This window comes from Chamaea fasciata, unplaced genomic scaffold (assembly GCF_029207755.1).
Source record: "Chamaea fasciata isolate MVZ Bird 193981 ecotype frontalis unplaced genomic scaffold, bChaFas1.0.hap1 SCAF_7, whole genome shotgun sequence".
In the NCBI taxonomy this organism is placed as follows: Eukaryota; Metazoa; Chordata; class Aves; order Passeriformes; family Sylviidae; genus Chamaea; species Chamaea fasciata.
The window spans coordinates 56,408,105-56,513,281 of record NW_027094092.1 but is presented as its reverse complement, the minus strand read 5'-3'; the positions used below and the strand labels follow the sequence as shown (position 1 = coordinate 56,513,281).

Genomic DNA, 105,177 nt, shown 5'->3' with positions numbered 1-105,177 from the left:
CCTCCAAGATCCCTAAGCCCAGCTATTAACCCAGCACTGCCAAGCTATATCCCCAAGTGCCACATTTACACATCTTTCAAATCCCTCCAGGGGTGGTGATTCCACCACTGCCCTGGGCAGCCTGTTCCAGTGCTTGGCATCCCTTCAGCAACAAAACTATTCCTAATACCCAATCTAAACCTCCCGGGCACAGCTTGAGGTCGTTTCCACTTGTCCTATCACTTGTCGCCTGGGAGAAGAGACCAGTTCCCACCTGGCTACAGCCTCCTTTCAGGGAGTTGTACAGAACAGCAAGGTCCCCCCTGAGTCTCCTGCTCTCCTGACTAAATAACCTGCAGTCATACAGCCTGGGGCTTCTGTGTTACCTGTCAGAAAAAGGCAAAATGCTGATTGTGGGTCAGGTGTTTGAAGCCTAAAATACTCTGGGTTTTTAGCTTTTCCTCAATACATGTCACTGGTTTCTGAGGAGACCTCCAAACTGAAAACTCAGCATCTCCAGCTGGGTGTGTATCCTGCAGTCAATTTAACCTAAATTTGGAATTGCCCTTCCTTGAAAAAGGTCTTAGGAACAATTAATCAATACACAAAATTAAGTGAAGGGGTTTTTTTCTACCGAAATTCCTTTGGCCAACAGCACTTTTTCTGTAGAGTGAATGCTGAGCACAGTGGCTCACCTGGCTCTGCACAGCAGAAGATGCTGAGAGACTCCTGCTACCCGTGGTCTCAGGAGCAGGGAAGACCAATATCTTCAGAGGCAGGAATCACTCCTATGAGTGCCAGGAGGCTGCTTGTACCCCTCTCTGTACCTTTGCCTATCAGCAAGAACCTCTGCCAGCCACAGCTGAAAACTCCCTGTCCCTCCCACCTGGCAAACACATCCTCAGAGGAGATGCTGGACCAATCCTCTATGGCTGGCTGAGCACCTTGTCCCTCAGAAAGACATCACTCAGCATGGAATCACAGAACCATTTCAGCTTTAAGGTTATGGAAGCAACAAATAGCTCAGACCTATGCAGCAGAGCAAAAATGCAAAGATCATCCCCTTGTCTTCACCTGGAAATAGCATCAGAATTGGAGGCACACAGCAGGAATTTCCATCCTCTCACATTTTACTGCAAATGCCACCACTGAGGCTGTTACATTTGTGAGGATTCCTGTGCCACCCCCTCTTGTTTGAGCCCGTGATGCAGCAGACTCCAGGGTTCCTCAGAGAAAGGAGGGCCAGCGCTGGGTATCTGCAATAGCAGCCTCTTCCCAGGGACACACCTGGTGTCCATCAGACAGATGGAGAAACTGTTCAGAGCTGAAGTGACTGACGATGTCACAGAATGGTTTGCGTTGGAAGGGTCCTTAAAGATCACCTATTCCCAACCCCATGCCACAGGCAGGGACACCTTCCACCAGACCAAGTTGTTTGAAGTCCCATCCAACCTTGCCTTGAACATTTCCAGGGATGAGGCTTCCACAGCTGCTGTGGGCAACCTGTGCCACGGCCTCACCAACCTCACAGTCCAGAAATTCTTCCTAATATCTAATCTAAGCCAGCCTCTCGCAGTTTGAAACCATTGCCTCTTAAATCCCACTTCATTCCCTTACCTTAGCTCCTGGAGTAACTGCCTAATTTCTTAGCTAGTAGCTAAGAAATTTCTGTATTCAGATTAAAAGCATGCCAGTGATATCAGGGTTAGGAGCAAGAGGGACAAACTGAACTCTCTGTGAAAAGACAGAACACTGAAATGCAGGGGAACACGAGGAGATATTTTGTGACCGCTGACCCAATGAACCTCATCTCCCTCAGGCAGACCAGGCACAGCCAAAACCAGCACCACTCCTTTGTCCTGCTTAAATCACTGCAGAGCTATTTCTCGCTGCCTGCCTCAACCCTCCACACCTGGCTAGGCACAGTTTTCCTCAAGCCCCTCTCCTCCCTCCCTGCCAGGTGCAGTAAGTGGCACCCGCTCACTGCAGGGGTGCTGAAATCCCCAGGGACCCAGGATGGGAGCCTGTGAGACCCCCAGGTGCCACCGAGCCCCTTGGTACCCTGCAGGGTAACAAGTGTCACTGGCAAAAACAGGTTTATTTGTCCAATTTTTTATTATTTGTCCCAAGCAGAGGGTGGGTTGGCGTTAATTCAGCCACCTGGCTCTCATCCTACTGAGATCAGGAGGCAGCTGGTGCAGGTTTTGATATTGCACCCTGGGAGCCAAGATTTGGGGTGCTACCCCTCCAGTCACCTCAGTTGTCTCTGGATTTGGCCAAACCTAAGTTTTTATACCCAAAGTCTCCCAGTTCCTCATCTCTGGCACAGCTGAGCTGAGCCAGAACTGTCATTATAAAACTTCCAGGTTCCTTAATGGCAGCAGCACGTGGAGAAAGACAGCATGGCTGAAATTACAGTATAAAACACGGGCAATGGAGAACCAAGCTGTAAGCATTTATTTGAATCAAATCTAGCAAAGCCTGCAACAATTTTCCAATATTCAGTTGCTCCTTCAACAAAAGCAAATGTAATTTCCTCTCTGCCCTTATTTTGAAAACAGTCTATATTAGATAATATTTTGGATATTCATTATTGAAATATCAACCCTATCAGTAGTTAGGCAACTGAATTCTTTTGTTGCTTTTGTCATAAAATATCTTTACTGAGCCACTCTTGAAGCAGCATTATTTGGATGGAAATTAAAATGTTATTTCAGGTCCTTTGATAGAGGTCTGGGGATATTTTTGCTCTTCCTAGCATTCTCCCCTCCTGTCTTTTTAAAAATAAATTCAAGAAATCTGATCAGTGATAGGAGAGAGGGGAGACACTGCAAAGAGTATCTGGATTTATGTGTTAAAGTGTTTTGCGCAATCCAGTCTGACTTTATTCCATGCTGGGGAACCTGATGCTTATCCTCACATGTAGTCCTTTGTGACCTGCAAGGCCATGAAGATAAGAAGAGCAAGGCTTTTAAAATAATGCAGTGTCATATCTCTGAAAGATTCCTGTAAATCTGCCTTTGAGGCTGAAGGGAGGGGAGGAGAATCCAGCTGAACAAAAGCTTTGAAAAACACATGTGATACACTACAAATCTGTGTAACCACTCAAGGAAACTGGAAGAAAAGGAGCAAAGAAACACCTGCAAAACAGTGCTGAAAATGGCATGTGATGCAAGAAAATGATAAAGAAACTCTTGCCGCCTTTAAGGACATCAAGTGAAATGCAAAATGCTCAAAGTTGGCTTGGCTCGCTCTCTGCTTGATTTGAATTTCAAGCGCTGATGTACAAAAAGCTTTGTCTCCACGCAGGGTTTTGAAGTCCTGCAGGACTGCCTGCCTGGATGCTTTTGCTTTGAAGCTGTCTAAAGCTTCCCTTGTCATCACTGTTTCACATTAAAATATATATTCTCCATTGTAGGACTTAGCAAATAGGTTTTCAGCTGTTCCATCCTCTTCGTCCCCCCTTGCTCCATCAGATTGTTGTCTTCAGGCTCCGAGTATATGAAGAATTAATGGGGATATCTTTAAAAAATAATGCTTTCCTTAGAGAAAACAATAAGTTAAAAGCCATTTGTTGTCCCATGCTGTCAGATTTTTGCCAGCAAAACCAGAAAACATAATACAATCGGAATTTTCTGTGCTGTGAAGCAAAACTGTCTGCCTCTTCTAAACCATTCTTTTGTCCTGGTAACATCAATTCCTGACACCAAAGTGTTTCCACAATTTCAGCCTCCTTCCAGGTGATGCCCAAGCCCAGTCCCATGAGCTGAGCAGACGAAAGTTGGATGCACTTGACGGTTCAAATCACAGGGTCTGCAGATTCCCTGTACCCTACATTTCAGGCTCAGTGCTGGCTCCTCTGCCAGCTCCACTGGCTCCCTCATCCTCCCAGCTCACACTGAGTATCTCTGCCTTTCCCTCCTCTTGCAGCCTTTCCTTTCTCTCTCCACTTCTTTCTTCTACTTACCACTCTCCATTTTCCTCCTTTTCATGACCCTGAACTCTTGCCTCTTAAAATCCTCTTCTTGCACCTGCCTCCTCCACCTGCCTCTTCCAAAGGTGGAACAGATTCAGAACAAACAAACACAACTGATTCAGGGAAGAGTACTGCAATGGAATGAGCCACCAAACTTACCCAAGGATAAGATGTTTTTGCAAAGGGAAAAGTACACTCCCCTCGTTCATGTTCCATGGAATGAGTGATAATGATCAGGATCTGAAGATGGTCTTTACCCATCGACAATTTTAAGAAGGTTTCAGGCAAAGCATTATGTATTTCAGAAATGTGAATATACTGTCGTGATCTGTGAGCTGGCATAAGCAGACAAAGGAGCAAGGAGCTGCATCAGTAAGGAACACCCTTAAGAGATTAAAGCAATTTGATCTGCAGGATGAGCAGGTCTGTCTCCAGTTACTCTGTTGTCTTTGCCGGAAATACACCTATTAATTGGAAATTAAATAACACAATTCTGCTTTTAGTTAATAAGATTTACTAATCCTACATTGTGCAGTGTGAACAGAGACTCAGTGTAGAAAATACTGCCTGAAATTCTTTTTATTCAAATCGTCTATGTTTTTTCTTACTCCACCCACTAGTTTATTTCTCAAATTCTGCAGCTTCAGGTTGCCCTTATGTTCTGAATTCTGTTTCAGCCCCATAAATCACAGAATGGTTTGGATTGGAAGGGACCTCAAAGATCATCTCCTTCCAACTTCCTGCCGTGGACAGGGACATCCTCTACTAGACCAGGTTGTTCAAAACCCCATCTAAACTGGCCTTGAACACTCCCATGGATGGGGCAGCCACAGCTTCGCTGAGCAGCCTGTGCCAGGGCCTCATCACCCTCACAGGGAAGAATTTAATATAAAATCTAAATCTATCTTCCTTCATCCTAAAGCCATTTCCCCTTGTCTATCTCCCCTCATGATCTAATCCCTCTCCATCCCCTCGGTGCCCTGCACACAGGAGCTCTGTGTCACTCACCTCCCCCAGAGCATCACCCCTGGCTTCCCCTCGGTGCTGCAAATCCCACTCCCTCTCCCCCGCACTCCTGTGTAACCTGAGATCCCTCTGGAAGTGAAACCACCCAACCCCTTGCAGTGTTTACATCTATCCAGCAGCTCTTGGTGGAAATCATTTGAGCTGCTCTGGTTTATATCCTTGTGAGGTTTCTTAAACTGCTGCCCAGCTCTGATTAACTTGTCAAGCCCCTGGACTTTCTATATTACTCCCTATTCCCTTGTTAACACAGCTTCCATCATGTTCTTGGCTTTCCACAGCTGCTTTGCATTGTGGAGACATTTTTCACAGGGATACCTAAGGCTGTTCTTTTCAAGTAACTCACACCCTGTGTGCAAGGGTGACTCTGGTCTACTCTGATTTTCAATTTCCTCCAGTTTTCTTAGCTAAGAGTATCTCAACTGGCAGATTTTGAGGAATTAATATGAATCTGGAGCAAAAGTAAGTTTTGCTGGAAATTCACCAAGCTCCAAGGCACATGATGTCTTCCACATTCCTGCAGGACATCTCATATTTCTTCATGTTTTCCAGGCTCTGAGGGACCAACGTGTCAAACACAGCACGCGATTCCGCCTGGGCCATCAGAGGCAGAAGCTGAGTCCTGCTTCCTTCTGGGCAGATTTCTATAAAAGAACACAGAAGACCTTAATAGATAATAGAAAAATTGGTAAATTTTCTTGGAGTCTGTTGGTGAAAAATAGGCATAGCCTTATGTTACATCCTTCTGGGATTCCTCAAGCAGCTGTCCGGTTCAAATTAACTGAAGACATTTGTTAAGGCAACATGTCCTCTTAATTTGTCGTTTCTTTTTTTGAAAGGTGTTTTGATTAAATGGTTTTTCACTTATCAAACTTGAAGTCTTGAGTATAAAATTTAGGGGATAAAAAAAAAAAACAACCCAGAGGGAATGATGTATAGGTTTATTTTTAGGCTACTACAAGACAGGGTGCAAATACACAGCTTCAGGTGCATCAGTGTGACCAGAGCTAATCCAAATGGCATCAGGTGAGGCACTCAGCACAGATAAACCAGATTATTTAGGCATTTGCAGAGAGGCTTTTTCTTCTCTAACACGCAACTCAGCAATTCTTTAACCAAATTGAAGTAGTGGAAGAACTCCCACTTTGTCCTGACAGTGGCTGTACCAAGGGGCTGGAGAAGTCACTACTGAAGGTCACAACGTCTTGGGGGTCCACTGATTATTTCTAGTACAAAGATCTCCAAGACTTCTACATCCGGATGACCCTATGTAAGTGCTGCAGTGGCCTGAACCACTTACTGAAACCTTCCACTGGACTGCTGCTATCACGTGTTTCTTTCACTTCCCTGGTCTAAACACCGTGGATGCCAAAATGACTGGGACTGAGGAGAAGAATATGAGGTTGTTTCTGATTCCCTAGCAGCAGTGAAAAATTATTATTTGGGCAATCTGATTAAATCAGGTGTATGAAACTAACCCATTGTTTTTCCTGCCTTTGAGAGCAGCTCTCACAAAGAATTTCATAAAGAGAACATCAAGCCACAAACGAGCTCATATGACCAGAGCGAACGACAAATAGTTTACTGCTCTGATTGTTGTTTAATGAAGCTTGTATTAAGCTTTGACTGGATTTTCATGAGGTTTTGTCACATGTCTTTTTAATTTTCAGGGGTTACTTTCAAAAAGTGACAGTTTCCAGAGGAACCTGGGGTACACTGAACTGCAGCACCTTTCTGTTTCAATACACTCTGGGTTTTTTTGTTTCATATGCAAACTTTGCAATGCAGATTACCATACCAACAAGCTGGTTTATTTTCTGTGATATGCAGCCAAAGTAGCTCCAAAAATCAGGTGTGTTGCTGCTGAAAAACATTTTCGAGGCAACAAAATTTTTGTGGTTTCATGACACAGAATAAAAACACGAGGACAAAAACCTGAGATACTCCTGCAGATAAAAGACACGTTGTCCTGTTTCCAGCACTGACTGAGAACAGGTGTATGGGAAGGAATACAAGCACCTGGCAGTGAAGGTACAGTCCATGGTTACTCTCCAAAATGGATATTTTGCACTCCAGGAGTTTCCTAAGCCAGAGGTGTTTCCTTTGTATTTAACAGGCTGCTTCTTCCTCTGTGAGTTCATCTAGCTGCTCTTTGAACACTGAGACAAATATCTGCACCAAAAGTCCTGAGGTTTTGTTTGTTTGTAATAGGAAATCTGAGGGCAGCAGCTGCCATCACGACTGATTCTGAGGAAAAAAAAAAAATCTCATACAAAAAGTATAATAAACCTCACAAAGGTTTATTATTCAACAAGGCCAAGTGCAACATCCTGCACATGGGTCAGGGCAATCTGAGGACAGGTTTAGACTAGGAATAAATTCTTGATTGTGAGGGTGAGGCACTGGCACAGGGTGCCCACATAAGCTGTGGATGCTTCATCCCTGGGAGTGTCCAAGGCCAGGCTGGATGGGGCTTGGAGCAACCTGGGATAGTGGAAGGTGTCCCTGCTCATGGCAGGAGATGGAACAAATTGGTCTTTAAGGTCCCTTCCAACCCAAACCATTCTGTGATTCTTTATTCATGGACTTGGCTTCCAGGAAAACAAAACCAAAATGAACAGACCTAAACAACAAGCATTTCTCAAAGAGCTAACTTCCACACCTATAAATGACAAGGTGTACATAGGAAGACAATTCTTTGTAGCCCCCACTGGTAATTTCCAATAAACATCCTAGAGCCTACTGGGAAAAAAAATACTCAAAAAACCCCACCCCAACTGAAAATTCTAATTGCAGACAGTATTTGCTTTTTTTAGTTTCAACAACAACAACAAAAGCACCCTGTTTCAATCATTGCTACCAAGTCCTGCTTCAGAGGACAAAAATATCACACAGAAATGAAGGTTGTCAGAGATAATGTCACTTCATGGGTTTTGATCTTTATTCACTGTTTGCAAAACACGTTTTCCCAAAATGAAATAATTTGGTGTACTTCCCTAAAACCCAGGTTACCCCCAACTCCTGACTCCTCCTGGGACAGCCACTTTAACTCCGAAATACAGTGAAAGAGCCAAGGACAGCTGAGCATCTGCCATTGCTGGGGCCTACATTTCTTACATCACAAATGCTGCTCAGCACAAACAAAGCTGATTTATGCCGGAAAACTCCTCTTTCTAATTGTCTTCCCCTGCCAGAAACCAACTGATCAAGGAATCTGCTTGGGTTATATTTTGTCTTGGTGTGTACTTAACCACAGTAGCATACTTCTATGGGAACATCACTATGTTTTATTGATGTGCTGGTGCTGCCCTGAGCTTTGCTCATCAAAATTGCTTCTAAAGGCTTCTGGTCAGAGCCAGGCACAGCTTTTCCTCTCTGAGCACTCACAGCTAGACACAGACACGGTGTGGGGCACATGCTTTCCAGCCTGTGCAGTGTTTACTTGTGCAAATGCAAGGCTTCTGAAGGGATAAACAACAAGTTTCCCCCTTTTCCAGCTGTGTAACTCCAAGCCTTTGCACAGATGCATCCTCTATATCTTCTTTCAGATGAATTGGCAAACCTTGAAGGAAAAAGATGCTTTTGGCATCCCTGAATCATAATGAAATATGTCTCTGATAGACATGCAGCTTTCTGGTGACGTTAAAGATCATTGTGGTTTCTCCTTTGATCATGCACTCAGTGCAGACACAAACTTGAGGTAAGAGTTTTCATATCAATTCCACACAAGGAAAGAGGCCACCCAGATGAGCCTTGGACCCTGTTTTTGAAGAACAGATGCCTTTTAAATTTTTTATTATTATATTGTATCACTATATTATGTTATACTTTGTTTTATGTTACTTAATGTTATACAGTAATACACTGCTCTCAGCTCCCTGAAATCTCTGTTTCTTAAAAGATGGAGCATGTACCTAACATTTCAATGAGACTGTTTTTCTTCCTATTGTAATAATACTACATTCTTATTCAATGCTTTCTTTAAACTCTCTATTGAGCTAGCGGAGCTGTCATTGTTTAAAAGACATGAAGTTATGGGTTCTTCTTGTGAAGGAAAGCACACTGAGGGATTAATTGCTTTCATTATGCAATAAGCTCTCTGTTCCCATCGAGATGCTGCTTCATTTGCTCCTACAGGACCTATGCCCTCAGTTTTGGCAAGCAGGAATTGCCAGCAGGCCTCCTTTGCCTTAATATTCACTTTCTTTTTGATTTTTCATCATTTTTTAGCGTTCATCCATACAGGCTCTTGAAAAACTTTTGATCACCTAGAGGGCTGTTGCTCACTCAAAAGTCCTTCTCTTGCCATGTCTGTGGCCAGCAACTTTCCCACTGTCCCTCTGCAGCCTTTGGTCCACACCAGGAGGTGACAGAACAACATCTGGCACTTTGCAGGTTCGGTGGATAACACTTGACCCCCGTTTCCCCCAGGCTCACAGCTGAGGAAAATGTCAGGGCCAAATGTCCCATGAGAGCCTTTTCTGAAGACAGAGAGGACAGAAATAGTGACTGCCACTAGCTATGGCATGAAAACCTGCTCCAGACTTCAGCAGAAGGGTAAACAAGATGCCCAGAAATGGTGGGATTTGGGGAATTTTCAGGCAATTTGCTACTGTTCTCCAAAATGATCTTTTTTTGGTTTTGCTTTCTGTGGAATGTTCCTACCACAAACCCTCACCCAAGCACACAAATTAGGGAATAAGTCACACCCCTTGTCTAGTTAATATATGTAACCCAACTGCTCACCACTGCAACTGAAGATTTTACCTATACAGACATAATTCTATTTCAGTGTATTTGAAAACTGCCAAGGGAAATAGGTAAGCAGGCATATATCACAGGATGTGAGAAAAAAAATCACATATTGCATTCAAACTGCCTGTTGGGCAGGTTATTGCACCTCATCATCTTCCTAAGGTTTTTTGTTGTTTTTTGGGGGTTTTTTTAAGTTTCTCTACACAACCACAATGGAGGTGTCAGTGCAGTTTTACACCAATTCCCAGTAGGTGTAAGACAGTGTGATCTCCAAAAACTCTGGTTTTGTTCACGGAGGATTTGGCCTAAGGTGTTAAAATATTTACTGCAGAGAGATTCATAGATCTATTATAATTACATTTTATCTACTGATCCAACCTCTGACTGTTCCAGTGCCTTAATTACTAAACTTGGATTTCTTCCAGGAAGAGATAAACAGCAGTAGACAGATGGGGAAGGGAAAAAAAAAAAAAAAAGGATAATTTAACATTTCCCTGGAGAAACAGCAGAGAACAAAGCATTTAACAATAACCAAAATTAAGAATAGATTAAGATGTTGAGTAGTCATTGTTCATGAACAAAATCAGACACACTAGAAAGGGGCACAAGCCATGTTACATCTTCACGTACCCAGCTGGTCCCTGGTGCCCACTCACCCACCAAGGTTCTTCTTGCCCATCAAATAACCCTTTTTACTGCATATTTGGCACTCCTTACATGGATTATTCTACAACACAACACTGAGGAATTTTTCTTGTTATTCCACATGACGTTTTACCTTCTGATCATCACAACTGTGGCTTTAAAGGCTCTGTGACCTGCTGGCTGCAGTTCTGTGACACCACAGGAGTTCACCAGTTTCCTTGCAATAATTTGTTCTGGTTTTCAGTTGGGGATAGAAATTAAACTAGAGGGAACACACAGGTAACTCATATTAATCACCACAAGTTCCCAACTCTCTCAGGTTGCATTGCAAGATGTAACCAAAAGTATTCTATCACCAGCTGTTTAAAGCAGGTGGGGGGGTGTTCTTTATCTCTTCCAGGACCCATCCTCCCTCTTGGGGATATCTGCTGTTAATGGGCCATCAAGGATCACTGCATGACTGATAAAATTACATCATCCCATTGGGAGATGCTCCATCCAGTGGGAGGAGCCAAGCATTCCTACCTGGATAAAATCTGAGATTCAGAACAGCAGGACAACCTGTTTCCACTGGATTCCCAGAGGAAGACTGGGCCCATCTCACCACCACTGGACTGTCAGGGGAAAACTACACCCTTCTACAGGATCATTGCTCCAACAGAACCACGTCTGTCACTGCAGGAGGACTTGATTTGACTGCTGCCAGCACCCTGACCAATAGGGTGTCAGGTTGTATTCTGACTCTGTCAGTGGGTTTGTTTTGTACTACTGCATTTTTATTTTAATATTCCTAGTAAAGAACTGTTATTCCTATTGCCCTATCTTTGCCTGAGTGCCTCTTAATTTCAAAATTATACTAATTCACAAAGGGGGGTTTACATTTTCCATTTCAAAACAGGCTCCTGCCTTCCTTAGCAGACACCTGTCTTTTCAAACCAAAACACCAATGCGGCAGAGGGCGATGACAAGCTTTCCTGTGAACTGAAGTCAGGGGGGCAAAAAAACATACAGGAATTTTGCAAGGCAGAGTTCCCACTGAACCCTTCTATCAGTGCTAGGGTGTCTGGCACGAGCAAGAGCTCCAGGAAATCTGTTCCAAGTCCCTCCCTGGGTGTGTATCACACACACACATGCTGCTGGCTGTTGGAGAAGAGTATTCCATAAAGACTTCACAGGTCCAAACTCAAAAAAAACCCACCTGAACAAAACACTGCTCTGCCCACACTTTTCCTACCCAAAGAGAAGCCAAGAGTACAATCTAAACGCACACAAGAGCCGGTTTATTTGCTGTGCTGTTGCAAGGTGCTCAGAGGAGGGAAGGACATGCCAAGCTTGCAGACACTCTGTTGGCTGCTTCAAGATGTGGTATGGGATATCTTCCAGCTGGTGGCTTTCAGTTTGCTGCCAAGGGCCTGCAGATTCATTTTTAAGGGGTCACAAATGGAAGAGAATAAAACTAACGTCAGAGCATTCAAATGCACTTTTACAGAAAACAATAGAGGTGCCTGTCTATGAAAAGTGCTGAAAAAACCCTGTTCTTGAAAAACACTGTGGGAGTGTTCCCTGTCCCCATATCAAACCCCTGCTACCAAATCCCAGATTTGGTGTGACGAAGGAAGGAAGATGAGGGTGTGTTGCTCTGCAATCTCAACTCTTCTGCTCACCTGCCCCTCCTTCCCAGGGGGATAAACTATCCAAACTCAGCTGGAAGCAAGTTCAGCCTGAGTCTTACCAAACCCCCAAACACCAGCCAAGGAACACCATGTGCATGTGGAAGACAGGGAGTGGGAGGGAAAAATCCCACTGTGCTGTCATAGTTGGACAGGCAGTGTCAAGAGTTCAGTTCATGGTATGAGCTGGCTGTTAGAAGAGTTGCCAAATCACACACAGGGCAGAGATTTCACTTCTTGCATGGTCATTGTTAGGGGTTGGGTTTGTTCCTTCTTTCTCTGGGGAATTTTTTCCCCACAGGTTGCCAAGGAGACCGGGTGTTGGATACTTGAGAGTGCTTGGCTGAAACAAAGAGATGGACAAAAGGTGGAAGGGGGAGATAACGCAGGTAAAAGACACAGCTTGAGGCAGCTGCGTGCTTTTTCTGCTTCCGGGTTCGGGAGACGCGTGTCGGCCGCTCCTCGAAGATCTCAGCCGCCGTTTTTTCTGCCTCGCCGTCGAGCTGCTTCAGCGCTGCTCCTCTTGCTGCAGCGTGACCCTGCACTCCCTGCGCTGCCGGGACATCCTGCCCCTGCCTGCCGGGACACCCTGCCATCCCAGCTACCAGCCCGGGACTTTTCCACTGTTCCAGCTTAGTGCTCTGAGGATCCTGCAGAGACACCGAAACCAAACTGCTCTGGGTTTTGTGAAACAAAGCCCTCAAGGTTCTGGGTACTGTTGTCGTTTGTCATTAATGCTGTAGTTGTTTGGTGGGGGGGGAGTTTTTTTTTGTGTTTGTTTGCTTTGTATTACATACTAGTAAAGAACTGCTATTCCTATTTCCCAAATCTTTGCCAAAGAGCCTCTGATTGTAATTTTACCTAGCAGATACCTGTCTTCCTAAACCAAGACAGATTTTGGCGCCCAACGTGGGGCTTGAGGGCACTGAGAAAAGAAAAGGGAAGAGAAATAGCAGTTCTTAACTAACCTAGTACTTTCTTTTGTGTGCGTTGGATATAAAAACCTCATTAGGCTGCATCATGTGGTCTAACTTAGCCTGGTTTGGGTGGCATGTGGTTGTGGCTGTATTCCTTCCATTTGCAGGCCCTTATCTAAACATGGGCCCTATAACTAAGGCTACTGTGACTGTCATCCAGTTTATTTTATGGCTTAATAAGGTGAAGAACTCATGAATTTTTAATTTCCTCTGGAAGGCAGGCACATGGATTCAGGGCTATCGTACACTAACTGTGTGTTTTTGGAGTTACTTTAACAATGGTACCTACTGTGAGGAAATGACACCAGGGGAAGTTTCTTTTTCCCAACCCTTTACCCATCTCTTTGGGTCTGCCCCACCAGTTTTTGAAGGGTTTAAATCCTCTCTGAATGCTAATGATATCATACAATGGCTGGTGCTGCTAATATGCGTATTCTGTTTAGCATTCAGAGATAAAAGAAGATTGACCTGGATAACCACCCTGATACCTAGCCCACAGAATAGGGATGATACCCCAGAGCCTGACTCTGCCCCACAGCCTGCCTCAGAAAGGACCCACCCGGATTGGGTTGAGGTTCTGGTAAAAGAGATAGGCCAAATGCTGAAAGAGTACATTTCCCCAGCTCATGAAAAACCCTCCCCCTGCCCCGAGAAGGCAGAGACTGATGGTGCAGCAGTAGAACCCACAGATGTTACAACTGTCCAGGTTCCAGCTGAACCACAAGGGCAGCCACAGCCAGCAGCAGTCGCCCCTGTGGAAACAAGGAAGTGTAAAGTGAAATCGTCAGATCCTGATATTAAGGGTAAGAAAGGAGGGTCCTCACAGTCCACAGAAGAGCCACAGGTTGAGATCATCACTGAGTCCCTGACATATGAAAGTCTACGTAATCTGCAAAAAGATATTGCACGACGAAAACGTGAGGCTTATACAGCCTGGCTACTTCGAGTCTGGGACCTTATGGGTACAGGTGTGCAACTGGATAGTGCTGAAGCAAAGAATTTGAGACCCTTGACCCAAGACTCAAGTATAAATCAGGTATTTGTAAGAGAGCAAAGGCCCCTTCCCCTTTGGGAACGACTTCTAATGAGTGTGAGAGAGAGATTTGTCCACAAAGACAGAATGCAAGAGCACAACAATAGAATGCGATGGAAGACCCTTGAGGAAGGAATCCAACAGTTGAGAGAAGTGGCAGTATTGGAAGTACTTTTTGGGAGGACCGGACAGCATGATAATGACCCCGACAAGGTTAAATGCACAGGGCACATGTTGTGGAATCTGGCAACTCATGAACCATCCCAATACGCCACATTCATCGCAACAATTAATGCCGAGGATAACCGAGAGACAGTGGGTTCTGTTGCCAACAAGCTCAGAAATTATGAAAGTATGATCAGTGGCCCAATGCAGGCTCATGTCTCTGCGGTAGTGAAGGAACTCAAAGAGGAGATGAGGGAAATGAGAGAGGAGATGAGAAGGAACAGTTCCCATGTAGCACCGGTGCGAGTCACAGGCCCCAGAATCAGAGCCCAACATTCCCCAGCGAGAGAGAGAGAGTACACCCCTCGAGCTGACCTGTGGTTTTATCTGCGGGACCATGGGGAGGACATGGGAACGTGGCATGGGAAACCTACTTCTGTCCTGGCAGCACGGGTACGTGAGCTCAAGGAGAGAAACGCTAACAGAGGGAGTTCCACTAGAATGAAGGTAGCCTCAGCCTCCCATGAGCAAGCTGCCAGGTATTACGGAGGTGGAAATGCTGTGTCAGATTCCCTCGAAGGAACCTCTACCATGTATGTCCAAGAAGAGAATAATAACCAGTGCTAGAGGGGCCCTGCCTCTAGCCAAGAAGAGGCACGAGAAAATCGGGTTTTTTAGACTGTGTGGATTCGATGGCCTGGCACATCAGAACCACAAAAATATGAAGCTTTAGTAGATACTGGGTCGCAGTGTACTCTAATGCCATCAGGACATGTGAGGGCAGAACCGATTTCCATTGCCGGAGTGACGGGAGGATCACAAGAACTGACTCTAGTTGAAGCCGAGGTGAGCCTGACCGGGAAGGAGTGGCAAAAACTTCCGATTGTGACCGGCCCAGAGGCTCCATGTATTCTAGGCATAGACTTCCTCAGGAATGGATATTATAAAGACCCCAAAAGACTCAGATGGGCTTTTGGAATAGCTGCTGTAGAGACAGAGAACATTAAGCAGTTGAACATCTTGCCGGGACTATCAGAGAACCCATCTGCAGTAGAACTCCTGAAAGTAGAAGAACAACAAGTACCTGTTGCCACCTCGACAGTGCACCGTCGGCAGTATCGGACAAATCGGGACGCCGTGATCCCCATCCACAAGATGATCCGTGAGCTGGAAAGCCAAGGGGTGGTCAGCAAAACCCACTCACCCTTCAACAGCCCCATCTGGCCTGTGCGCAAGTCTGATGGAGAATGGAGACTGACTGTAGACTATCGTGCATTGAATGAAGTGACTCCACCGCTGAGCGCTGCTGTGCCGGACATGCTGGAACTTCAGTACGAGCTGGAGTCCAAAGCAGCGAGGTGGTATGCCACTATTGACATTGCCAATGCATTTTTCTCCATTCCTCTGGCTGCAGAATGCAGGCCTCAGTTTGCTTTCACCTGGAGGGGCGTGCAGTACACCTGGAACCGGCTGCCCCAGGGGTGGAAACACAGCCCCACCATCTGCCATGGGCTGATCCAGGCTGCACTAGAGAAAGGTGAGGCTCCAGAACATCTACAGTACATCGATGACATCATTGTGTGGAGAAAGACTGCAGCTGAAGTGTTCGAAAAAAGAGAGAGAATCATCCAGATTTTGCTGAAAGCCGGGTTTGCCATCAAGAAGAGCAAAGTCAAGGGACCTGCCAGAGAGATCCAGTTCCTGAGAGTAAAGTAGCAAGATGGACGGCGGCAGATCCCCACTGAGGTCATTGATAAGATCACAGCAATGTCTCCACCGACCAGCAAAAAGGAAACACAAGCTTTCCTAAGAACCATAGGTTTTTGGAAGATGCACATTCCTGAGTACAGTCAGATCGTGAGCCCTCTCTACCTAGTTACCCGCAAGAAAAACAATTTCCACTGGGGCCCTGAACAGCAACAAGCCTTTGCCCAGATCAAGCAAGAGATTGCTCATGCAGTAGCCCTTGGCCCAGTCAAGACGGGACCAGATGTGAAAAATGTGCTTTATTCTGCAGCCGAGAACAACGGTTTGTCCTGGAGCCTTTGGCAGAAAGTGCCAGGGGAGACCCGAGGCCGACCACTGAAATTCTGGAGTCGAAGTTACAGAGGATCTGAAGCCAACTACACTCCCACAGAGAAGGAGATCTTAGCCGCCTATGAAGGAGTTCAAGCCGCCTCAGAAGTAATTGGCACAAAAGCACAACTCCTCTTGGCACCCCGACTACCAGTGCTGGGGTGGATGTTTAAAGGAAAGGCTCCCTCCACGCACCATGCCACCGATGCCACATGGAGCAAATGGACTGCCCTCATCACACAGCGTGCCCGTATTAGAAACCCAAATCGCCCTGAGATTTTGGAGATAATTACAAACTGGCCGGAAGAAGAAAACTTCAGTTTCACGGACGAAAAAGAGCCGGAACCAGTAACACGAGCTGAAGAAGCTCCTCCATACAACCAACTGCCAGCAGAAGAAACACACTACGCTCTCTTCACTGACGGTTCCTGTCACATCGTGAGAATGAACCGTAAGTGGAAAGCAGCCGTATGGAGCCCCACACGACAGGTTGCAGAAGCCACTGAAAGAAAAAGAGGATCAAGTCAGCTTGCTGAACTCAAAGCTGTTCAATTAGCCCTTGACATTGCTGAAAGAGAGAAGTGGCCAAAGCTCTACCTCTACACTAATTCGTAGATGGTAGCCAATGCTCTGTGAGGCTGGCTGGAAAGGTGGAAAAAGGCCAACTGGCAGCGTAGAGGAAAACCAATCTGGGCTGCTAATGAATAGAAGGACGTTGCCACTCGTGTAGAAAAGCTGCCTGTGAAAGTCCGCCATGTAGATGCCCATGTTCCCAAGAGTCGGGCTAATGAGGAACACCAAAACAACAAGCAGATAGATCAGGCTGCCAAGATAGAAGTGTCAAAGATAGATTTAGATTGGCAACACAAGAGAAAGTTGTTCCTAGCCCGATGGGCCCATGATGCCTCGGGTCATCAGGGCAGAGATGCCACCTATAAGTGGGCCCGAGACCGAGGGGTGGATTTAACCATGGACAGTATTTCTCAGGTTATCCATGACTGTGAGACATGTGCTGCAATCAAGCAAGCCAAGCAAGTGAAGCCCTTATGGTATAGTAAGCGGTAGTCCAAATATAAATATGAGGAAGCCTAGCAGATTGACTACATCACCCTTCCCCAAACCCGCCAGGGCAAGCGTTATGTGCTAACCATAGTAGAAACCACCACTGGATAGTTGGAAACCTACCCTGTGCCTCATGCTACTGCCCGGAACACCATCCTGGGCCTGGAAAAACAAGTCCTGTGGAGACATGGCACCCCTGAAAGAATCGAGTCGGACAATGAGACTCATTTCAAGAATAATCTTATAAGCACCTGGGCTAGAAAACATGGCATTGAGTGGGTGTACCATATTCCTTATCATGCACCAGCGGCCGAGAAAGTTAAACGGTGCAATGGCCTGCTTAAAACTACCTTGAAAGCACTGGGTGGGGGAACCTTTAAGAATTGGGATACTAATTTAGCAAAGGCCACCTGGTTGGTGAACACTCGAGGTTCCACCAACCGAGCAGGTCCTGCCCAATCTGAGCCCTTGCAAAAGACAGACGGAAATAAAGTTCCAGTGGTACACATAAGAGGTATGCTGAAAAAAACTGTTTAGATTAATCCTGCCTCCAGCAAAGACAATCCCATCCGTGGGGTTGTCTTCGCTCAGGGACCAGGTTGCACCTGGTGAGTGATGCAAAAGGATGGAGAGACCCGATGCATACCTCAAGGAGACCTTGTTTTGGAGTGAACTATCCATGACAATGTGGCTGCATCCATATTTGCATATATATATATGTATTTTTAATAGTTAAAACTCAATGTAATATGTTTGTATGGGAAAAAAATTCGGGGTGGATAATGTTAGGAGTTGGGTTTGTTCCTTCTTTCTCTGGGGAATTTTTTCCCCACAAGTTGCCAAGGAGACCGGGTGTTGGATACTTGAGAGTGCTTGGCTGAAACAAAGAGATGGACAAAAGGTGGAAGGGGGAGATAACGCAGGTAAAAGACACAGCTTGAGGCAGCTGCGGGCTTTTTCTGCTTCCGGGTTCGGGAGACGCGTGTCGGCCGCTCCTCGAAGATCTCAGCCGCCGTTTTTTCTGCCTCGCCGTCGAGCTGCTTCAGCGCTGCTCCTCTTGCTGCAGCGTGACCCTGCACTCCCTGCGCTGCCGGGACATCCTGCCCCTGCCTGCCGGGACACCCTGCCATCCCAGCTACCAGCCCGGGACTTTTCCACTGTTCCAGCTTAGTGCTCTGAGGATCCTGCAGAGACACCGAAACCAAACTGCTCTGGGTTTTGTGAAACAAAGCCCTCAAGGTTCTGAGTACTGTTGTCGTTTGTCATTAATGCTGTAGTTGTTTAGTGGGGGGGGAGTTTTTTTTTGTGTTTGTTTGCTTTGTATTACATACTAGTAAAGAACTGCTATTCCTATTTCCCAAATCTTTGCCAAAGAGCCTCTGATTGTAATTTTACCTAACAGATACCTGTCTTCCTAAACCAAGACAGTCATTCCTTCAGTGTGAAGTAATTAACCAAATCTGGACCCCATCCCTGCACAGCACCCACACTTGTCTCTTCCTCACTTAATTTGAATGCTCATTTTGCTATTCCTGCTGTACAGTATAAAACCATAAATCACTTTTCCTGGAAGAGGGAATGGCATACCTTACTCATCACAACAGGACAAAACAGACATAATTTAAATACAGATGTTCTGAAGATGTTGCATCTGAGGTATTTTTTCAGAAAGTCAGAGTTAGTTCTAAAACCATCTGGAACTTGAAAATGAGTACAGATTTCCCAGTTACTTCATTAGAGTTTCAAAAAATAGTGCATTACATCAGATACAAACTAATTTACCTGCATTATTAGTCTTCATTAGCCATATTAGTAATCGTCTCAGGAGACTCAGCTGTGAACAGCAACCACCATGAGCAAGGCTAAGTGCAAATAGTATCAACAATTATCTTTTTACCTGTTTTTGACATTTATAGAGTTTGTGCCAAACTCATCCCAAGAGCAACACAAAAATGACGCCCTGGGTCAGTTCAGTCCCCTCCCCTCAAATCTTCAGTCAATACTCATTTATTTTCTTAGACAGAATTCCTGTTTCCCCTAATTAAGCACATTCTGTCTCAGACACCACACATTAAACATTATTTAACATTTGAATATATCCTAGAATTTCTTTTTAATTTTTTTCTCCATCCAACAGTCTCTGTTGGTCTTTGCAGCACCATCAGCTCTTTCCAAGGGAGCAGAAATGAAGCAAAACCTTAATCCTAGCAAACGTCTTGCTGCCTGCATACAGGAGGTATCTAATGAATTTCCATTCCCTGGCAAAGGAGAAGGCTTCAGCTTTCATGTGTTTTGTAGGTTATTGTGGAGCTGTGCATTTCTTTGTCTCCCCAAAGCCAAAGAGAAACCGCTGCTTCCTCAGCAGATTGTCACTGCTACGTCCTCTCTACCTTCAGAGCCAGATTCGGAGGGCCAGCAACTTGCCAGCCTGAATTATGGATGGCCTGACTGCTCAAACATCACTTAACTAGGTTTTATTTAAAAAGATAACCCCATGAGATAGGGCAAGCCAGCCAATTAACCAGGAGAAAGAGAAATGTGTACCTTTTCCTCATGTCCCTTACACTGACTTATGATGTGGGCCCAGATTATCTACCACTTATAAAATGTTACAAATATTCCAGCTTTTTCAACACCCTATTTCATAAAGTGCCGTTTGCTCAGTCTCTGCTCTTTCTGGGTGGTCAGTGTCAATTTATCATCTTCAAGTAACACTCCAGGGTTGATTTCTGCCATTTATTTATTTAACGTTTCATATTGACGGGGACAGATGCTCTCCTGAGTTGCTTTAGAAGTGTTTCACCATTAAGCCAGTGAGGTTATTACCAAAATAGAGGAGTGTTTGCACCAAAGGCTGTTCAACACCTCCAGGGTATTCCTAAATACCCAGTCACGCCAGTGCCACTGGGGCAATGTTGTTGTCACTGCCCACTTTCACCTCACTTTTATTTAGATATATTCTTAGGATGCAAGATATTGTCTCCTTAGTCAGGGCCATTTTGTCAGCTGCAAAATAAAGAAAAAAGGGATTATGTTTGTCTTGTGAGATGTCTCCCCAGCTATGGTTTGTCAAAATTTAAAGCAGGTCTTGCTGTGACCACGGTCCTTCCTAACCATGGGGTCCCACAGGTTTCTCCATCACCAGGGCACACCAGAACATGAGTACTGAAGCCAGTATCCCTGATCTCACTGGAAGCAAAGGATTAATTGTCCTTAACAACCCTTGGGTCACTTCCCCAAGAACCAAGGTGAGTGTACTTTGCAGCTGATCCCAACCATTTATTGCACACCACTGTACTGACAGGTTTTTCTGAAGGACTTGTCTTTCTACTGCTAGTGACCCTACAGTCAAGTCTTCCACATTTTAAATACTCTTTTAGGGAGAGAAGGGGCATACCTACATAAGTGAGCTGCAGTCTGTCCTGTGAGCTTCCCATTAAATTGTCCCCAATGTGCTGTGAACTTGGCTGCAGTTCCTGTTCATTAAGTCTGTAGACACTTGACTGAGAGCTCCCTGTAATGGAAATATTTGGCAACTGGGCTTTGTGACCACTTTTTCTGCTGATTTAATTTCTTCTGACCAAACACTGAAGGAATGAAGAAGAGATCTGTTTTAAATAATGAGGATATTTGACTTGGGAACATGATGCAGCTGCTATACTACTAAGAAAAAAATAATCACTTAAAAATGATTTTGTCTGTCACGTGGGAAAGCACTGCAGAAAGGCACTGGGGAAAAAAAAAAAAGCTACTTGCCATCAGCAAAGGTTACTGAAAACTTGGGGTGTGAAGGAAAGAACGCAGTGGAAGAACTCAAACAGGGACCTGATTTGGCAACTTTTATCATGAGCCGACTGTGCCCAGGTGGCCAAGGAGGCCAGTGGCACCTGGTCTATATCAGCAACAGTGTGGCCAGCAGGACCAGGGAAGTGATCCCCTGTACTGGGCACTGGTGAGGCCTCACTTTAAATCCTGGGTTCATTTTTGGGCTAAAATATTCCCTCACCTTCAGGAATTCAGTCATCCTCTTGTTTCCTGTTGACTTGTATGGCCACGCACAGGACTCACATTTCATAGAAGGGGCTAAGGCTGAGACACAATCTTACACTGTAAAGAGAAAACCCCAGAAACCACTGCAACCCCATCACAGCTCCTCCTCAGTGTTAAATTAAAAAAATATTTCATGTGATGGTACACATCAAGAGTGTTAGAAACTGAAATTCATTATGACAGAATGATGGGATTTCCCCAAATTTTCATTTTCTAGGCTGTGAGAAACAGAAATTACAAACACATAATTAAATTATAGTATACTTGGATTTAAGCATTTGCTTTCCTTAATGGAAAGACAGGCAAAGGAAAAATTATGACGTTATTAATGATGAAAGTGTCTTCTGAATTCTCTGTACTTTTGCCTTGTCTTATGTTCTGAACAATAAAAAAAATGCAGCAAGAAGTCAATAGTTTTCATAAGGGATGTTTGTGTCTAGCACAGCTTATTGAGAAAGTTTATATAAGCATCATGTCCCAGTACCTAATCCACCAAAATAGGTCAATCAAGCATTGCTAAAGAAAAAGAAACTTTTTTTTTTTTAATAAACTGTTTGAGAACTTAGTTCAATTTTTATTAAACTACAAGGTTCTTTCATTTTTTTCAACACCAGGGAATAATGTGGATAGAAGAACATGTCTGACTTTGGCCTGTCAGTTCTTTCAGTCCATCAGTGCATTCTGGAAAAGGCAAGTTTGGCTTTTCCACACTGGGAGATGGACAGCAGTGCACCTCTGCCAAAATATCAAAATGCCAGCAGCCAAATACCCAAATATTTGGATTCTGGTGATGCTCCAGCACGTGCAATTCTTGTCTGGCAGATCCTTTTCTCCCTGCAGCCCGTCCTGACTGAGCCACCACTGCTGCCACCCACCCTCTGCAGAGGTGGGATGCTGCTGCTGGCACAGCCTTCCCTGCTGCCTTGTTATCTCTCTGAACATTCAGGTCCTACCACTGCTGTTGTTCCTGTTTAATCCTCAGGATGACTCAGAATAGTTGCTACAATGCAATATTAGTTTGCTGTTTCTTTGCATAAAAGGTTTTGTGCTGCACACATTACACAGTGGAGGGTAGAGTACCTCTCACTTTCAATGGTGGAAAATGAGGGTCTGGGGAACCAAAAATCCATCAGTCTGGAAAAAGAATAGCACAAATTATTAAACAATCTGTTTATAAACACTGGAGGACTATAAAGTGATTTTAAAAAAGCTGGAATGAATGTCAAGAACACGTTGTACGCAACCCAAACTCATTTTCCTCTTTGACAGGATGAGTGGGAAAGCAGGAGGTGGTAGATGTTGGATGTCTTGATTTCAGTGATGAGAAACAAGGGAAGTGTGATTTCCAGGAGCTTGCAAAAAGGTGTCCCAACAATCTGTCCTCAGGCTGAGAGCGCACCTTGCCACTGGGCTCCTGAAGTGGTCCGTCCTGCTCAGTTTCACTCACTATTTCCATCCATCGTGTTAATGACCTAAAGTAAAGCTTCAGAAACATGCAGCTGGCCTCAGGTGAGACGGTCCTACCCACCAAGGAGGGCAGGACATGCCCACAGAGAAACCAGAACCTGGTGTGACCAGGCAGGGCAAAGAGACAGGGGAAAGGGATGCACTCCCCCTCCATGTTTACATAGCTGTGTGATGCATCATCATCCACATACCCCTACAAACACACCCTTTAGGTGTTCAAGGTGTAAATTAGGGTTAGCTGTCTACCTAACCTAATTTAAAATTAGTCAGTTAATCTACCTTTCACTGCCTTGACAGCTTCTCTGGCCCCCTCCATAAGGGAAATATCTACTGAAAATAAAAATATAAAAACCCCAAGATATCTAACATTGGCTGTCAGTAATATCTTATTTAAGCAAGACAATGTGTCCACAGCCCTGTCCCATGCTGTTATATATTTCAGAACAGTTAGCAATAAATATCTGCCTGTATGTTTAGAGAAAGCGACGGCAGCTGGGAACATTGACAAGCGAGCTCCATTTCCCTGTTATTTACTGTTCAGCAGAGGTATTGATAAGAGAGCTAGAGGGAGGATGCACATTTCTCTCCATCTGCTTTATTATACCACTGTAAGGCACGGCATGAAGGTCTCAGTAGAGTCAAGTGGAGAAAATAATAACTAGGTTTTAGACGAGAAGGAATTTAACTTGCACTTCCTTCATCCCAAACTGAGCCCACTGTACCTTTCAGAAACGTGGTGTCACATGTGGAAACCTTCTGCCAAACCTTTTTGCTCCTCCTCACCTGAGCCACAGGATAATTTGATCCTTTCCCGTGGGCTTTCAGATTCTCTTCCTGGTTTAGGTAATTATTAAAGACAAAGTCAGCCTGACACCTGAGACAAGTGGTGGGAAGTCTGAGGGGAGATGTCTGTCTTCTCTCCAGGGAAGCTTGTCCCAATTTGCTAGAGCTGAGAGCAGTTCAAATCTCAGTTAAAAGACTTGATTAGTGTGCAGGAGGGGAAAGCTCATCAGCCAGCAGTGAACTGGGTATCCCAGGGTGAGATGGTGGAGTAGCACTGTGAATGAGCAACATCTGAGTCCCTCCTCTGCCCAGTGCCCCCACAGATCACCCGGGTCTGTGTTCAGAGGTGAGGGACAAAGAACTCGGTGCAGCCTTAAGTTCCAGGCATTTTCTACAAAATTCTTCTGGGAAGTTTGTCTGTTGGGGCATGAGCTGATGATCCAGACCCCTGCCTTGGCCCTGCCGCAACAGGTGGGACAGGACAGAGGCTCCCTGGGACTTTTCTAGCTGGAGGAGACACTCAAGCTGCCCTGAAAATGATAAGGCTCTGTCAGCACTTTTAGCATAGCTGCAGTCTTTAATTACAGTTTTCAACTCTCATTTCTGAAGTTTTATTCACGGCAAGAAAAATATCATTACCCTCATTTCACAGCTACAGATTAACAAAACTGCAGTGAAGTTCTGGGAAACACAGCAGGAGATCTAGTTCTGAAGCAGGGAGACATCCCTGGGTAACCCAGAGTCAGCACAAAATGCCACCAGGACTCATCTCTGTGACGTCTTGTGACCTGCTCTAAAAGAGGGGTAGCAAAAAAAAAAAAAAAAAAAAAGCACTTTTCCCAGTAAGGAGCACTCCCCACAGGATATGTGTGGTGAGTAGTCTCAGGGAGGGCAATGGAATATCTTGTGTACTGTTACCATGTTTTTGCCTCACATATAATTTCCTCATGTTACTGATAACACCTTAGGGCATTGGACTGGGAAGAATTCAAACTTTGCTTTCACTGCTTACTCTCCTGACTTCCTTATTCATATCTAGGTGAGTCAGCATCAGCTTTGTTTAACATCCATATTCATTTTAATTTCACCTTCCTCTCCCCTCACTCGATGCCACGCTATTTGCAGAAAGAATTAACCACAGCCAGGCCAAACACACTGTTGAGTAATGAAGATGTTTCTGTGCCTGTCGCATTTCAAACTTGCTCTCACTCACCACAAAACCCACAGAAGGAGGATTACAGCAGAAGGAAAAATCAGCAGCCACAGCCTAATCATTGGTTCACAGTCATTTCCTACAAGCTCAGTTTCTTACTCTCACCGTATTTTAAGAGTCTTCTGGGGAAAAAAGGAAATCCCCCAGGAATCCTCCTCTCTGCTTTCATCTGAGCTAGCTAACCTGCAGCAAAGGGAGCAACCATCTCCTCCCTGACTTTCGTATTTTGTCGAAAAATCAGAAAATGGATCTGCTGCTGAGCACCCTGGTTGAGGCTGCTGTTCTGTTAAAAGGCTCTTAGTGACCACTAGGTGGGGAGAGAAACTTATTGTCCTTAAATCCCACAGAAAATTCGCAGGCAGCACGGTGAGCTCTCGCTCCAAACCCTCCGTGTTTAACCTGACCTTTTCCCTCCCTTCCCCGATGAGTAGTGGGGCCATGAACTCGATGTGATTAGGAGAAAAAAACCCCCAAAACTCAGTATGATCTGCAGGTTTCATTTATGATCTCTAGCTTTTCTGGACTCTGTCGCAATCCCTGAGATATAGAAACTTACATTCGTTATGGTGCAGGAGTAAGTTTAACATGCACAGGAAATGTTGGGCCAAAGTAATTTTTAGGGGTGAGTTCCTTACTGGCAGATTTATTTGGCAGAGGGATTTGGACTATTGTGCATTTCTTTGATTATTAAATAGAAGGTACTTTTAAAAAGAACTGGGTTTGCAACTTGTGAGTCCTAGGAGAGAATGATCAGATTCAGAGAGTTTAAGAAAAATTACTGAAGAGATGAAAGACGTGAATTATCTCTCCAGTTATCTCAGAGATGCCAATATTCCTTCTTTCCAAAGATTCAGTCAGCTAAGTTCTCATTAGATGAGTACTTAGAGGGGTGCTTGGGGTCTGTGGAGGGGTGGATCTCCCTAAAGAATCATCAATCCTCTGCTGGCAACCAGAAGCCCCAAGTCAGTCACTCTTCTGAGCTGCATTCAACTGGCTGGCATGAATCTGAGCCTGTGTGCCTAAATGCTGCCTTGCAGAGCACCACGGACCCTGGCAGTGCCAGCCCTAAACAGAAATGCATTCTTCACCATTTTCCCGTGGAGACACAGACACAGCTGGTGAAGGTGCTCAGCACCTACTCACACCCAGCTGGCTTCTTCAAACCTGGGCTGGGTCTGCACTGAGAACGGGGCTGCAGCACAGACACGTCCTCAGAAACCCGACCTCCTGGTATTTGGTTTACAGACAGAATCAGCAGCTCTCCTTCTCACTTGCAGCCTGAGCTGAGAACTACAACAGCGCCCACAAACAACTGTGGTTGCTATAAAAATTGTCTCTTAGTCACCTTTCAGTAGCAAATACCTTGAAAGCATTTGGCTTCAGTAGCTGTAAGTTTCTCACTTCATGCCTGGTAGTAAACAACATTATCCTTCAAACAAGATGTGAAGGTTGCCATGGAGCTCCCAAATCTTCCTGGTCCAAGAGAAATTAATGTTTCAACTACAGCATTTTGATGAGGATATTCTGTGTGGTCTTTTTTTCCTCCACATTCCCTGATAGAGGAATCATTACCTATGACCAAATAAGAGAAGCACTTGGCAGCTACTTCACTCACTCTCCAAGTTCAGTGTAATGTACATCCAAGAGGAACATCTGGCTCTGTAATTTTGTTCCTTGGCAATGCAGCTGTTGTCTGCATGGCTGGCTGCCCCTCTCTTCTGGCAGCTGTGAAACGGCATTGGGGTATGCTTTGGACACAGACTGCTGCTTTGTGGTGTCTGGATGTTCTTTGTCCTTTCCTTCTTCCCAAAACTGCCTTCACCTAGGAATGAGTTTGCTGTGTAAATGAATGCAAGGTGCAGTCCATCAAATTTCACCTCACTGTAGATAGAAGCAGCTAGGGAACAACAACAGCATGGGCCTATTTACCCACTCAGCAGAATTAGCAGCAGGTGTTAGTGAATTTAACACCCCACCTGCAGTTAGCAGGCACACATCACCACATATGCTGCCCCCATACAAGGGAAAAGAGAACTCCTGTCTTTTATGGAAGCTTTGCTGAGAATTTAAGTGAATCTGAGACAGAAAATAATGAGTTTTCAAGGGAATTTAAATGTCAGATTTATCTGTTTAAGAATAGTAAAAATTTAGGATGCACAGGTCTCAGGCCACCACCTGCAGAGGGGGAATGCAGTATTAATAATTACAGTGCTGCTTAAACACAGAGGAAAGAGCATGAACCTGAGTAGGGGGAGGTTTAGGGAAAAGCTTTTCTCCCAGAGGGTGGCTGGGCACTGGAACAGGCTCCCCAAGGAAGTGGTCGCAGCACCAAGGCTGATAGAATTCAAGAAGCATTTACACAATGCTCTCAGACACATGGTGTGATTCTTGGGGTGTCCTGTGCAGGACAAGGAGTTGGACTCCATGATCTTTATGCATCTCTTCCAGCTCAGCATATTCTGTGATTCATTCTACACTGACAGCTGACAGATCCACCACTCAACTGTCCAGTGCATTCAAATCTTTTCAGAAACAATTTGGATTTTACAAAAGACTCATGGGATAAGCATCCCAGAGCAATGACTAACACTAAAAGAATTAGAGATTTTCATTTATGCTGGAGGAGAAACTCTTAGGCAGAAGAGCCTAAGAAAAGGTGGAAATCCCAGTAATGCAATGGATACCTTTAAAGCTACCTTAGAGTTGGGAGAAATGAGCCTTGCAAGGGATACGTGAAACAAATTGGTTAATATTCTATAATCACGGGATCATTAAGGCTGGAAAAGATCTCTGAGATCACTGAGTCCAACTGATAGCCCAGCAGAACCCTGTTACCACTGAACCATGTCCTGAGCCACCAGAGAGCACTGAATAATGTCTTTGTGTTGGACACCACACCCTTCCTCGCTGAAGGGGGTGTCTGCAAGATGGGCAACAACAGGAGAAAAGACAGAATAGACTGTAAATTACTGAAGAATGATGTACCAATAAGGGGAGGACAGAGCCCCTGACTGTAGCAACCAGATCATGACTGGAATTTGGGGTAAAGTCAAGATACTCCATACGAATGAAGAAGGATCTTCCAAGAGAGCACTTCAAGTTATTCAAGGAAAGGATGAAAGGAAATACCCCTGTCCAGGTAGAGCATACACTGGGTAAACACGACCTTCAAATTTCATTAGGATAAAGGGCCCTGAGACGAAACACCACATGAAACCAAAAGTTTGAGTCCACTGGGGAGGACAAAAAACCAAAAACACACCAAAAAAAACCCACCTTGCACATACTATGGCCTTTGTCACAGTGTCTGGCCCAAAAAAACAGGCAATTTGAGGTGTCCAAGAATTACTGTGCAACAGTATGCTCCCACCAGAAATGGGCCAAGCTAGAGCAAAGTGATCACATGAGCATTGAGAACAGTTTTTTGTAGAAACAACAGAAAAGGCAGCTTCAGAAAATGAAAAAAAAATTCTTCATCAGCTAACGAGTGAATAAACAAAACCTTTATTTTAAATTATTTTGAAGGTTTATCCTGGGTTGAAGTATATTCTATCACCATCTTCATGAACTGTTGAAACCAGGTGAGGCAGTGCTCCCTGCCTCCTCCACTCTGGCTTATCTTCTGTTAATGGGCCCATCAGTACCTTTGCTACACAGCTCACAGATAACCCCCTCCTGGACTATCTCCTGTTAATGGGCCCATCAGGCCTTATCACATGACTCACCATCCCATTGTGAGATGCTCCGCCCAGAGGGAGGAACCAAGCATTCCAGCCTGGACATAGGCTGAGACTCTGAACACCAGAGGGGCGCTTACCCACTGGATTCCCAGAGGACCCGAGCTACCAGACCTTTCTACAGGATCACTGCTTCAGGAAGACCACCTCATCTGAACTGCTTCCATCACTCCGCTCAGGTTGTATTCTGACTCTGTCAGTGGTCTTTTGTATTATTGCATCTATTTTATTTTACTTTTTTTTTTTTTTTCCTATTAAATTGTATCTCTGACTTGGAGCCTCTCATTTGTTTTGCCTTCAAACCACTACAAGGTGGCAAGGCATTGTCCCCTCAGGAACAGTGGCATTAAGGGTGTCAGAAGCCCCCTACCTGCCTGCTCCACATGGAGCGGGAGTTTGGACAGACCACAATAACAGAACTCAGTAGCTCAAGGTGACACAAACCCTGTTTTCAAACTGTAATGTTCCCACTTTAGTGCTCCATGTTTTTTCCATCAAACAGTTGGAGCAGATCCCCAGGATCCGAACCACAGTTGGCCTCTGACGCTTGGAATAACCTTTTGAGCAGATAAACCCCCCATTTTCTGTCAGGTACAGCTGAGTGTTTGTTACAGCTCCCTGGTGAGTTGCTATGAAAACCGGTGTCAAATTAATAAAAGCCTTAGGAAAAAAATGTCACAGGGTCAGACACTGCTCCATATTTGGGGCTGCTAATTACAGAGGGGCAGGAGAGGCTGGGATTTCACCTGCTGGCACTCTGCTCACCGCTACTCATAAAACAGAAAATGCCTTCGCGGCTGGACACGGAGGTCAGCTGTGGGAAGAGAGGGAGGGAAGGAGAAGCAAATAGCTTGTTAGGGTTTGAAAGCTCAAGTTCTCCCCCTGCATCTGAACAGCAAAGCTGTGTGTATCCACAGTGGGAAACAGCAGCTGTGAGCAGCTGCCTGTTGTGAGAAGTAACCTCGTGGTTATGGGAAATTGCTTGCCCCCACCAGATCCCTCCTGCTCAGATGTAAATGGGGTTTCTACACTCTGGAAAGAAGAAAAGGTGGGATGTGATTGTGCACCTGAGAAGATCTCATATGTATATTATCATATCATTTTGTACTCCAAGCCCATTTTGAACCCACGCCTCTGAAACCCCAAAATTTTCCAGCTTGTTGGTTCCCAAACTGATTTGTGTTGGCTGGGAACCAAGGGACTTGCCAGCCAAAGAAATTTAGTCACAGGAAGTGTCCAGACTTGGATTTTGCCTCTTGGGGCAGAATGGCAGCAGCTGGTAGGAGTTGTGTGATGCAACAAGTTCGAGCACAAATTCAAACCCCGTCAGTGGGATGGTCTCAACAGGGAGAGGCAACAACAGGAGGATGAAAGAGCTGAACTAAGGAAAGGCCCCTGTGTCATCAAGTGTTCATTGCTGACGTCTTCACAGTCTTTGATACTGCTGGGTAGGGAGAAGCAATGTGCTTTTCTAAAGGACATTTCCAGGCAAACATCTCTGCTTGTAACAGAGAGAGGCAGACAAGCCCTGACCTGAGCCCTGAGAATTGTCTGCTCTGCTTGAGTGACACCTGGAGGACAGGTTACACAGAGATCACAGAATCACAGAATCACAGAATGGTTTGGGTTGGAAGGGACCTCAAAAACCATCCAGTTCCAACCTCCCTGCCATGGCCAGGGACACCTTGCACTAGACCAGGTTGGTCAAAGCCACATCCAACCTGGCCTTGAACATTTCCAAGGATGGGGCAGCCACAGCTTCTGTGGGCAACCTGGGCCAGGGCCTCAGCACCTTCACAGTCAACAACTTGTTCCTAGTGTCTAATCCAAATCTACCCTCTTTCAGTTTGAAGCCGTTCCTCCTTGTCCTCTCTTGCTGTGCCCATATAAATAGTTCATCTCTCCTGGAGTCCTTTTTGGTACTGAAATAGAGTCACTCCAGAGCCTTCTTTTCTCCAGGCTGAACAGCCCCAACTCTCTCAGCCATTCCTTGCAGCAGAAGAGCTCCATACCTCTGATCATCTTCATGGCCTCCTCTGGCCTCACTCCAACAGCTCTGTTTCTTTCCATTTTAGCACCTTACACTCAGTCCTTCCCAAGTGCTGCAGAGTAGCAGGTCCCACAGCAGGAAAATCCCATAAACAGCTACTCTGGCCCTCAGCTTGCACTCAGAGCAACCTGCTTTAGGCACAGCACATGACTCAGAGGCGTTTATCTCAGCCAGAGATAACCAGTGGTCATGGGTCAAGGGCACGGGCTGCTATTTCTGGCAACCCCAGAACTTCACACGTCAGCTGGACAACACTTCCCCATCTGGTTCCCCTCCTGTCACTTGCACCTTTGGCCGGGATGAGGCTGGGAGTGTCCCTGTCCCTCTGCACAGTGCTGGGTGTGACAGGAGCGTGTCCCACTGCCATCCTCAAAGCTCTGCTGGGTGCCAACCCTGCACAGAGCCATCGGAGCAGGGGCCACAGTGACAGGAGGGCATTTAAATCAGGATGTTACGCAAACACTGAACTGGGACACAAACCAGGCCTTTTAGGGAAATGAAAAAGCGCTGGTTAAGTTTTCCCTGGTTTCCACAAGCACGCACTCACCCCAGTTCCATCAGAAGCAAGGCAGGCAGTGACATGGTTGAGTGCTGAAAGGCTGTTGCTCTGCTATTCACGGCATGACAAGTCGCAGAAAGAGCTGTCACATGAACCCACTCTCGGATGATTTCCCAATGGACTGTTTTCCAGTCCTTCTTACCTCAGCACAAATTTGGGAAAGGACTGTTAACAGAACCTGGTCAAAAAAGTTGGGAAATCTCACGAGAATAGATTTCTGAAGAGCTTGACAGCTCTTTTCTGGGAAAACTTATAAAATATGTTTATTTGTGTTATTCCATATATTTCTCTTTTTCTTTTTTTTTTTTTTCTTTTTCATTGAAAATTAAAATGTAGCCCAAAATTATCTTGGTGAAATTGAAAGAGGCATTGAAATGGTAGCAATCCAAGCTGTTCTTCCAAACTGGTAAAAAAAAAAAATTAACAGTGCTCAAGACATCTAAGAAAGAGGAGAAATGTATGTAAGCACCACATCATTATTCACATGTCACACCACTATTCAGATATTAATTGAATGGCTTTAAATGGGGATTATCATTTGTAATGGTTAACCAGTAACTAAAATAGGAAAATTGGTCTCAATGAGCATTTGCAAAGTGGATGAAGCTCTGAGGATGAGCTACAGGGAGGACAAAAAGCCACTGGAGGATTTCAAACAGTGTGACAGCAATAGGCTGAAATGAAGCCTCTTAATCCTGCTATTCATTTGGAAACAAAGGATAGGGCTGTCACCCATGACAGAGAGGAAGTCACAACATATTCTAGGATTCCAGCCCTTTCCCTCCTCAGGTAGGGCTGAGACACGGCTGAGGCACCTGCAGAGAGGACAGGAAGGACCGAAATGCTCCGGGAAGCCATCTGCTTCCTTTGCTGTTGTGCACCTGAACAGCATCTGCCCCGTGAGTTTCCTGGCTCAGCTGATGATGGTGATGAAGGCTGGTGGGCTCAGGACCGAGAGTGGGAGTCTGGCTGTGCTGCTTCACATCATCATAAGCCCTGTGGCCCAGTGGTTAAGGAAGAATTGCTCTGGAATATGTGACTGCAATGGGATTTCTGCAGCTCTGTGCCCTCAGGCTGCTTGGATGCCCAGGTGGATAAAGAAGACAGTCTGTGACCAAAGGAAGGCTACACAGCTTCCCCTGGCAAATCCAGGGCAACACATGGTCACAGGGCTCAGATGAGCTCAGTGGGCTTTGGGAAAAGTCTTTCCAAGGAAATGCTCTACTGGGTGATGCCTACGGAGATCAGGCTGTGTCTCCAGACTGCCTGCAGGAAAATTGGGGGCTGTTCTGCTCCTAGCAGTGATGAGCAAAATCCATCACAGAAGTCTGAAGTGTAAATTACTGGTGCTCATCAGCTGCTTGTTGTCTTCAAGTCAATTTCTCTTATATTTTGCTTTGTTTGTGAAATAAACCCACTTGGTCTGAGATGCTTGTTCATCTCCACACTGAGAGAGGACAGAGAGGCCTCTGCCCAAAATCCACCACCACAGGCAAGGAGGAGAAATTATGTGCCCTCTGCATATCAGAAAATGTAGAGTTCATCCCAATGCAACCCAAATAATCAGGTCTGTTGCCTGCAGGGTACAAATCAGAGAGACAAGAAAGAAAACAATTCTTCCTGACCACTTCCTGAACATTTGCAGTAACAACAGCAACCTGTATCCGACTATTACCAAATATCTCCTGAAAACAGTAGAAAAACTATGTTTAACCTCAGTCAATAATATTTCACTGGGAGTGGACCCACATATTATTCATTGTAGTTGTCATCTACATCGTATTTGTTTTATCAAACAAAATTGGAAAATCTTAGGAGTCAGTTTTGCCCACTAAATCTCCAGAAGTGTCACCAAAGCAAAATACACTGCCATGAAGACAAGGTGGTCCCAACTGCTCCCAAACTAAGGAAAATAACCCACAGGGATTCCTGCCATTCAATGGCAGGCACTGGGAGCAAACTCAGAGAGCTCTGAGATGGTGGCTAATGTTCAGCCAGGCTCATTTGACATAACTGTGCCACTGTGGGAGAACAGGGAGCAGGGAAAGGGAGCCCTGACCCTTGAAAGCTTCACAGGGCTGCCTCAGCTGATTGCAGCCCAGAGCAGAGCACAGCACCACTCTGCAGGATTCAGGAGCACAAATCCCCCAGGACACATAATATCTGAATTTCACAAAAGGCCACTGCTAAATAAGCAGAGCTTCCTCCTGAGAGATGTCAGTGCCCTCTCAGAGAAGAAATGAGCCAGACAGTGATGAGAAAGAGGAGGCACAGATGGGTGAAGAGTTTCTAAATCAGCCTAAGTGCGCCCTGAATGCCCACCATGGCGTGTCTGCTGGGCTGTGACTGCAGCTCCTGACACACACAAACCACGTACATCAGCACAGGTACCCTGACAGCTGCATTACCTGCAGCTGTTTCTGACTATTTTCCACCTCTCCCTCCTCCTTCCATTGTATGCTCAGCTATTTGTGGGTCCCGAGGCTTTCACCTAAGGCCTTAACCTCATGTGATTTTTGGACATTTCAGCAGCCTAGGTGGGATGCCCACCTTCTTCACTCATTCTACCACCATACCCAGACACCTTTAATGCAAGAGGATGATTTGGCAGCACAAATAAAGCCTGCAATTCCTACAAAAGGAGCAAAGAAGACCTGCTGCTGCCAGCACATCTCCCATAATTCTCATCCCTTGTGGAAAATCAAGCTCTCCCTACAGCGAGCTGGGGGACATCAGCCTGCAGAAAACCAATGCAAAGGGGGAAAAAAGAGCAAAGGAGTTTTCTATGCATTTTCTCCTTTAAAAATCTCGTTGTCAGGTTAGACCAAGCACTTTCTGGGTGGCAATCAGCAAGTTGGTTTAGTTGTGTCATGGGCTCACACCCTTCAAACAAGGCAGGAGCTGCCCTGAAGATCAGCAGTATAAATAGAAAAACAAAGGAGGCATTCCTCATTCCTATTTCACTCATGAGATAAGGGCTTCACTTGGATGATGCACTCTGCTTGTGCCAGTCTGAGCAGCAGGTTTGGAAATGGTGCTCCTGGGTCTCATTGCAGTGCTCTGGCACAGGGCTCTGCTGAGAATAGGCTCAGCAAGGAGACACAGCATAAAAACTGCGACATCCCTTTGCTTGCCACCTTGGTCCTCCTCCCGTCTGCCTGCTCCTGGAATGTGGAGGCAGCAGCAGCCTTCTGCTTATTTTTGAGCGGAGGCAGAAAGATCACATGAAGCAAAAAAGCACATTCCCTTCCTGGAAGCAGCCTGCTCCCTTCTTTCCAAGAGAGTAAAAACTCTGCATGAATGTTTTATGAATCAGACGTGTGTTCATTTCAACGATAAAGCCAGCTTGGCAATTTGGGCTGGAAAGGGGGAAGCTGAAAACCTGCAGATTCCAGCTGGCATGTTTTTAGACAAGAACCTCTTCCCCCCATTGGAAACATTACATTTGGACCCATCTAACTTGGGGAACTTTCTCTGCATTTAAAGAAACTGCAGATTATGTCCCAAGCATTAGTCAGAGGTGAACAAAACAGATTTGTCCCTGTAATGACTTCACTGAGTACCTGCACACACGGTGCTAATTGATCACAATGTCGGTGCCCTCAGTGCTGCTTGATTTCCTGATTGCAGCCCTTTTATATTCCCAGCAGTCCACCATCTGCAGAGGAAAATGTCATTTCGAGATGCAGAAGAGACATAGAGGAGGTTTCTCTTTGTTTAACCTCCTGCTGTACTGCTCAACCTAAAATAAATGTAATTTAAGAAAAAAAAAATCTCTACGGAAAACATCATAGGTAGGGAGAAAGAAATTGCCTGATTTTTTTTTTTTCTGCTATGCTAATACCAGGCTGAATTCTTACCTAAGTCCACTTCTCCCCACTGTGATAGGGAGAGGTAAACAGCTTTTGGGAGAGGAGAGGAGAGGAGAGGAGAGGAGAGGAGAGGAGAGGAGAGGAGAGGAGAGGAGAGGAGAGGAGAGGAGAGGAGAGGAGAGGAGAGGAGAGGAGAGGAGAGGAGAGGAGAGGAGAGGAGAGGAGAGGAGAGGAGAGGAGAGGAGAGGAGAGGAGAGGAGAGGAGAGGAGAGGAGAGGAGAGGAGAGGAGAGGAGAGGAGAGGAGAGGAGAGGAGAGGAGAGGGGATAGCCATGCAAGAACAAAACCAGAAAGCAGAGAAGGCAGAGGCAACAGCCAGTGATTTTCTGGAAGGAAATGAGAGAATTCTGATGCAAACAGGGAGAGTATGCACCAGATGCAGATATTCCACTATCCAGAGGGAACTTTCACACCTCCAAGGAAAACTCATCCTCAAAGTCCAAATTCAAATACCTGTGAACAGAAAACGGCTGGAAATGCAGGCTCTGGATAAGTACCACGAGCTGTGGGGTGGGTGACACACGCAGAGCCAGTGATACAGAATTAACTGTAAGGTAACAAGGAGCACTGCCTGCCCTAGCTGAAAACTGCCCTCCCCATTCACAAACACACAAATACAACGTGTGCAGCTCTCATTTTACAGCAGCCCCCTCTGGGAAACAAAAGAGTTCTCTGCTCGACAGCAGAACCCTGAAACTTCCTTTGCTTGACCTCCTCTCCCAGAAGCCTCTTGTTTTATTAGCTCATCTTTGCAAAGGGAAACTCATTGGCACTAATTATATCCGTGGCAGCAGCTTGAAGCAGGGAACCCCCCACTGCTGGCATGGACCACCACGGTGGTGGTGCTGGTGGCAGCTGCCTGATGGGGTGAGATGGCTGGAGAGAGGCTTGCTCTCTCTCAACAAGCCTCAAAGCCGACTCTCAGCTCCTGCCCATCAGCAAGATGCCTCTAAAAAGGCTTCACACAGAGCGCTTCCACCCCTCCTGTGGTCACTGTTAAACTGTCATAATTTTTTTCCTCCTGAATTTGCTGCTTCTGCTTTTCAATATATCAAATTCACTGGAGATCTCAGTGAGCACTTCACTGGGGTGGGAGGCTGATGAATGGGGCTGACAAAAAGAAAGGGGAAGAGAGGATGGAGAGAATAAGGATAAAATGCTCTCATTTAATTAAATCTTAGCTCAAGGTGGAGGGCCATCCAGGCAACCCTAGAACAAACAGGAGCCACCCCAATATCTAAGATTGGAGGTGAGAGATATGGTGACTGTGGGGATGTCTAAAAGTCCCAAAGATTATTTTTTTTTTTTTTTTTTTTTTACTGCAAAAGGCTGGCTCTTACAACAACACAGTCCAGGCAAGGCCCTGAATTTGGTGGCCAGAGAAACTTGGTTTTGAACAGCACAGTGTTAGTTAAGCTTAATATAGTTCTGCTATGTTCAGTCCAATATCACCACAATCCCTGCCCTAAAAAAATCAAAATCTAAAAGATTAGACAAAGGGTAAGAAAAATGTGAGAAGATTTGCCTGAAATCAATTTGCAGTTCAGTAGTAGTGCCAGAAACTTCATTTCCTCATCAACACTGGTAGGTGGAAGGAGAGTGGCTGAATGTGTCTATTTCTAGCAGCAAGACAGGGGGAGAAAAGCTTCACAGCAGCGTTGTCACCTTTGAAATCCCCCACCCTGGGGAGTTTCTTAAGGGTGAGAATGTAGAGACAGATCTGCTTGGTTTAGGCCAGGAGTGGATTTAGGAGAACAAGACCTAAGGAAGAGTAAGACCCCCCCTTAAAATCAGTCCGGTTTGGTGAGGAAAAGAGTTAATGCAGAACATTGCTCTGACTGTCAGGTTTTAAACTCGTAAGATTGCACGAAGTTAGACCACTGCATTTCAGGAGGCACTGGAGAAATGTGGGAGTGGCAGGTTGGCCGGGGAAGAGAGCAGGGGAAGAATGACAGAGCATCAGATCCCTTTTTTCCTCCTGTAAGCCTACACAGAAATACAGAATAGAGTTAATTGGCCAAGACATTGCTAATTGAAGAGCTAATTTAAAAATTTGCAACTCCTTCGTGTCCTGCGGATCTTCTCACCTAAATTTTTTGCACCAGCCTTGAACTTGCTGATCCCCAGGGGAAGCAGTCCCTGTCTGACCTGTGCTGATGAAGGTGATGCATCCCCACAGCACAGGAGAGCTGGAGATACTCTGCAGTCTTAGGAATAGATCTGCTGCCAGTAAATTCATTAATTAACAAAAGGTCAGAGGCACATCATCTAGAGCAGAGATTGCCTGGGAAGCTTAGCTAGAAAGTGCCTCAGGTGACATCTTCACTCCATGGTGCTCACAGCACCTGCCCTTAATCTGTTTGTGCCGTGGTGCCCTTGGCTAAAAACCTGTAATATCAAAGTGGGAAACAAACTGGGCTGGAAAGCTGAGAACTACACACATTTAAACAAGATTTCCAAGCATTCAGACTAGTTGGCTTTTTTTTTTCTTCTTTTTTTTTTTTTTTTTCTTCAGACACATCTTTCCAAACTGTGGCTGGTAACCAGCCTGCCCTTATTGGGTTGTGAGATGGTAGTGACTGAAATCTTGAGCAAAAATCTGACCAATTCTAACCTCATTAGTGAAACAGAAAAAAAAAAAAAAAAAAAAAAAAAAAAAAAAAAAAAAAAAAAAGAAGCCCTGGATCTAGACTAAATCATTAGACCTTCTGACATTTGCTAATGATTACCAATAACCCCGTGGCTTCCAGGCTGGGGCTTGAAGGCAGCTCCTTTGTTCAGAAGTGCTCTTAGGGGAGCTGAAACTTGCACAGCGGTGCAGAAGGGTCAGCCTAACCTATAGAATTGCCACTTGCCATTTGCAGGTTAACAAATCTTCTGTAAAATGCAACGGGATTGCCTCAAACTTTGCCAGACTGCTAGATGACAGGTCTGGCCTGTTAATTCACACAGCAAAGTCAGGGCCAACTTGATAAGTAAAAGAACAACCCCAGAGTAGCAGAGGGGTAAATGTGCTCTCAGTCCCCTGAGTAAAGTGGTGTAAAAGAACGTGATCAAACTGAGCTGGAACTAAACCAGCTCTGAAAATGTTTTGATCCAGCTGATCTAAATGGTGCCAAACTGAGTTAAAGCCATGAGATTAAAAAGAACATGTGTTTTTAATCTGGATACAATTCTTATTTTATAACTTTATCATAACTCTTTTAAAGCTGCACGTACCACCTATATAGGTAAAGCAAACTTGTAGCACTGAGTTTTGCAGGTCAGATGTCAGCCTTCCTCACCTTCCAAATAAACTCCTCCTGTTGGTTTATTCCAGGCCATCCATTTTTTAGGCTCTGGCTTCATGGCTGCACTTCCATTATTCACACTGAGGGATATAAGGCCTTTTATTGATGCATTTTTAACTAAAACTGTTTCCCCACAAAGTGTCCCCTTCATCAGAGCTTGGAACTGGAAGGGTCTGCAAAGACCTAAGGAGTTCAGGAAGAATTTCTCCCTTGAAGGGATGGTCCAGCATTGGAATGGGCTGCCTAGGGAGGTGGTGGAGTCACCACCCACGGGAGTGTTCAAGAAATTACTGGATGTGGCACTCAGTGCTGTGATTTAGTTGACATGTGATAATGGAGCAAAGGTTGGACACGATGATCTTGGACATTTTTTCCAACCTCAATGATTCTGGGATTTTCTGATTCTATGATCCTTCAGTCCAGCCCCTTGATAGCACGAGAAAACCTTTAAATTTTGGAAGATCTTTTTTATAGGGAAGTAGAGAATAAAGTCACTTTAATCCTGTACAAAAAACAGCAAGGAAATTTCATCATTTAACCTCTTGCAAAAGAAGTGGAGGTGGGCACAGTCCTGCTGAGACTTGCCCAGCTTTATGATCAGGGAGGAATGAGCCACGGGGATTTTGTTGCAGGCCTAAATCTGGCCCAAGTAGCATTAAATCTTGCCTTAACTGGAGTATGTCTGATGTTGAAAAAAGCTTGCAGATAGATTATGCCAGTGTAAAATGGGAAGCAAGACAGCTTTTGCTTTTGTCTGATAGAGGCAGTGGGGAGCTGAACCATGAATTGTTGGAATGTTTTTTCTTCCTCAGGCTCTGTAGTTACCTTGCAACAGCATGCACCTACATATTTGGCAAACGTTCCCCACAAGGTCACCAGGCTAGTAAGCAAAGGCACAGAGGGGATCAGGGTGCTGGTACCTACTCGGCTGCATAGCTACTAAACAGAGCACAGGCTTGGAGTTTGACCTCGATTACAACTAGAAATAAGCTTAAAGAATAATTCCCTGTAACATGTGCTACACCTCAGCGTGAGCCAGCCAGGTTGGTGATGGTGGAAATGACCAACAGAGCAAATGCTTGGAGAATGGGATTCTGATGCCCAGAGCTCACAGGTTTTCTTGGATGAAGCTCAGCCTTGGGCTGAAGTGGTTTTGAAGCTAGCTTGGTGGGTTTGAAGCTAGGAGGATGCACCTGATCTCCTAACTCTGGGAAACATTTTAGTGATGCCTCTGATAGCAGGTGTGATGCTGGGCCTGACACTGCCTGCTCAGATCCCTTCTATCAGCAGGGAGGGAGGCATGAAGGAGGTGAAGGTCCAGGGCACAAGTTACTGAATGACCAAGGCTCCTGGTTAGACACAGCAAACAGAGCTCCCTGGGGCTCTCCAGGTGAACAGACAAACCTTCTTCACATGTTTTATCCATCTCCCATCCCTTGAAGTGTTCCAAGCCAGGTTGGATGGGGCTGGGAGCAACCTGCTCTAGTGGAAGGCGTCCCATGGCAGGGGGATTAGGACTAGATGATCTTGGAAGTCCCATCTAATCCAAACTATTACAGGATTCTATAATTCTACCACTTCTTGGGGAAGGTGTCCAGAGCTGATGCAGCACAGATAGATCATTGGAGAGCTCTGACAGACTTAGCCTGTCCAGGGGAGGTTGCAGGTGGGTCTGCTGTGCCCCTTCACAACAAAAAAAATTGAAGGACACACATTGTGGGACTACAGAGTTCCATCATTATGTCTGTGTTTGTCTTTACTCACGCAGTTTGGCGCTGAAAGACTTCCTTTCTAAGGCTGTGTTGGTCTTTGCACTTCCAGGTGTGCATTACCCCGAGCTTGTGTGTACTTTTCGGTATTTATGTCCCACCAGGTGTGAGCAGGGCAGGGGAAGCCTTTATCACCTGTGGAGTGCCAGCAGGGGGGTGCTTCCCCCTCTCAAAGCCTTCCAGCCTCGTGGAAGGGAAATGCAGCCAGCAGGATGTGCTGGGCTGCTGCGCTGGGGTTTGTGTCAATGTCTGGCTCATTTCTGCTGGAAATTGCAAAATCTTCCCTGTGCAAGGAGCAGGAAGTTTTTTTACCCTTCGTGTACACGTAGATTGTTGCGTATTTAGATGGGGAGAAGACTTAGGAGGCACGTGAAGCACCGGAACAAACCAGAGGAGGGGGCAGGAATCATTTAGTTCAAAGCTGTTTTTTCATAGACTGCTATACCTCCTATATATGGTTTTTTGGGGGTTTTGTTTATCTGTTTAATTTTTAAATTTCTCTTAACTCATAATTCGACTTTATTCTCTGTCTGTGCTTACATCTTTCCATTAGGAGGGGAAAATCTGTCTTTTTGGGGGGAAGGGGGATGAGAGGAAAGGCAAGAGAAACTTTCTGAGTGTGTGAACTGAAAAATCAGTTATTTATTCTTTACAGCAAACACTTTAAAGAGTTTTAAAGACAGAAAGTTGACATTATCTAGCCACTATTCCTCCTTCTCCACCTCCCCCTTTCCCAAACGGGAGAAAATACCTAAATGGGATCAGAAGAGGTCGTGTCTGGGATCAGCAGGAATCCCTGGGACAGGGGCAGAGCTCGCAGCCTAGCCACGCGCATCCAGCACTCCCGTATTCCATGTTCTCCCAAATCCTCCTTGCCGGTGCCGGCAGCCCGGGGAGCAGCTGGAACGCGGGATGGAGCAGAGAGCCTTAAAAACTTCATTCTGCAGGGGGACCTCTAGTGTTTTCCTTTCTCCATGTCCTGGCAGAGTTCCTCCAAAGTACAAATACACACAGAGCTCCCATTGTTTGCAGCCCTTCACAAGCCCACTGATCCTAATATGGAATTCAGCAGGAAACCCATGATTTCCTGACACACAGCAAGCTGGAGAAAGAAAGGAAAAACTCCATTAAAACCCTCCAGACTCTCCTCCATGTTAGAAGTGAAATGGAAAATGGAGTGGATTTAACAGGAATCCCTGGTTCCTGCGGCCAGGCTGGAGGAAGGGAGACGCGGATCGAAGCCGCAGGCTGCTGATGTTTTTTTGAAATCGCAATAAAGACTGAGAACGGCCGGGCAGGATGAGGATTTCCTGACTGGGACAAACGAAAAAGGACAGATCACCCTCTTCTTTCTTTCTTTTTTTTTTCTTTTTTTTTTCTTCTTTTTTCTTTAATGATACTCCTCTCTGTGTGTTTAATTTATTCACCTCGATGATTCTCTTGACTGATCTGGTAACTGTTAGAAGCGGCTGTGACAGCCTGGAAACATTAGTATGATTTCCTGAGTTTGAGATTTGCTGCTTTCCCCCCCCCCACCCCCCTACCCCCCATCCCCACCCCCCTCCTTCTCCAAACTCAGGAAAAGTCAATACAATCGCACTTCATTTTTCCTTCATGTGCACTTGGAAGTCCTGGGAGCAGCAGGAGCAGCGGCGGCAGCAGCAAGAATGAACTGCAAGGAGGAAAATGACAACTGCACTGACGGGAGCAGGAACACCACCAAGAAGATGCTGAAGTGCGTGGTGGTTGGGGATGGTGCAGTTGGGAAAACCTGTTTGCTGATGAGCTATGCCAATGACGCCTTCCCGGAGGAGTACGTCCCCACTGTGTTTGACCACTATGCAGGTAAGAAAGGGCTTTAAAAGAGATTTAATCGAGAGCTGCGGGACAGCCAGGTGGGAGGTGAAGGAAGCTCGAGGAGAGGACAGTTCAAAAGGGATGCATGGGTTACTTCTTGTCTGGGAATGTCATTCAGGCCTGGATGGCTGCCAGGCAGCTTAGATGGCAGCTCATAAAATTGGGGCAATGCGGGATTTATTCAGAGAACTTATTTGTTTGCTTCTGATCTTTGCCTTGGTTTTGGCAAATAAGAAGCTTTAGGGCTGCATTTAACACAGTCCGCCGTGTTTTGGGACAACAAACGTAATTCAGCCTCTATCACTTTGTCTTCTTGGTTAGTTTTTGAAGTTCTGAAGTTCTGAGCTTTGCAGTCTGCAGTTAGGAAGAAAATATATATATATATATATATATATACACGCTATCACAATCTTGTCCCTCTTGGCAAATGATGCATAAATTACAATATTTATATCCTACTTAAGGAATAATCTTTGAGAATACATCCAGTTTAAGGAGTGATCTTTGAGAAAACCAGCATCGTCTCTTTCCAAGCTGTCAGTATATATCAATATGTAACTCTCCTTTCAGAGACATTTGTTACTCCATCTATAAATAGATTTTCATAGTATAACTTGATGGTAGTGAAAAGCAGAAGAGGTGACTGCTTTGAATCCTTCATAGAAGAGGAATTTGTAGTATAAGAAAAAAACACAAACAAAATCAAGATTATCAATGATATTCACTGCATTGCTGTGCAGAACAGACCCACAGATTAAGTACAATGCTCACAGGCCTCTTTCTGTAGCAATTACTGACTTTATCCAGCTGTGTCCAAAGTTATCACACAGATGTTTCATAGGCTAAAACTGGTGTTCAAACATCTGCTTAAATGTTACTATCCCAAATTCTGCTGTTTTTCTTCTCACAGTGCTCCTTTGGCTTACAGGGGTTTTTTTTAATGGGATCCCTGACACACAGATACTAGAAGCACTGCAAAACTCATTGCTTATCTTGCAGCGGCAGTTGGAGTTTCCCTCATTCTCTCCCCACCTCCTTAAAAACTGAATTTTCATGGCGTGGCTTATCATAGATTTGGTATTCTGTAATGGGAAAAATCCCTGTTTGCATTCTGGCTCCGTGTCAGGTTTAGCAGATGAACTGGCCAAACAAAGCTGTGTAATTGCAGAATCTGATCCATGGAAATGTGAGGACCTTTTCCTCCACAAGAGTGGGCAGCGTCACTTCTAATGCGAGCAGCTCTCTCTTTTCTCTGCCCTTCCTACCAGATAGATTGAGTGATTACTTTAGAAAAACACATTTTCACAGACAAGATATAAGCCAGAATATTTCCTGTTGGAACTATGTGCTTCCATGAGCCAAAATCCCTAAGGGCTGCCTTGTGTTGCTACAGCACCCACTTTCCCGTGATAAATTCAGATCTGCTCATCCCTTACAAAATCTTGATCCCAGTACCCGCTGCCCTTGTCCCACTCTCCTCCATGCCCTGCAAATACTTCTGCCTACGGAAAAGCCTCCCAATAACTGGTGCCAGACCACATGGGCATCACCCTTGGTGGTTTTGGGGCGAGCCTGGGGGCACACACACGGGGCGGGGGCTGTGCACACACAAGGGCAGTGATGGCAGCCAGGCAGGCTGGCACCTGGTGGGGGCTCCACTCTGAGCTTCTCCTCCCTAACCAGCCACAGGTGGCTCGCAGGGACTTGTTTTGATTCCATTTCCTCTGTCAGAAGTGTTGGAAATTGCCAGTGGGCTCAAAAGTTACTGAGAGATATGAGGGCTGAAAGAAGGACGGGAAGATGAAGCAACATAATCCTGATTTCCTTGGGGTGAAAGGAGCATGCTGGCACCTTTAAATCAAGCCTCATTTTCAGGGGTTGAAGATTTAGCCTCTAAAATATCTCCAGCTATTTTTGTCTCTCTTCTAAACTACTATGGCACATAAATAAAAAAGTATTTTCAATGACAAAACTCATAAAGATAACGGGGAAAAAATAGCTCTGTATATTAACATGCTGCTCTGAGACAATCCCTGTCCAGCAGCAGTCGTCAAAACTAGCATTGATCACAAATGGAATTTCAGTTTTTTGAAGAATCCCATCTTTTATTAAACCAATTTCACTATAAAATTGCACACAGAATCAAGCAGTAGGAATTACTCCTAGAGCAGAGTGCTGGAAAAAAATCCCGCTCATAAAAATATTGCACGGCATAAAATATACCACAGCCTACTTAAAATACTGTGGGTATTGACTCAGCAAAGAACTCGCTTGGGGCAACCTTATCCCTGAGCTTAGAGTTTTCAGGAGCTTCCACTAGATTTTCCACATCCACTCGTGTGGCAGCCCGTGGTGAAGAGGAGAGGTGGCACAGCAGTATCATAGCCACAGAGGTACCACGAGCATGGTGACAGCACATGGGAAAGCTGCATACGTGGACAGATCCCGAAGGGTGTACGAGACTCTGGAAAATCACATTTGAATTTACCCCAGGGAACTGGTTTGTCTACCCCTGTCCTTGCCACTGCTGAAACCAACTGTTTCAGTTTTCCCAAACAAGCTGAGAACATCAGATTCAATGGTTCATTTCTGTGCTGGAAAAGCTCAAAAGCAATTAATTGCTGCAGATTTTTTTTTGCAAAGCTTCACTTTCCATGGAAGGTTTTCCACCCAGGTGTTGTTACAATCAGTGGTGGGTTAGCAAGGGCTTCCTCTTGCCTCACCAGGTCACAGCCTGGTTGTGACTCCCGGGGCATTTATCAATTCACTTCTTTCTAATGGAAAATGTAGGGGGTGGGGAGGGGAAGCATTAAAACCCAAGGATTCCAGTGGTGATCTCAGAACAGTTTCTCACTGCCGTGACTCCAGCAACTGTGGGGAGACAGTGATGCTCTCCAGCCCAGCTTTGGGAACAGCTCCAGCTGCACCAGTGCCGTGGCCAAGGCATTAACTGTTCATGGCCCTGAAGCACCAGCTCTGTGCACTTGTCCTGCTGCATCTCATCTCCTTAGCTCCTGCAGCTGAAGCAGGTGGATGTGGCCACAGGAGTGGTCCAGAGGAAGCAAACAGCTGAGTTCCTGCAGTATTACTTCTGCGCTGTGCTTATTCAGTGCCTTTCACATGAAAGAGCTTGAAACCGCTTTACCAAAGTTGTGCCCAACTTACATTTAAGAAAATCAAAGGCAGTAAGTGAACGTGACCCAGGGAAGGAGCAGATATTCCTGCAGATAACTCAGACAGCATTTGCAACTCATATGCAGCGGTGCCTGACACAAAAAGCTCTTAGTGGCTCACCACGTGTGCAGCGGTACTGTACAAAAGTCCAGACCAATTCTACACAGTACAAAAGTCCAGACCAGTTATTAGCTCCACACTAGTAATACTCTGAAACAGATTTCACCCGCAGTCCACAAAACCGAATTTCTTCAGGGCCTGTTGCCAGAGCTGGGATGTGACGGGTGTAGGGTAGGATCAGAGCAATGCCAGACAGATGGGGAGGACAAATTTGTTACTTGGATATGAAAATGGTTTCTTCCATTGGATGCAAGGAATTTTATGAGTCTGGTTATTTCTCAAGGCATTTTGAAGAGGTTTTGCTGGAGGCCAGAGCCCTGAGTAGGTTTCCTTGCTTTGGTGAATTTCCAAGTCCCTCACTGGAAGTGTTTTGCCACAAGGCAAATGGCTGTTTCTAGGGCAGGCTCACCAAAGTGCAATCCCAGGGACAAACAGGATATTACTGGCAATAACTGTAACAATAGGGACTGTTTGGATAGTGAGTAGATGCTTTAACATGCTGGTTCCACTCTGTCTTTTGAACATCAAATGCTGGTTTTCCGTGAGCAAAGGTCTCTCAGCCAGGGTGACTTGTATTGTGCCTAGCTGTGTGAGGTTACAAATGTTTATTCAGGGCTGAGGTTGGACCAGCAAAAACACTCAGTTCAACAACTAGCAGAATTGGTTTAATAGTACCAAATTTAGCTGGCTTGCTCTGTGAAACACAGAAGAAAAATGTGTGTTGTTACTTAGGAAGCCACTGAGCATCCCATTTTATATTCATGAAGCCTAAAAACACAGCAATTCTTAGCATGATATTTATTTGCCCTAAACTTTATATTCAAGCTTCCTGGAGAGGTGATGAATGCCCCAAGGCTGTCAGTGTTTAATAGACATTTGTATAATGCCCTGAATGATGTGCTGTGAGTTTTGGTCAGCCCTGAAATGGTTGAGCAGTTGGACTAGATGATCACTGTAGGCCCCATCCAACTGAAACTACTCTATTCCATTCTATTCTATTCCAAAAGTGCATTTCTTGTAAGTGAAAAAAACTAATCTCTCCATGCTTAAGGAGCAGTAACGTTGGCATGCAGCTAATTTTGCCTACTGTGCAGACAAGGGTGATTGGACTCATTAGATGGCTGAAGTCTGAGAGGAAGAGGGTTGTGAGTCTTAAATTCAACAGGTTCAGGCATAGTACAGAGATGAATACCATAAAAACAGCTTTAGGAGCCAAAGTTGCATCTTTGGTAAATGAGAGAGGTCAATCCCTCCAAAGGAGAACTGCAAAGCATCTGCAAAAAGTAGATGTGGTAAATATGCCCCTCCCTCCCCTCATGTGTCGGCACAAACTGGTGAACATTTATAAATAGTGAACCCATTTGAAAAAAATTAGCATTGGCATATGATCAGCTAATTAATAACATACAGAGTAGCTCAGCCCTGTCTGTGGCTCTGTAAATTAAAAGCAATATAGAAGAAGAGACATTACTTACTGTTAGGAGACACATTTTTTGTTCTTGAGTGATGATTCAACGTAATCTGACTTTGCACTGAAGTGGGCTGGAGCATCCCCAGGCTCACAGAGCACTGATCCCAACCTTGCTGGCCAGACAAGCAATGCAAGAAGGGAAAGTCTCCTGCTCTGGCATTTTTAGTAGCATAGAAGCACTGTTACTGATCTTGCCCAGAGCAGGCAGCTTGTGCCTGAGCACATCCACAAATCTATTGTATCCTGCCTGTATGCCACAGCACTGATCCAAATCCCTGTTCCGCGTGTCCTCCCATAAAAGAAAGGAGTTGGAAGTGGGCTATCAGTGATCCTGAGGCTGCGCATGGCCTGTTGCTCTCTGTCCTGGGGCGGGCAGGAGCACCCAGGGGAGACAGGCCAGGCCCCAGGCAGCTCTGCCTTGCAGCCTCTCCCCAAGGAGCAGGGAACACCAGCCAACACATGACAGAAACCAAATGGGAGCCCTAACATCCCAAATTTCTCCAGATACAGGCACAAGAGCGCATCTGTCCACACTTTCGGTGTGCTAGCCATTTTTCATTGATTGCTTAGACACGCTGGTATCAACCCATCCCTGCTTGCCACAGTGTGTAAGTGATAACTTTAACCCCAAGACCATCACTTTTTTTTTCCCCCTGCTGAAACTCTGACAGGAAGAGACTGCCCAAGTAGATCTGCAATTTCTGCACGGGTGCTGCCGTGGGAGTCTTCACACTGCCACATTCTTGAGACAGTTGTCTCCTATAAACAGTCTTGGTAGCACATTAGAGAAACTCTTCATACCATGTTTGGGGTCATTAAACTCAAATAGATATAAATAGCGCTGAAAGAGAGCTGTGATGTTTATTTGCATGGATATTTGCAGTGGGTTTTTTTTTCCTTTTAATGTTCATCCAATTTTGATCACACAGATTTGAACTTTATCCTTGAGACAAGAAAGCATTGGCTCTTTTAAGATCTGGCTCTTTAATGTGGCAGCCACTGAACAGATATGTTCATTTTGCCTCTCAGGAGCTGGAGAGACTTCTCTGCCAATCTTCCTGGTACCATCCAGGGAGATATTTTTTACTGGGACCAGGGATCTCAATAAAACATTCAAGGTATGACAACACAACAGAAACACACCAGTTCAATTCAAACGTTTTCATGGCTGGATTTTTTGAAGATGAATTTTACAGAACCACTAATTCTCAGTCTCCCCACAGAAGGTTTAATTCTGTCCTGAGTCACACCAGTCAGAGGTGGTGTAGTGATCCTCAGGCTTTCTCACATCCAGGAAGCCTGGACAGTATTTTTCCCGAAAAGATGCCTTTGGCCTGACTCACCACGGTTATTCCACACTCATTTGGGAGGCTCCACATACACCCCCAAGCATCTTAGGGACTTTTCCTTCTGAAGGTGTTTTCAGTATGAAAAGACCCGAGATAACTATCGCTGCTATCTCTTCCTCACACACATCCCTGTATTGTCCTACTGCTGCACAATCCACTTGAAGCCCATGGAGACAGAGGTGTGTGCTTTGGGTTTCTGTTTCTCAGGGCAGATGGTTTCTGCTGTAGTGCTCTGAGTGCTGTGGTGGTGACAAAGTGCCCACTGTCCCCTGCTCCTACAGCTGTGAGTGGGGATGAACCTGCAGCACCTGAGCTGCTTCTTACCTTTGCCTCTGGCTGTGTTATGCAGCTTCTCTTAGTACTGCTGCCACTCCTGGTTTGGTTTTGCTTTGACTTTATGCTCCAGAGAGGCCCAGGAGAGCTCTGCACCAAACCCACACGCACCAGCATCTCGCTGGTGGGGCAGGACTCAGCTGACAGCCCAGGAGCTGCAGCAGCCCAACAGAGAGATTTCTCCAGCCCATGGCAGCAGCCAGTGGAAGTCCTTGTGCTTCAAGCACAGCAGGGGACAACACTGCACCATGAATGACATTGGCAGGCTGAAAACTGGGTGTAAAGAATAAGCAAACTACACAAAGTAGTAGTAAGTGCATATCACGACGGATAGTGCCAGGAATTAGAGGAGTAGATGGAGCAGTCATGTTGCTTTATCCAGACTTATCCAGCCTAAATTCCACCTAAGCCCCACTGTCTACTCTTTTGTATTAGAAATGTGGTGCTTGAAGGGCAAGAGGAATCACAGAGAATACTAAACAAGGAGTTAGACCATTTGAATGTGTGTTGTTGGGTTGGATGTAGAGTGATTTTTCTTAAGGTCAGCCACAGGCCTGAGGGAATGGATTGGAAAGATGGAAAAGTCAAATGGCTTAAAAAGAAATATTTCTTTGCATGGTATGTGATTAATCCAGGGAACTTATCGCTTTTATAAGAGTTCTTGAGGACAACATTTCAACAAGGTTTGCGAAAAAAGGGGGTCGAACCATGTATTGGGGAGATTGAGTGCTATCGTAAGCTAACGAAAAAGACTTCTGCAAGAAATGAGCCGGCACAACCTTGGTTTAGAGTTCAGGACAACACTTAAATTGGTCTAGTGAATGGCAAATTATCTTAAAGCTGCTCACTGATATGTCAGAGATAAAGACACCAAGCTTGAGTTTGGCCCAACCTAGCACCTCGTGCCCAGGGCTTTAGAAAATAACTTTTTGATATTTGAATGGGCAAACGGATCTTGAAATTTTGCTTACCTAGAAATGGGCTGCTGCAAAGACACACAAAGGGATTTGAAAAAATGACCCTTTTCTTCTTCACTACTCCAAGATAGTCAGGCCTAGTCTTGTCTCCCCTTGTCATCTGCTTAGCATTGCAGGAGGTGACATCAGCTGAGAACACCAGAACTGAAACTGTGGCCTCTGGCCCTTGAAGGACAATCTCTACAGCTTGAACTCAATCACATCCACTATCTCAAAATCAATAATTGACTCAACACATGTGGCCAAGCAACCCACAAGAGGGGACAAAGCCATTTTATGGGCAGTTCCAGACCAGGCAGCCAAGCAGATGCTTCACAGCAGACTTCCGCATGTAGGAAAGAAAAGCAAAAATTTAGCAAAGAAGTCTAAGAAACCAAATTCCTTGACATGTAAAAACTTTGTTTCTGCCAGACGTGGTAGCGTTTTCACTAAGTCATCATTGCAGTGGCTTAGTTACTGGTCAAGTCAAAGCTAAATACCTCCATTAAAAGTTGCTTCTCATTTTTTGCTCTCTTGATAAAGTTGATACTTTGATGTCTGCACTAGTGATACACATCGTGGCTACTCTGCATCACTGAGTAGATTTTGCCGTGCAGGCAGTGCCTTTCCCATGTTCTAACTTTCCAGTTGTTATGGCCAGACCTATTGACATCATGGAAATGGCCAGGGATGAGGAAGAGCAAACATGTTTCCTTCAATTGTTCTGCTCAGACAAAGTCATTAAACAGTAATGACATCTCCTGTCAAATTATTATTTATCTTTGCAATGAAAAAATACAAGTTATTCTATTTCTCATCTGCTTTGAAGTGTGACCATTCGCCATTCTCCACTTATGTTGTCCTTATACCTTGAGCTATGGGTCTTCCACCTAAGTCAGGGAATATGTTACTAAAGAATGAAAGTTTTATGAATGTTTACAATGTCACCCAATGTTTTATGCCAAGGGGGAGTTAATGAATGAATTCTAAACAGGATTATTGAACTAGTATTCATCTCCCTTTTTTCCCCAAATAATATCTGGGAAAATGAGTTTTAAAGTAGTGTCTAATATTTTAAAAATTACAAAAATGTTGTTTAACTTTGTTTAATATCTAGCATCGTTTGACTTCAAAATGAGAGATCTCTCCCCTTCATAGAATTAAGACCAAGATCAAAACCCTCTTCTTAAATGGGAATTCATATGTGAGGCAAGATGGCTTGGAAGAGTCCTGGGGGACATGGTCATTTGCTGGGAGTTGTTGTCCCCTAGCCAGTCCTCATATCCATAGTGGTGTTTGGGTTGCCAGGGAAAGGGAAGGCAGGAATGACCATGACAGGCTATTTTTTCAGCTAACACAGTTCTCCAGATTCAGTGTGTGTCCAGGGGAGCAGAAAGCCAGCAGTAGGGTTGCCCCAGGGTTGCCTTTTTACCTCGGGAACTGGCACAGCAACGAATCCATAAATACGCCAACCACCCTCAGGGGAAGAAGAGGCTGGAAAAAAACTTTCACTGACAGGAGGAGCACTGGGGAAAAAAGAAAAAAGCAAAACTCCCAAAGGAAGAAGATGGACAGCTGTAAAAATATTCCCAAGCACAGTGGCACGGGAGGCACAGTCAGGAGGGTGATGGCATTGGAGCAAGAGGGAAAAAGCAGCACAGTGCTGTACCAACATCCTCACTCCTGGTTCAGGACAGTGTGGAACTGTCTCGTGGAGACAGCAATCCCAGGGATGAGCACAGGAGACAGCACTTAGGCACCTGAGAGGGTTAAAGAGGGCTGTGCAGAGGGGCTGGACAGAAAGGTCCTGCCACAGTGCAGGAGGATGCCTGAGATGACTCACTGAAACTGCTTTCCAACCCCTGCAAACAGAGGCCACGTCTCTTTCTAAAGACTCTCTGGCACTGACTCCAGCTACAGCTTTGAAGTAATGGCATTAACAGTATCTGCTCATGCTTGGCTTTCTGTAGACTTTAAGGAAAAGCACAGCTTCAGCAATGGGTGGGAAAACATACATGTTCAAACATAACATTAATTTCTATCCCCTGGGAGATGGGACCAAAAGAGCATCTATTTGCAATAATATGCTGCTTTGCTGAGAACAGACTTAAAGGAAAATCCCATAAGGTTGGAAAATGTGTTTTAAGTTCACAAACTGTCTCATGCTCCGTCTTCAGAGCTGGCAGCCATCCAGGTCCTGTGTCCTCACAGGCCAGACCCTCCCCATTTAGGACACACATGGTTTCTGAGCAATCCCCCCAGCTCCATGTCAGAACTGGAGTCCTCCAATAACTAGGCATAAAGTCAACATCTATGTCTAATTTTGGGAGCCCAGTTACTGAAGTCCCTGGCCACGAGCAGCAGAAATGCAGAGACTTGATTTTTTATTTAAAAGTTAAGGCATTTCCACCAGGGAATCTGAGCTCTGGCACAAACTCACACTGAAAATGCCTCCTGAGGCCATCTATTTATGCTCTCTATGTCAAGCAATGGTTTGTGGCAGTAATGCCCAGGACTTCATGTTGTCCATTCCAGCTGGGACAAGAGCACTGCCAGTGACACTTTGGGCTGTATAATCCTGCTCCCCAAATGGCTCCACGTGGGCACACAAAGTTCACCGAGGGCTCATGGTGGATCTACGTCTAAATCACAGAATAGCTCTAGAGAGCTGCTTTGAAACTGCATCTTTATTTTTTGTTTAGTTATAGCTACACATAAACTTTTTCAGCTGTGTCAAGAACACAAAGGAGACTGTAGAATTCCTTGTAGTTTCTGTCTAGTTTGAGCCCATTTTTGCTCCTTGAAAACTTGCCATCAAAATTTTCAACAAAAGCATGAACACCTTCTAGGAGGCTATTAGGATGCTGTTATTTAAGCTCCTAGAAATACTCTTTACCTCCACAGTACAGTTCTGCTTTGTTGGGGTAGCCAGTAATGTAACCAGTGAATTGCAAAAATCCAGCACAGCTCCCTTCATCTCATTACCTTCTAGTTGCTGCTCAGGATATTTTAAGCCTGTTCCAGGAATACAAGGGAGCAGCAGCTCTCATTAAAAAAAAAAAAAAAAAAAATATGTGAAGCACAGCTTTAAGAAAGTAATTTTCCAGGAATATCAGCCATGAAAACAGGATCAATCTCAACATTTAAAGAGGAGTTCATACTCAAAATAATTCAGCTAATCTGCCAGAAACCAAGCCTTATGGATGAAGTCCAAATTAGCTGAGCCAGTTCATGATATCATTAATGTGGAGGATTTTCCTTGCCACGCATAGAAATAGTCTCTCATGGGTTGTGCCACTTGAAGATCTGCTGGGCATTTACCTAAACCATTTGGTTTGGTTCAAGTCCAGAGGGGAGAGGTTTCTGTGGTTCTCTTATTGAAATATTTTAGAGTGTTAAATTCATTTTCTCCCTCGAGTGTCCCTCACGGGAAACTGCTAAAATGGTGAAATAATTCATTCTTCCATTATTTGAATCACATTGCCCAATTTATTTCCTTTCCTGTAAAGAGCTCCTTGTAGCAATACCATAAGTCTCTCCTGATGCTACCAAGGAAGGAAGAAGCAACAGGGAGTGTGAATACAAAATGAGGTCCCAAATCTGAAGTAATGTTTGACAAAGGAAATCTGTGCCAAGATAATGGGGGAACAGCAATAACTTGTGATCTCTCCATATGGTGCTCCCAACTGGGTTTCTCTCCCCCTGCCTTCTATTTAAACGCATGATTGTGAGAGATTAGGAAAAGAAAAATAATAATACAAGTCTTGCAACGATTCTGCAAGGAAAACAGTATTTTGAGACTATGTCCAACAGGGTGGAAAATCCTGAAGACACAGGGGAGTCATGTCCCTGGCCAAATGCACTCACTGGAGGTCTTGGTGAGGTGCATAAGACAATTCTTACAAAAAACCTCCTGACTAGAAAGCACCTCGTACTTTCCATCACATAAAGTCTTTCCAGGTCCTGATCTCCTTTCTGCTTCTCCCTCCAGCTTTCAGAATGAGTAGCCACATTTCCTTTTCTTGGTTATTTTTTTCCACTCTGCTTTTTTTTTCTCCTGAGCAGGGTCTTTCCACCTGAAACGTTAAAGAAAAAGAAAGATACATTGTCTTCCCAAAGCTCTCCTGGGTACAGCATAGGTCATGGAGCTGGCCAGAACCAGATATGGATCCTGCAGAGCCACCTCTGAGCCAGCTGGGTCCAAAACCAAACCACAGACATTGCACACATAGCGACTGCCCCACATGCCCTGGGTGATAATTATTACCAGGTGTCTCTTCTGATTCCCTCGCACACTGCCAAGCTGGCCATGGCCAAGGGCATGAGAGCAGATGTTCTTCCTCCTGACAGATGTCAGCTCTGCCCCATGGAAAATGTCATCTGAGATGAGTGAGAACCAGCAAGCAGCCAGGCAGGGCTTTGCAGGGTGGTGGTGGGACCACCCCACGGTGACCAGCTGTCCCTTCCAGCAGCCACCTCTTTCCTGGCAAACCCCTGCCACAGCATTCCATAAAAATGTTATCTCAGCATTGCCTCTTGTGAGTAAGCTAGAGAAGGTCAAACGAGCCAAGGAGATGCATGAGAACCCAAAAATGCCCAAGTAGAAAGGAGAGAAGAAGTGGGTAAGTGTGGGAATGAAATGTACATCTTCAGAGGATGGAGGGGAAAGGTATATTTAAGAGCAGACAGTCCAGAAGAGGTCCATAAAACACAAAACAAGTGATTTGTAACTGTGTTTTGGGGGATGTGACTCATAGTTTTGAAGTTTTGGGGTTAGCAAAAGTTCTGGCCAGAGCATTTTCATAAACTGTCCCACCAAGAGAAAATGCTGATTCACGAAAGCTGAAGCATTTTTTAAATACTTGAAAGGACAAATTCTTGAGGTCCAGGGCCCCCTGGTTATTTCTGACAGTGCAGCAAAAAAGGCCCAAATTGAAAACATAATATCTGAAGGTTTTGTTTTCATTCCATTGTAAAATGAAAACAAATTGTAAAACCTCAGAAGTTGTTGCAAAGCTGAATTATCATCCCCCTGGCCAGTTCTAGTTGGTTGCTGTTATTATCCTTTTTACAGTTACTGTATTGCAGTCATTATTATCCAAGGGCAGGTTTCCTCCAAATGAAATATTTGTGTAGCAGAGACAAAAATTTCCAAGGAAAATTCTTCAAATAGCATGAGTTCAGGTGTGGTTTTGACTCTCTCAATAAGAAGAGCTGCAGTGGCTGCAGGGAGAGGTTGGCAGTCCTCACAAGCCTTGGCAAACCTGATGGCACAACCAGGCAAGTGCTTAGGAGAAGGGAAAACAGTCTTTGAGCTGTGTTGCTCATTGTGTCTTCACTCTCTCTGGTACAGGCTGCTGCAGAGGGGTTTTTTTTCTTTTCTCTTTTGATGACTTATGTCATCACATAAATATCCAATAAATCCAAATTTCTTATTTATAAGATGATATATGTTTGATTCTCAGAAGAAGAGAGTTACCCCAAACACTCTCAAAGGTTTTCAAGGGCTATCTTCCCTCTGCCAGACACAATCTTGCTCCAGTGAGTGGTCCCCAAAGTTAGTGACACTGGAACAAGGACTTAGCTGTGATGCCCAGTGGACATGGAGGGAGGCGTCTGTGTCTACATTCTAGACATGCTGGTTGTAAATTAGGGAGGAAATATAAAGTAAAGGACCTGAGAGCTCATTCTGCATTCATTTAGGAAGAACACCATTATAGTTGGGGGAGTTGGGTTCTGTACAATCAGTTCAGTTGAAATTCAGCCTACATTCCCATTTCTGTCACATCACCTCCAGGATCCCTCCCATATATCTGCATTTCTGTTGTCTGTCATGTTAACAAACCAAGGCACTGCTGTTTGATAGGAGGGATTCATTCCATAAGCCTGGAGCTAAAACAGCCAGTCCTCCCCAGGAGCTTCTCCAGGGAGGGCTCAAAATCCTGTCATAAGTATAAATTACATCTGACCTAAGGAAGTTCATCTGAGGTGTCTGAGGACCACTGAATTTCAGATTTCCTATATGGGCAACTCTTTTGAATGTGTTCCTGCTGTGAGCTGTCAGGCAAGAAATAAAACAGGGACAACAGAAGTAGTGAGAAGTCACTACTGACAGTGCCTAATGGATTTTATTCATTAAAAGAGCTGGAAGCACAACCTGAAAGAGACTGGTTTCCTTTCCCAGTCAGCGTGGTGGGTGTGGGTGACTAAAATTAGATATAGCCTCTATTAGTTGTAAATATTTATGCCTGTTGCCATAATAAATGGCTTTTAGTCTGATGATCTTCGGTGTGAAGAAACTGTGGTAAATACATTTTCAGATCAAAAAGGGAAGAAGCAATAGATTTTTTTAAGCAATTCTTTTCAAGGCTGGCTGTGCTCACACAAGACTTGGGTTCATCTGGTTTTGGAAGGCTCGCAGAGGTGGGGCCAAGCAAATCTAAGTCAGGAAACTCTTGAAGTGAAGGAATGCATGACACATGATAAAAAGGCAAGTAGATGAGCGAAATAAGAAAAAGAAGCAGGTATTTTCATTAATGCAATTCTGTGCAAAATTCTAAGCTCCCAAGGAATCAGAATAAAGATATTTATGACACATAGTAGATAATTTCTCAAGAAGGAAGTATCAATTTTTCCCTTACATATTTACAGAACATGCAGGGAAATGTTCATATATTAATAATTCTATGCTTTATTTTTGTCAAGGAATTAGATTACAAAGAAACCATCTGTTTGGGGATTTTTCCCTGCAGTTCGTTCTTTGTTGTATCAATTTTTATAAACAATTAGAGAAGTACCTATAGTTTCCATTTCAGGGAATTTTTCCCAAAATCTTGCTAAGCAAAGACAGCAGTTCCAATGTCCCCCTCTATTTCACAGATGCAACCTCTGTTAGTTACAGGGCTCATCAATGACCTTTATTTCTCTCCACGTTTTGTAATTATCAAAGGAGTAACAGGCTGATCAGCAGGGGAATTCAGATGTCATTTCTCCAATCCTGGGAAATCTCCCATGTACCTGCTCAGAGAAAAGCAACCCCACCAAAATCCTGGTACGGGCCAGAGTTCACCAGCAACAATAGGAGAGGACAGTAACAGGAACCAGAAAGTCAGGGCAGATCAGGCAAAATAAACACCAACTTCAAAAAATGTGCAGATACCAGAAGGAAACTGGGCTTTGGCATTCATACTGTACAATGGAGTCCTTCCCAGGGTGGAAAAATATGTAGTTGGCTGGAAAAGTTTTCTCTCTTGCCTGCACACCTCAGGCCATGGCCAGATGTGAGAGGATGAAAAACATATCTTGTGTCTTATGGAAAATTAGGTCAGGGTTTTTGAAGCCACCTTGTAGGCCTGGAGATCCTGTTCAAATTCAACTTGGAAGCAGGCATTTTGGTCTCCTTGGGAAATCCTCCCCTCATTTTGACTTCCAAGATGTTCAAATCCCCTCATTCATCTTCCTGAGCTGCTGAAGGTTCCCAGCTCCTCCATGGCCAAGAGTCCTGTCACAGACATCAGGGTCTTCCCTGCAGGCCACCAGCAAGCCCACCCTCAGCACCCACTGCATTCGTTTATAGAATGACTTATTTGGTTGGCCATTAAACCCTTGGCTGTGGAAATACAAATTCTCACTCGAAGAATCAGTATCAGAGACTTTGGGAGCTGTAGCAGAGGATGTTTGACATCACAATTTCTCCAATCACCCAGTTGGAGGGAAGGCCACAAATTCCCTTAGTTCAGCGAAAATACAGAGTAACTGGGAGATGATCACTGGCACAGGGAGTGCAATGGATACACTCCAGATGTCTCTTTAGCATCTGCTGGGATTTATATTCACCCATTGGCAGATGGGAAACCTCAGTTCTGGGGGAAAAAAAGTGTCTATGGGCTGAGTTTATAGTAAGGTAGCCAAGACTAGAACTTCTAGTGGTTTGTTTGTCATCTGGCTATTTCTAGAAATACCTCCCTCTGCCCTCTTGGACACCAGGATGTGTATTTCCCAGACTTGTAGCTGTCTTAAAAGAAAACAGATCTTATACCAGGAAGAAGTGAGACTGTGGAGATCAATATGTCTGAAGGAACAGGGGTGGGAAAAACTCCAGAGAAAAATGTTCAGGAGAGAAAGCATATTTGCTGGAAAAAACCTCTGCAGTTTTCCATCAACCACGCAGCCTTGGGTGAAAAAAGAGCTTTTTTGGAGTGAGCAAACATAGGCAAACTTGCCAACACAGGTTAAAGGATGTGGTCCCGGGTTCAAAAGGATACAGCCCTTGTTTCACCTTGTAATTACAAAGTGAACAGAAGGTTATGAGGATGAAATTATTCATAGAATTGAGTTAATGTGTCCCTGGTGCATTCCTGTGATTACAAGAAGATATCATTTTTCCATAACTCACCCCCAGCTTACTTTAGCCCTGGTTTTCTGGACACCAATCCATTACTGACCAGGTAGACATAACCTGAGGAGTGTCTGACTTCCTCCATCCCTTTGTTGAATGCCAGGGAGCCCACTCAGACACCCCAGGCTGCCTTATGAACATACCAGCAACAATTTAGCATTTTAACTGAAGGGGATGGGCTTGTAGAGCTGTATAGGGGTACAATTCCTGACATTTTTCTCATCCTAATTTCTCCAGAACATCTCAGCAGTGGTCAATCCATTTTTTATTTAGGAATCTGCTCCTAACTCAAAGTCCAGACATCCTGTGTGTACAAAGGAATGCTGCTGTTCCGAGAGGGCAGAGATTTTTGAGAAACCCCTTTGTTTTGAAATCCTCTTAAAACCAAACCAAACCAGTTTCTTAGTGGTCCTCAGTGGTGCGCTATAAACAAGATTTAATTCTCATATCTTTGCCATTTGCTCACTGCTTTCCCCTCTGAAATGGCACCAGCTGGCCATTATTACTTCACACTCTGGAGGGTTCAAATGTTCATGAGCTCTCTGATTCTGGGAGCTCTCATTACCAAGAGCAAGAAAGGTTTCTGGGCTGTTTGGTCAAAAAACACACTTCATATATGAGCACGGCATAATAATGCATGCACTGCCTAATGTCAAGCAGGCACACTACTGCACACTATTGAATGCTTAAAAACAAAATGAACCACTGTTATTTTAGATGATCTTGGTCATTAAAGCCCTGCAGGCAGCAGGCATCACAGCAGTTAATAGCAACAGTATTTAACATCAAGGAGTAGGATGTATTAAGCAAACATTTAAGTTCAACCCATGAGCAGTCTCTAGTATAAGCACAGTAATACATAAAAGCAGGTTTGTGTTAATACTCACATTTTATTTGGAGGGAGACACTGCCTTGGGAGGGTCACACAGCTGCAGGGCAGGAATCATGGCCAAATCATCTGTGTCATGGACCAAAGCCTTGCCCACAGCCCGCCCCGCCTGCCCCCGCCGCGTGCACAAAAGTTGCTCCTGCCTTTATTTTTCCCCTGGAAGAGCTCGAGGTTTAAGCCCTGTTTGCTTTGCCAAAACAGTTCCCAGCCGGCCATCACATCGTGATTTCTTTTCTGTTTCAGTGTCTGTTCACAGACAGGGAGTGGAATCACTCTGCTGAAGGCAACATTCCCATTGGCATGGCCAGGATGGGGGTTTCACCCTGTGCCCCAAAGCCTTTCCAGCTGGGCAGCCAGGCTTTGCCTTTACTGCCCTTCACGCTGTTTCTCCCAGCATTGCTGAGTCCATAGACACATGAGTGATGCTGGAGATCACTGAACTCCGCCCTGAGGGGAGCAACAGAAATACAGAGTGAGGGACTATGGACCACAGCAAGTTCTTGTGCTTTCTGACACAAAACTTCCCTCCGTGTCTTCATTCAGCCCCTGTGCAGGTGCAATTACCTGTTTGCCTCCATGCATGGCAAGGAAAGTCCTTCCCATCAGCATGTTTACACTCATCTGGGCTTAAACACTCATCAAAGATAAGCACACACTTGCGTGTTCTGCTGAAAAAAAAAAAAAAAAAAACAGAATGAGGAAAGTCAGAATTACGCAATATGGAAAGAATACTCTCCATTTATTAAGCATGCCTTGACAGTACATAAAAAAAAACTTTCTGGGGCTTTCTTCTGGGCCAAATATTTCTCCCACTTCATACCGTAGGTATGCTCCAATTGTGCTGGGAGCAGAATGGCAATACTATGACTCACTCCATATTGTAGGCTGGAAGCACCATATTTTGTTCCAGAATGAAGTAGATTGTAGGCATAAGATTTAAAAGGCAGATTTTTTGTAAACTCTACTCCAGTGTGTTCTGGAGCATGTTTTGATCAGTTGCACCATCCAGTCCCTCTCCAACTACAGCCCTGGCTGTGCTTATTTCTAAATTTACAGCTGTGCTGGGAATATAGCATGTCCAAATTAACTTACAGTGGCGAGTGCGGGAGTTAAATGAATTTTTTTGTGTTTCTTTTCAGAGCAACCCTCACGACAGTAATTGCTGCCACACACTTTTGCCATCAATTCAGTGCTGTGACTGTGCTGAAGCACTCAGGCACAGATGAAATGATGTTGTTCTTGCATCTCACAAGGGTCTACTAAAGTGATCCAAATCTTTTTGTCTGCCAGCCTATAGGGAATGACAATGATCATCCTACTGCTTTGGTTTTGAATAAATTACACAGGGTTGGCCCCCCAGGACCACCACAGGCTGAAGGTTTAGATTTAAGTTTTCTTTGGTAGGGTGGAAGCAAAAAATAATTGAATTCCTGGTATTTAGCAGATGATGCGAAGGCTCTATGCCGCTTAGCACCAGTTTCATTTGTAAGAATCCAGCATTGTCCCCTCTGCATAGGCTCAGTCACCAGCCAGCATCACTGACCCCAGCACAGCCAAACTGGAAACTTCAGAGGAGCACATGCAGTCCCTAAAAAACATCCACAGGGTTAAAAAACAAACCCTGGGAAACAGTCCCCAGACCCACAGCCTTTCTCACTGGGACTAAAGCATTTTTGAATTCAACTGCCTGTCTCAAAACTGAAGGGACTGTTGCTGGTGTTTACTCTGGAAGTGCCTTAAGCACCAGCCATGTTTTTCTCTTCTGACAGGCAAAGCCCATGTGGCAGAGCTTTGGCAGCCACATCAGCCGGCCACGCTTTCTAGGGCTTGCCTCTGAAAAAAATAGCATCAGTATCCCTGTGTGGAACACACAGAAATCACGTAAAATGTTGGAGGTTCCTGCATGCCCCAGCCCAGCAGGATACAGGTTCCTGTATATCCAGCAGCTGAAAAGCAGTGATTCCTTGCTGCAATCCCCATTTTATACGTGTGGTTTGTGTTTAACCAGCCAAGTCCCCGACCGCCCTCTGCACACCTCAGTGACTGTTCCAGGTCCAAGAAATCAGGGCAGATAGAGCAGTGCTGTAAATCTCCAGCTGCCTGGCCTTGGGTTCCAGCAGAAATCCTTCCTTCCCCCCTCCATTCCCCACTCAACCCCTTGTAAGCCCTGAGCTTTCCTGGGATCAGCTGCACCTGACGCCTTCAGTTCAGGGCCACATTCCTCCAGGGAACTTTGAATCCCTCGAAGGGTCTGCTCCAAGCAGGGTTAGGTTTTTTTTCTTCCCTTAGGAAACCAACAGTGCAGGATGCCAGAGACTCCCTTCAGGGGCTCTACGTGCAGATAAAGCCTTAAAACTGTTGGTTGTGTGGAAATAGTTGGATGGCAGACAGAGGCATTTTGCTTTTAGTGGCAGCATCCTCCAGAGACAGCCTTCCCCATCAACACAGCATCCCACACAGCTCTGGGAAAGCTCTACACTCGCATGTGTTCAAACCAGAGCTGTGCACAGCACCTGTGGGAGCATGGGGAAGGACACTGCAGGGTTAAAAACATGCGCTATCAGGGTGTAAAAACACATCCTGTAAGACCGGGTTGGGATTATTTCTCTCTGTATCAAGTCTGTCTTGCAAAGAATGCTCTTGAAATGGAAAGTATTCCAAAAGGTCACAAAAATAATAGGAGGTTTCAAAAATAAGGTGTGTAAAGGAAAAAAAATTCCAGCATTGCAGACATCAAAGCCAGGGACTGCGTGGAAAAACAATACAGAGCAGCAAGGTAAAAGTCCAGAGGGAGCAGGGAGGAAGAGAGAAGAGGAAGCTCAGGGCAGAGGGATCCTCTTCTTTTAATGGAGTTCATACCTACAGAATGGTCTAAATGACCTTCAACTGCCCAAAATTTAGAATAGAAGTTTCCTACTAAAATTCAGCTGCCCAGTGAAATTCCTGTGGCACAGTCAATGCAGATATACAGTTCAGAGGAAGAGTGGGCAGGGAGTGGATGCTCATTCACGTGGCCCAACATCACATTTTCACCTTCCAAAGTCACGCTGTCTGTTCTTGTCCTGTTTATCTGGTCAAATAAGAATCTGCAGTGATGTCCAAAAAAAGCCATTGTACTGTCAACACACTGTGATGGTTGAAGAGTGCACAGGCAAATAAAATAACCTTCACAGCATCCCTCCATCCTGAATGCAGTGGAAGTCCCAAGGAGAAGGGCATGTCTGTGGTGTCTCATTTGCTGTTGATATAGCCTCTGGTTTTGAGTTTTAAACCTTCTGTCTAATAATGCGATTTCCATTTCTTTTCTGACGTGCTTGGGGCCTGCAGGTTATTGAGCTTAAAAGCCAAAACATACGGACACAGAATTTTGCTTCAGGGTTGAAAAAACATCTAACCTATTGGAAGGGTGGGATCAAGTTAGCTTTTGTTCTCCCAAATTTCACATAAACAAGCATGCTCTTGTATCGTGTACAAGGCAAGCAAAATCAAGAGTGCCTTTTTGAACTGGAATATTACTAGCCCATGGTGGGTGGCAGGGACATATGTGCAAGTTGTAAGGCTTGAAATTTAGGACTTTGCTCCATAAAATGCCCACATGGATCAGATGAGAGATTGCCACTCTTTGAATGAAGTGCTGTAAAAATGTGGGTCAGATCCTGACAACCTGAGCCACCTGGGGCAGCATTTGCAGGCAGTATGTGCATCAGAATTTGGTCAGAGATATTTTGGTCCTCAGGAGTATTATTTGCCAGTGAATTGTTCTTGAGAAATATGCATTGAAAACATGTAAAGATTGATGCAAAATAAAACCACAACAATATAAAACAAGTAATTTCCAAATCCTGTAGAGGATAATACTTTATGATGCATGAAATAGCTGTAATGCAGAAATAAAACAGAGCAGACAGAGTGCAGATTAATGATTTGGGGGTTTTTTAATCGTGATAATTATCCTTATGACTACAATATAACTATATAATTATACATTGAAACACATTCTGTCTTTGTAAGTCTTCTGGTGTAATTTCGTAGCCATTCAAAGCAGTCATTAAATGATGCTGGGAAACAGTCCACATAGTCTGATGTATTGCCTGCCTCCTCCCCCTCTGCTTTTGTGTGTTCTTCCTCTCTCCTCCTCCTCCCAATCAATTTCAGAGCTACAAAATATCACTGCCTGCCTCAAACTGTGGAAACCAGGAGCAATTCCACCAAAGTCAAACCTGGGGGAGATGAATCTCTTCAGTGAGGGAGCCTCCTCTTCAGAGAAGGGGTTGAAGCCAGCTCATGACAAGGGATGCCAAGAGAATGCTTTAAATCTGCAAAGTCCATCTGAAATCTTTCTAAATGTAAATGTGTGAGCCTGCGTGTGTGTAAACGTGTGCCTACAAAAACCCATTAATTTTGGTATACCAGTTATTGATGAAAACGAGTCCCCTGAGGACATTGACGGAGTACAAGGATAGCCAGATCCATAGCAGAGCCTATGGCAGATTCTCTTTTGCCATATTTAGCTTATCTTCATGAGATGTTGTATCTGTGCAAAATATTAGACACTGAATCACCTGTCAGCACCTCTGGGAGTTATCTGCCATCTGCTATTTTCCTGCTACCTGCCATTTCCTATTTCCATTTCCTATCTTTGGGCTGGCAGGTAAAAATGCGGTCAGGAGGTTTCCTGCGACCCTGTTTCTACCCTTTCCCTTCTCATGGACATGCCTCACATAATTGTCTTTGGAGAACTGTGTTGTGTGAGCTGAGAGCTTTTTTGTTAAAGTTACTCATCAAAGGAACAAGGACAAAAAGCAATAATTAAATCTAAAGAGACAAGGAAGGGAGAGAGAGAGAAGAGGAGGAGGACAAGAAAACTACGACAACTTTCACCCCTTTATGTAAAATTATGTGCAAACATTCTCTGCTGTGAAAAACAATTTATATCTAAATATATATGGCCAGATGGGTATGGTAACTCAGTGTTGCTTGAGTCACAGGATCATTGGAAAAAGAATTATTATTAAAGCAGGCCCTTCCCAAACTGTGAAAGGACTGATTTCTGATTTTGGTAGTTGTTTCAAATTACGTTATGTTTTGCTCAATAATAGAGTATCAAAAGTACTGCTTAGTTTCCAGACCAGTTCTGACCTCTTAGCCAAAATAATGGAAAAATTTCAAGAAACATCAGGAGAGGATAGAAAAGCTCATCACAATGCTTATGCTGTCATTGCTCTATTTTCCCAGGGACATCTGATGGAGGGCTGTTCCACTGGAGGTGGAATTTCAATTAAGGACTTAACATTTTAGTGAGTAGAGACTGTAAGAGCAAACTTGTGGAAGCAGAACAGCCATATTAACCATATTTATGGATTTGCATTCAGGCTGTTCCTGGAAAGGACAATGCAGGCTCTTTCATTTCCTATGGAAAGCTGGGTACAACAGAGCCATTCTCCTGAGTATGCTTCATACAGTGGAGGCACTGGCTGGTTTTCATGTTGTGCAGATTTCAGCCTCACTACTCTCAGCAGATGGAGTCCCCATTGTGCTCCAGATGCAGCACACACACATCTGAGTACAGCAAATGATCCAGAGCTGCCTCTCTTCTAAAGTGAAAATGAGTCTTCCATTTCTGCAGAACTTAGTGCTTCTAAAAGCTCCTTCCTGAAGTATTTTGTTCTTCCTTTCTCCTACTTTCTTAGTCCGAATATGTATATATATATGAGCAATATCTCTTGTGCCTGGGCTGAAGAGAGGAGGGTATCCCAACCAACAAGCTCGGCTGCAATCATCTTTTTTCATCACTACATGCAGCCTGTGAGCTTGCCTTCAGAGCAAGGGCAAGCTCTCCTGGGTGATCTGAGAGTCCAAAGCAGTGTCCTAAACTTCAGCTGTCATTTGGTGTTGGATCACACCAGCCATGTGCTGCTTGAGGACTGATTTCCATACAGCCGCAGAAGGGGCATCATATCAGGTGTGAAGCTCCTGTGATTTATTAATGGAACAGAACTCCAAATGACCATTTTCTTCTGGTTTGACTGGTCTTGAACACCAGTTTAAATCATCTGACATGGCTCATGACCTTTTTTTCATATTCAAAGTGACTGCTCTTAAACCTTCTGTGCCAATCATCATTACTGTCCTAAAGAAGGATCTCTAAGACCAGAGCATAACAGAGGACAGAGGTGTGAACACAAGTATCCACTTTGCACAGTGATTTCACTTTTAAGAGTGACAGTTAACCTTCAATTCTAGGCTATTATTACCCTTCTAGTTGCATACGTTGTGAATTACAGTCAGTGTCAAGGTCAGATTAGGAAGAGGGTATTAAAAGCCAGTTCTAGCTTTCAATACTATCAACACAGTTTTTCCATTGACTCACTGGGATTCTACCCAAGAGAGACATCAGAAATGCTGAAACACCAAAGAAACGAAAACTATAGGCTGAGGGCTCTGGGCATCTGCACGAAAGTCACTACAGCAGCAGAAGAGCAGGCTGAAGAACACCAAGTTTGGTAGCACAGTCAGTGGAGTTTCTCTTCATTTTTAAGCTTACACAGCAATAGAAAAAAAGACAACTCACTCAGCCTCTGAGTGTGCTTACCAGATTGTCCCACTATTTGCTGTCATGTAAGATTTTCAAGTCTCATGGTGAAACATGACCTTGGGAAGCCTGGAAGGGAACAGAGCTTTTAGGAACAGACGTCTCTTGAGAGCGCAGCTCCTACGTGCTCTCCAGACAAATTTGAGACTGTGTCACTGACAGACAAACAAACAGCCCCCTTGGCAGGACAAACTTCTGGGGCAGCTTCTAGCAGCAGAAAGACAGAAGTGGTGTGGTCTCACTTAAAATTCACTGTCACAAACGTTACAGGAGCTCTGTTTTCTCAGTTCCCATTTCTGCCACCAAAAAAAAAAAACCTAGATCCTAATATCTGAAACTAAGTGTTCAACTATGTCTGCTGGTTTGTCATCAAAATGATTTGAGTAAAAAAATCAAGATTCGCTTAAAATGTAATTTTGGTTTTAGACAATTTAATGATTTTTCATACTCCAGGAATTACTGCATAATGCAGCACGCCCATGCAAACCTCATGGATCTCTGTGTGTTTCCATGCAAGGCTAATCTAATCCTTTACCTAGCTGGTGTCTAATTGATTAAAGATAGGGGTTTGCATGAATAGCTGAGGGCAAAATTCAGGCCCTCATGGCTGGTAACAAGGTAAAACTTACTAGGATAGAAAAATGTAAATGTTTGCACAAGGGAAAAGGAAAATTAGATTTAGACAATTTCTTAAATAATAAAGCAACTTTAGAGTTTCAAAAGAGCCTGTATTTCATTTCCGATACACAGTTCCCAGTGAGAATTGGTGGCATTGTGCTCTTCTGTCATTCATCTACCTCTCGAAACTCCTTGCTAAAACCCTGTCCAGAAAGAAGCTCAAGGCAAATAGCTGACTCAAAAATATGTGTCCTCTCCCAGCAGGCAGAGAGGGTCTGCAGGAGCACACAAAGCTGCCCACACACACCCAACCGCAAGATCACGGTCAACTGTGGAACCTCACCAGAAATTTTTTTTTAGATCCATTTGCATAAATGTCAACATTGGCTTCTAAGCTTCTCCTCAATTTGACAGCAAGTGACATTTAAGGGGACAAAAGATCTTTTCACACACGGAGCAACAGAGACTGTCACGCAACTGTAAAATCTGTAGCATAACCATGCGAGTCCAGAGACACGAGTACTGTATCCACTCAGATGAATGCTATCATCCCCTCAGACCTCTGCAAGGAAAGCACGTGCCTGTCAGATGCATTTCCCTGTCTTTTAACTCTGCTGTCAGCACAACTGTCACTTGTTTGCAAGTCCACACGTGAAGTAGCCTTCCTAAGAATAGTTTTAACGTTTACGCGCACAGAAGCAGTTTGATGATGAGGGGAACATGGACAGCACTCAACCTGTGATACAGGAGGAGGAAAAAGTCATACATTTTTCATCCAGGTCCCAAAGGTGTTTTTCCTTCCTTCTGAGGTGTGGATAAAAGATATCATAGAACAATGGAGTGGTTTGAGTGGAAAGGAACCTTTAAAATCATCTTGTTCCGATGTCCTTTCCCCTGGCAGTGACATCTTCCTCTAGATCAGGTTTCTTAGAGCCCACTCCAGCCTGGCCTTGAACACTTCCAGAGATGGGGCATCTGTATCTTCTTTGAGCTATATTGCATGAGCCACAATTCTCAACAGAACTGATTTAAACCAGGCTTCCTTTTTTCGCCCTGTAATTTTGTTCAATTCAATTCAATATTTTCCGAAGAAACACCTACAGCTCCCACTTAATCTGTCTTTAGAGAAAAGTAATCAGTTTCACTTTTCATAGACAACATTTCCTTTTACAGACTTTAATTGAAAAGGAAATTTCTTAGGAAATGGCCATTTTTTTAAATGAACATATTATAAAAAGCCAGCATAAGACACAGGGAAATACTCTTTTTAGGCGTTCATTGCTGAGTTAGTTTTGATGCTCCGGGCGCCTTGTTGGTCCAGGGGGATGATCTTTAAGGTCCCTTCAACCCAAACCATTTTATGATTCTATGATTCCACGATTCTGTGCCTTCAGAAGATAAACTGTTTGAAGTGGACCACATTAGAGCAAGCCATAAGCACATTAAGCACCTCCCTGGCTACCTCTCTCTGTCGTACACAAGGCAGCTGAGAGAGCCCTGCCGTTATTCAGAGCTCTTCATCCACGAGCTGCAGTGACAAACGGCAACTCTGACTCATTGTTGATGTACCTCCAATGCCGAGTGTGTCTAATTCCCACTGAGTGTGTCTAATGAGTTGATATTTTATGGGTATTTCCTAAGCACTGTAATATGAGTGCTACAGATCCCCGTGCTGGAAGTTAGCCCGCTGTTCCCTGAACACAAGTCTTGGTGCTGTAAGCCAGCAGAGGTTGTAACAGTCCTGGTTTCTGTGGGCTGAGCACGGTATGGCAGAGAGGGCAGAGCTTCTCTCTGTGTTGGTGTGAGTGGGGGGGATGCAGTGCTCCGTGTCAGGGTGCAGAGGGAGGACGCAGTGCTTGAGCAGGGCCCATCCCTTTTTCCATCTGCTCGCTCTGGTCCAGCTGCCAGACTGACTCAGAGGCAGGAAGTCTCTCCCCCAGTGGGGAAGGCTGCAGGACAGGGCAGCATGAACCACCAGAGCAAGATTAACAGCCAGTGATGACCTGGTGGGGAAAGGGGGAAATGAGACACCAGCATTTGAGAGGAACATCCTCAGAAGGGATTTATCAGGCCTTTCCTGGCAATGTATTGAACTGTGAACACACCCAGTGGAAGTGTGTCCCACTCCTCCTCTGTACCCGCATGGTAAGATCAGTCCTTATGAGCAAGGACCCCAGAGCAGTGGCGGGATCGGGGTCAGCCTCTTTCCCTGGCCAAGAGAAAGATGATCTGCAAGTCACAATGCAGCAAAATTCCAGGAAGAAAAAAATGCCACGGATTTAGGGAAACAATTGGCCTCTGGCCCTGGGCTGCCTTTGCACAGACACATCGTGGCTCCTCTCTGTGCAGCTGCTTTGGATTCACAGCAAGCACCAGCCACAGTCAAGGACCAGCAGCAAAGTTCAAGAATTAAATGATGCTTTTGACTCTTCACTGACCTGTGGCACTGGGTGATCTTCTAATAACCAGATTAGAGGTGGGTTGCCTTTTTACATTAGTCAGGGGGAAAGGCACCAAGGTGTGAGCTTTTTAAAAATAGAATGTGTTAAATCAGGTCCAGAATATCTAACCAGCCTGTCCAGACGCACAGGGGAGCATCAGGCTCCTGCTCTCCAGGCAGAATTGCTGCATAAATCTTTAGGATGGCAAGGGTGTACTGACATTTCAGTATCTAGAGCGAGGTGCTGTTCCTTCCTGGTAGCACAGGCAGCACGGCCTTGCAGACATCTCCATGCATGTGGATTAGAGACACATTTCAAAACAGCGAGAAAAGACAGAAGTATGGCAAGATGAAAGGGAAATTATTCAGGAATATGCACCAAACAGCAGTGCGTGCCATCTGAGCCTCAGCAGTGAAGCCTGCCAGCTTGCATCAGACCAGATTCATCACTGACCGTGCAATTAAATTGCCAAAAATAGTGCTGTGCACCTCAGACAGAGAGACTCCATCCATCCTGCTCTTGTGCCAGGCCTCTGCATCACATCCCTCTGTCACAGAGCCGTGGCTCCATTGAGTTTAGCCAGGGGGATTTCCATCACAGATTCTGATTCACAGTTCTTGTGCTGATTTTAAACCAATGTGGTGCAGTTACACCAACAGGCAGGGAGGAATCCTGCAGAGAGAGAACGCTGCAGTCGTGCCTGTGCTCTCTCTTTTCCATCCTCCTCCAGATCCTGGTTCTGACTTACAAAGGATCCATAATCCTTACATATTTCAGCAGTCACTAGATCAACTACTTTACATGGCTACCACTATCTCCAATCTAAGTTGTCTCCAAGGATGAAACAAGCCAGGGAGTCACTCACAGTTTTCTGTCTCCAAAGGGTTGCTCTCCAAGAAGACCAGGAAGCCTTTCAATGTCGCTGTATTTATATCCACTGAAAGAGCTGCCCATTTCCTCTGGCATCTCTCTAAGAACCATAGCAAACTGAAATGGTGGTCAGGCGCTGGAACAGGCTGCCCAGGAAAGTGGTGGAATCACCATCCCTGGAAGTGTTCAAAAGACACGTGGATGTGGCACTTGGGGACATGGCTCAGTGACAACATGGCAGAGATGAATTTAATGTCTGGGCTCGACGATCTTATGTTCTAACCTTAATTAATCCGTGATTCTCTGAAATACAGCCCTGTCCATCTAATATGAAGGTATGTGTGTTAAACCAGAGAAAGCCCTCCATGAATATTTTCAGTCTTATTTAATGATGCAGGTATAGCCCACAGATATTGAAGCTTACTTTTCAGCTATGATGCTAAATGCTTTGAAAATAAACAACAAAGTGGCTGTTTGGCAGAGAAGAAAGAGGGGTACAGCAAGTTCACTTTGTGTGGTAGGAAAGGGCAGTAATTGCAGTATGTCTGTTTGCAGCACAGGTTTGATGTATGCAGCAGATCAAATTGTTCGAAAGGGGAGCTCCGAGCAAGGGGCGGGCGGGGTGGAAGAAAAAAGAGCTAAAACCACAGTTGTTCAGACAGATGGGCTAATCACAGCCTGGGTTACACACACATGTGCAGGTGCAGACTGATCCCAGCCAGCATCTGTGGGAAATGTCACTTGGCAGAGGGGCACGTCACACACAGAAAACTCTGTGTGCACACACAGAGCCCAGTGCTGGGAGAGGGTTCTCTGGGGTCTCCATTGTGTCACGGCCTCCCAGAAGGACATGTAAAATGTCCTCATTCCATCAGGGCTGGGTCAGTTCAGGTGCAGCAGAGCTGTTTCCCTGACCTGCAGAGGAGCTCTGGCTGAGAGGGAGCCCTGGAGGGAGCTGCCATGAGAGCTGGCAGAGAGGCAGCAGTGCAGGGAGTGGGGGGGCTGTGAGGCTGAGACTGGAATAAACACTCCACCTCAAACAACATTTTTCTTACCCTCCTGCTCCCAGTTCCACGTGGTCAAGATTGCACATCCCTTCCCTTGCCTCTGCTCCCTGCCTGGTTGTGTAACATCTACAGCCAACCCTTTTATACGCAGATTTTGTCCTTTCTTCTGTGATTTAAGAGCCCTGGATAACCCTGGGATCAAAGAAAAAGACAGATGGATAAAGTACACTAGGTGAAAGCAACTGAGTTCATTCTGCCTTCTGCATTTCACTTATGCCCTGTCTCCCTGTGAGAAATATTGGGTGGAACGAGAACAGAAAAACACAGGCAGAAGGAAAATAGAAATTATGTTTTTCTCAGAGCACTAGAAGTATCAGAAATTTAAACAAAAGTTATTTCTTTTAGCTGTGCCTTCGGGGTTTTGGACACAGCTCTGTGGTCCACGCTTGCTTCGTCTTCCCTTCCACTTTGTTTGGCCTCAAGCTGTGGTTGAGCCCACAATGTGTTCACCGACTGCAGAGCAGAGTTCCCAGTGCATCAGAGCACTAGCTGGCTGCTGGACAGACAGATTTACACATCCCAGATGTCCAGGGTGCTGCCTCCAACTCATGCAGGCAGCGTCAGAGAGGGTTTAAAACCAACAGCATCCTCCCCCTTGAATTTCTCTCCCAGTGCAGCTTGGTGGCAGCTCTCCTTATATGGATGGGTTAGAAAGCAGTCAAAGGGATATCCTTAATAATTCCAGTCTGTGGCAGCAACACAGATATTCAAAATGCAACCTGGGGTTGCTGCATGAGAGCCCTGGTCCCACTATGACCCGTGAAAATCTGGGTTTCCACCCCTGCAGCCTTTCTAAACCAGCTCTCCACACCAGAGCTCACTCACACCACTGGCATGAGTGAGAGTGTGGCACAAAACAGCTAAACCCATCGAAAAATCATAGAATTATTTGGGTTTGATATTACCTTAAAAATCGTCTAGATCTGACCCCCCTCCCACAGGCAATTTCCAGTAGACTAAGCTGCTCAAAGCCCCAAGGTCCAGCCTGACCTTGAACACTTCCAGCAATGGGCCACCTGAAACTCCTCTGAGCTTAGCTTAAAATACTTCAGACTATTTTTTTCACTACAATTTTGTGACACCAAAGCAGACAGTAGAGAGTTTCTCAGTCTTTTCTAAAGCTGTTGCTATGAGAATGCACAAAAACGCTCCAAATCCTTTTAAACGAGGAAAAAAAAAAAAAGGCAAACAACTTGGCTGTTCTCTGTGCAGAGAAATAGGCTTCAGCTGAGCTCAGAGGTGTCTGAGTTAATATCTGTTTTACTTAATCTGGCAGGCTGATTTCTTTGAGGATGTACTTTCGGAATTGATTTCTGTGCACCTGTCAGACACATTGCTCTGACAAAGCAGGAACTGGGAAAAAATGTTATCCGATGAGTTCGGCTTTGGACAAAATCAGCACAAGACCCTGAGGTGCATTTTTCTAAACAAGCATCAGCACTGTTTCATTAAAAATCAATAGAAAATTGCAGAATGCCTGTAAATTCAGCAACATCCCAGTGACTACAGAGAAACAAGCCCTGCCAGGCAGCTGTGGCTGAGAGGAACACGTGCCTCGCTGATGCTCAACATCAGTTTCCAGCAGCAGTGATGCTTCACCACCCTAATCACGTTGTCAGGGAAATCAGCTCAGATAAAATATTTCTGGGACTTTAACTTTCCAAAAGCACACGCGGACAATGCACTCTGTTCTCTGCTGCTCCACACACCTGCCAGAGCAATGGGTTCAAGAAACCAGTGGACATGGATCCTGACATACAGTTTAGTGTGTGGTGGCATGGGTAAAAGGGTGATGGTCTTCCAGCCCTAATGCTTCTCTGATTCTGTGATTCTGTGACCTGGGAGCATCCTGCAGGGATGAGCAGGACACAGCAGCCAGGCTCTGAGGCCACAGCTCCAGTGCTGTGTCCAGCTGTGGGCCCCTCAGTTCAGGAAGGACATTGAGGCGCTGGAGCAGGTTCAAAGCAGGGCAATGAAGCTGGCAAAGGATCTGCAGCACAAATTCTATGAGAAGCAGCTGAGGGGTCTGGGGGTGTTTAGCCAGGAGGAAGCTCAGGGAGAACTTTATCACTTTGCAACTCCCTGACAGGAGGCTGTAACCAAGTGAGGGTCGGGTTCTTCTCCCAGGCAGCCAGCGACAGGACAAGAAGACAAGGCCTCCAACTGCACCAGGGGAGGTTTAGGTTGGACGTCAGGAGGAATTTCTTCACAGAAAGCGTGATCAGACACTGTCCAGGGAGGAGTTGGAATCACTGTCCCTGGAGGTGTTTCAGGATGGGCTGGATGGGGCACTCAGTGCCATGGTCTGGTTAACACCGTGGTGTTTGGTTATAGGTTGGACTCACTGATCCCAGAGGTCTTTTCCAACCCCACTGGTTCTGTGATTCCGTGGTCACTCAGCAGGATGTGCTGCCTTTAAGGACGGCCAAAACCAATCTCTGTGCTGAGATGATGCCACGGGCTGAGGCTCAGGGTTTTGTTCCCCAGCTGCCCAGCACAGCCCTGACGAATCCCATCCTCTCTGTGCACTTTGTTTGTCTCGCCGTGAAACAGGAAATTTCCTTTCTCCACCTTCATTGTTGGTGTGTTTGCTCTGCAGGGCCTCTCTCAGCCTGTTTGCCCAGCCTAATACAATGGAGTCACAATCTGAGGTGTTGCCACTGCAAAAATAGAAACAGAGAACAATGTCACTCTTCAAAACAAGACTTTTCATGTATCTCGTTGTGTAAAATACACTGCTTAAAATCTATTCACTGTGCTAAGCAGCAGCTCAAATCAAAGGCAGAATTCACATCATACTTGGTAATCAATTGCATGAAGTAGCTGTGGATTTTCTACCTTGATTCATTTCTCCTTTATTTGCAATTTTCTGTGATTTTTCTTCAAAGTCCCTTTCCTCTGAAGTCAGATGGGATCCCCATTTGTGACACTTTCATGTAGCTGAAGAAGTGTGTCAACGTTTTCTAATATAGATTAAAGCTCCAGAAAACAAGAGGGAATGAACTGTTGGGCTCTCAGGAGTGCAGTGGGAAACAAAAATTACCATGCATGATGTTTAAGACTCTCTCAGAATGCTCTCAGAGCTGTGTATTTCAGTCAATCCTTAAGCCAATACCACTTTAAATAAAGCTAGTTATAAAATAAATAATATTTATGCCAGGTAAAACAATAACTTGGAGACATGCCCAATTTCTTATAGGCTATTATTTTGATTTTTAATTGAGCTATTTGCTGCTACCTTGCATTTTTCTGACTGTGTTCCTTTCTCCACTAAGGCAAAAAATTAAATGTTATAATAATTTCTTCATAAATTTATACTCTCTGCACCTAGTGACCATTGCACGCATAACATTTTATCAGCAATTTACATTAAAATATACACTGCTTGTTTCAAAATTAGTTCACTTGTTTTTCAGCTACATGATTGATGTTTCTCCCAAAAGTAACCCCTCTGAGCTCAGCAGAGCTGCCTCTGATGTTCACAAGGCGGCAGAGAAGGTGAATTAAACCTAATAAATCTTTTCAAGAGTAAATACACTCTAAATGGAGTTATAGCTAACAGGCAGTACAAGAAATTCGTGGAAATATCACTGAATTAGAACATTTGATTCAGAAATTGTATTCAAGCGTGGAATGATTAACAGACCACTTAAATTATTTAATCCTAACATGAGAGTTAGAAATTTAAAGAGCTTTGGTTAGGGCAGAAACCCATCACTAATTCCTGTCACTTGGAAAAGCTACACGTTTCAGAATTCATTTTCATTGTACATGTGGATGAAAGGTTTTAAATTACAACATTTTCATAAGAACAAACTTCCTGCAAATAAAAAAAAAAAAAAAAAAAAAAAAAAAAAAAAAAAAAAGAAAGTAAATAAATGGATCTGCTGAAAAAAACCCAACTGTTTCACTTCAAAACTTTTAAATCAAGGTGAGGTCGCACTTATCCATGCCAGCAGTTTAATGCATTTCCAACAGCCTGAAAAATCTGGTCTCTGTGCTAAACCTCATTTTCACCTTTGTGTAGAAATTCACATTCACTCCGTGGCAGCTGGAGGACCAGATCTGGTTATTTGTGTTTGCTCTCAGTCCAGGCTGCAGTTCTGGTCTCCCAGAAATTCACCAGTTATCCCAGTGCCCGCGGTGCTTCCCTGGCACCCCAGGACTGTGTTCCCAGGTCACTGCCTCAGGTGCAGGAGTCACTGTCACTGTCAGGAAAACAGCTTTGCTTGAACTGACTCAGGTCTTCCTAACAGAGGGAACAGTTCACATCAGGGTCAGTTAGTTCACACCATTTTCACCTCATTTCTCCCAGTGGAAACATCTGAACTCCTCTGTTGAAAGCGATAGCTTCCCATGGAAACTTTGGATTCTGTAGAAATCACATTTTATAGCTGAAAATTCCTCTCCAGCTCTACAGAGGAATTTGAATTTATTTTTTCTGTTCAGATGAAAAATCCTCTGGCCTCAGCTCAACCAGGCGCTTCAGCACCTCCTTTGTACACCCTGGGCTGCAGCCAACCTGCAGCCTCTTCAGAGGAGCCTGCAAGACCCAGTTCTGTGCTGAAAGGGCCTCCAAATCACCCCTAGAAATTACCCTCCTGAGATCATGGGACATCACCCTCTGCTTCATGTGAGTGCAACCATGCTGAAATAAAGGATAAGAGTATCCAGAGCTCAGGTTTGCTCTCACCTCTCCTTTTCCCAGGGACACAAAAACACACTGAGGGTTAAGACCATTTCATCCATCTCCATCTGTTGCTTTTCCAACATTACAATCAGTTCATTGTCTGCAGAGGCTGCCACACTGGACAGGAAAGTGGAAAGATCCTCAGCAGGGTGTAGAGAAAGCATTAGCAACACTTAAAACTTTTGTGATAGCCAAGAGAAAAATAATAATTCCCAACTAAAGATTTTCTTATCAGAAAGTTTAAATATTTCCAAGACTTTTGTTTACAGTGTTTAACGTTTCTTCTTCTCAAGTCATACAGGCTTAGATCTGCTGCCCAAATGTTTGGCCAATCTCTGCAAGCTGCAGGGCAAATAGCAGCTGAGGTTTGGTCCTGGTGCAAAGGACAATGGGCCTGATTCTTTTTCTGGGAAATGCAAAGCAGAGTTTCTGTCCTGGTCCTCCTTAGGTTCAGGAAAAGGTATTTTGTTTTCAAGTCTGTCAAGCAACGCCTCATGGGGAAAAGCACATGGGAAAAACCAGCATTAAGGCAGACAAATAAGATGCAGACAAAGTGTCAGAGAGGCTGGTGTTGGGAAGGGGTTGCAAAATGCCATTTAATCTTCCCCCTGCCCAAAACAGGACTGATAGCATGTAAAATGTCAGCTACAGGAGCACCGGAATTTGGGCAAACCTGATGCTCCTGAGCTCTCACACTGACCTCAGCATTACACTGCAGCCTGCTGGATTCAGTTCAGTGTGCCAAACGTGCCCCTGCCCCATCAGTTCACAGCTCAGAGGACCAGATACTATTTTAAGTCACACTATCCAGAGTCATCCGATGCTATTTTAAGTTACACTGCCCAAACTCTGGAATGATGCCCGGGGCATCTCTGTGCTCACTGAGCCAGGGAGTGTCTCTGACTGCAGAGGTCTCACTGAAATGTTCATGGCAGTGCCTGGGACACACACACACACACGTGTCCTGCAGGTCTGTGCCCAAAACACCTCAGCCTGGCATTAGACACGTCTTAGCTTTAGGTCTCACAGCCAGCTCAGGCGTGCCCAGCTTAGCTGGCACTGAGGGTGAGGAAAAGGAGTCCCAGGCTCTTTGCAGAGGCAGGAGCCCAGCTGTGGCTGCTCCCTGGTTTATATTCCTATATCGTATTATAAATCATATTTCCCCTAATATCAGGTTCTTATAAAAACACACTCTTGTCCCCATCTTTATATCAGGCAAATTTTTCCTTCCTTTCTAGCTTTGGTATCTGTACTTTTTGTTGAAGATGCTGGTAAGGAGAAAAGCCATTTTTTCCCCCTGAATCACACCTGGTGGAGGAAAGATGTGCCATAGTGCTCTGTCAGTATTGGTAGGGCCTTCTGCCATTGTAAATCACTGGGACAGAGTCACTCCATCACTAGAAGGTCCAGACTACAGTGGGGACAACCCACCTACTGCAGAGCTGACTTTCTGTGCCCTTTCGTCAGCGTTATCTGCTGCCACTGTCATCCAACCCAGAACAAGGCAGATCAGCACAGGTTTTAGAAAGACACCTAGAGCAAAAAGCTCTTGGGCAGCACTGCCTCTCTAGGCTGCATTCCTCTCCAGGGAAAAATATCCCCCAATTCTGATCTTGGAACAGTGCAAGAAATGTAGAGATGAGCTGCCTTGATTCCCCCCAGCCACACAGGAAGATTTGTCCTCCCATGCTCTCAGAAACACCCTGCGTGTTGATCCAGGGAACACCCTGGATACGTTTCAGTGCAATTTGTTTCATTTTGCCACTAATCTCCCATTTATTCTGATGCTATTTACCAAGTCTCATGTTCCCTTGATACCCAGATGCCTGACATAACTTTGGGGATATTCTTTTCCCCAGCAGTCAGCTGAGTTAGAGGAATGACTTTTGCCTCGTATGAACAGTAGAAAGGAGACAGGAAAATGGTCAAAAACTCTCTTTATTCCTATATTTTTCTCCCTTTATTTGCACTTTTTGCCTTTGGTGGAAAATTCCCACACCTTTCTCTCTTTACCATGATCTCAGCATCACTGTTAGGAAGCTCCAAATACATCCTTCACTGTTAAGTTTCAAGATTTTATTACAGAATCCTGGCTGACTTTATCTGTATTAAAAGAAATTGAAAATGCTGAAGTATCTGGTCTTTTACAGCTCAGATCTGCATAACCAGTTTAAATACTAATAAAGACACTCCAATTATCAGTTACACTTTAATAATCTCAGAGCTTTATTGTGTTTGCTATTGACTTGAGTTATAAACCCAGTTCAGAAAAGAGGTTTTCCTAAATATTGTGCTAGTGATGGAAACTTCAAAAATATTTAGTAGAGCTAAAAATATTTCAAAATCCATGTGTTGCCTTTTTCTTTTCGTTTGTAATAAGTTTACACTACAGTCATAGCCAAAATTTTGTTCTTTCATTTATCTCAATGTCACAGACAATCACATGGTCTCAGAAAAGGCATTTGCCCTCCATCAGGGCTAAGATAATGTCCAGTATTCTTCTTTGTTTAGTAGCAATCCCGTTTTTTAAAGAACATGATCAGGTTCTATCTAGTTATATTGCTCAATGCTGCAGCTGTTACTCTGTCTTGCGTTTGGTTGGATTTAGTTCTGTAACTTTCAGTAAAAAGCAACAAGACCTTCAATTAGATTACCATTGAAATTCACACATCAGAGCCTATTTGCCTGAAAATTTACTACATTTATCTGGGCAGTTATTATTAGTTTCTAACTCAGGAGCAGAACTACCTTCCATGAGGCCAGCTGATGGTACACAGGGAGCTGAAACACTCAGGAAGCAGCTCCCAGCCTGTGGCAGTGCTCAGTCCGCCGTTTAAGACAGAACAGAATCTAACAAAACGCTCTCTTGGACACAATGTCAATTGCTCTTCAATTCCCCAAGCACTGTAATCATGTTTGCCTTTTCCATCCAGCATGGCTTTGCACAACCTTGAGGTCCCAAGAGCTCCCTCTGCTCTGTGTTACTGGAGAAACTGGGCACGGTTGTCTTGCAAACAGAGACCCCAAGGTTCCCCGGACTCTGCTATCGGTGGAGCTGAATTTGTTCAAGGATTGATTAGCACAGCAATAATTCATGGGGATACAGGGGAAAACCTCCGGTGCTGATTTTACAAACAATGAGGTCGATGATTTCAATAAATCAACTTCATTCATGCTGTCTGTAAATAAGTAATGTCCCAGACTGGGAAGAAGCTGGCTCATGATGTAGTGTTGTGCTTGTTCTGAAAGCTTTGGGAATTTCCATTCTCTTTCATCCATTTCTGGACCAAATTCATTCTGTTTCATTTTCCTAATCAACCTCCACTGCCTTTGTGTTCCATGTCATGTATGCTGGCCAGAGCTGAATCTGACTTCTCAATGCGTTTTGAAAGATTTGGAACATTTCATTTGAGCTGCTTGATTAAAAATGATTGGTGGACTGGTACATCTCCTCTGTTTGCTGTCGCTGAGTGGCAAATACCCAGCTGTGAAGAGCTGCATAGTATTTTCTCTCAGGTTCCAAAAAAAAACCACACAGCACAAGTTGTGAATCCTCCTCTAGAACGGCACCGTCTACATGAATCTATTGCTGTTGCAGAATGGGACAATGGAACTGTCATTTGGTGCCTGCCTCCTTCCCCTGCAGCTGGAGCCTGCAGCACAAGTCAGGATTGGGCATTTTCCCACTAATTCCACTGGAATCTTGTCTTAGTTTGGAAAGACAGGTGTCTACCAGGGAAAAGCCAGCGCTTCCCTTGGAATGGAGAATGTAAACGCCCTCCTTCTGAATTATTATAATTTTGAAATTAAGGACCTTTCAGGCAAAGATACGGGAATAGGAATAACAGTTCTTTACTAGGAATATCAAAAATGTAGTAGTACTTAAAAAAGCAAACAAACAAACAAACAAAAAAAACCAACACTGACATAGTCAGAGCACAACCTGTCACCCTGTTGGTCAGTCCAATTAAGTCCTCCTGGAGTGACAGATGTGGCTCTGTTGGAGCAGAGATGATCCTGTAGAAGGGTCCAGTGGTGGCGAGATGGGTTTTCCTCTGGGAATCCAGTGGAAACAGGTTGTCCTGCTGTTCAGAATCTCAGGTTTTATCCAGGTAGGAATGCTTGGCTCCTCCCACTGGGTGGAGCATCTCACAATGGGATGATGTAATTTTATCAGTCATGTGGTGAGCCTTAATGGCCCATGAACAGCAGATAACCTCCTGGAGGGAGGATGGGTCAGGTAAGAAGTAAAGAACACTGCCCCACCTGGTTTTAACAGTTGTCCCATTAGCAGAAGACACTGTCCCCATCCCCCCCAGAGTTCTGAGATAAAGAAAAGAGCACCTCTTTTACCGGTTTCAACAAATGGGAATAGAATATGCCTTGCATTGCAACCCAAGACAAATCTTCAAACCTGTATGGACAAGGAAGAGGGGAGGTAGTGCCCCTTGTTATGTGGGTGAGGCAAGAGCCCAGGGTGAAGAGCACTCCCTGGAGGCAGTGGAGAGAGATGTCTGGAAAGAGAACATTGAGAAGTGTTTAGATATCGTTTCTCTGAGCTGAAATGTTCTGCTGAAAAAGCTTGTCACTGCATAGACAACCCCAGACTTCCCAAAGCCTTTAATGCTGGCTTCCATAAAACCTTTAATGTTGACTTCCACGCTCTGGGAGCATTGCAGGAACGTGGCTGTTCCCCTCCCTTTTTGTGCGATGCCTTCAGTGGGTGTTTGAGTTACAGTCTCCAGATTTTCCACTCAGCCAGAGAGTTGAAAAAGAACATAATAAAAAGGTTTGCAAATACAAAAGCCAAGAATGACTGGACTTTAGCCTTAAGAAAGGAATAAAGCACTGTAACACTCATTAAATAATGAGGATAATCAACCAATGAGAGCTTTAGATGAGCCATTGGGGGATGACAGGTAGGAATAGGAAAGTCATGTTACCTCTGGCTAGATCATTAGTGAAACCATTGCTAGACCACACTGTCTGGTCACGGCAACTGCTCAACAAAAAATTTGAAAAACAGCTGAAAGAATGATTCAAGAACAAGAAAATATGCCTTGTAGGAAGACACTAGATAAGCTATTTAGAGCATTATAAATGATGCTATGAATCCTATCTGGCTTTAAATCACTACATGTCTGTGGCCTAAAGACAAAGCAGTGAATTCCTTACCACCTCATTAGACCAAGTGCTGCATGGACTGAAATCAGCTGAATCCCAGCCCTGGAGGCCTCTCTGTGCTCCCACCACGGGGAGCAGACTGGAAATGTTTTTCAGATATTGTAAATATCAGATGGGCAGAAGTATTTGCTCAGCAGAACATAGATCTCATCCATTGATGAGGTGACAGGAAATGGTGAGGTTTACTCAGAGCTCTTCTTTTGGAAAACACTAGCTCTCAGAGGTCTGTGTGTGACTGGTGGTAGATGATTACAGGAGCAATTAAAAGCATTTAGTAAAATTTACATATAAAGTGGGGTATTTAGGCCAATTATGGGGTAAAATGGCATGCTTTTGATTTTCTTTTCAGAAGAATGTAGCTAAGCTGCAGGGTAAGTTTGGGGTAGGACATTGATTCTGGCTGTAATCAAGTCTTGTTTGTCATGAAGGAGGGAGTGGGGGAACATTCCTTGAGCATCAAGTCACTCGAATTCCTGGAGGTGACCCTTATGCATGGAAGTGAAGAAAGGCCCAGGCTTGAGTCTCAGACCCTGGGTGAGCCAAGGGTCCTGTAACACCAGCTCTTACCTGCCCTGGGTGTGTTGGCCACCAAATATTGCAGGATCACCTTTCAGCTAAAGCAAAAGGAGACATTTCCAAGAGCAATGCTGCAAGAGAACCTTCTGGCTATAGTGGCAACCAGTCACAGAGCTCATCTGAGCTGATTGCAATGGACTGGCCTGGATGTCTATCCTTAAGGTCTTTCTTACTCTTTTTTTTGACTGTCTTCCTTTGGTGGCTGCTGGATTTTAGCATCCCCAGGGCTTTGGTTTGCAGTTTCCAGAGCATTCCCAGCTTCAGTTCCAGCAGTGCAGCATCTTCTGAAGGGTGGTCCACAGCAACAGAAATTAGTTTTCCCAGACAAGTGACTCAAACAAAATCAAAGCAGTGTGTGACACCTAATCCCTGAGTTTTATTTTCTCCACGTGGATTAGTCAAAGAAAGGTATTCTAAAGAAAAATATTACCCAAAATAGGATTCAGAAATGCACATGAGGCATTTAGAAGGTGCAGTAAAAATGCCCTGCCCACATTCACTTTGCTTTCTGATGGCATATTCAAAGCTCCTATTTCTTAAAGCTTGGGATATGTAGTTGAAGTTCAGTTACTTAGATGCCTGACCATTATGGGAACCAAAGGGAATTAGAGATCTGACGATCTTTGATCTAAATGCCTTTGAGGTGTTTCTGAGTCCCTAGTGGGGACAGGGTCCTCAAATTTCAGCCACGGAGATCCTTATTTAGGAACTATGTGGTCAAAAAGAAGGCAAATTATAAACCAGATTTTTGAAACCACTCTTCTTCAAACAAACTCCTACCAGAACACTCCTGTCCTGTCCGGGGTAAGCCTCAGAGAGCAGAAGACATCTGTAGAGTGGAGGGGAATTCCCAGTTCATTGCAAGAGATTTCACAAAACCACATTTAGGAAGGAAGGAAACATGTTACCCAGTGAGCAAACCTGCAGTCAGTATCCCCAGGGACATCAGCTGCTGGAGAACAGACCACACTCACTGTATCAGTAACTTCACATCAGAGAAATTACCCTGAAAGGTGCCTTAGAAGGAACTTGCTGACCAAGGTCTCTCCTTCTGCCCATGTTCTGATTTTATCTTTTTTTTTTTTTTTCCCAGCTGAAAAAGAAACAGACTTTGGCATTTCTTGTGCCAGCAGGTCTACCAGAGCTGGAGCTGTTCTCATACTGGTGGCCATCCCTGGGCGTGTTCAAGGTCAGGCTGGATGGGGCATTGAGCAACCTGGTCTAGTGCCAGATATGCCTGCCCATGGCAAGGGCCTTGGAACTAGACTGTCTTTAAGGTCCCTTCCATCCCAATCATTTTCTCATTTTATGATTAGTCTGTGTTAAGTAACATGCACCAGGTACATATGATCACAGTGAACGGTCAGATGCACAGATTAATGCTCAGAGCTTGCTGGCTAGGGCAGGTGGCCCTTGTGAAAGTTTGAGGCTTGAAGCAGATTGATTTGCCCAAAACCATGAGAAAGTCTTTCCACCCAGGCAGGTGCCACCATCCCTGCTTGCTCACAGGCTCCTGGCTTTTTTTCTCTGAAGCAGCTGGACCTTAATTTGTTGGCAGGAAGGCACTAGAATAAATAGATGACTTTTCCCATCTGATGTCACATTAGACACTGCTTGGCTGTTGTGTGTATTCTGGCTGGTGGTTTCACAGTCTCTGGGTTCTGCAAGCACTTCTTCACTGGCATGGAAAAATTCCCCCTGATGTGCAAATCCACTCTCCCTTGCCACAGCTAAGCATGGCTGAGATATTGCATCCCGGCTTGGTGTCATAGCTGAGATTTATGTGTTGCTTTGCTCCATTAATCAAACTTAAGATGTTCCGAGAGTTCAGCAGACAATTTATGTCCTGTTTCAGTCAGTGCAGGCAGTGAGCATTGCTGCTGTCTGGCTGAATGGCTCATCCACGGGTGCAGTTCAGTCCCAAAAAGTTACCAAAAAAATCACAAATGGAGAAGAGTTTGGCAAAGGCTGGCCACTGGCAATCAGGTGGATCTGGGCATTGAGAACATCAATGAAAATTGTCACACTGTCCCCAGAAACCCAAACTAAGCACAGATTTAAAAACAGAGCTCCCAGCTCAGACCAGTTCGTGGTCCGCACACAAGGTCCATCCCACACAATATCCATTTACACCTTGCCCTTCTGCTGTGCTGGTCAAGCCCTGTGTTGAGGTTCATTAGAGAAGCCCAGGCACACAGACCTGCAACAAAGCCTTGGAAGTGACCCAGAATAGTTGGTGAAACTCCAGTAACAATACCCAGCAATTATTTTTAAAGCAGTATTTTACACATTCTGCACTTGGTTAAAAGCACCTAGTGAAGGGAGGAGGACATCTGCCCTGCTGCATTATCTGGTACAACCCAGACTGGAGAGAAATGAGGGCCAGGACTGTGCAAATATTCCGCCTCATTTTACCACAGTCAGTGCTGCACTCTGCTAAAGGCCAGGTCGTTTCACTGCTTAATCAATACATCAGTATAGTCAGTAAATGACAAGGAGAGTTCATATTTGTCTTGTTACTCCAAGACTGCTCATAAAGTTGAGTTCACAATCCCATAAAGGAGCCTGCATTACCTCAGTGGCTGGGAAGGAATTCCGCATTGGCTTCCCATAGGCCTGTCCACTGAGAGAACAGGAAAAGATAATAACAGGGTAAGTAAGAGTAAACTGGAATAAAGCCAAAAGTAAGGCCTACAGATCTAGCAGGGCAATCTCAGCTCATAAATATGACCCACCAAGTGGATACTCTGAACAGACTTTTGCCTGACAGAGGCAGACAGATAAACTCATGGTATAAAAACACCATGAAGTTTTCACAGGCAAAAGCCTTTTTTTTTTTTTTCACATCTGTTTTGCCTGCTTGAGAGTGTGGTGGAAATTTTAGCACCAATACATTAATCTGGACATCACTGTTTCAAGGGCCAGGGATCATTTGATTTGCCAGTGTGAGCCATTTGGTCCCCACTGCATTCAGAGCCAGGAATCCAAAGACAACACTTCGAGGTTTAGCCAACGAGGCAGTTTTGCTGGGGTGGTAGCTGCAAATTCAGAGGTGATACGGGCAGGAGGAACATCCTCTGATGATGACACAGCTGAGAACAGTTGGCAAGAAGTAAGAAATATAAAGTTTGATGGGCAAAAGAAAAAGCAGGGAAGGGGGAAAAATGTGGAGGGAAGTAAAAAGGAGAGAAAGAGAGAGAGAGAGAGAGAGAAAGAGAGAGAGAGAGAGAGAGAGAAAGAGAGAAAGAGAGAAAGAAAAAGAGAAAGAGAGAAAGAAAAAGAGAGAGAGTGAGAGAGTGAGAGAGAAAGAAAGAAAGAAAGAAAGAAAGAAAGAAAGAAAGAAAGAAAGAAAGAAAGAAAGAAAGAAAGAAAGAAAGAAAGAATATCAGACTGATGCCATGCAGAAATTCACAGCAGGACCCATAAGGGGCAAGATGCTAGAAAGAGAATCAAAATGTGATAAGCAAGCTGGGTAGACTCAGGATGTATTTTTCCAAGAGCCCTTGCAATTCTTATCCCTTATGTGGGGGAAGAGTAATGGTAGGAGACCACCAATCTCTTTATTCCCCCTCAGCATTTCCCAGAGATGACCAAAAGCCAAACTGAACTGCACAAACCATCAATCACTGCTCAGTGTGTGGCTCCACAGACCTGCTGCAAAACATCCACCGTGACTTCATGGACCACAAAGCACAGATAAGAGTCTGGGAGTTATATCCTTCTGGCCAAGTGTAGCACACTCGAGGTGGACTGATCCTCTATCCAAAGAGTTTATCTCCAAACCATATTAATTCCTGGAACACGGCAGCAATTCGTATCTGCACTAGGGCTTTCTGCCAGTGCAGCTCTCTCGGTCAGATGCCACCAAGAAAGAGATGGGCCAGCAAAGCTTCACAGCAGAGTAAATTTCAGTGCAGCTTTTAAGTTTTTTAAGCACTGAAGATGTGAGCGGATCTTTGCAAGCAGGACCCAACCCAGTTTGCCTGTGCTCATGGCAAGGCAGCAGGAGAGGCAGAGCTGGATAACCCTGTCAGCGCTGATGAATGGCACATGCCTCTTCATATTCGTCAGAAACATCACCTGACCTGCACCTCCATGTGCCTCACAGCTGTCCTAAGAGCATCCTGCTTTGGAGGAGCTCTGCAGGCTCCATGCAAATTCCACCAAGGACTTACAGTGCAACTGCTGCTTGCAGTCCTAGAAACCACATGTCCTCCTAAACCCCACCTCGGCCAGCTGTGCATTGCAGCTGGAAAATTGCCTTCAGCTGAAGGGTACATCTTCCCACAGCTGGTCCTTGAGCAGAGTAAAATCTGCAGAGCAGGTCTGGCTCCTGCATTTCTTGGCACAAGGGCAGATTGGAGGCTTGCCAAGGTTGCAACTGGGGGAGAAAAAAAAGCACATTTCCCGCTGCCTCCGGTGAGCTGTGCTGACCACCTGTAACCCCCACTGCTTCTGAGAAGGCAGCTAAGAAAAGCAGGAGTGTTGCCAGTAACTTACACACTTCATACCCCTGCTGGGACATTCTGGGGTTCCCTACACCACAAAAAGTTGAAAACCACGGCGCCAGGGAGGATTATTTTAAATTGTTTTATTCAAGTCAGGTTGAAGGAGGAGGATGGAGCATCTGGACTGTCTCCTGTCTGTGTCAGTACCCATCTTCCCACTCTTGCACTTCTTCCCCAAGCTCTTCCACCCTTGGATATCCATGCCCAATGTCCATGAGTTCCCCTGGGAGCTGAACAGTGCAGAGCTACCTCTGAGATGAGGGGAGGGAACTCTCTCCCCTTCCTCACCTCCCCTTCCTCACCTCCTCTTCCAGTGCACAACCCAAGGCAGCCCCAGCAGTGGGTGAGGGCAGCCCATCCTGCTCTCATCAGCAAGTCTGGTCCTCACTGAGCCTTTGTACTTCCAGGATGTCAGGTTTGCTCTGTTGATGTGCTGACAACGCTGCTGGGTCTCTTTGCAAGCAAATAAAGCTGCTGAATAGTCAGCCTGTCCAGTCACAGAGATTTTCAGTCCAAGGGATTTCAAACGGGACATTGTTCTCTAGTGCAGGAGCTATTAAATTCCATAAATTTGTAGCTGCTTTTCTACTACAAATTTTATCACCAAAAAAAAAAAAAAAAACCACCCAAAAAAAAAAAAACCACCCACAAAAACAAACCAGCAAGATACTGTGTAATGTTTTCAAGTCTCTCTTTTTCTTTTTTTTTGGCCAAAATAACTATTACTCTTTCCCAGCCATCATTAATTGCAAGTTGTGATCACCTGAGGGGCACCATTCTGTCCCTCTTTCCCCGTTCCTGACAAATCTTTATGTTCATTTCTGTGTTCAGCCACTTGTCCTCATGTTTAAAAAAATTAATAATCCATATGCTGCAACAATATCATTATTTTAAGCAACATTCCTGACTAATGTTTGAAGGCTTCCTGCTGACTATTGGGTGGAACCTGACTGCCCCCCTTTCTTTCCAGTTGAGTAGTAATGATTTAAGCAGATTAACTGGTTAACTTAATGTCATTAACCCAGATCATGTCCATTACACGAAATAACACTGGTTACAGGAATCAGCTAATAATGGGGCTCATCCAAAGGCAATGAGAAAACATTTTCCTCAATGTCAAAATTTGTCAATGAGCTCAAAACGAAGTTCAACATGATTTCTGCTAAAGGAGTAAATACGCTGGATGTGATCAACAAATGAGCCTTGCTTTCTTTCATTTGCAACAGAATGTGGTCAACACCCCTGAAAATGTTCGAGCTCCTCTTCCTTCCTGTCCTTCAAATCATCCACCACATAGCCCCAGGCACTAAACACTGCCGCTTCACCTGTGATGGCAAAGGGCAGGGCAGCTGCACGTCCAGTGAGACCCACCAAACACCAGCTACTGCTGAATGCTTCATCATTTCACAGCCTGGAAGAAATAAAATAATCATAAAAAACCCCCAATGATCCATTACCAACCCACCCCAATGCCCATGGTGGAGGAGTCCTGTGCTTTCAAGTCCAGGATGTTCATCTGGTGAACAGAGACAGGCAAATGTCCCCCTGTCTCAGAAACCCTGATGGCAGCAGTGTGTGCAGCTCATCACCCTTGGCTGTCTGTGCAGAAATAAGATCTTGGCACAAAGGGTTTGCTTTTGTTGTGTCTTAGGCTGCCTTCAGTTTGGGTTGAATGGATGTGCTTGGTTCAGGATGCCCAGTGGAGCACATGTGCTAATGTGTCTATTGGCATTTTGGGATTAAAACACATCAAAATGAGGCCACTGGCTTGTGCATAAACAACGTTTCTTGTTTCTCTCTTCCAGTAACCGTGACTGTGGGAGGACAACAACACTTGCTGGGGCTTTATGACACTGCAGGGCAGGTAAAGGACTGCAAAACGTTTATCATTTTCCTTTCCCATGGTTTGTTTGTTGCCATCATACACTGGGGTTTGTTGTTCATAATGTTTGTGGAGTTTTTGGGGGGTTTTTTTTAGAAATAACAAAAATGAGTTTTGAGTTGTAATGGTTGAACTGCTGACCTTCTTCCTTTTGTTTTCATTCTGTTTCAGCAGTAAAATACACACAAATACACTCATCCCTAAGACTGCGTTTTGCCTAATTAAAAAAACAAAGCCTGATGAGGCTGTGCAACCCCCATATGTCCACCTCCTACTGCAAATACGGTGTATTGTGTAGTCAGTGTTTTCTTACCTTTACCACACGGTGGCATCGAAGATACAGAGAATAATTCCCATTTTCAAGATCAGAAAACTGGTATAGTTCGGCACCAGTCTATCAGTCACCAGGTGCTGACTTTTTAAGTGGTAACCCAGCCAGATTTGCATCCATCCCGACACTCTTCTCCCAGGACAAGGGTGTCCATTACAAGAGAGTCTGCATCCCATGCTTACTTACATTTAGGATACTTTTGCTGCTTTCACTGTCCACGCTCTGATATGGTGTGATTGCACTCAAAGCTTGCAGAATATTTTCACCCCCTGGAGACGAGGAGAAGTTATTTCTCACTGCTTTGCTCTGCCAGCAGAAGGGCAGAACAAAGCACAGGGAGCAACATAATTTTTGTGGTGAAATTTCCCTCTCCTTGACTCCAAATGCTGATGAGTGACAAAATAAAGAAAGGGACATAGTCTGCACAGAAACCTTGCAAAAAATCGTTTGCTGAGAGCGGAGTGAGCAGGTTCCAGGTTTGTCACAGACTGGGAATGTTGTTCCCCACATCCACCAGCTCCTCCAGTCAGAGCTGACACTGAAGCCAGCAGGAGAGAAAGCAGATTTGGGAACTTGCTTCACTCTCTGGGTTCCAGCAGCCCTGGATGCAGGGCTTTGCTTTCACCAGGAGCTCTTCTTGGCTGTGGTTTTGGCCATGGCTGACTTCCATGAAAGGCACAAACAGGGCAGAAGGAGACCCTCCTGTCTGCAAAAGGCCACTTCTTGCAGAATATACTTTGCAGCACTGTGCGGAGAGATCAAAAAACCCACACCAGAACAGACTGTCACTTCCAAAAAAACCTGCACTCAGCAGAACCGGGGCTTTGATGCTTTAGGTTTCACTTCCTATAATTTTATTCTTATCATATTTCTGTAGGCAGCAGCAGTCTTAGCTGGTTTGGTGGCCCTTACAGACCACACATCTTTCCTATCCACATGGTGCAAACAGATGATCCAGTCCCAAAATATGACCCAAGTCCTTGCCCCATGTTCAAAGCCTGTTCAGTCTTTTATTCTGTGCTCACAAACTCAGAGCTCAGAGCCTGTGTCATGATCCATCAGCCCTGCAAGCCTTTGCAAGCCAGACTGGAGTTATATTCAGTTCCCAGTCAGTTTTCAACCCGTGCCTTAATATTCCTACTTGTTTTGTAGGGCTGACAGTTCCACCTGCCACCCATTTCCACAGCAACACCTCCTCTCATTTGTCCTCCTGAGCCAGAAGGAACACTCAGCTCTCTTTGACAAGCCTAACCCCTCCATCCATCCCTCCACATCATTTTGCCAGACCCTGCTTCAAGCGAGACAGTTCACCACCTGCCTCCAAACCCTTTCTCTAACTCTCCCAGCTCATGCCCCTTCCAGACCCTGGTCCCAAGCATGTGGCCATCCAGCCAGAGCTCAGAGCGTGAATCAGCCCTTGATGACTAGATTGTCTCCGTGGAGGCTGGAGGGATGATGCTTCCCACATGCTCCAGTTATAACAACAGATCATCTGGGTTGTTTCCTCCCTCCTTCTCCTTGTGCTGTGTGGCTTTCCAAAGGCATCAGTGTGAAGTCATAGCCAGAAATAGCCCTTGACACTGCGATGCTATAAAACATATGCTAATGAAATAACAATTGGAAAGTGTACTCCTGCAGCAGGACCCTCTGTCAGCCTGAAGGGAGAGCTGGCAGAGACCCCAGATTTGAGGTATCTGGATTTCTGTATCCCTGGCACAAACAGTCCTAGGAGGAAAAAAACTGTGGTTGTTTTGCTGGGCTGGACTCAGGTGCAAAATGCTTTAGCAGAGTGTGCGAGAGATCAGCACAGCAACAACATAAAAACAAAACAAAAGCCAGTTTTGCTGCATTTTTGGGGCCCAAACACTGCTGAGCTGATGGCTGAGGTGGAGGGGAGGGAGCAACACCAGCTGATCTCGGCCCTGGCGAGTCACGGACAGATAACACAGCAAGGCCAGGCCTGGCATTGGCATTTTCATGCCAAACCAGTGACCAGGCAATGTTAATTGGGAAGCCTCGAGCTCCCTAAATAGCAGGGAGCACAATGCAAGCCTGAGCTGGGGAAATAAATAAATAAATAATAAACCATTGATCAGTCACAGCCCAAACCCAAAGGACTTGGGTCCCTTCCCAAACATGAATGTCACTCCCTGCAGCTCTTCTAGAGATGCCCCATACCCGTGCAAATGTCCAGTCCCTTTTCTTAATCTTATTTATTTGCTTGACTTCAACCATCTCTGAATGAGAAATGACCCTGTGGGGCTGTCTTTTCTAAAGGTCCATTGAAAGGTTTTATAACCTTCTCCTGGAGAGCAGGTACAGAGAAGAGGTCCTTGTCTGATGTGGTCTGGAGGAGCCTGTACATGTACAGGAGCCCAGATTGACTCTTCTATGATATTTGTGTTTTAACCTGTCTGTGAAAAATCCCATGTGCCCTGGTGGGAGGTGAGACCTCTGCTATGAAATGCATGGCTGTCCCTGCTTTCAACTTATATAATGCTCTGTGCTGATAGCTCAAATCAGGAAAATCAGGAATGCTCTCGCTGAAAAAGGATTTTCTAGGGATTCGGAAGGAACAAGGAAAATAAAATTAAATGCATGCTACTGTAGCTGTCACAGCCAGGCAGAGCGCTCGTGGTTTTAATCTGTAGTTTTAATGGTACTGTAAGTCCCAGCCTCTCTAAATATGCACGTCTGGAATATTGAAATTGGCTGTATTTAGCCAATTTCTTCCCAAAACTCCTAGATGAGGATTCCTTGAGGCTTGCTGCCACCACGTGGCTGGTTCAGGAGCCTCACTTGCAGCTAAACCAAAAACACAGAACGGATTTTTGCCAAGCACCTGGTATCAGCCCGTGGTGTCTGTGCCACAATCAGTCTCAGGATTGATGTTCTGGGTTAAAATAATGTTCCATAATCAGACCAGGCTTTCCTGACGCACGGCATCCACATAAAACTGTCTCTACAATGCAATTTCTCATCTGATCCCATCACCTTGACACCCACTTTGTCTCTATTAACCTCGGCTGGGAGCTGGCTGACATCTCCAGAGCCTTGGATAAATCTCCTGTCACTGACTTTGCTTCTTCATGTACTGCAGCACTGGTGTACCCACAAACATCTCTGAGGGTTTGTTTTGGTTTTTTTTCCTGCTATCCCTTGAATGTAGAGAATCCTCTTTCTTGGGAGGTGATATATCCAAACATCTCTTCTTGTAAATCCTTCTTGAGATACACACTTTCTATGCCACTGGAAAGACATAATTATGTCAGTTTAAAAATACTCTGGTTTTAACCTAAATACTGTGGCTGTGAGGGCTGGAGGTAGTAAAAGAGAATTTATTCTTTCTGTCAAAGTGGGCTTGGGACATTCACTTAGACAAAACAAAGCATTTTGTTTGTGTTTTAGGATGTTTTTTTAAACTTTTCTTTCATGACACAGAGCTAAATTTGGGCTCATGCTTCCTTTCAGAATAAATAATTAAAGTTCTGGGGATTTTTTTTTAGAAAGAGTTGGTGCCAACAGTCTTTGAGTAATTCATTAGTATATTTTGGAAACTAGTGTTGATGCAGAAGTAGTCTGGGTCAATTTATTACTGTATAGCAAGGTGAAAAGACTTCAGAAAGGCTATTTACCGGGCTCAATTCACAATTAATTTGTTGACCCAATCAAAGCAAGGCAGAAGCAAGGCTGCACTAAAACATTATCTATTCTATCACACACTGATACAGTCCTGCAGCACTTTCTCCTACAGGACAGGCAGCAGCTTACATCGTTCCTGCCCCCAATGTGTGTTTCCCCTGCCTAAAGTAAATGTTCTTGAGTCTGAGAAACAGTATTCCCCCCCCCCCCCCCTTTTATTAACTAGTTATTTCCTTTTATTAACTAGTCTGTATCTGCAAAGCAAATCCACGCCAGTTGAATTTTCACACAGTTGTAACAAAAAACAACCAGACTGCAGAGATCTGAGACTTGTCCAGAATGCAGAAACTATAAGCTGCAGATCTACACTGCAGTCAGGCTTGACAGCAGCATGTATTATTGTTTCCCACACTCCAACTTTGTGCTCCTTTCCCCTTTTTTAATTCTGGACCCCCTAAAAAAGCCTTTGGAACAGATGTGTCCCCTCTAAAAAACATCTGTTTCATTGCACTGAAGTTTTCTAACAGGTTTCATTGAACAGTACCCACCAGACACAGCTAAAAATGCTCCCACTGTCAGAAAGAGCCAGGCTATCCCTTTCACAAGGCTTCTGCTTGCTCTCAGCTTCTCAAGCCTGAAAACAGACCTAAATTCTTCCTTGAAACTCAGCTATCGAAGCCAGCTCATGACATATCACAGCTGTGATTCGACTGTTCGAAAATTCAACTTTTCACCATTAACCCGTGGAGAAAACATCTCTCCTTCCACCCTCCATGGCCTGTGGAAACGCTAAATCACCCCCAGAGAGTACCCAGATACTGCAGGCTGGATTTGATCTGCTTTCTGCTTTCGGGATGTGTGTCTTCTGCTGACTGGCACATTGCTGTGCCCCATGCAGGACTGTTCAGCATCACCTTCTGCACCAACAGCTCCACAGATAACACAAACAAAACTTGTTCACACAGTCACAGAATGATTCAGGTGGAAGGGACCTTCAAAATTATCTAATTACAAACTCACACAGACACACCACCAGGGATAGGGATACCTTTCACTGGACCAGGCTGCTCACAGCCCTGTCCAATGTGGCTTTGAGAACTTCCAGAGATGGGGCATCTTCCAGCTCTTTTTGGTAAAATGCTGATAAATCAGCACCCTGGTGCTGTCAGGGGTGGTTCCCCCCTCTCCAGCAGCCACCTGGAGCTTGGAAGTGTGAGAGAATATGGACATATGGAATACGGACTGCATCAAACCCAACGTGACAGCCCCACTTGCAGCCATCCCCTCCTTGTGACACTCTTGCTGTTCTCCCCTGACAGGAGGACTACAACCAGCTGAGACCCCTGTCCTACCCCAACACAGACGTGTTCCTGATCTGCTTCTCCGTGGTGAATCCTGCCTCCTACCACAACGTCCAGGAGGAGTGGGTGCCTGAGCTGAAGGTCTGCATGCCCAACGTGCCTTACGTCCTCATAGGAACACAGGTAAAGCTTCTCCTGAGCATCTGGAAGGGTTTCCTGTTTAACTCGTGAGATAATCAGCCAGATTTGCCCATTAGAGGAAAATTCTGTGACTGGGAATGGAAGGCAACGTGCAGGTCTCCAGACCAACAAAGCTCATCCCATCTTTTTATTCAAATGTATTTTAATGTGGCAACAAGTCATAAATACCTATGGGGAGAACAGCTTTTGTACAGATCTCTAACGGGAAGGAAAAAAAAAACCATCAAAGTTTGTGGCTAGAAGCTGAAGCTAAACTTCAAACTAAATTTTAAGAATGGGAGTAATTAGCCAAATGTCATGGGAAGGAAGTAGCCTCCCTTCGTGCTTTCACATCAGCATCACAACTGGTGACTCACCATCCTGCTTGTGTTACAGTGATTGTCAGACTGAATGACCAAACCCCTTTATTTTGGCCTTAAAATCTATGAATCTGTCAATCAAATAAAAATTCCCTTAATATGAGTTTGTACCAAGACAAAAAGTGGATAAAGACTGTGAGGGTATGGATACAAGCACATGGAAAATGTGGTACTGTCAGAGCACTGGACAGTAACCTAAGTCAACTTAGAGAAGCAGACAAATTCTGGTCAAAATCAAAATCTTCATGCCACAGGAAAGGCAAATAATTCAAACACTGGCTTTGTTTTCTACACTGGAATAACCTAAAACACCCATTTAAAAATAAAAGCATTGTCCTTTGGATCACACAGTCTGAAAATGGACAGGTTTGAAATGACAGAATACTTCACTTTGATGTTTTCCTTGGAAACAAAGGATTTTGTTTCTAGTCAGACTGAGCTATGTCTGTCTGGCCTGTCAGGGTGCAGGTTGAGTGATCCAGTGCAGGGTTGCAGCAGCTTCCTCTACCAGTGGGGCTCTTTCCTGTACTACGCCCATCTGAGCTGTGGCCCAATAACCTGCAAAGGAGAACTAATTCATGGTAAACTAAAAAAATATATATATTAAAAGGTAAATAAAGGTGCAATTAGTTTCTGAATTATCACCAGAGTTGAGGAGTGATACAGATGCCCTGATGTGGGTCTGTAAATCCATGAATATCTGCCTCAAGAATTACAGGACAGGTTTTGGGTTTTATTGTATTTTCCACTAGATTGACCTCCGGGATGATCCCAAAACTTTGGCACGGCTGCTTTACATGAAGGAGAAACCACTCACCTATGAGCACGGAGTGAAGCTGGCAAAGGAGGTAACAGCTTCTCCTGATGTCACATGAAGCTGACTGATCTCAGCTTTCCCCCGGATTTCTTTCATTCAAGGCTCCTCCAAGGCCCATTGGCCCCAGACAGAGATTAAAGCCTCTGCTCAAAAAGGCTGGACCCAGGCACACATTGTGACCCTGAGCCTGCACTTCTGCTGCAATATCAGTTCAAACATAAAATATCCTGAGTGGGAAAGGACCCAAAAGGGTCAACGCGTCCAACTCCTGGGCGTGCACAAGACAACCCCAAAAATCACACCATGTGCCAGAGAGAATTGTCCAAACACTTCTGATCTCTGGCAGGTGCCATGACCAAGCTCTGAGAAAAGCTCTAAGGGCAGCAGGTGGCAAATGGGCATCAAAACAGATTTTGCTGCCTATTTTATATCTCAGTCAAGTGTTTCTTTCTCAGGCTTCTGCCTGGAGGTGCAAGTGGCAAACCCCTCCCTGCAGCCACCTCCTGTCAAACTCCTCCCCATCCCTTACAAACTCACGGACAACTGGGTTCCCACTTATCCATTGCACTTGAGGCAGCAGAGAAGGCGCTCCCAAAGTTTCTGTGGTATTGTACAGTACTCCTGGAAAGGTAGGGGGTTAGAAGCACTCCCCAAGCCCTGGGATTCAGGCTTCTGGATCTTGGCCTTGTCCCCTTTTATGCTGCAGGTGCTATTATTGTCCCTGGCCCTCCAAATCAGCGCATCCATGAGCAGAACAAGCTGAATAAGCCACAAGGTTGCTGAATAAGCTGAGGGTGCTTTCCCAGGCCTCTGTGGGTGTTTGTGTCATGCCAGCACACTCAGGAGACTCTTGTCTCAAAATGATGCTTCCCTATTCCCAGAAACCAGCTGGAAACCCTCCCCAGGTAGCAGCTCCCCGGGACAGGAGGAGGCAGGACACAAGAGTGACAGCCCAGGGGAGAAGAGCCAAGTGTGTGATGGAGTCCAGCTACACCCCAGCATTTCCTTGAAGCCTCCCCAGCTGCACAGGCAGATTTTGTGTCGGCCTGTTTGTTTGTGTTTGAGTGCTGGCCAAGCTCCTGGTCCAGCACTCAAACATGGGTGCAGTCCCCTCTCTCTGCAGGGTCGTGCAGGGAATTCCTGCAGCCCATTCACCCCTGTGTGCTGAGATGCTCATGTTGATGCTGATTCCTGTTCCCTTGCTCAGGATGACCCCGTGAGCTTGTCCCTTCATCCCACAGGCAGCCAGATACAGAGAAGAGAAATGGTCTGACCTCTTTCTAAGAGTAGAAAGATGCTGGAACAGCATCACTCTGTCTCTCCCTACAGTGGATGCTCACTCTCATTTTCCCCCTTCCCTTTCAGATCGGAGCCCAGTGCTATCTGGAGTGCTCAGCACTCACACAGAAAGGCCTTAAGACTGTCTTTGACGAGGCAATCATGACCATTTTCCACCCCAAGAAGAAGAAGAAGCGCTGTGCAAAGTGCCACAGATGCTGCACCCTTGTGTGACGCCCCCTGGGAAGCAGAGCCAGCTGAGCTCAGTGAAACCAAGCAGGTTAGAAAGGCAATGAAGGTCACATGCAACTGAAATGGGGAACAGGACCAGAAAAGGGTCCTTCTTACCCAAATATGGGAGCTCTCCGTTCTGTGAAACCTCCAAGCTGTATCACCCTTGGCCAGCTCCTGTCTCTGTGCTTTCCTAACCCTCCAGAGCTGTTTTGCAGCCTGCTCCCACTGCTGCAGGCTGCACCAACAGAAACCAGGACGCCTGCTTGGCTCCCCACCTTAGGAATAAGGTGAAGGTGGCTTGTGACAAAACAAAGAGCTAAAGATGGCAAAAGAAACAGGAGAAATCCTTTTGTGGCCTTAAGTAAGAATTGATTAAAATTTGGAATTTGCATTCCTTAGGAATTGAATCTGAATTGACTGAAAGCACATGGAGATCTGTAGAAATCTAACATGTAAGATATACGCTATAGGTAAGATGTACTTTAAAATTGCTTTTCTTTTGTAAGACTTGCTAGTTCAGGAGATACTTCAGTTTTTTCAAACCACATGGAAGCAAAGGTGGAGTGATTCCAGTTTGTGTTCACTTAATGGTCAAACTTCACACCGTCAGGATGTTCGCTGCACCCAAGCTGTCAAAATCAATCAACATTTACCTCCAGACTTAAGGAATGTTCTTACAACTAAAAAAAAATGCAAATAACTGTATTTTACAGAGGAATGTTCAGGCTGAGCCGTGTTTCCATAAGCTGGGAAAAAAAGTACAGAGTTGTGGCACCAATGTACTGGAACAAAGAAATTCTGCCACCAAAGAATATTGCCCTAGCCATGAAATAGCAGCATAGAACAATCTCTCTTCCAGCTGAGAACAAGAATGCGACACATTGCCATGGCAACTGAGAATTTACCTTATAGATCAGCTGGATTTCTATATCTCATCCAACAGCCAAGAACAGGAAAAAAAAAAAAGAAAGCCAAAGGTCATACTAGCTTTAAGTGCTTTGAGATGATCCAATTGCCTTAAAATTATCCTTTTTTTATGAAGTATTTCTGTAAAAAACCTCATCAAAGTGGAGTTGTGAACTTGTTGGCTTATTGTAGCCTCCCTCCTCCCATTCATTTCTTCTCTCTCTGCTCCCATTTTTCCACCTTCACAGGTGTTGCTGTTTCAGCTGCAGCTTGGCTGCAGTCCTCAGGAGTGGACTTTTCCACCAGTGGCAGGTGATGGGCTGCAGCCAACAGCATGGAGATGGGAAATCCAGCCCACAGGGGCACGGAAGCTCCTGTGATCTCCCCCTGCTGCTGGGGAAATTGTGCCTTTTCGCTGGAGCCTCTCCCAGGATCCTGCAGCTTTGCACATCACAGCAGCACAGACACTCAGAGGTGAACTGGAAGTCTTGTTACTTGCAGCTGCCTCTGGATACCCTGGCAGAGCCATGAGTCTTGTCATGGATTTCACGGGCCAAGCAGGAAATCCCAGCACCAGCACACACAGATCTGAAGATGTAACTCGTTGCAAAAGCCGTGTCTGTAGCCAGCAGCGCCGGGAGGGAGCAAGTGACAGCAGTGCATCCTCCCAGCCCAGCCCAGCCCTGCTCCCCTCTGCACCCCATGCCAGGAGACTGGCAGCCCTCTCCTCTTGGGAATCACAGAGTCCTGGCTGAGAACACACGTGTGACCAGACAAACGAGGGAGCTCCAGAGCTGGTGATGCCCAGAGTGAGGAGTGACTGCGGCAGAGCCATGGGAACGGCACCCAGGGCATGGGGAAGGGACCGGGCTTGGAGCAGTGCACAGTCCTGCACTGGGACCAGGCTTAGGGACCTGAGCTCCTCCTTCAATACGAATTCCATTTCATGCAACTGGAGAATGGTTTGGGTTGGAAGGGACCTCAAAGATCATCTAATTCCCAGTTTACCATGGAGAGCTACACAAACCAGCTCTGACACCCCAAAACATTTCCGGGTAGAAACCAACAGTCCTCTCTGACAAAAGCCATCAGACTCGAGTCAAATGCTTTGCTCTTTTTTTTACCCAGCAGCTTCCACTCACCATCCCTTTCCCCTTGCACACAAACATGGATGAAAACACAGCTGTGCCATACCTGAGATAGACAAGTTCTCCTTGTTGCTGGTGATTTTTTGGTGCATATTTTATATTTGGTTATATTATGTCCCAGGCATTTACTTCAGATTGCCTGGCTGCTAAAGCCCAGCTCAGAGTGAGGTGTGGGGGTTCATGCCATGGCACAGAGTTTGTGTCTGTGCCCAGGCAGAGCAGTGAGTGTTCACCTCAACAGGACACTGTCTATCAGCTTGACTATAAAGTGTAAAAATATATTAGAGGAGTGTGAGGAGAACTAGGCATGGATTAAAAAGAATTAATAATTAGGCTTACAACATGACTAGAAGTCCACTGAAACAACAACAACGACAACAAAAAAACCTTTAGCAGATTTCAGGGAGATTATATCTGCACTGTGCTGCCTTTTACTTCAGTGGAAATTAATGAGGATGATTGTTTTAGCTCATGTAGGTTGCTGGAGAGTGATGTATGAGTCTCTGGTGGAAGAAGGTGAAGTCTGGTTTAGCTGAAACACAATGCAAATGCTCAGGTTGGGGTTGCCTGGTTTTCTTAGAGCTTCAAAAATGTGGAAATAGAGGAAATAGAAAATCCAGAGTGACAGCTGAGCTCATCCTAACGTAACGAGCACGCTGGAAAAGTGAAATGGAGCACCCTGGCAAGCATCAGGGAAAGCCACAAATAATCAAACTGGGTTTTTGCGTGCCACTGAGTACCAGGGGTGATTGTTCATCTCAATGGAACAGCATAGGACAGGCAGGAAAATCAAAAATCAAGTGGGAAGTTGTAGCATTAATGCAACTGCAGCGGTTTGAGGGAAATTAACTACAAAATGTGGTGATGGAGAAGCTAAAATGCTGCTGTCCTAATGTGTTAAACTGCAGCATCCTGAACAAATCCTTGCATAGAGGAAGCAGATAGAAAACTGTTAATATACATAAAAAACATGTTAAGGCTAAGCAGGGGTTTCTTCCCACTTACAAAATGGAGCACATCAAGCTTGTGAGACAGTAAAAGTTCAAGTTTTTCGAACTGGTTTTGACCAAAGTTTGAATTCTGGGAGCTGCAAGAAAGGGAGAATGGTCACAGTCCACTGAGAAATGGCCTCTGCACTCCATTAATTTTAATTTTTCTTCCAGCAAAAATAAATGGTTTTTGAAAAGCCATGTTTAATGCAGGTCCCATAAACATTATTCCTGCGTTAGGTTCTGTACACACACCTGTCCATGAAATATGGCAATTTCTCAAGGATCTGCCCTGTTACACTACTTTTTTTGAGGAGGCAGGGACAGCATAGGCCAAGAGGCTTTAGAAAGGGATTGTAGGCAGATGTAAGGAGAGTCATTGACTATCTGGCAAGTCATACCTAATGCCTTTTTTAAAAGCAGCAGATGGTGTGTGAACAGGCAGTGAAGCTTATTTTCAGAAAAACCACAACAGCAGACATAGTGCAAGTGCAGGCATAAGGCCACAGATACAAACTTCAAGTTATTTTCAAGCACCATTAGTAATAAGGAAAGAAAATCAATAAAGGACTGCCAGGTGAAAGGAGATGGGTTTACTCACTGTGAGATGAGCTAGAAAACAGATCCCAATTTCACCTTAAAAGGAGCACTGCTAAAGAGAGTCATAAAGGTTAGAAGCCGTCCCTGGAGCTTATTTGACAACATCCCCTTAATGCAGCTGATGTCAAAGCCTTTCCTGACAGACCTGCCTTTGCTAATAGTCTGCTGTCATTTCAAAAGCACTCACAACTTATAGGAAACTTGCTGGGTCCTGTAAAACCCATCTCCTTTGGCCTCTTCTGAAACCTTCCTGTTCTACCAAGAGCTCTTAACCTGAGTCTGCAGTTTCAAACAGAGTTCCCAAAGCATTTTCATGCAAACCCCTGCAAGGAGATATTTGAGAGAGATCTCAAGTCATCAGAGAGTTGCTATCACATTAAAATCTCTGCTCTTCAGAGCCCTGTGAAAACACCAGGACAGTGGAACTGGGGCAGTCCTGCCACTTGCAGCATGACTTGAAGGAGGTCCCACAAAACCTCACAGTTTGTCCTGTGCCTCCCAGAGCTCTGAAAAGTTGGGGAGAAGGCAGAACGAAGGCTCTAACCCCAATCAGGTACATTCTTGTTTGTTCAACTGGATAGACACCCCGTGTAGGTACAGACTTCACCTCAAGTCCAGTGTGGCAATCAAAACAATCGTTTCAGCAGCTGACATTGATATTTCTCACCTTTTTTCTCTTTTGAAGCACTCAAAGCATTCAAAATAGACACAGAATTAAATACAGTACTGCATTTTAATATGAAATACAGTTATTCCAAATACTTTTATTAAAGGGACAGATTTTGGCAGTCCTCCTCATACTGAGGAGAATCTCACTTCACAAGGAGCTGTCTCCAAGTTGTCCTTGTCTCTTTCAAACCCACTGGCACTGCTCAGGCCATGAGGAAGGCTGATTGGTGACCCATCCTTGTATTTTAATTACCAGAAAACGGCTTCCAGCCTCTCTAGTGTTGGTGGCCCGTGTTCTTTTGAATACCTTCAGGATTGGGGACTCAATCACTTCCCTGGGCAGCCTATCTCTCCCTTTAATTCATATAGGAAAGATGCTCATCTGCTTTTATACCTCGCTTAGAGCCCATGACCTTTTCCTGTACCTTTTTTCCCCATGTGACACAGCAAATACCTCTTGACTCACCACACAGAAACCTCATCTGGATTAAAAATCATTTGCAGTGGCATCGATCTGTCTCAGGCCAGGATTGTCTGAAAGCACATTTGTCTTCTCCAACAAAGCAATCCATGTGCTCACATTGGCCCGGGGACCATTTGTTAAACAAAGAGGCAAAATGTAGGAATCTGGCTGCACATGCCTTCCTCCGTGTATTTTCTTTTTCCCTGAGGAGGACCTGTAATGTTGTTTCATCTGACATTAAAAAAGGAAAATCTGGAAATAACAGTACATTTTGTTGGTTCACAACTCTATAGGACTGGAGGAGCATCTGCTGTGACAGGAGGTGAGCATGGAGTGACCTACGTCAGATAACTTCTAGACACATTTGAGCTCTTTGCAGAAATGAAGACAAATTTCCACTATGAGTGTTTATTTTCCTCTCTGTGAATAAAGACCATCTGAAAGCAGGAAAAAGCCTCCCACTGATTTCTGTAGTGGCTTGTGATCTCAGCTGTCTTCACCTATCAAAACAAAACAGGAACAGAAATATTTTTGCGTCAAAAAGTCAGGACAAAATCACCAATTAGAAGTCATGAATGCAACAGAATCACTTCTGCTTCGGGGGAGAGCTGCAAATTCAGGGCCCAGAGCCACAATTAGTCAGTTTGATCCTCAACCTTAAATTTCATTTTCAGATGTCAAGGGGACGCCCATAACTAGAACAACAACAACGAAAAATCTTCAAATTCTCTTTCCTTTGTTTCAGTTAAAGCTTTCAGAAACATGGGAGCAAAAACCTGTTCTCTTGGGCAGCTCCAGGAACCACACCATAACAGCAAAAAGAGTTAGAAGCTCATTGTAAGAGGAAAATTAATTCAGAAACCCAGAGCAACGAGCAAAAAATCATGTGAATTGCTGTCAGTGGTGAAAAATCTCTTTAACTTTGAAAATATGGTTCCCTGTCCCTTTCCAGATTGTACAGACCCTAATGCAGTCTTTGGCTGCTTCTAACTATAATGGTAGGGTGGGATTTTCAAAGATGCTCTATGTTGGCTTCATTTCGATTCTCATGAAGGCAATGGAACATTTCAATGGGGTCCACATTAATCATCCACACATTATTAATGTGGAAAATGTTTGAGAGTCTCTTTATTTCCTCCTTTTCTGACCTTTTATTTTGGCTGACCAAGCTTTGAGCACACAGATACACTGAGCCAGGTCCAGGAGTCTTTTATACCTTCTGGCTGCTGGTTAAGGACGCCTTGGAAGGAGTTGGGGCATCCAAAGACTTTGCTGATCTCACCTTTGGAGGCTGGATCTGAAACGCCTCACTACTGAGCTGAAGATGAAGGTGGTTACCTTAACAGTGTAATATTCAAGATATATGGTTATCTTTGCTTAAAGACCCTAAACTCAGTGCTGTCACCTGATTTCATCTCATCCCATTCAGGACACCAGGTTTGATGTGGTTTTGGTGAAGATCAGTTTGAGCTCTCACTGATACCAGCTCTGGTGAATTTTGACTTTGATTGGAGGTTAATGAATTCAGAGTAAACAGTTGTCACCAGTCTACAGTTTCCAGATCTTCCAACACAACATTTGTTTGTATTGATAACGTGTAGAAAAATTTGTTTGATGTCTGTCAAAGTAGTTTGTGGGTAAATCATATCCAGACTGTGGCTATCGTGTTGTTTCTCTCAGTATTTTTCCCCTAAAATGGCAGCTGCTCTAACTGCATCGCAGACCTGGCAGTCACTGGGCTGCCCTGTCAGCATGGAGCAAACGAGCCCAAACCCTCCCCAAGCTTGTAAATATTAATTCACTAGTAAGCAATAGCAACAAGTTGTGTGAGAGGGAAAAGACACTGGCAAAGTCTTCTCCAGTCATGAGCAGGAGTGACCCAAGGCTAGGGTGCCAGGTGGGAAATGCCGCAGAGGAAGACATGGTGTGGTGGCCCTGATGCCCCAGCAAATATGGACTGAGGCTGGTGAATGGGCTGGGAAGTGCCTCTGTGGAGTCACACCTGGGTATTTGGGGCTCAGCAGCACCTCAAGACAGAGAGGACTTCAGAGAAGGCTGCAGAGAAGAGCAGGGAGATGGAGTGCAAGGATAACAATCCAGTTTAATGTGTCATGGTGCTGATGCACTTACACAAATACAAGAATTTCACTGCACGGAGATTCTCTGCTCCCCCAAGAACACAAAGACAAGGACATTTCATTCCTTTCTTTTTGTGCTAACTTGATAGGAATACTTAAAATTATTCCTTAAGAAATGCTTAAAACTAACAGTTCAACAAGTTATTCTGATTGAGTTTGTGAAGCAGATGCAATGACCTCAACACAAATCAGGACCTAACTCATCACCAGTCAGGTGTTAGCCAGTTAGGAGAAAGAGTCACTGACTTGATGTGAGCAACTGAATTTTCTCTCTTAGAAGTTGCTGTGTGCAATATTGCTGGAATATGGGGCTGGTGAAACCAAAGGATGGGCACTAAAGCAGTATGTGTGACTTTTGAGTGGTATGCCTTTTTTTCAAATATTAACCAAATCTTCAGAATTCAAAGCAAAACAATTTCAAACCAAGGAAATTCAGTTTTCAAGCAAATGCATTCTGCATAGTTTAAAAATCATGTAAACACTATTAATTTCCTATTTACAGCACATAATTCTGTACTCTTTTGTTTATCATCTTTTAAACATGTAATTACTGTATATTGCAATACACATTAATATCGTTTATTGTACATAGTTTATTTTAACAAAATAAATGTATTACAAAGTATTTTGACAGCATCCTTTTGGTCTGCTGTTGTGTTTTCTTTCCCAGATGGTAATCACGTGCACCTTGCAGGATGTTTCAGGTAGGAAAAACACCTACCAACATATTGGCAAGGAAGATGATGAGCTGTGCACCGTGGGGTCCAGCAGCCAGGGCAGGCAGAGTCAGGAGGGAAATTGAAAGGTTTATTGTGATGGAGAAGTTACTTGAGGAAAGACAGCCCTGCTGGTCTGGAAATAAGAATATGACTGGCTCCAGTCTTCCAGGGATTTTGTGCAGAGATGTGGATCTTGTTGGGTTGTTTTTTTTTTTTTTAAATAACAAAATTAATTACAAAAAAAATCTCCTTTGTTACCTGTTCATTAAAATTTGTTTCAAGATCAGAAGCAATCTCATTGACCAGCTGGTCTGGTCTTCAAGTTAAGCCTAGAAATCCCACCATTCCTGAACAATATCCCTCATCTTGATTGGACCAAAGCAAGAGGAAGGCTCTTTTCATGTTCCTGCAGCTTGTGAACCTCAGCCGGTTTAACCAGCCCTGCCTGGAGCACTTGCAGAGAAAAGACAGAGCATATCAAGGTTTATTCCTGATAAAAAGGCCCTGCAGCCCAAATGCCTGGCTGTTGTAAGTGCATACATCCTCAAAGGAGCCAAGGCAATCCAAGAGGACTCAGCATATATTTTATTCACCTTCCCCTAGAGGAAGATGGAATTACTCACCAGACTTTCCATGGCCTGGCTTTTTCTGGGAGGAAGTGGCACAGAGGACCCACATGTCTGGGGTTAACAACAACGTGCCAAAAGCATCCCCCAGAGCAGAAAATTCCTAAACTGCTGCCAGATAAGGCTGGGTGGATGTAGCCAAGGGAAGGACACCTCCATGCAGCCCTGATGCTTTCACATTTCCCTGAATACCCATGGCTGGCTACACTCCCTGGCAGGATGTTTGGTGAGATAGGCTTTGCTCTGACCTGGTTCCAAAATTTTCATGTGAATACAATGAGAGCAGGGGGCAGCTGCCTGTGTCTCCCAAAGAGAAATCCGGCCAGTGCAGGGAGCACCCATCTGGGGAGGCATCCTGCCCTCCCTCTCATGGCAACTTGGGTCTGTAGGTGGGATAAAACACTCTGATTTCTGGCTGGGCTCATGGTCATTCAGGCTGGGCTCAGCAGCTGCAGGGAGCTGAGCTTCCAGGGCCAGTGGACTGTTGTGGCTGTCACAGAACAGGAGGGTATTTTGACGAATCAAAGCACTGCATAGCAGCAATTATTGCTGGTCAGGTTAAATGAGCTAAAATAAACCTGAGGCACTGAGTGCACTGCAGGATGCAGACGTGACTGGACAGAAGGGGCCTTACAGCCCATACGCTGCACCATAGAGAGGAAAAAAATCATCTGTAGCATCATTCCCAGTGTCCAAAAGGGAAACTGAGGCACAAAGAAATCCACTGCTCTTTGTGGGAAGTAGAATACCTGAGGTGTCATGGCCTTTGTGACAAACACTCACCAAAGTGAGTGCAAGCACATACCAAATAAGCAAGCTGTTGACAAGCTGTTCAACTGCTTTGGACAGGTTGGGTGATGAGATCTAAATCCATGGCTTTAGAGAGCATTAAAATGCTCCCAAGGAGGTGATGTTTGCCTGGGAAGAAGCTTCTCATGCTCTGAAATATGTGGGCTGTGTTGTCTGCCTACAAATTCTGAGCAGGACATACCAGCCCAGCTGCAGCACTAAGGATGTGCAAACCAAAGACAAGCTGTGACAGGACAAGGAGTGATGGTTTTAAACAAAAAGAGGGTTGATTTCTACCCGAAGTTTTTTACAGTGAGAATGGTGAAATACTGGCTAGAGAGGTGGTGGATGCCTCATCCCTGGAAGGATTCTAGGTGAGGTTGGGAAGGGCTCTGAGGAAGATGTTCCTGCTCTTTGCAGGTGGGCTGCACTAGAAACAACTCAAACTATTCTGTGATTCTAAATATGAAAATTGATGAGAATTTAACAGAATTGAGACCTACTAGTGTAATAACTTCTGGGTGGAAAGGTCCACATTTGCAATCTGGTGTTGTTTGGACTTCTGTCACTCAGGGTAGATCCACAGCATCTCTTTTGCTCTCCTCCTTGAAAGATCATCTCCAAGTGGCCTTTTGCTGCCTTGGTTTCAGCCAGTACATCCTTCCCACCTCCCACTTCTGCTCCCCAGCCTGGCTGCATCACTCAAAGCCCTTTTCCCACCATACAGTGTTTTGTTCTGATCACTTGCTGAGGTTTCTGCTGCCTCCCTGTGTCCAGGTACAGCCCTGATTTCCTGCTGGCTGCAAAGGAAGGAAGTTTGCCACTTTCTAGCCCTGCCTCTG

At 44.9% G+C, this 105,177-nt stretch overlaps 1 protein-coding gene across 1 annotated transcript; it reads left to right on the top strand.

Annotated features, from left to right (window-relative positions):
* Positions 1 to 41,157: 41,157 nt before the first annotated feature.
* Positions 41,158 to 102,592, top strand: RHOJ (ras homolog family member J). The gene is made up of 6 exons (XM_066189006.1): positions 41,158 to 41,995; positions 87,049 to 87,107; positions 92,418 to 92,582; positions 93,712 to 93,807; positions 95,142 to 95,334; positions 96,443 to 102,592. Exons 1-5 carry the CDS (start codon positions 41,818 to 41,820, stop codon positions 95,286 to 95,288), a joined length of 645 nt encoding a protein of 214 aa, XP_066045103.1. The 5' UTR covers positions 41,158 to 41,817; the 3' UTR covers positions 95,289 to 95,334; positions 96,443 to 102,592.
* The last annotated feature ends 2,585 nt before the right edge of the window (positions 102,593 to 105,177 follow it).

Excerpts from the sequence above, each read along its gene's own strand:
- RHOJ (XM_066189006.1), top strand. The coding sequence starts at position 41,818 with ATGAACTGCAAGGAGGAAAATGACAACTGCACTGACGGGAGCAGGAAC. Across the intron at positions 87,108-92,417 it reads TTTATGACACTGCAGGGCAG|GAGGACTACAACCAGCTGAG; the intron begins GTAAAGGACTGC and ends CTCCCCTGACAG. Across the intron at positions 93,808-95,141 it reads GAGTGAAGCTGGCAAAGGAG|ATCGGAGCCCAGTGCTATCT; the intron begins GTAACAGCTTCT and ends CTTCCCTTTCAG.